The 144,179-nt window shown below is 43.2% G+C and overlaps 2 protein-coding genes across 10 annotated transcripts in view; both read left to right on the top strand.

Moving 5' to 3' along the window:
* Positions 1–50,232: 50,232 nt before the first annotated feature.
* On the top strand, positions 50,233–116,176 carry snx2 (sorting nexin 2). Its single transcript, XM_070862555.1, has 15 exons — positions 50,233–50,392; positions 61,441–61,555; positions 66,746–66,903; positions 67,443–67,509; positions 70,606–70,649; positions 72,182–72,323; positions 74,737–74,815; positions 81,123–81,198; positions 90,669–90,782; positions 91,032–91,125; positions 96,583–96,788; positions 97,865–98,008; positions 114,415–114,495; positions 114,588–114,659; positions 115,669–116,176. Exons 1-15 carry the CDS (start codon positions 50,267–50,269, stop codon positions 115,717–115,719), a joined length of 1,569 nt encoding a protein of 522 aa, XP_070718656.1. The 5' UTR covers positions 50,233–50,266; the 3' UTR covers positions 115,720–116,176.
* A 12,499-nt stretch (positions 116,177–128,675) lies between these two features.
* LOC139265813 (sorting nexin-24) overlaps positions 128,676–144,179 on the top strand; it is a 291,009-nt gene continuing 275,505 nt past the window's right edge. For 2 of the 9 annotated variants that reach the window (XM_070883303.1, XM_070883311.1), the window contains exon 1: positions 128,676–128,930. In XM_070883303.1, coding sequence (XP_070739404.1) covers positions 128,859–128,930 — 72 coding nt within the window. In that variant the 5' untranslated portion in view covers positions 128,676–128,858. The remainder of the gene's footprint in view (positions 128,931–144,179) is intronic. The other 7 variants (XR_011593633.1, XM_070883335.1, XM_070883286.1 and 4 more) reach the window with 5 other exon arrangements.

Raw genomic sequence — 144,179 nt, 5'->3', positions numbered from 1 at the left:
CATGACCACGAATTTAGCTAATTGCTCAGGGTTGTTTTGTAGCTCCCCTCCTGAGTGCTCCAGACATCTAAACAGCTGCTTAAGCACAGTTATTGTTTTCTGGACCACATTGTGTGTAGCTCTGTGGCTCAGGTTGTATCCCTTCTCAGCCTCAGTGTGGGTGTCACGCAGGGTGGTCATCAGCCAGGTGACTAGGTTGTCACCAAGCATCCAGCATTGTCCTTGTGGCTGACTCTTAAACATGTCAGAGACAGTGCTCTCACGCAGGATGTGAGCCTCATCGAAGCTGCCCGAACATTTGGCATTCACTGCCATTATGATCTGGTTGTGGTCAACAACTAGTTGGACCTTCGGGGAGTGAAATCCTTTTCTGTTACGAAAAAGCTCTGGGTCCTGAGAAAGTGCCCACATGGCGATGTGAGTGCACTGTATTGCTCCCTGCACCTTGAGGAACTTAGCAATGCAGTAGAATGCTCCAGCCCTGTCAGTCTGAGCCTCCGTGATCATGGGGAAGCTGATAAAGTCCATCCTACATGCCTACAGGGCATCCGTGACCTGTCTAATGCAGCGATGTGTGGCATGGTGAGACAGAGGGGAAATCTCGACCGCGGAGGCCCAAAAGGAACCGGACGTGTAGAAAAACAGTGCCGAGGTGACCTTGACCTCGACCAACACTGATGTCCTGATGGCAGGCTGCATATCTGGCCTGATGAGCTCACATATTTCATTGATCACCACCTTGTGGAAGTGCAGTCTCCGAAGGCAGGTGTGCTTGGACTTGTCGAGGTAAGACCTCTTCTCCCTGTAAGTGCGGGGTGTGTATGGTCTAGATCTCCTCCCCATTCTGGCATGTCTTAAATTGGGTACATAATGATGTGCATTAGACATTGAGCCATTTGCACTCTACAGCATCTGCGTATTAATTGATGCAGGCTGAGAAATGGTGGGCCCCATTCCAATGAAAGTACACCAGCGATTGATCAGAAGCAATAATTTCCTCACTACCTACAGTAAACTCTAATCGTCCAGAGTCTAAAAATGTCAGTTGAGATGGTCACTTCACCTGAGAAGAACTCCAGAGTCAATCCAAACTCCCCCGAAGTTGAAACAGCCTTTTGAATGAAGCGACCTGCGATTTTAAAAATGGCGCCCACACCACTGTGAGTCGTTCAGGACAGTTCCACTTTTTCTGAGCAGTGTTTTGGGCAAGCGATATTGTGGGCGAGATGTGTGCGAGGTGGTGAAAGTGACGCTGGGCGATCTTCTGGGCATTAGTTTCGGCAAATGTGATCTTTATGACAAAAAAAAGTGGGCAATCAGTATTATTGAATTTTGGCGTTAATTACGTGCGGAAAGTAATGCAGGGCGATATTATGGGTGTTGGTTTTGCCCATTCTGATGATTCCGCACAAAAAAAGTGGGCGGGCGGTATTATTTTTTCCCGGCATTACGCAAATGGGGAAAGTAACACTCAGCGATAAATTTCCGAAAAATGCCCATCAGTTTCCATTTTGTGGCTAAATAGACGATGTCTGGGCATTATACCTCATTTCAGCGATAAAATGGACATTAAGTGGGCATTATGCATGCAAGAAAACTGTAAAATCTAGCCCAGGGACTTATTTTGTCATATTTACAAATCAAGCTTAACCACTTGTGTTCTGTTTCGAAGAGGATACCTTCGTTCTTGAACAGAACCTTCCAAACATGGTGTCGAACTTAGACTCATTCTAGGCTGATCCTGAGGAAAGTTTTCCTCCAAGGGATGCCCTTGATTTACATTTGAACTCTCTACAACTTCAGACTGACTCGGACTCAGACTTAAATTCTAACTTTCTTTTGGACTTGTTTCCAGTACATTTAATGTAGGATATGCTACTGGTACTTTACTTGTACTTTACGATCTGATGAGTCAGAATTAATTGAATTATTCCAACCTTCAACTATTTCTATGTCTGTCGGTAAAATATGATCAATGAGAACAAACCTAACCTGTCCATGATCAAACATTTTGACCAAATATGTGCAAGGACCACGTATCTTCACCACTCTTCCTGGTAACCACTTTAACCATTTATGGTGATGGTTCGTCACTCTCACCTTCTGGTTTAATTTCACACTTCTCTCTTTTACTCAACCTCTATCATGATTCTCTTTCTGTCTTAATTGTTTCTCTTCTATGGACTGTGCCAAGTTGGTTTTCACAACAAGAATCTGGTTCGTGGCTGTCATTTGAGAAACAGCTCTGCTGGTGTTCTACCAGTAGTTGTATGAGGAGTATTACAATACGTTATTAAAAAATTAGCCAATTTGTGGTCCAATGACAATTGTCATTTCTTTGTATTCAATATCATATGTATATGCTGACAAAATCAAAGCCCATCTCTGCATTCAGGCTGCAGCTAATGTTGGAACTGGGGACTTTGGATGGAGGATTGCTGTTAGGGGCTTATAAGAACATAAGAACATAAGAAATAGGAACAGGAGTAGGCCATACCACCTCTTGAGCCTGCTCCGCCATTCAGTAAGATCATGGCTGATCTGATCATGGACTGAGCTCCACCTCCCTGCCTGCTCCCCATAACCCCTTATCCTCTTATCATTTAAGAAACTGTCTATTTCGGTCTTAAATTTATTCAATGTCTGAGCTTTCACAGCTCTCTGAGGCAGCGACTTCCACAGATCTACAACCCACTGAGAAAAGAAATTTCTCCTCATCTCAGTTTTAAATGGGTGGCCCCTTATTCTAAGATCATACCCTCGAGTTCTAGTCTCCCCCATCAGTGGAAACATCCTCTCTGCATCCATCTTGTCAAGCCCCTCATAATCTTATACGTTTAGATAAGATCACCTCTCATTCTTCTGAATTCCAATGAGTAGAGGCCCAACCTACTCAACCTTTCCTCATAAGTCAACCGCCTCATCTCCGGAATCAACCTTCTCTGAACTGCCTCCAAAGCAAGTATATCCTTTCGTAAATATGGAAACCAAAACTGCACGCAGTATTCCAGGTGTGGCCTCACCAATATCCTGTATAGCTGTATCAAGACTTCCCTGCTTTTATAATCCATCCCCTTTGCAATAAAGGCCAAGATTCCATTGGCCTTCCTGATCACTTGCTGTACCTGCATACTAACCTTTTGTGTTTCATGCACAAATACCCCCAGGTCCCGCTGTACTGCAGCACTTTGCAATCTTTCTCCATTTAAATAATAACTTGTTCTTTGACTTTTTTCTGCCAAAGTGCATGACCTCACACTTTCCAACATTATACTCCATCTGCCAAATTTTTGCCCAGTCACTTAGCCTGTCTTTGTCCTTTTGCAGATTTTTTGTGTCCTCACACATTGCTTTTCCTCCCATCTTTGTATCGTCAGCAAACTTGGCTACGTTACACTCAGTCCCTTCTTCCAAGTTGTTAATATAGATTGTAAATAGTTGGGGTCCTCGCACTGATCCCTGCGGCATCCCACTAGTTACAGGTTACCAACCAGAGAATGAACCATTTATCCCGATTCTCTGTTTTCTTATATCCATGCTAATATATTACCCCCAATCCCGTGAACTTTTATCTTGTGCAGTAACCTTTTATATGTGGCACCTTGTCAAGTGCCTTCTGGAAGTCCAAATACACCATATCCATTGGTTCCCCTTTATCCACCCTGTCTGTTACATCCTTAAAAAATTCCAGCAAATTTGTCAAACATGACTTCCCCTTCATAAATCCACGCTGACTCTGCCTGACCGAATTTTGCTTTTCCAAATGTCCTGCTACTGCTTCTTTAATAATGGACTCCAACATTTTCCTAACCACAGATGTTAGGCTAACTGGTCTATATATGGTCCGTAATGATGGTAAACTTACAACCGTACAAGTATTTGTGGAACTTCTTGACCCCAAAAATGAATGCCAATGTTTCCCTTTCGATTTGCGCATAATTACGTTCACTGGCCCTGAGAGCGCATGAAGCAAAAGCAATTGGTCTCACCTCCCCACTATGTAGTACATGAGAGATCACTGCCCCAACTCTATATGGGGCGGCATCACATGCTAGCTTGATCTCCTTAGCGATGTTATAATGAACTAACATGGTGCTCTCTACCAATTTGCTTTTATACTCCTTGAATGCTGTTTCACATTCTTCTGACCACTTCCAATGGACCTGTTTTTTCAATAGTTCATTTAGTGGATGTAACACTGTAGCCAAATTTGGTAGGAACTTCCCATAATGGTTCAAAAGACCAAAAATGATCGAAGTTCAATGACATTCTTGGGAGTGGGTGCATTTCTGATTGCATCCAGCTTTCCCTTGGTTGGATGTAAACCATCTTTGTCTACTCTGTGCCCTAAGTACTCCACCGAGTTTTGAAATAACTCACACTTGCGAGCAGTCACTCGTACTCTGTACTTCTCTAGCCGATGAGTACTTCATTCAATATGTTATTATGAATTTGCATGTTTGGTGCCGAAATTACTATGTCATCTAAATAGCATACCACCCCTTCAATATCTTGCAAAATCTGATTCATCACCAATTGAAATATGGCAGGGATGGAAGACACTCCAAATGATAGCCTATTAAATTGATATAGGCCTAGATAAGTATTTCTAATCAAGGATGATTTGGGCTCCTCATCTAGTTCAAGTTGTAAGTAGGCAGTCGTAAGATGCAACTTTGAGAAGATCTGACCACCTACATAAGAACATAAGAACATAAGAAATAGGAGCAGGAGTAGGCCATACAGCCCCTCGAGCCTGCTCCGCCATTTAATATGATCATGGCTGATCTGATCATGGATTCAGGTCCACTTCCCTGCCCGCTCCCCATAGCCCCTTATCCCCTTATCGTTTAAGAAACTGTCTATTTCTGTCTTAAATTTATTCAATGTTCCAGCTTCCACAACTCTCTGATGCAGCGAATTCCACAGATTTACAACCCTCTGAGAGAAGAAATTTCCCCTCATCTCAGTTTTAAATGGGCGGCCTCTTATTCTAAGATGATGCCCATCAGTGTTGTGAACAAATCTTCTACATTTGGCAATATATTGGAGAGATTACCCTCTAGAACCTGGATTACGGTTACTTTATAATCACCACACAACCTTACCTTACCATTGGACTTAGGTACAACAACAATGGGTGTAGCCCAATTACATAGATCTATCTTAGAGATAATGTTCTCAGTCTCTCGTCTTATGAGTTCTTATTCAACTTTCTCCTTGAGTGCGTATGGTACGGGACGTGGCTTGCAGTAAATTGGTCTGGCATCCTTCTGTATCCTGACACTCACCTTGAAGCCTTGGATCGGACTGCCTGTTTCGCAGAACATCTTTGGATACTTCTTGATGACATCATCCTTTGATGCAATTTTCGTTTCAACACGAAAAGTCTCACTCCAATCCAGCTTCAGCGATCCCAACCAATTTCTTCCTAGTAAGGCAGGCTTTGAAATTGATCCTTGTATTTCACAGGTACGGTGATACGACCTACCACAGGAATGTTCTCTCCCGAATAGCCTCGCAGCTCTATCTTGGATTTCTCCAATGCGAAATCACGCAATTTGTCGAGGTACAGCGACTCCGGTACTACACTCACAGATGCACCAGTGTCGATTTCCATGGGTATCTTGGTTCCTGCAACATCTATGTGGATGATGATACTTTTCGAATCGCTGTTAATTAACCTCGTGCTCCTGATGATGTGTAGCTCTAAAACCTCCTCGTCCTGTTGTATTTCTTCCATGCTATGTAATCTCTGGAAATTTCTACTTATAGCTTTGAAAGTTGGTTTACTCTTTAGTCAGCATGCCTTCGCAAGATGCCCAATTTTCCTGCAGGAGAAACACTCTGCCTTCACATATGGACAACTTTGAGCAATGTGTTGTCCCAGGCACTGATAGCAGGACTTCAATGCTCTGTTACCATTGCCAGTTTCTGGGACCTTGGGACCCAACTGCCTTTTACTTTTAACCTGCAGGCGATTCACTTCGGTTGCCTGCCAACTGGAAATGGTCCGAAATTCTCGGGAATATTGGTCGGCCATTTCCATTGACATAGCTGTCTGACAAGCTACATCAAAAGTCAAATTAGGAGTTGTCAATAACTTTCTTCTGATCGCATCATTTTTCATCCCACAAATAAAGCGGTCACGCAATGCTCGGTTCTGAAAGTTTCCGAAATTACATTGAATAAATAGCTTTTTAAATGCTATAACGTATTCACTGATACTTTTGTCGGTTAACTGATTTCATATTCTGAAACGATAACTTTCAGCAATTTCCAGGGGCTCAGGGCTGTAGTGCTGTTCTAATCTGCTTAAGTGATGTGTCCTTTGGCTTGACAGGCACAAGCAAATTTTTCAGTGTTTCATACATCTCGAGCCCTGCTTCTGTTAAGAAAATAGCATGTTTTCTTTCCAACACCACCCAGTTATGGTTTTCATCATTGGGGACTTCGACGATATTATTTGCAGTGAAAAACATTTCTAGCCACTCCACATACGCTCCGAAACTTTCAAGGTCGCATTGAATCATTCCCAAGCACCCTATTATTCTCATAGGCGTGACCATCTGGACTCTGGCAGTTTAGCCAAGTGTGCTTGTAATTTATCTTGGATTTGTAGCTGTTAATCAAAACAGAGAAGCTCCCAAAGTCTTTCTGCCAGTTGGCTGAATCATCCACCAACAAAAACTTCAGCTTTGTTATCTGACTATCCTATCCTCGTCACTAATTGTTATGTTTTCAGTACGACATCACAAACATACACAGCTTTAAGATGGCTGTTAACTTCAGGGAGCCTAGTCAGACGACTTGTTCCCTCTTTATTGTTGTAAACAGCAATGGATGCAGTGCCACAGTAGTCCACTCTGTAATGATACAAATAGAGTATACCATAGACCTGTGATAGCACCAATGTTCCCTCTAAGCTGTGCATGCAGCAATCCGAGATGTCCCGTGCAGTATATTGAAGAGGCTGTGCACATTAGCCAATAGCAGCATATTTGAAATTCAAATCAAACCAATAGCAATAGAACTTTATTAGTTGAAGCAACCAATCAAAGGGTGAGGCCAAAAAAGTGGGTATACGACATCCAAGCAGGAAGGAAGGAGATTGAGACTGAAATGGGAGTGGAAAGGAGTGATCGAGGCTGACATCGGAGTGGGAAGGAGATCAATTTGAAGGAGGCCAACATCGGAGTGCAAAGGAGTGACCGAGGACGACATCAGAGCAGGAAGGAGTGATCGAGGACAGCATTGAAGCAGGAACGAGTGATCGAGGACAACATCGAAGCGGGAAGGAGTGACCGAGGACAACATCGAAGCGGGAAGGAGTGATCGAGGACAACATCGAAGCGGGAAGGAGTGACCGAGGACAACATCGAAGCGGGAAGGAGTGATCGAGGACAACATCGAAGCGGGAAGGAGTGATCGAGGACAGCATCGAAGCGGGAAGGAGTGATCGAGGACAGCATCGAAGCGGGAAGGAGTGATTGAGGACAGCATCGAAGCGGGAAGGAGTGATCGAGGACAACATCAAAGTGGGAAGGAGTGATTGAGGACAACATCGAAGCGGGAAGGAGTGATCGAGGACAACATCGAAGTGGGAAGGAGTGATTGAGGACAACATCGAAGCGGGAAGGAGTGATCGAGGACAACATCGAAGTGGGAAGGAGTGATTGAGGACAACATCGAAGCGGGAAGGAGTGATCGAGGACAACATCGAAGTGGGAAGGAGTGATCGAGGACAACATCGAAGCGGGAAGGAGTGATCGAGGACAACATCGAAGTGGGAAGGAGTGATCGAGGACAACATCGAAGTGGGAAGGAGTGATCGAGGACAACATCGAAGCGGGAAGGAGTGATCGAGGACAACATTGAAGCGGAAAGGAGTGATCGAGGACAACATCGAAGTGGAAAGGAGTGATTGAGGACAACATCGAAGCGGGAAGGAGTGATCGAGGACAGCATCGAAGTGGAAAGGAGTGATTGAGGACAACATCGAAGTGGGAAGGAGTGATCGAGGACAACATCGAAGCGGGAAGGAGTGATCGAGGACAACATCGAAGTGGAAAGGAGTGATCGAGGACAACATCGAAGTGGGAAGGAGTGATCGAGGACAACATCGAAGCGGGAAGGAGTGATCGAGGACAACATTGAAGCGGGAAGGAGTGATCGAGGACAACATTGAAGCGGGAAGCCAATCGAGGCCGACATCGGAGCATTGAAAAGTGCGAGGCCCAGAAAAGAGTGAGGCTCAGAGTTCCATTATATTAGCGTTTCAGCCTAAGTAATTACCATGTCTAAGCGACAGGCAGGAGCCCAGGCACCAACAGTGCCTCAGAAAAAATACTCCAGCATGTAAAGAGAAACAGTTTTTGGAATCTGTGGAAGCCAAAAGAACCAGTGTCTCTGGTAGAGGCCTTTTGAAACTGGGAGACATTTTTTAGCATTCAGTGAGCACCGGAGTTAGTGTCCTCAACCAGGCCAACATCCCCAGCATCGAAGCACTGATCACACTCGACCAGCTCCGTTGGGCGGGCCACAATGTTTGCATACCCGACACAAGACTCCCAAAGCAAGTGCTCTACTTGGAACTCCTACACGGCAGGCTAGCCCCAGGTGGGCAGAGGACACCCTCAAAGCCTCCTTGATAAAGTGCAACATCCCCACTGACACCTAGGAGTCCCTGGTCAAAGACCGCCCGAAGTGGAGGAAGAGCATCTGGGAGGGCGCTGAGCACCTCGACTCTCGGCGCCGAGAGCATGCAGAAATCAAGTGCAGGCAGCGGAAGGAGCGTTCAGAAAACCAGTCCCACCCACCCTTTCCTTCAACGACTGTCTGACCCACCTGTGACAGAGACTGTAATTCCCGTATTGGACTGTTCAGTCAGCTAAAAACTCACTTTCAGAGTGGAAGCAAGTCTTCCTCGATTTCAAGGGACTGCCTATGATGATGATGTGTGTAAATTTTGTTCTGAATCCAAAGTTAATGGAGAATTTACGTGGTAAAAGATGGACTGAATGGAAACTGGACTATCTGAAACACTACTTAGTTCAAATTGATGCAGTTAAATGTTTCTGCGACCGGAAACATAGAAACATAGAAAATAGGTGCAGGAGTAGGCCATTCGGCCCTTCTAGCCTGCACCGCCATTCAATGAGTTCATGGCTGAACATGCAACTTCAGTACCCCATTCCTGCTTTCTCGCCATACCCCTTGATCCCCCTAGTAGTAAGGACTTCATCTAACTCCCTCTTGAATATATTTAGTGAATTGGCCTCAACAACTTTCTGTGGTAGAGAATTCCACAGGTTCACCACTCTCTGGGTGAAGAAGTTTCTCCTCATCTCATTCCTAAATGGCTTACCCCTTATCCTTAGACTGTGTCCCCTGGTTCTGGACTTCCCCAACATTGTGAACATTCTTCCTGCATCTAACCTGTCTAAACCCATCAGAATTTTAAACATTTCTATGGAGGTCCCCTCTCATTCTTCTGAACTCCAGTGAATACAAGCCCAGTTGATCCAGTCTTTCTTGATAGGTCAGTCCCACCATCCCAGGAATCAGTCTGGTGAACCTTCGCTGCACTCCCTCAATAGCAAGAATGTCCTTCCTCAGGTTAGGAGACCAAAACTGTACACAATACTCCAGGTGTGGCCTCACCAAGGCCCTGTACAACTGTAGCAACACCTCCCTGCCCCTGTACTCAAATCCCCTCGCTATGAAGGCCAACATGCCATTTGCTTTCTTAACCGCCTGCTGTACCTGCGTGTCTACGTTCAATGACTGATGTACCATGACACCCAGGTCTCGTTGCACCTCCCCTTTTCCTAATCTGTCACCATTCAGATAATAATCTGGCTCTCTGTTTTTACCACCAAAGTGGATAACCTCACATTTATCCACATTATACTTCATCTGCCATGCATTTGCCCACTCACCCCCCCAACTAAGTCGCTCTGCAGCCTCATAGCATCCTCCTCGCAGCTCACACTGCCACCCAACTTAGTGTCATCCGCAAATTTGGAGATACTACATTTAATCCCCTCGTCTAAATCATTAATGTACAATTTAAACAGCTGGGGCCCCAGCACAGAACCTTGTGGTACCCCACTAGTCACTGGCTGCCATTCTGAAAAGTACCCATTTACTCCTACTCTTTGCTTCCTGTCTGACAACCAGTTCTCAATCCATGTCAGCACACTACCCCCAATCCCATGTGCTTTAACTTTGCACATTAATCTCTTGTGTGGGACCTTGTCGAAAGCCTTCTGAAAGTCCAAATACACCACATCAACTGGTTCTCCCTTGTCCACTCTACTGGAAACATCCTCAAAAAATTCCAGAAGATTTGTCAAGCATGATTTCCCTTTCACAAATCCATGCTGACTTGGACCTATCATGTCACCTCTTTCCAAATGCGCTGCTATGACATCCTTAATAATTGATTCCATCATTTTACCCACTACTGAGGTCAGGCTGACTCGTCTATAATTCCCTGTTTTCTCTCTCACTCTTTTTTAAAAAGTGGGGTTACATTGGCTACCCTCCACTCCATAGGAACTGATCCAGAGTCAATGGAATGTTGGAAAATTACTGTCAATCCATCCGCTATTTCCAAGGCCACCTCCTTAAGTACTCTGGGATGCAGTCCATCAGGCCCTGGGGATTTATCGGCCTTCAATCCCATCAATTTCCCCAACACAATTTCCCGACTAATAAGGATTTCCCTCAGTTCCTCCTCCTTACTAGACCCTCTGACCCCTTTTATATCCGGAAGGTTGTTTGTGTCCTCCTTAGTGAATACCGAACCAAAGTACTTGTTCAATTGGTCTGCCATTTCTCTGTTCCCCGTTATGATTTCCCCTGATTCTGACTGCAGGGGACCTACGTTTGTCTTTACTAACCTTTTTCTCTTTACATATCTATAGAAACTTTTGCAATCCGTCTTAATGTTCCCTGCAAGCTTCTTCTCGTACTCCATTTTCCCTGCCCTAATCAAACCCTTTGTCCTCCTCGGCTGAGTTCTAAATTTCTCCCAGTCCCCAGGTTCGCTGCTATTTCTGGCCAATTTGTATGCCACTTCCTTGGCTTTAATACTATCCCTGATTTCCCTTGATAGCCACGGTTGAACCACCTTCCCTTTTTTATTTTTACGCCAGACAGGAATGTACAATTGTTGTAGTTCATCCATGCGGCCTCTAAATGTCTGCCATTGCCCATCCACAGTCAACCCCTTAAGTATCATTCGCCAATCTATCTTAGCCAATTCACGCCTCATACCTTCAAAGTTAGCCTTCTTTAAGTTCTGAACCATGGTCTCTGAATTAACTGTTTCATTCTCCATCCTAATGCAGAATTCCACCATATTATGGTCACTCTTCCCCAAGGGGCCTCGCACAACGAGATTGCTAATTAATCCTCTCTCATTACACAACACCCAGTCTAAGATGGCCTTCCCCCCTAGTTGGTTCCTCGACATATTGGTCTAGAAAATAATCCCTTATGCACTCCAGGAAATCCTCCTCCACCATATTGCTTCCAGTTTGGTTAGCCCAATCTATGTGCATATTAAAGTCACCCATTATAACTGCTGCACCTTTATTGCATGCACCCCTAATTTCCTGTTTGATGCCCTCCCCAACATCACTACTACTGTTTGGAGGTCTGTACACAACTCCCACTAAAGTTTTTTGCCCTTTGGTGTTCTGCAGCTCTACCCATATAGATTCCATATCATCCAAGCTAATGTCCTTCTTAACTATTGCATTAATCTCCTCCTTAACCAGCAATGCTACCCCACCTCCTTTTCCTTTTATTCTATCCTTCCTGAATGTTGAATACCCCTGGATGTTGAGTTCCCAGCCCTGATCATCCTGGAGCCACGTCTCTGTAATCCCAATCACATCATATTTGTTAACATCTATTTGCACAGTTAATTCATCCACCTTATAGCGGATACACCTTGCATTAAGACACAAAGCCTTCAGGCTTGTTTTTTTAACACCCTTTGTCCTTTTAGAATTTTGCTGTACAGTGGCCCTTTTTGTTCTTTGCCTTGGGTTTCTCTGCCCTCCACTTTTCCTCATCTCCTTTCTGTCTTTTGCTTTTGTCTCCTTTTTGTTTCCCTCTGTCTCCCTGCATTGGTTCCCATCCCCCTGCCATATTAGTTTAACTCCTCCCCAACAGCACTAGCAAACACTCTAGCATAGTCAATTCAATAGTTGCTGAGTCTGCTGAAAATCGACAGGAGCATTTTGAAATGGGGAACACCAGCGAGCAAATCCGGACAACTAAACGCTGAATTCTAATGCCATGTTTCCGGTCGCAAAAACATTTAACTGCATCAATTTGAAGTGTTTCAAATAGTCCAGTTTCCATTCAGTCCATCTTTTACCATGTAAATTCTCCATTAATTTTGGGTTCAGAACAGAATCTATACACATCAGCCAATATTAAATTTCTGATTGATAATATGCTCTTTGCTATAAAAATAAACACATCCATGTTGTCGGTGCAGAAAATTAACGAACACATAGCAAAATATGTTAATGTTCCTATCAGCTGGAGAAGCGAGATCTATGCCTTTGAATTTGTACAGTCTATTCATGCTGTAATGCAAAACAAGATAATGGAAGTTGTACGCAATTCCTGAGTTCATACACTGATAGTTGACGAAAGCACGACATTGTTGTGCATAAAATATTAATTCTGTACATCAAATTTCAAAAGCAGAACAATGGCAACCACAAAGCTGTGCTTACTGGCATTATCCAGTTAAGTGCATGTAATGTTCGGAGCATTACAGATGTTATTAAGCAATTCTACATGGATCTGGATCTACAGAGAATGGTGATGCTGACTTCAGATGGTGCATCTGTATTGCTAGGTAGGCATAACGGTGTAGCTGCCCAGCTTAGAAAGTGTGTGCTGCACTTCCTAGAACAACACTTTGTTACCTGGAAATTGATGATGCCTGGAAAGATGTACCAATGATGAAAGAAGTGGAAATGCTAATACGAACTGTATATGCAATATTTAGCAGGTCATCTGTGATGAAAGCCAAGATGAGGAGTTAGTCAGCGTTTTGGAAGTTGATGCATTATCATGCAGGCCATTGAATGTTATCACATGAGTTTGCTGTAAGTGCCCTTCTGAGAAATTGTGATGTTCTGGTAGACTACTGCAAGGTGGAAGCCAATGATAATGACCCTATAGTGAAATACTGTCTCACAAAATCTTATAGATCTGCAGTTTCATTTGAATTGACTATGCTAGATGTTGTGGGGAATTGTCTGAACTGTGCCACATTGTTCAAAGAAGTAGGGGCCGAAATTGCCCCTTTCTATAAGAGCCGTGACCAACTCAAAGAGGCGGCCACAGATCAGTAAGCACTCAACACTCGGTTGGCACGGAGGGGGCCGCCATTTTACAAATTGCCCTCGTGGATTTTCCCGGCGGAGAATGTCTCCGCTCCACCCGTGTTGTCGCCCCGTCAACACCTTACCGACCGGCGGCGACCCCCTTTCCGCCCCGCATGGGAAATTGCCCTGCGGGAGAGGATCGTCTGCTGCTTGGTGTCCTCAACAGTTTTCCACGGTGAGAAGCTTCTTGTGGCTGGGCAGCACGTCTGCCCTTAAAGGGGAGGGTGCACTGCTGCGGCTGCCATTTTATTTTAATTGCCGGCCGACTGCCAGGTCGGCCCGACAATAATGACCACGGGTTCGGCCGGGCCGTCAACAGGCAGCCTGGCACCACCTCTTGGCTGCTGGCCCAGCCGAAATTCTCCCTAGTAGCCTAGTGTTTGTCCCTAAAGTGGCTGCAGAGTTTGCAGCAGCCTTCCCCTTTAATTGAAGGGGCGGGACGTTGTGACGCGTCAGCGCGATGCGGCACGTCCGCATCGCACTGATGCCACCAGCGCGGCACTGATGACTCGGACCAATGGCCTTTCCAATCCACTTGCACTTCTGCCCCGCTGATGACCCCACATCCGCCCGGCTTGATAAAAAAATAAATAGCTGAATTTTTACCAGGTTTTCCGCCACAATACATGGAACACTTAAAAAACGGAAATTGCACTCCATTTGGGGCAGAGAGCAATTTCAAACCTGTCGTCTCAGTGTTATAGAAACATAAAAACATAGAAAATAAGTGCAGGCGTAGTCCATTCAGCCCTTCGAGCCTGCACCGCCATTCAATAAGATCATGGCTGATCATTAACCTCAGTACCCCTTTCCTGCTTTCTCTCCATACCCCTTGATCCCTTTAGCCGTAAGGGCCATATCTAATTCCCTCTTGAATATATCTAACGAACTGGCCTCAACAACTTTCTGCGGTAGAGAGGTTAACAACTCTCTGAGTGAAAAAGTTTCTCCTCATCTCGGACCTAAATGTCCTACCCCTTATCCTTAGACTGTGACCCCTGGTTCTGGACTTCCTCAGTATTGGGAACATTCTTCCTGCATCTAACCTGTCAAATCCCGTCAGAATTTTATATGTTTCGAAGAGAGCCCCGCTCATTCTTCTAAACTCTAGTGAATACAGGCCCAGTCGATCCAGTATCCCCTCATATGTCAGTCCTGCCATCCCGAGAATCAGTCTGGTGAACCTTCGCTGCACTCCCTCAATAGCAAGAACATCCTTCTTCAGATTAGGAAACCTAAACTGAACACAATATTCCAGGTGAGGCCTCACCAAGGCCCTTTACAACTGCAGTAAGACCTCCCTGCTTCGATACTCAAATCCCCTAGCTATGAAGGCCAACTTGCCATTTGCCTTCTTCACCGCCTGCTGTATCTCCATGCCGACTTTCAATGACTGATGTACCATGACATCCAGGTCTCGTTGCACCTCCCCTTTTCCTAATCTGTCGCCATTCAGATAATATTCTGCCTTCCTGTTTTTGCCACCAAAGTGGATAACCTCACATTTATTCACATTATAATGCATCTGCCATGCATTTGCCCACTCACCTAACCTGTCCAAGTCACCCTGCAACCTCTTAGCATTCTCCTCACAGCTCACACCGCCAGCCAGCTTAGTGTCATCTGTAAACTTGGAGATATTACAGTCAATTCGTTCATCTAAATCATTGATGTATATTGTAAATAGCTGGGGTCCCAAAACTGAACCCTGCGGCACCCCACTAGTCACTGCCTGCCATTCTGAATCGGACCCATTTATCCCGACTCTCTGCTTCCTGTCTGCCATCCAGTTCTCTATCCATGTCAGTACATTACCCCCAATACCATGTGCTTTAATTTTGCACACTAATCTCTTGTGTGGTACCTTGTCGAAAGCCTTTTGAAAGTCCAAATACACCACATCCACTGGCTCTCACTTGTCCACTCTGCTAGTTACATCCTCAAAAAATTCCAGAAGATTTGTCAAGCATGATTTCTCTTTCATAAATCCATGCTGACTTGAACCGATCCTGTCACTGCTTTCCAAATGCACTGCTATTTAATAATTGATTCCAACATTTTCCCACTACCGATGTCAGGCTATCCGGTCGATAATTCCCTGTTTTCTCTCTCCCTCCTTTTTTAAAAAGTAGTGTTACATTAGTTACCCTCCAGTCCATAGGAACTTATCTAGGGTCAATAGACTGTCGGAAAATGATCACCAATGCATCCACTATTTCTAGGGCCACTCCCTTAAGTACTCTGGGATGCAGACTGTCAGTCCCTGGGGATTTATTGGCCTTCAATCCCATCAATTTCCCGAACACAATTTCCTGACAAATAAGGATTTCCTTCAGTTCCTCCTTCTTGCTAGACCCTCGGTCCCTTATTATTTCCGGAAGGCTATTTGTGTCTTCCTTAGTGAAGACAGAACCAAAGTATTTGTTCAATTGGTCTGCCATTTCTTTATTCCCCATTATAAATTCACCTGATTCTGACTGCAAGGGACCTACATTTGTCTTCACTAACCTTTTTCTCTTCACATATCTATAGAAGCTTTTGCAGTCAGTTTTTATGTTCCCAGGAAGCTTCCTCTCATACTCTATTTTCCCCCTCCTAATTAAGCCCTTTGTCCTCCTCTGCTGAATTCTAAATTTCTCCCAGTCCTCAGGTTTGCTGCTTTTTCTGGCCAATTTATATGCCACTTCCTTGGATTTAATAATATCCTTAATTTCCCTTGTTAGCCACGGTTGAGCCACCTTCCCCGTTTTATTTTTACTCCAGACAGGGATGTACAATTGTTGAAGTTCATCCATGTGATCTTTAAACATCTGCCGTAGCCTATCCACCGTCAACCCTTTAAGTATCATTTGCCAGTCTATTCTAGCCAATTCACGTCTCATACCATCGAAGTTACCTTTCCTTAAGTTCAGGACCCTAGTCTCTGAATTAACTGTGTCACTCTCCATGTTAATAAAGAATTCTACCATATTATGGTCACTCTTCCCCAAGGGGCCTCGCACAACAAGATTGCTAATTAGTCCTTTCTCATTACACATCATCCAGTCTAGGATGGCCAGCCCTCTCGTTGGTTCCTCGACATATTAGTCCAGAAAACCATCCCTAATACACTCCAGGAAATCCTCCTCCACTGTATTGCTACCAGTTTGGTTAGCCCAATCTATATGCAGATTAAAGTCGCCCATGATAACTGCAGTACCTTTATTGCATGCATCCCGAATTTCTTGTTTGATGCTGTCCCCATCCTCACTACTACTGTTTGGTGGTCTGTACACAAATCCCACTCGCGTTTTCTGCCCTTTGGTATTCCGCAGCTCTACCCACACAGATTCCACATCATCCAAGCTAATGTCCTTCCTTACTATTGCGTTAATTTCCTCTTTCCATAAGAACATAAGAACATAAGAATTAGGAACAGGAGTAGGCCATCTAGCCCCTCGAGCCTGCTCCGCCATTCACCAAGATCCTGGCTGATCTGGCCGTGGACTCAGCTCCACTTACCTGCCCACTCCCCGTAACCCTTAATTCCCTTATTGGTTAAAAATCTATCTATCTGTGATTTGAATACATTCAATGAGCTAGCCTCAATTGCTTCCTTGTGCAGAGAATTCCGCAGATTCACAACCCGCTGGGAGAAGAAATTCCTTCTCAACTCGGTTTTAAATTGGCTCCCCCGTATTTTGAGGCTGTGCCCCCTCGTTCTAGTCTCCCCGACCAGTGGAAACAACCTCTCTGCTTCTATCTTGTCGATCCCTTTCATTATTTTAAATGTTTCTATAAGATCACCCCTCATCCTTCTGAACTCCAATGAGTAAAGACCCAGTCTACTCAATCTATCATCATAAGGTAACCCCCTCATTTCTGGAATCAGCCTAGTGAATCGTCTCTGTACCCCTTCCAAAGCTAGTATATCCTTCCTTAAGTAAGGTGACCAAAACTGCACGCAGTACTCCAGGTGCGGCCTCACCAATACCCTGTACAGTTGCAGCAGGACCTCACTGCTTTTGTACTCCATCCCTCTCGCAATGAAGGCCAACATTCCATTTGCCTTCCTGATTACCTGCTGCACCTGCAAACTAACCTTTTGGGATTCATGCACAAGGACCCCCAGGTCCTTCTGCACCGCAGCATGTTGTAATTTCTCCCCATTCAAATAATATTCCCTTTTACTGTTTTTTTTCCCAAGGTGGATGACCTCACACTTTCCGACATTGTATTCCATCTGCCAAACCTTAGCCCATTCGCTTAACCTATCCAAATCTCCTTGCAGCCTCTCTGAGTCCGCTACACAACCCGCTTTCCCACTAATCTTTGTGTCATCTGCAAATTTTGTTGCACTACACTCTGTCCCCTCTTCCAGGTCATCTATGTATATTGTAAACAGTTGTGGTCCCAGCACTGATCCCTGTGGCACACCACTAACCACTAATTTCCAACCGGAAAAGGACCCATTTATCCCGACTCTCTGCTTTCTGTTCGCCAGCCAATTCTCTATCCATGCTAATACATTTCCTCCGACACCGCGTACCTCTATCTTCTGCAGTAACCTTTTGTGTGGCACCTTTTCGAATGCCTTTTGGAAATCTGAATACACCACATCCATCGGTACACCTCTATCCACCATGCTCGTTATATCCTCAAAGAATTCCAGTAAGTTAGTTAAACATGATTTCCCCTTTATGAATCCATGCTGCGTCTGATTGATTGCACTATTCCTATCTAGATGTCCCGCTATTTCTTCCTTAATGATAGTTTCAAGCATTTTCCCCACTACAGATGTTAAACTAACTGGCCTATAGTTACCTGTCTTTTGCCTGCCCCCTTTTTTAAACAGAGGCGTTACATTAGCTGCTTTCCAATCCGCTGGTACCTCCCCAGAGTCCAGAGAATGTTGGTAGATTATAACGAATGCATCTGCTATAACTTCCGCCATCTCTTTTAATACCCTGGGATGCATTTCATCAGGACCAGGGGACTTGTCTACCTTGAGTCCCATTAGCCTGTCCAGCACTACCCCCCTAGTGATAGTGATTGTCTCAAGGTCCTCCCTTCCCACATTCCTGTGGCCTGCAAATGTTGGCATGGTTTTTGTCTCTTCCACTGTGAAGACGGAAGCAAAATAATTGTTTAAGGTCTCAACCATTTCCACATTTCCCATTATTAAATCCCTCTTTTCATCTTCTAAGGGACCAACATTTACTTTAGTCACTCTTTTCCGTTTTATATATCTGTAAAAGCTTTTACTATCTGTTTTTATGTTTTGCGCAAGTTTACCTTCGTAATCTATCTTCCCTTTCTTTATTGCTTTTTTCGTCATTCTTTGCTGTTGCTTAAAATTTTCCCAATCCTCTAGTTTCCCACTAACCTTGGCCACCTTATACGCATTGGTCTTTGATTTGATACTTTCCTTTATTTCCTTGGTTATCCACGGCTGGTTATCCCTTCTCTTGCCGCCCTTCTTTTTCACTGGAATATATTTTTGTTGCGCACTATGAAAGAGCTCCTTAAAAGTCCTCCACTGTTCCTCAATTGTGCCACTGTTTAGTCTTTGTTTCCAGTCTACTTTAGCCAACTCTGCCCTCATCCCACTGTAGTCCCCTTTGTTTAAGCATAGTATGCTCGTTTCTGACACAACTTCCTCACCCTCTATCTGTATTACAAATTCAACCATACTGTGATCACTCATTCCGAGAGGATCTTTTACTAGGAGATCGTTTATCTTAGCTATCCTGCTATTTCAACTCTGACTAGCATGTGGCACTGGCAGCAATCCTGAGATTATTACCTTTGGGGTCCTACTTTTTAATGTAACTGCTAGCTCCCTAAATTCAGCTTGTAGGACCTCATCCGGTTTTGTACTTATATTGTTGGTACTTCTATGCACCACGAGAACTGGCTGTTCACCCTCCCCCTCCAGAATGCCCTGCAGCCGCTCTGAGACATCCTTGACCCTTGCATCAGGGAGGCAACATACCATCCTGAAGTCTCGGTTGCGACCGCAGAAATGCCTATCTGTTCCCCTTACAATAGAATGCCCTACCACGATAGCTTTCCCATTCTTTTTCCTGCCCTCCTGTGCAGCAGAGCCACCCACGGTGCCATGAACTTGGCTGCTGCTGCTTCTCCTGATGAGCCATCTCCCCCAACAATACCCAAAACGGTGTATCTGTTTTGGAGGGAGATGACCGCATGGGACTCCTGTACTGCCTTCCTATTCCTGTTCTGCTTGATGGTCACCCATTCCCTATCTGCCTTTGTAAACTTTACCTGCAGTGTGACCAACTCACTAAATGTGGTATTCGCCACGTCCTCAGCTTCCCTGATGCTCCAGAGTGAATCCATGCGCAGCTCCAGTGCCGCAATGTGGTCTGTCAGAAGCTGCAGCTGGATACACTTTCTCCATACATAGTCGTCAGGGACACTGTCCATGATTTCCCACATAGCACAGGAGGAGCATGACAGGGGCCTGGGCTCTCCTGCCATGACTTAACTCTTAAATTAATTTAATTTGGCAACTATGCCAAAGGTTACTTACTGATAAGAAAAAGAAAAAGAGAAAGATAAGGAAAAACTACTCACCAATCACCAGCTAATCACTTACCCCCTTGGCTGTGACGTCACCTTTCGATTTCCTTTTACTTCTTTTTTGCCCTTTCTCCCTGCCGTAGCTTGCTGCTGGGCCTTTAGTAGGCCTCTCACCTCCCGCCGCTCACTGCTCCGCCTTCCGACTGAAGACTATCATAATGCAAAGGCCAAAATTGAAAAAATGCCCAGTGCCTCAGAAAAAAACTCAGTGGAGTGAGACAGTGAAACAAAAAATGGCATCTCTTGTCAATACCGTTGATACAACAGGTATTCTCTGTTTCATTACAAGACTATGTGAATATTTAGATGCTCGATTTCCGGAGAATAAGCTGCAAGAGTGTTCTGCATTCAATATCGAATCACTGGTTTCTGACAAATTTGATTACGACACAGAAAATGTAAGTAAATTCATTCACAAGAACCAAATAGTCTTGAATATACCAGTGCACACTGATGGATTAATTCCTGATCACATCTACAAGCAGTACACAAACTATAAATGTATCATTGTGGAAAAATGAAAGCAGGTGCAATTAGTGCATTTGCCGACATGTTAACTTGCACCTTGAAAGAAGAGCAGTTTATAGACTTGGCTAGGTTGGTTGATATATGTTGTACCTTTCAAGCCTCCAGTGCTGCTTGCGAGCTTGGCTTCAGTTTAATGAATTAGATCAAAACCAAGTCTCGCGATAGACTGGAAGTTACCCATCTGGGCCATCTTATGGGAATAAAATCCTATCCTGCAGAAAAAATAATGTCAACCTTTACCAAATTTTCCATCACTGGAAAACTGAGAAAGACAGATGGGAGAAATTTCAAGTATGATGTAACCAACATTCTTTATAAGCTGCGTGGCTACATGGCCGCGCTGCTCTCTGCTGGTCCCGTGCAAACTGGGACTGGCGTTTTCAATGGTGACTAAGTGCAAAACAGTGAATGGGTCACACAGCCCCTTAAAGGGACCATGCACCCCCAAAAATAAGAGGGAACATTGAATGTAACTGTAAGTCATGTTGAATATATGGGCCATAGTAAGCCTCCGACCCAATAAAAAAATCCGCACTTACCTGCTGGTTCCTGGGCTTCGGGGACTTCGGGTCGCGAGCCTCCAGGCGTAGGCCCATGGATTCCAGGGACACGACGGGCAGTTTGGAACAACCCTTGGGATCACATGGGCCAGGTCCACCTATCAGAAAGGAGGATTCCTTATGCTTGTGGAAATTCCATTTACGATTGGAATCCCCCATAAACAATACTCCAAATAATTAAATAATTTACACAACTGGAATAAAAATATGTTCCCATTTTCAAATGTAATTAAACATTCCTTTAATGAAGCATTTACAATAAAAAATTTAATGCTGTGAAAAATAATTTTAAATACTTTTATCTATGCCAAAATTTACATAAACTAATTTAAAATGTTTGTGGTTGATTTTTTATTTTAAATTTTTTAATTTAACATTTATATTAACCCTTATGCTGGTGAAAGCAGGCTTTTGGTTCAGTAGATCTGTCAGGACGAACCTTGACAGATCGCAAGTTTCGGGTTTTCGCACATGCGCAGTGCATGCGGAAACCTGGAACTTGCACAGTCTTTTAGAAGGCTTACGACATATGCTGTGCTGTGAAATGGAAGTCCGGGCCAATATCAACCTTATTTACTTGCATTGATGTTTATATGCTTTTAGTGGATGTGGTTGTTGTAAAATGTAAACTGCCCATGGACAAAATGGTCGCGCTGAGAGGAGTTTATGGCCCGTAAAGTACAATTAATAATTAGAGGGAACATTGGATAGCACCATTGTATAGTTAGGTGCATTTCTGCTGTGCCACTAGTTAAAGGCACTGGCTCTATATGGGCATTGATCTGGGAAAGCAGACTTAATGGTTCCAATGAAATCAATGAAAACCTGAGAGATCTTTGTCTGTGTGCAAGCCCCAATTGCTTGGAAGCCAGAAGAGAGAATCCTTCCAATCTAGTAGGCCAACTTTTATACCATCTGTTTGAACATTCATGGAGGGAGCACAGACTGCTGTTAAGAGCTCTGTCATGGGTATCTCAGCTACAGATGTCCCTGGAACTGCCACACACTTCATGGTACTGCACATGCAGGTAGCAAATTCCTCCACTCAACCCACCATTGCAGGACACTTACTGACACAGTTCCCCTTCCCCCTCCCACCCCCCGCCCCCCAGTGCATTCACATATGCTTGATGTTCTTTTAAATGCAGAGCCTGAAAGAGCACATCCAAAATGCCAAGGGGAGCATCTCCTGATCCTTTGGTTAGCAATTTCTCCTTCTTCATATACCACCGTCAGCTGATCCTGTTCAATTGTGCTCTGGGCTTCACCTAGTACACTTCCTTCTGGTTTATTCTTTAATTTCCCTGGGCGTAATGTCTCTGCACTGCTGTTTGCAAAGATGAGAGTGAATAAAAGCATGTGCTATGAATTACTGGTGTAGCCTTATGCAGAGAGGGCCCTGGTTCGACTTCTTCGACTTCTCAAAGAACAAGAGAAGTTAAAATGGTTGCTAAGCAACAGAGTTCACATAACTTTTATTAGAAGTTGTGACAATGAAGGTGCCATGATAGGAAATAGGGTATATAACAACAACTTGCATTTATATATAGCCTTTAACGTAAAATGTCCCAAGGTGCTTCACAGGAGAATTATCAAACAAAACTTGACATCGAGCCACATAAGGAAATATAAGCACAGATGACCAAAAGTTTGGTTAAATAAGTAGGTTATAAGGAGCATCTTAAAGGAGAAAGGAGAGGATTCGGGAGGAAATTCCTGAGCTTAGGGCCTAAACAGCTGAAGGCACGGCCACCAATGGTGGAGCAAATAAAATTGGGGATTTGCAAGAGGCCAGAATTGGAGGAGCTCAGAGATCTCAGAGGGTTGTAGAGCTGGAGGAGGTTATAGAGATAAGGAGGGGCAAGTCCATGAAGGGATTTAAAAACAAGGATGAGAATTTTAAAATCAAGGCATTGCTGGACTGGGAGCCAATGTAGGTCAGCGAGCACAAGCTGAATAGGACTTGGTGTGAGTTAGGGCACAGGCAGCAGATTTTTGGATGAGCTCAGTTCATGGAGAATTGAAGATGGGAGGCTGTCCGTGGAAGCATTGGAATAGTCAAGTCTAGAAGTAACAAAAGCATGGATGAGAGTTTCAGCAGCAGATGAGTTAATACAGGGACAGAGGCGGGCGAAGTTACGGAGGTGGAAGTAGGTGATTTTGGTGATGGAGTGGATATGTGGTTGGAAGGTCAAATACAACGCCAAGTATAGGAGGATAAAAAGGAAGAGAAGCAGAAGTTCAAAACAAACTTGCAGCAGGCACATATCATTCTACTTCCCCATCTCCAGCTCTCTCTGCAGCTTCCTTCCCCAAATTCTGAAGAGCTTCCTTCTCATAGGGGGTAAGGGAGCAGTGTTTTATTTTATGGACTCTCTTGACCTAAATGAGAAGTATCTTTGTTTAGCATGAAATGCAGTAAAGCTGAGGTGTCAATATGCAGCCCATAATGGGCATCATTACACGAGTCTGCACCAAGCAATTAAAGGGTATTCTTTCTGCTGTCATGCATAGTCCATAGTGCTTACACTATTTGAAGAGGAAACATTGAGTGGTTGGCTTTTAGAAGAACAGGGCTATCCTCTGCATCCAAGCATGACTGTTGACTGCACTGAAATATCCCCTAGAAGAGTTCCTCAGGCTAGACACCTCATTTTTGTTTTCATTCTCGGGATGTGGCTGTCACTGAAAAGGCCGTCATTTATTGCCCATTCCTATTGCCCTGGAGAAGAAGGTGGTGGGACTTCTTAAACTACTACAGTCTGCATGGTGGAGGTGCTCTGACAATATTGTATGGTAGGGAGTTCCAGGAGGAGGCTGACCATAAATACAGCGGGAGTAGAGGCAGCGTGGTCGAGACCTGAGGTGGTTGTATATCTGTGGCGAATTCTAAAGCAACAAAAAAAAGGAGTGATGTCACAGGACATCAGGTAGGTGATTGGTTGGTGAGTATTAATGTTTTTTCTCTCTAAGCTAGGCACTGGTTTAAACTAAGAATGAGAATCTATAATGTACTTTATAAAATTAAACACCTAACTAAATAAACTAATTAATATAACTATATACAACCGTTGAATACAGATTTCAACTAATTAAATAAATAAAAGGTTAGACTAAGATATGGCAAAGCAGGTTGTGTGTCTGGACTGCAGTATGTGGCAGTTTGTGTGTAGCGAGGCTGTTTCAAGCAAACACGTTTGCAATAGATGACTCCATCTCGACTCTCTCCGTCTCAGAGTCATTGAGCTGGAGTGCGAGTTGGAAACACTCCGACACATAGGGAGGGGGAAGAATATCTGGACAGTTTGCTCCAGACCTCAGTCACACCTCATAGAGAGGTGAAGGATCAGAATGGGGTTGGTGTGATTGATAGTGTGCAGAGTTAAGGGGAACCCAGGTAAGAAAGAGATGAGGATCCACAGAAACTGATCTTATCCAACAGGTACAATGTACTTGCTACGTGTGAGGATAAGGATAAAGACTGTTGGAAGGACAGCCAGAATACGAACCATGGCACTTTGGAGCAGGAGGCTATCCTAACGGAGGAGAAGAGGAAGTGTAATGTAGTAGTTGTCGGGGATTCTATAATTAGGGGGACAGATAGCATCCTTTGTAAGCAGGATCAAGAGTCCCACATGGTATGTTGCCTACCTGATGCCAGGGTAAGGGACATCTCGAACCAGCTTGAAATGATACTGGAGAGGGAGGGGGAGAATCCAGTCATTGTGGTCCATGATGGGACCAACAACATAGGAAGAAGTAGACAAGAGCTCCTATTTGGGGAGTACCAAGAACTAGGAGCTAAATTAAAGAACAGGACCTCAAGGGTTATAATCTCTAGATTATTACCTGAGCCACGTGCAAAATTGGCATAGGGATAAGCTGATTAGGGAAGCAAACATGTGGCTAAAGGAATGGTGTGGCAAAGGGAGGTTCCATTTCATGGGGCTCTGGTACCCGTGTTGGGACAGGAAGGAACTGTACTGTTGAGACAGGTTCCACCAGAACCGGTCTGGAACCAGGGTCCTAGCGGAAAGGATAAATAGGGCGGTCACAAGAACTTTAAACTAGTAAACAGGGGGGGAGGGCTCAGGTGGAAATTGTAGTAAAAATTGTAGTTCAAAAACTAATGCAAGGGAAGAGAGTAGAGTAACACTCAGAAATTGTGTTTTAGGCACTGCACGTAGAGGGAAAACTAAAAGATGTAAAGTGATTAAACCAGGTGAGAGAAATAAGAAACGTGAGAAAAATATTCAAACTGAAGGACAGGCTAGGGTGTGTGGCCCAAGTAAGTGTTCTTTATACAAACGTATGGAGTATAAGGAAGAAATTGAATGAACTGCAAGTGCAAATTCAAATTGCAATGGATGCTAGATCAATTGTTAATTTTAAATCGGAAATTGATAGCTTTCTGTTAACCAAAGGTATTAAGGGATATGGGCCAAAGGTGGGTAAAAGGAGTTAAGTCACAGATCAGCCATGATCTCATTGAATGGCAGAGCGGCTCAAGGGGCTGAATGGCCTACTCTTTTTCCTATGTTCCTGTATGAATTTGACCCAGTTTGTTTGCTGTTGCCTAGCTGCCATCTACAATTTTAAGCAAAGTGTGCCATGCAGCCTTGGCACCATGAATGAGTGCTCCTAATGGTACCTCCCAGGTGCAGGACTTCCCAACTCAAGTTTGTTCTATGGTTGATGCACCCCAAAAGATGTGAGCAAATAAGAGAAGTACAGTTACTTTTGTCTTCCTCCTGTATTGACATGTTTAGTGACTTCCCTTTATGCTGCTACCACCTGTTTTTATTGGAGGGTGACCTTCATTCCCAAATAAGGCCATTCTCCTTTTGTGCAATTCATGCAGCAGGACCTCCAATCCTTAACTGCCCATATGTCTTTGTTGTACCCTGATATTTGGTTTTGCTTCTATCAGTCTCCCACAGAATTTCCAGGACCAATTAGTCTATTTTTTGCCACCACCATAACCTCACCTTTTATGGTGAGCTGCAGCTCTTTAGGAGCTGTTCCACTGCTGCTTTTTATGTTCCCAAGCAAAGTTTCATATAAACTGGGCAAATCAAGTTGGCAAAGGTAGTCTGGAGGACGAGTTCCTGGAATGCAAAAGGCAGGAGGCAACAGAGCAGAGTAGCACTGGGGTAAGTGTAAACCACAAGGTGATAGGAAGGGACAAAATGTATGAATATAAAAGGGCTGCAGGAGGGGTCAAAACTAAAAATCATGGTTTAAAAACTAGTATTAAAACACTCTACCTAAACGCATGCAGCATTCGAAATAAAGTAAATAAGTTGACGGCACAAATCATTACAAATGGGTATGATTTGGTGGCCATTACAGAAACGTGGTTGCAGGTTGGCCAAGACTGGGAATTAAACATACAGGGGTATCTGACAATTCGGAAAGATAGCCAAGAAGGGAAAGGAGGTGGGGTAGCTCTGTTAATAAAGGATGATATCAGGGCAGTTGTGAGAGACGATATTGGCTGTCATGAACAAAATGTTGAATCATTGTGGATGTAGATTAGAGATAGTAAGAGGAAAAAGTCACTGGTGGGCGCAGTTTATAGGCCTCCAAATAATAACTTCATGGTGGGGCGGACAATAATCAAGGGAATAATGGAGGCATGTGAAAAAGGAATGGCAGTAATCATGGGGATTTTAACCTCCATATCGATTGGTCAAATCAAATCGCACAGGGTAGCCTTGATGAGGAATTCATAGAATGCATACGGGATTGTTTCTTAGAACAGTATGTTACAGAAACTACAAGGGAGCAAGCTCTCTTAGATCTGGTCTTGTGTAATGAGACAGGAATAATAAACGATCTCCTCGTAAAAGATCCTCTCGGAATGAGTGATCACAGTATGGTTGAATTTGTAATACAGATTGAGGGTGAGGAAGTAGTGTCTCAAACGAGCGTACCATGTGCTTTAATTTTGCACACTAATCTCTTGTGTGGGACCTTGTCAAAAGGCTTTTTGAAAGTCGAAATACACCACATCCACTGGTTCTCCCTTGTCCACTCTACTAGTTACATCCACAAATAATTCTAGAAGATTTGTCAAGCATGATTTCCCTTTCATAAATCCATGCTGACTTGGACCGATCCTGTCACTGCTTTCCAAATGCGCTGCTAATTCATCTTTAATAATTGATTCCAACATTTTCCCCACCACCGATGTCAGGCTAGCCGGTCTATAATTTCCTGTCCTCTCTCTCTCCCTCCTTTTTTAAAAAGTGAGGTTACATTAGCTACCCTCCAGTTCATAGGAACTGATACAGAGTCAAAAGAATGTTGGAAAATGATGACCAATGCATTCACTATTTCTGGGGCCACTTCCTTAAGTACTCTGGGATGCAGCCTATCAGGCCTGGGGATTTATCAGCCTTCAATCCCATCAATTTCCCTAACACAATTTTCTGACTAATAAGGATTTCCTTTAGTTCCTCCTTCTCGCGAGACCCTCGAACCCCTAGTATTTCCGGAAGATTATTTGTGTCTTCCTTAGTGAAGACAGAACCAAAGTATTTGTTCAATTGGCCTGCCATTTCTTTGTTCCCCATTATAAATTCATCTGATTCTGACCGCAAAGGACCTACATTAGTCTTCACTAATCTTTTTCTCTTCACATATCTATAGAAGCATTTGCAGTCAGTTTTTATGTTCCCTGCAAGCTTCCTCTCATACTCTATTTTCCCCCTCCTAATTAGACCCTTTGTCATCCTCTGCTGAATTCTAAATTTCTCCCAGTCCTCACGTTTGCTGCTTTTTCTGGCCAATGTATATGCCTCTTCCTTGGATTTAACACTATCCCTAATTTCCCTTGTTAGCCACGGTTGAGCTACCTTCCCCGTTTCTTTTTTACTCCAGACAGGGATGTGCAATTGTTGAAGTTCATCCATGTGATCTTTAAATGTCTGCCATTGCCTATCCACTGTCAACCCTTTAAGTATCATTTGCCAGTCTATCCTAGCCAATTCACGTCTCATACCATCGAAGTTACCTTTCCTTAAGTTCAGGACCCTAGTCACTGAATTAACACTGTCACTCTCCATCTTAACAAAGAATTCTCTCATATTTTCGTCACTCTTCCCCAGGGGGCCACGCACAACAAGATTGCGAATTAGTCCTCTCTCATTACACAACACCCAATCTAGGATGGCCAGCTCTCTAGTTGGTTCCTCGACATATTGGTCTAGAAAGCCATCCCTAATACACTCCAGGAAATCCTCCTCCACCGCATTGCTACCAGCTTAGTTAGCCCAATCTATATGTAGATTAAAGTCTCCCATGATAACTGCTGTACCTTTATTGCATGCATCCCTAATTTCTTGTTTGATGCCATCTCCAACCTCACTACTACTGTTTGGTGGTCTGTACACAACTCCCACTAGCGTTTTCTGCCCTTTGGTATTCCGCAGCTCTACCCATACAGATTCCACATCATCCAAGCTAATGTCCTTTCTTACTAGTGCGTTAACCAGCAACGCTACCCCACCTTCTTTTCCTTTCTGTTTATCCTTCCTGAATCTTGAGTAACCCTGGATGTTGAGTTCCCAGCCTTGGTCCCCTGGAGCCATGTCTGCATAATCCCAATTATATCATAATCGTTAATAGCTGCCTGCACAGGTAATTCGTCCACCTTATTACGAACACTCCTCGCAGTGAGGCACAGAGCCTTCAGCCTTGTCTTTTTAACACTCTTTGTCCCTTTAGAATTTTGCTGTAATGTGGCCCTTTTTGATTTATGCCTTGGGTTTCTCTGCCCTCCACTTTTACTATTCTCCTTTCTAACTTTTGCTCTGCCCACATTTTACTTCCCTCTGTCTCCCTGCATAGGTTCCCATCCCCCTGCCATATTAGTTTAAACCCTCCCCAACTGCACTAGCAAACATTCCCCCGAGGACATTGGTTCTGGTCCTGCCCAGGTGCAGACCGTCTGGTTTGTATTGGTCCCACCTCCCCCAGAACCGGTTCCAATGTGCCAGGAATTTGAATCCCTCCCTGCTGCACCACTCCTCAAGCCACGTACTCATCTTAGCTATCCTGCTATTTCTACTCTGACTAGCACGTGGCACTGGTAGCAATCCTGAGATTACTACCTTTGAGGTCCTACTTTTTAATTTAACTCCTAGCTTTCTAAATTAAGCTTGTAGGACCTCATCCAGCTTTTTACCTATATTGTAGGTACCTATATGCACCACAACAACTGGCTGTTCACCCTCCCCCTGCAGAATGCCCTGCAGCCGCTCCGAGACATCCCTGACCCTTGCACCAGGGAGGCAACATACCATCCTGGAGTCTCGGTTGTGACTGCAGAAATGCCTATCTATCCCCCTTACAATAGAATCCCCTACCACTATAGCGCTCCCATGCTTTTTCCTGCCCTCCTGTGCAGCAGAGCCACCCATGGTGCCATGAACTTGGTTGCTGCTGCCTTCCCCTGGTGAGCCATCTCCCCCAACAATATCCAAAGCGGTATATCTGTTTTGGAGGGAGATGACGGCAGGGGAGTCCTACTCTTCCTTCCTACTGCTGCTCTGCCTGATGGTCACCCTTTTCCTATCTGTCTTTGTAACCTTTACCTGCGGTGTGACCAACTCACTGAATGTGCTATCCACGACATCCTCAGCATCGCGCATGCTCCAGAGTGAATCCATCTGCAGCTCCAGTGCCATCATGCGGTCTAACAGGAGCTTCAGCTGGATACACTTCCTGCACACATAGTCGTTAGGAACACTGGAAGCATCCCTGATTTCCCACATGGCACAGGAGGAGCAATGCACCGGTCTGGGCTCTCCTGCCATGACTTAAACCTTAAAATAACCTAATGTGGCAACAATGCCAAAGGGTTCTTACTGACAATCACTTACCCTCTTGGCTGTGACGTCACACTTCATTTTCTTTTCCTCCCAGGTCGGGGAATCAGCACTGGTGGGGAAAACAAAACAAAGCAAAATCTTCCGCTCCCACTTGCCAGAACGCTCCCACTTACCAAACTCTTACCTTTGCACTCTGAGCTCTTGCTGCATTGAGTTTGAGGGTGACATACTTAAATCTAAACTGGAGTCTTAAACTTAAATAAAGCCAACTACATAGATACGAGGGATGAGTTAGCTAAGGTAAATTGGGAAATTCGATTAAAACCAGTGGTAAACATTTAAATAAAGATTTCAAAATTTTCAATGAATATAAATTCCATTGAGAAATAAAAACTCCATGGGAAAAGTGCTCCATCAGTAGCTGACTGTGTCCTCCTCACAGCTTACTTTTCCACCTAGTTTTGTATCATCAGCAAACTTGTATACATTACACTCGGTCCCTTCATCTAAGTCATCAATGTTTGCCACTGCCTATCTACCGTCATACCTTTTAATCTAATTTCCCAATCTACATTAGTGAACTCGCCTCTCATAGCTATGTAAGTGGTTTTATTTAAGCCTAAGATTCTAGATTCAGATTTAAGTATGTTTACTCTCAAACTTCTATCATATTATGATCACTCTGCCCCAGAGGATCCTTTACTATGAGATTATTAATTAACCCTATATCATTACACAATTCAAGTTCTAAAATAGCCTGTTCCCTGGTTGGTTCCACGACATATTGTTCTAGAAAACGGTCTCAAATGCAATACATGAACTCGTCCTCAAGACTACATTTGCTGTCACCTACCTGCTGTCCTGTGATATCACGCTTTGACATTTGTTGTTTTTTAATTCGCTGATTACCTCTACCAACGCTGCTCAACTCCGCTCTTTCTTGTTATGTACGCAACACCTTGTAACCAGCATTCTACCACCACCAGAGGGTGTATCTGTCGGAGTCCCAAGGGATCCCAGCATCCCTTGGGAGCACTGCATATAAGCAGGCCTCCCATGCTGTGCCAGCACTCTAGAGTCAGAATAAAGAGACTAAGGTCACACTTACTCAAGTCTACAGTACTAATTCACATTGCTTTATTTGAGACATAACAACTGGCGATGAGTAATAGATAATGAACCATCATGCGAAAATGCAGAGAACAGTTGGTATCCTGGAAAAATTCTCAGAAGGTGACGATTGGGAAGTGTTCATGGAGTGACTCAATTAATACTTCATGGCCAATGAGCTGGAAGGGAATGAGAACGCTGCCAAACGAAGGCTGATCCTCCTCACCGTCTGCCGGGCAACAACCCATGGCCTCAAGAAGAATCTTCTTGCTCTGGTGAAACCAACAACCAAATCGTATGAAGAACTTTGTACGCTGGTCCGAGAGCACCTAAATCCAAAGGAGAGCATTCTGATGGCATTCTAAGGATAGGCGAGAGGAGCGGCGCGGGAGGATAAAGGGCGGCGGCAGCAACTGAGAGCGGCGGCAGTCCGAGGGGCCAGCATCACGAGAGGAGCGGCGCGGGAGGATAAAGGGCGGCGGCAGCAACTGAGAGTGGCGGCAGTCCGAGGGGCCAGCATCGCGAGAGGAGCGGCGCAGGAGGATAAAGGGCAGCAGCAGCGACTGAGAGCGGCGGCAGTCCGAGGGGCCAGCATCGCGAGAGGAGCGGCGCAGGAGGATAAAGGGCAGCAGCAGCGACTGAGAGCGGCGGCAGTCTGAGGGGCCAGCTGGTGCAGAGGCCAAAGGTAAAAAAAAGAAGTAGAAAGAAATCAAAGGATGATGTCACAGCCAAGCGGGTAAATGATTGGCTGGTGGATTGGTAAGTATTTAATTTTTTTTCTTCTTTTTATTTCCTTATCAGTAGGTAACCTTTGACATTGTTGCCAAATTAAGTTAATCTAATGGTTAAGTCATGGCAGGAGAGCCCAGGCCTGTGTCATGCTCCTCCTGTGCTATGTGGGAAGTCAGGGACGCTTCCAGTGTACCTGACAACTATATGTGCAGGAAGTGTATCCAGCTGCAGCTCCTTACAGACCGCACTGGAGCTACGCATGGATTCACTCTGGAGCATCCGCGATGCTGAGGATGTCGTGAATAGCACGCTTAGTGAGTTGGTCACACCACAGTTAAAGGTTACTCAGGCAGGTAGGGAATGGGTGACCATCAGGCAGAGCAGTGGAAGGAAGGTAGTATAGGGGTCCCCTGCAGTCATCCCCCTCCAAAACAGATACACCAACTTGGGTGCTGTTGGGGGGGATGACTCATCGGCGGGGGGCAGCAGCTGCCAAGTCCATGGCACCATGGGTGGCTCTGCTGCACAGGAGAGCAGAAAAAAGAGTGGGAGAACTATAATGGTAGGGGATTCTATTTTAAGGGGAATAGATAGTCTTTTCTGCAGCCGCAATCAAGACTCCAGGATGGTATGTTGCCTCCCTGGTGCAAGGGTCAAGGGTCAAGGGCAGGACATTTTGGAGGGGAGGGTGAATAGCCAGTTGTAGTGGTGCATATAGGTACCAACGATATAGGTAAAAAAACGAGATGAGGTCCTCTAAGCTGAATTTAAGGAGCTAGGAGTTAACTTAAAAAGCAAGACCTCAAAGGTAGTAATTTCAGGACTGTTACCAGTGCCACATGCTAGTCAGAGTAGAAATAGCAGGATAGCGAAGATGAATACGTGACTTGAGGAGTGGTGCAGGAGGGAGGGATTCAAATTCCTGGGACATTGGAACCGGTTCTGGGGGAGGTGGGGCCAGTACAAACCAGAGGGTCTGCACCTGGGCAGGACCGGAACCAAAGTCCTAGGGGGAGTGTTTGCTCGTGTTGTTGGGGAGGGGTTAAACTAATATAGCAGGGGGATGGGTTCCTATGCAGGGAGGCAGAGGGAAGTCAAATGGGGACAGAAACAAAAGATAGAAAGAAGAAAAGTAAAAGTGGTGGGCAGAGAAACCCAAGGCAAAAAGCAAAAAGGGCCACATTACAGCAAAATTCTAAAGGGACAAAGTGTGTTAAAAAGACAAGCCTGAAGGCTCTGTGCCTCAATGCGAGGAGTATTCGTAATAAGGTGGGCGAATTAATTGCGCAGGCAGCTATTAACGAATATGATATAATTGGGATTACAGAGATATGGCTCCAGGGTGACCAAGGCTGGGAACTCAACATCCAGGGGTATTCAACATTCAGGAAGGAAAAGGATGTGGGGTAGCATTGCTGGTTAAAGAGGAAATTAACGCAATAGTAAGGAAGGACATTAGCTTGGATGATATGGAATCTGTATGGGTAGAGCTGCGGAATACCAAAGGGCAGAAAACGCTAGTGGGAGTTGTGTACAGACCACCAAACGGTAGTAGTGAGGTTGGGGACAGCATCAAACAAGAAATTAGGGATGCATGTAATAAAGGTACAGCAGTTATCATGGGCGACTTTAATCTACATACAGATTGGGCTAACCAAACTGGTAGCAATACGGTGGAGGAGGATTTCCTCGAGCGTATTACGGATGGTTTTCTAGACCAATATGTTGAGGAACCAACTAGAGGGCTGGCCATTCCAGACTGGGTGATGTGTAATGAGAAAGGACTAATTAGTAATCTTGTTGGGGAAGAGTGACAATAATGTGGTAGAATTCTTTATTAAGATGGCGAGTGGCACAGTTAATTTAGAGACTAGGGTCCTGAACTTAAGGAAAGGTAACTTCGATGGTATGAGACGTGAATTGGCTAGAATATCCTGGCAAATGATACTCAAAGGGTTGACGGTGGATAGGCAATGGCAGATATTTAACGATCACATGGATGAACTTCAACAATTGTACATTACTGCCTGGAGTAAAAATAAAATGGGGAAGGTGGCTCAACCGTGGCTAACAAGGGAAATTAGGGATAGTGTTAAATCCAAGGAAGAGGCATATAAATTGTCCAGAAAAGCAGCAAACGTGGACTGGGAGAAATTTAGAATTCATTAGAGGAGGACAAAGTCGGGAGAAAATAGAATATGAGAGGAAGCTTGCTGGGAACATAAAAACTGACTGCAAAAGCTTATATATATATGTGAAGAGAAAAAGATTAGTGAAGAGAAATGTAGGTCCCTTGCAGTCAGAATCAGGTGAATTTATAATGAGGAATAAAGAAATGGCAGACCAATTGAACAAATACTTTGGTTCTGTCTTCACGAAGGAAGACACAAATAACCTTCTGCAAATACTAGGGGTCCGAGGGTCTAGCGAGAAGGAGGAACTGAAGGAAATCCTTATTAGTCAGGAAATTGTGATAGGGAAATTGATGGGATTGAAGGCTGATAAATCTCCAGAGTGAAGTGACCCGAGAAATAGTGGATGCATTGGTGATCATTTTCCAACAGCCTATCAACTCTGGATCAGTTCCTATGGACTGGAGGGTAGCTAATGTAACACCACTTTTAAAAAAAGGAGGGAGAGAGAAAATGGGGAATTAGAGACCGGTTAGCCTGACATCGGTAGTGGCGAAAATGCTGGCATCAATTACTAAAGATGAAATAGCAGCGCATTTGGAAAGCAGTGACGGGATCGGTCCAAGTCAGCATGGATTTATGAAAGAGAAATCATGCTTGACAAATCTTCTAGAATTTTTTGAGGATGTAACTGGTAGAGTGGACAAGGGAGAACCAGTGGATGTGGTGTATTTGGACTTTCAAAAGGCACACAAGAGATTGGTGTGCAAAATTAAAGCACATGGTATTGGGGGTAATGTATTGACGTGGATAGAGAACTGGTTGGCAGACAGGAAGCAGAGAGTCGGGATAAATGGATCCTTTTCAGAATGGCAGGCAGTGACTAGTGGGGAGCCGCAGGGCTCAGTGATGGGACCCCAGATATTTACAATATACATCAATGATTTAGATGAAGGAATTGAATGTAATATCTCCAAGTTTGCAAATGACACTAAGCTGGGTGGCAGTGTGAGCTGTAAAGAGGAGGCTAAGAAGCTGCAGGGTGATTTGGACAGGTTAGATGAGTGGGCAAATGCATGGCAGATGCAGTATAATGTGGATAAATGTGAGGTTATCCACTTTGGTGGCAAAAACAGGAAGGCAGAATATTATCTGAATGGCGACAGGTTAGGAAAAGGGGAGGTGCAACGAGACCTGGGTGTCATGGTACATCAGTCATTGAAAGTTGACATGCAGGTACAGCAGGCGGTGAAGAAGGCAAATGGCATGTTGGCCTTCATAGCTAACGGATTTTAGTATAGGAGCAGGGAAGTCTTTCTGCAGTTGTACAGGGCCTTAGTGACGCCACACCTGGAATATTGTGTTCAGTTTTGGTCTCCTAATCTGAGGAAGGACGTTCTTGCTTTTGAGGGAGTGCAGCGAAGGTTGACCAGACTGATTCCCGGGATGACAGGAGGGACTCGATCAACTGAGCCTGTATTCACTGGAATTTAGAAGAATGAGAGGGGATCTCATAGAAACATATAAAATTCTGACGGGACTGGACAGGTTAGATGCAGGAAGAATGTTCCCGATGTTGGGGAAGTCAGAACCAGGGGTCACAGTCTAAGGATAAGGTAAGCCATTTAGGACCGAGATGAGGAGAAACTTCTTCATTCAGAGAGTTGTTAACCTGTGGAATTCTGTACCACAGAGAGTTGTTGATGCCAGTTCGTTAGATATATTCAAGAGGGAGTTAGATATAGCCCTTACGGCTAAAGGGATCAAGGGGTATGGAGAGAAAGCAGGAAAGGGGTACTGAGGTGAATGATCAGCCATGATCTTATTGAATGGTGGTGCAGGCTTGAAGGGCCGAATGGTCTACTGCTGCACCTATTTTCTATGTTTCTATGTTTCTATCGATTTTATACATGTCACCAGGCTGAAGGCCAGGAAGTGGCGAGCTACGTTGCTGAACTAAGGCGCCTTACAGAACATTGCGAATTCGGTGGATTCCTGGAGCAAATGCTAAAAGACTTTTTTGTGCTTGGCATTGGCCACGAGGTTATCCTTCGCAAACTATTGACTGCTGAAACACCGAACCTGAGCAAAGCCATAACGATAGCCCAGGCATTTATGTCCACCAGCGATAACATCAAGCAAATTTCGCAGCACAAAGATGCATCGGCAAGTACGTCGTTTTCAGGCAGGAATGCATATTGCAGAAGTATACGCCAGCAGCTGCACGACCTTAGATGACTCAGAGTCCGCCATCAAGTGTGAATGCGAGTCAGTTAACACCTTGTTGGCGCTGCGGAGGTGATCATCGATCATCTCCGCAGTGCCAACCCATCAATGCCGCTTCAAACATTGCATGCAAAGGCTGTGGAACAATGGGTCACCTCCAGCGAATGTGCTAACGAGCTGCAAACCCTGCAAACTTCCACGATGCAGAGGAAGACCGATCCATGGCGGATCAAACTGAACTCGAGACTCGAACCGAGGAGGCAGAAACGTACGGGGTACATACCTTCACCACGAAATGTCCACCGATCATGTGAAAGGTTGAACTGAATGGAATTGCAGTGTCCATGGAATGGGACATGAGTGTGAGTCAGTCTATCATGAGCAAAAAGGCCTTCGAGAGGCTGCGGTGCAACAAGGCACAAAGGCCCAAGCTGAGCTCTATTCATACCAAGTTGAGAACTTACACTAAAGAGCTGAACCCTGTAATTTGCAGTGCAGCAGTAAACGTCCCCTATGATGGAGCGGTGCATGAATTACCACTATGGATTGTACCAGGAAATGGTCCCACACTATTCGGCAGAAGCGGGCTGGGAAAAATCCGCTGAAACTGGGACGACATCCAAGCGCTTTCGTCCGTCAATGATGCCTCATATGCCCAGATTTTGAGCAAGTTCCCGTCGTTGTTTTGAGCCAGGCATCGGAGATTTCTCTGAGACGAAGTTGTAGATCCACTTGGTTCCTGGTACCCGACCCATCCACCACAAGGCACGTGCGGTGCCATACATGAGAAAGTGGAGATCGAGCTGGACAGGCTGCCACGAGAGGGCATCATCGAACCGGTTGATTTCATCGAGTGGGCCAGTCCGATTGTTCCAGTTCTCAAAGGTGATGGCACGGTCAGAATTTGTGGGGACAATAAAAAAACGATTAACTGTTTTTCGCTGCAGGACCAGTACCCATCACCCAAGGCAGATGATCTATTTGTGACCTGGCAGGAGGAAAGACATTCACTAAGTTGGACCTGATCTCGGCGACCTACATGACGCAGGAGCTGGCGGAATCTTCGAAAGGCCTCCACTGAATCAACACGCACAAAGGTCTGTTCATCTACAATAGATGCCCATTTGGGATTCGATCGGCTGCTTCTATTTTTCAAAGGAACATGGAGAATCTGCTAAAGTCGATTTCGCGCACTGTGGTTCTCCAGGACGACATATTGATCACAGGTCGGGACACCATCGAACACTTGCAGAACCTGAAAGAGGTTCTAAAGCGGCTAGATCGTGTGGGATTCAGGTTGAAACACTCGAAGTGTGTTTTCCTGACACCCGAGGTTGAGTTCTTAGGGAGAAGAATCGCGGCAGACGGCTTCAAACCCACCGACGCCAAGACGGAGGCCATCAAGAACGCGCCAAGACCACAGAACGTGACGGAGCTGCGGTCGTTCCTGGGACTCCTCCACTATTTTTTTAATTTCCTACCTGGGTTAAGTACCTTGCTAGAACCTCTACATGTGTTGCTACGCATGGAAAGATAGACAGAAAGGAAAAGGAGGCGGGTGTGGTGTTGCTGGTTAAAGAGGAAATTAATGCAATAGTAAGGAAGGACATTGGCTTGGATGATGTGGAATCGTTATGGGTGGAGCTACGGAATACCAAAGGACAGAAAACACTGGTGGAAATTTTGTACAGGCCACCAAACAGTAGTAGTGAGGTTGGGGACAGCATCAAACAAGAAATAAGGAATGTGTGCAATAAAAGTACAGCAGTTATCATGGGCGACTTTAATTTACATATAGATTGGGCTAACCAAACTGGTAGAAATGCGGTGGAGGAGGATTTCCTGGAATGTATTAGGGATGGTTTTCTTGACCAATATGTCGAGGAACCAACTAGAGAGCCGGCCATTCTAGACTGGATGATGTGTAATGAGAAGGGACTAATTAGCAATCTTGTTGTGCGAGGCCCCTTGGAGAAGAGTGACCATAATATGGTAGAATTCTTTATTAAGATGGAGAGTGACAGTTGATTCAGAAACTACGGTCCTGAACGTAAGGAAAGCTAACTTCGATGGCATGAGGCGTGAATTGGCTAGAATAGACTGGCAAATGATACTTAAAGGGTTGACGGTGGATAGGCAATGGCAAACATTTATAGATCACATGGATGAACTTCAACAGTTGTACATCCCTGTCTGGAGTAAAAATAAAACAGGGAAGGTGGTTCAACCGTGGCTAACAAGGGAAATTAAGGATTATAAATCCAAGGAAGAGGCATATAAATTGGCCAGAAAAAGCAGCAAACCTGAGGACTGTGAGAAATTTAGAATTCAGCAGAGGAGGACAAAGGGTTCAATTAGGAGGGGGAAAATATAGTACAAGAGGAAGCTTGCCGGGAACATAAAAAGCTTCTATAGATATGTGAAGAGAAAAAGATTAGTGAAGACAAACGTAGGTCCCTTGCAGTCGGACTCAGGTGAATTTATAATGGGGAACAAAGAAATGGCAGACCAATTGAACAAATACTTTGGTTCTGTCTTCACGAAGGAAGACACAAATAACCTTCTGGATGTACTAGGGGACCGAGGGTCTACTGAGAAGGAGGAACTGAAGGATATCCTTATTAGGCGGGAAATTGTGTTGGGGAAATTAATGGGATTGAGGGCCGATAAATCCCCAGGGCCTTATTGTCTGCATCCCAGAGTACTTAAGGAAGTGGCCCTAGAAATAGTGGATGCATTGGTGATCATTTTCTAACAGTCTATCGACTCTGGATCAGTTCCTATGGACTGGAGGGTAGCGAATGTACCACCGCTTTTTAAAAAAGGAAGGAGAGAGAAGGCGGGTAATTATAGACCAGTTAGCCTGACATCAGTAGTGGGGAAAATGTTGGAATCAATTATAAAGGATGAAATAGCAGCGCATTTGGAAAGCAGTGACAGGATCGGTCCAAGTCAGCGTGGATTTATGAAAGAGAAATCATGCTTGACAAATTTCTGAAATTTTTTGAGCATGTAACTAATAGAGTGGACAAGGGAGAACCAGTGAATGTGGTGTAGTTGGACTTTCAAAAGGCCTTTGACAAGGTCCCACATAAGAGATTGGTGTGCAAAATCAAAGCACATGGTATTGGGGGTAATGTACTGGCGTGGATCGAGAATTGGTTGGCAGACAGGAAGCAGAGAGTTGGGATAAACGGGTCCTTTTCGGAATGGAAGCCAGTGACTAGTGGATTGCCGCAGGGCTCAGTGCTGGGACCCCAGCTCTTTACAATATACATTAATGATTTGGATGAAGGAATTGAGTGTAATATCTCCAAGTTTGCAGATGACACTAAACTGGGTGGTGGTGTGAGCTGTGAGGAGGATTCTAAGAGGCAGCAGGGTGATTTGGACAGGTTCGGTGAATGGGCAAATGCATGGCAGGTGCAGTATAATGTGGATAAATGTGAGGTTATCCACTTTGGTGGCAAAAACACAAAGGCAGAATATTATCTGAATGGTGACAGATTAGGAAAAGGGGAGGTGCAACAAGACCTGGGTGTCATGGTTCATCAGTGATTGAAAGTTGACATGCAGGTACAGCAAGTGGTGAAGAAAGTAAATGGCATGTTGGCCTTCATAACTTGGGGATTTGAGTACAGGAACAGGGAGGTCTTACTGCAATTGTACAGGCATTGGTGAGGCTTCACCTGGAATATTGTGTTCAGTTTTGGTCTCCTAATCTGAGGAAGGACGTTCTTGCTATTGATTGAGTGCAGCGAAGGTTCACCAGACTTATTTCAGGGATGGCTGGACTGACATATGAGGAGAGACTGGATCAACTGGGACTTTATACACTGGAGTTTAGAAGGATGAGAGGGGATCTCATAGAAATGTATAAGATTCTGACGGGACGGTACAGGTTAGATGCGGGAAGAATGTTCCCGATGTTGGGGAAGTCCAGAACCAGGGGACACAGTCTTAGGATATGGGGTAGGCCATTTAGGACTGAGATGAGGAGAAACTTGTTCACTCAGAGAGTTGTTAACCTGTGGAATTCCCTGCCATAGAGAGTTGTTGATGCCAGTTCATTGGATATATTCAAGAGGGAGTTAGATATGGCCTTTACGGCTAAAGGGATCATGGGGTATGGAGAGAAAGCAGGAAAGGGGTACTGAGGTGAATGATCAGCCATGATCTTATTGAATGGTGGTGCAGGCTCGAAGGGCCTAATGGCCTAGTCATGCACTTATTTTCTATGTTTCTATGTTTCTACGCAAGGGAGATGACTGGGTATGGGGGAAATCACATGAGACTGCTTTTGAGTAAGCCAGAAATCTGTTATGTTCCAACAAACTGCTTGTTCTGTATGACCCATGCAACCGTTTCATGCTAGCTTGCGATGCGTCTTCGTAAGGGGTCGGGTGTGTGTTACAACAAGCAAACGAATCCGGAACATTGCAACCGGTCGCTTATGTGTCCAGGAGTTTGTCCAAGGCCGAAAGGGCCTACAGCATGATTGAAAAAGAAGCTCTGGCATGTGTTTACGGGGTGAAAAAAATGCACCAGTATCTGTTTGGGCTTAAATTCGAGTTAGAAACTTACCATAAGCCGCTCATATCGCTATTCTCAGAGAGCAAAGGGATTAATACCAACGCCTCTGCTCGCATCCAAAGATGGGCGCTCACGCTGTCTGCATATGACTATATAATTCGCCACAGGCCAAGCACAGAGAGCTGCACTGATGCTCTCAGTCGGCTACCATTGCCCACCACCGGGGTGGAAATAGTACAGCCTGCAGACTTGTTCTTGGTGATGAATGCATTTGAAAACGAAAAGTCACCTGTTACGGCCTACCAGATCAGGACCTGGACCAGCCAGGATCCTTTACTGTCCCTTGTAAAAAACTGTGTCCTCCATGGGAGCTGTTCCAGCGTCCCAGCGGAGATGCATGAAGAGATCAAGCCGTTCCAGCGGCGCAAAGACGAAATGTCCATACAGGCGGACTGTCTTTTGTGGGGTAATCGCATGGTTTTGCCTAAGAAAGGCAGGGAAACGTTCATACGCAACCTACATAGTACCCATCCAGGCATAGTAATGATGAAAGCTATCGCCAGATCCCATGTGTGGTGGCCCGGCATCGACTCAGATTTGGAGTCTTGCATGCGCCAATGCAACACTTGCTCTCAACTAAGCAATGCACCCAGGAAGGCACCGCTAAGTTTGTGGTCATGGCCCTCCAAACCGTGGTCTAGAATCCACGTTGACTTCGCTGGCCCGTTTCTAGGCAAAATGTTTTTGGTTGCTGTGGATGCTTATTCAAAATGGATTGTGTGTGTAATAATATCTGTAAGCACGTCCACTGCCACCATCGAAAGCCTACGATCCATGTTTGCTACGCACGGCCTGCCTGATGTCCTTGTCAGTGACAATGGTCCATGCTTCACCAGCGCTGAATTCAAGGAATTCACGACCCGCAATGGGATCAAGCACGCCACATCTGCCCCGTTCAAGCCCGCATCTAATGGCCAGGCAGAACGACAGTCCAAACCATCAAGCAAAGCTTGAAACACATGTCGGCCCCGCCAGTCCCGAGTCCTGCTCAGCTACCGCACGAGACCCCACTTGCTCACCGAGGTTCCCCCTGCCGAATTGCTCATGAAAAGGGCACTCAAAACAAGGCTCTCTCTAGTCCACCCTGATCTCCATGATTATGTCGAGGGCAGGCAGCATTAACAAAGCATGTACCATGATCGCGCAAATTTGTCACGCGATATTGAAGTCAATGACCCTGTATTTGTACTCAACTATTGACATGGTCCCAAATGGCTTGCTGGCACTGTCATAGCCAAAGAAGGGAGTAGGGTGTTTGAGGTCCAACTTGCAAATGGACTAATTTGCAGAAAGCATTTGGACCAAACCAAACTGCGATTCACGAGCAACCTGAAGAGGACACCACCAACTTCGACCCTCCGATAAATACACAAGTGGCAACCAACATCACGGTTGACCACGAAGCTGAACTCATCATCCCCAGCAGTCCAGCAAGGCCAGCTGCGCAGCAGTCCAGCGAAGGCCCAACCAACTCACCTGCACCTGTGATTGTACCGAGACGATCGATTAGGGAGCGGAAAGCCCCAGATAGTCTCACCCTGTAAATAAGTGTACTATTGACTTTACGGGGGAGTGATGTTATGTATGCAACACCTTGTAACCAGCATTCTACCGCCACCAGAGGGCACATCTGTTGGAGTCCCAAGGGATCCCAGCATCCCTTGGGAGCACTGCATATAAGCAGGCCTCCCATGTTGTGCCAGCACACGAGAGTCAGAATAAAGAGACTAAGGTCACACTTACTCAAGTCTACAGTACTCAGTCACATTGCTTTATTTGAGACATCGCATTTCTGAGGCCTTTTTTCCCACTTTATTTGTGCTGCTATTCCTCCTCCTGCTGCCGCTCAGTTCCACATACATATTTCGCTTTCTATGCATAATTATGCAGTACATAGTAATGATTCTGTACACTTTGAGGGACTGTATAGCAACATCTTGTCCGACCAGTTCAGCCAATTGAATCACTGCTTCAGTTTTCCAATGGTGCATTCCTTAGTAATTAAAACAGAAAATGCAGGGAATACTCAGTAGGTCAGGCTGCATCTGTGGAGTGAGAAACAGAGTTAACATTTCAGGTCATAAGAACATAAGAAGTAGGAGCAGAAGTAGGCCATTTTGCCTTTTGTCAGAATTGGAAAAAGTTAGAGATGTAACAGGTTTTAAGCAAGTATAGAGGCTGGGGAAGGGGGAGGGGAGGAAAGAACAATAGAGAAGGTCTGTGATAGAATGGAAGGCAGGAGAGATTAAATGACAAAAAGGATGATGGTGCATGGTAAACCGAAGATTCCCCTCCACCGTGGTTGACAGGGTCCTCGACCGTGTCTTTTCCATTTCCCGCACTTTTCCTCTCATCCTTCCACTCCATCCCAGAACCACGACAGGGTTCCCCTTGTCCTCACCTTCCACTCCACTAGCCTTCACATTCATTGGATCATCCTCCGCCATCTCCACTACCTCCAGTGTGATCCCACCACCAAACACATCTTGCTCTCCCTCACTTCTCTTTCAGCATTCCGAAAGGACTGTTTCATCGGCGACATCTTGGTCCACTCCGCAATCACCACCAACAATCCCTTCTCTTCCCACGGCACCTTCCTGTGCAATTGCAGGAAATGTAACACCTACACTTTTACTTCCTCCCTTCCCACTGTCCAGGGCCCCAAACACCTCTTCCAGTTTAGTATACTGTATTTGCTGCCCAAAATGCGGTCTCCTCTATATTGGGGAGACCAAATGCAGATTGGGTGAACGCTTTGCAGAACACCTCTGTTCAGTCTGGAGGCATGAGCCCAAGCTTCCGGTCACCTGTCACTTTAATTCTCTGCTCCACTCACCCTCTGACCACTCTGTCGTGGGCCTTTTACACTGTTCCAATGAAGCTCAACATAAGCTTGAGGAACAGCACCTCATCTTTCGATTAGGCACTTTACATCCTTGTGGACTCAACACTGAGTTCAACAATTTCCGATCTTAACCTCTGCCCCCATTTTTTCAGATGGCAGCTATTGATGATTCTGCTATTCCCATTTACACTTCTTCTCGACAACTTTTGTTTCTTTACTTGTTCCATTACCATCTCCTTTTGCCTTGCACCATCATCCCTTTTGTAATTTAATCTGTCATGCCTTCCACCCTATCACAGACCTTCCCTTTTGTTCTTTCCTTCCCTCCCCAATTTCCATGCCACTGTACTTGCTTAAAACCTGTTACATCTCTAATTTTTTCTAGTTCTGATGAAACATCATTGAAACGTTAACTCTGTTTCTCTCTCCACAAATGCTGCCAGACCTGCTGAGCATTTCCAGCATTTTTGATTTTTATTTCAGATTTCCAGCAACCGCAAGCTTTTGTTTGTGCATTCCTTTGTAGTGACCTGAATATCATCATCATCATAGGCGGTCCCTCGAAACAAGGATGACTTGCTGCCACGCCAAAAAAGGATGAGATCACAGATGTTTCGAATGAAGGACCCGAACTACATCCTCAAGGGTGGAAGATGCCTGTGCGTGGATTTTTTTAATGTGTGGTGGCCGTTGCACACCAGCCATCGCATGGGCTTGACAGAGCTAGGTCTTGGTCCAGTGGCAAAGATTACCCAAGACGACTGGAGATCAGCTCTGCTGCACAGACCTAATGCGCACACATATTGCAGTGTGGGCTGGCCCGTGCTGTCCCTGGGCCCCTGGCCCCAAACTCACGCTTCTCCTGGGCCCCGATCACGTCCCTCTACAGTCTCTCGCCGCTCCTTCGCCCAATCTCGCCACTCCTGCTGTATCTGCCCACGCTCCAATCACCGACCTGGACCTTGATGACGTCACTCTTCGCTGCCGTCATCCTCCTGCACTAGCTCGTGCTGCTCCCTGGAGTAGTATGCTCCACACTGCTCCCGAGGCTTCCACGCATGAAATAAGCTACTGGGGAAGATTATTGCAGTGAAGGATATAACAAGGTGTGCTTTGAGGCATATGGTGGTATTGTGTTCATTTAAATACATCTAATTGTTGGGCCTAACAGCCTTTAATTGTTTTTTTTTAAAGTTCTTGCCAATGTGTTGTTATTGATAGTATTGGGCCAGAATATGCAGTCAGAGGTGTGCCTCCAGAATTTGGCTTCTGACCTGAAAGAAAATCCGAACCTACCTGCTGGCTCCCGGGCTTTGGAGACTTCGGGTCCTGGGCCTGCAGGTGTACATCTGTGTAAGGGCCCACGGATCCCAGGGATGCAGGCGGTTCAGAAGTGGCCCTGGGATCGCGTGGGCCAGGTCCTCCAATCAGAAAGGAGGATTCCTCATATGCTTATAGGGGGTTCCATTTACAAACAGAATCCCCATTAGCACGAGGAAAAAGAGAAAGACTTAGCATCTTTCACAACCACCAGACATCCCAAAGCGCTTTACAGCCAATGAAGTATAGTCACTGTAGTAATGTAGGAAACACAGCAGCCAATTTGCACACAGCAAACTCCCACAAACAGCAATGTGATATGACCAGATAATCTGTTTTTGTGATGTTGGTTGAGGGATAAGTCCATCTCATCCGAAAGACTGCAGCTCCGTGTCAGCCTAGATTTTTGTGCTCAAGTTTCTGGAGTGGGACTTGAACCCATAACCTTCTGACTCAGAGGCAACAACTCTTTTTGGGGACAAAAAGTAAACATTAAATCAAGTGCCCCCTGATCTGGGGGACACCCCAAACATTTTCCAAGGCCCTTTTTTTTGTTTTTGTTTTTTTTTGTATTTTCTGTTGTTTTTTTTTTGTGGGTTTTTTTGGGCTCTAAAACCATAATTTACAAGTGCCCCCTATAAAAGGGAAGGGAGACACTAAAAACCCAGCAATTAAAACAAATTAAACTTTAAAACATATAAAATCAAATTAAAATTTGGTTGCCGGGGGTGATAATGCACTCCAGTCCCTCCAGCGCCCACCTCTCGCGAAAGGCCGCGAGCGTACCGGTGGACTCAGAGGCAACAACTCTTTTGAGGAAAAACATAATAAATTAAATCAAGTGCTCCCCGATCTGGGGGACACTCCAAACACTTTTCATGTGCCCTTTTTTTTTGTTTTTTTGGGGGTTTTTTTGGTGATTTTTGTGGGTTTTTTGGGGTTTTTTGGGCACTAAAATCATAATTTTTTTTTCCAAGTGCCCCCTATAAAAGGGGAGGGGGACACTAAAACCGGCATTTAAAATAAATTAGACTTTAAAACAAATAAAATCAAATTAAAATTTGGTTGCCGGGGGTAATAATGCACTCCAGTCCCTCCGGTGCCCACCTCTCGCGGAAGGCCGCGAGCGTACCGGTGGACACCGCGTGCTCCATCTCTAGGGACACCCTGACCCGGATGTAGGCGCGGAAGAGAGGCAGGCAGTCAGGCTGAACGACCCCCTCGACCGCCCGCTGCCTGGACCGGCTGATAGCACCCTTGGCCGTGCCCAGGTTGTTCCCGATGTTGGGGGGGTCCGGAGCCGGGGGAAATGGTCTTGGGATGGGGTGTAGACTGTTTGGGACTGGGATGGGGAGAAACTTCTTCACTCGGAGTTGTTGACCTGTGGAGTTCACTGCCACAGAGAGTTGTTGATGCCGGTTCGTTGGATATATTCAAGAGGGAGTTAGATATGACCCTTACGGCTAAAGGGATCAAGGGGTATGGAGAGAAAGCAGGAAAGGGGTACTGAAGGAATGATCAGCCATGATCTTATTGAATGGTGGTGCAGGCTCGAAGGGCCGAATGGCCTACTCCTGCACCTATTTTCTATGTTTCTATGTTTCTAGTCCTACGAGGAGGCCTTCGGGCCTACCCGCTCCCCTCCGCACAGGGTGCCCAAAGATCAGGAGGGTGGGACTGAAGTGCAACCAGAAATTGAGGAGCAGCCCCTTTAAATAATAAAACAGGGGCTGCAACCTCGCACACTCCATAAAAACGTGGAACACGGACTCTTCCAGACCGCAGAAATTGCAGGCGGCCTGGGAGCCCGTGAACCGACTTAAAAATTTATTGCACGGGACTGCTCCGTGCACCACCCTCCAGGCCAAGTCCCCGATGAATAGTGGGAGGACTCCTGCGTAGAGTGCCCTCCATCGGGGATCCCCGCCTCCTCCGGACGGCAAGATGGTACGCCATGGTGTGTCCGGACGGCAGACGAGGATGGCAAAGTTGAGGGTGTGCAGGAGCAGCCCGTACAGGAAACCCCTCTGCGCGGAACTGAAAGGCACGGAGGGGATTTCCCCGAGGCGGCTCAAGTTGTGAGGCGCCGGCTCCCGAGGGAGGCTCCGTGGTTTGGCGCCGATGAGGAATTCCGTCCGGACGGGGGTCAGTTCGGACGGGATCTCCCCATGTGCTTGAGCCTCCTCGACACACCTTACGGAGTCAGGACCCAGTCCTGTTTTTAGCGACTTGATGACATCAGCCGCGCGGCGGACGTCAGCCGAATTTAGGTGCCGCGCCAGCGTGTCTGGCGCCATCCAGCCCGCTCCTCCGCCATCGAGCAGGTCCCTGACCCTGGTCACCTCACCAGCCACAGCCCTCTCGTCCGACTGCCACCTAAAACCTCGGTCGTGGAGGTACGGATTCCCGAGCAGCGGCTCCTGCAGGACAGCCACCACTCCAGCCGGTGGAGAGCTGCGTTTGGTGGAGACGTTGTTCCAGACCCTGGTGAGGTTCCTTGTAAAAGACAGGCAGCTCCTGGACGGCGGTCCTGACGCCCCCCAAGTTCACAAACAGGAGCTGCGTGTCATAGTTGAGGCCGTGCTGCTGGCGGAAGAAATACGTCGCCAGCGACGCCACCTAGGAGGGGGCTTGACGTAAAGGTATCTCTGCAGGGTCTGAAGACGGAAAGTCGCTAGCTGGGCGCTGACGCACACCAACGACTGACTGCCCTCCCTAAGCGGGAGACTCAAGACCGTGGCAGAGACCCAGTGCTTCCTGTTGTTCCAGAAGAGGTCCACCAGCTTCTTCTTTATCCTGGCGACAAATGCAGGGGGAGAGGTCAAAGTGACCAGCCGGTACCACAGCATAGCGGCCACCAGCTGGTTTATGACTAGCGCTCGACCCCTGTAGGACAGCACTCGGAGCAATCCTGTCCAGCGCCCTAGGCGAGCGGCGACCTTGGCCTCCAGCTCTTGCCAGTTCGCTGGCCAGGCTTCCTCGTCGGGGCTAAGGTAGACTCCCAGATAGAGGAGATGGGTCGTGCTCCAGGCAAAAGACCTGAGCTCCTCCGGCAGGGAGTCCACCTGCCACTGACCCACCAGGAGTCCGGAACATTTCTCCCAGTTGATCCTGGCTAAATATTGATCAGGACAACAGGGAGTGTTCCCCAGTTCTTCTTTGAAATAGTGCCATGGGATCTTTTATGTCCACCTGAGAGAGCAAACAGGGCCTTGGTTTAACATTTCATCTGAAAGACAGCACAGCTTTTCCTCAGTCCTGCACTGGGAGTGCAATGGACAGTCAGCCTAGAATTTTTTATTTATGCTCAAGTCTCTGGAGTGGGACTTGAACCCTTAACCTTCTGACACAGAAGTGAGAGTACAACCCACTAAGCCACAGCTGATACTCATCCTCAAATGATTAAAGCCCGACACCTGCCGTGTTTGAATCCCTCCAATCCAGTTTCCGCGCCTGCCACAGTACCGAAACGGCTCTCATCCAAGTCACAAATGACATCCTTTGTGACTGTGACGAAGGCAAACCATCCCTCCTCATCCTTCTCGACTTGCCTGCAGCCTTTGACACGGTTGGACCATTCTATCCTTCTCCAACACCTCTCCACCGTCATCCAGCTGGCTGGGAGTGCACTCACCTGGTTCCATTCTTATCTATCTAATCGTAGCCAGAGAATCACCTGCTATGGCTTCTTTTTTCTTTTCCCACCCCCGCATTGTTACCTCTGCTGTCCCCCAAGGATTTATCCTTGGCCCCCTCCTATTTCTCATCTACATGCTGCCCCTTGGCGACATCACCCGGAATCACAACGTCAGTTTCCACAAGTACGCTGATGACACCCAGCTCTACCTCACTATCACTTCTCTCGACCCCTCCACTCTCTAAATTGTCAGACTATCTGTCCGACATCCATTTCTGGATGAGCAGAAATTTTTTCCAATTGAATATTGGGAAGATTGAAGCCATTGTTTTCGGTCCCCGTCACAAACTCCGTTCCCTAGCCACTGATTCCATCCCTCTCCCCAACTTGTCTGAGGCTGAACCACACTGTTCGCAAACTTGGTGTCATATTTGACCCTGAAATGAGCTTTCGACCACATATCCGCAGCATAACTAAGACTGCCTATTTCCACCTCCATAACATCGCCTGTCTCCACACTTGCCTCAGCTCATCTGCTGCTGAAGCCCTCATCCATGCCTTTGCTATTTCTAGACTTGACTATTCCAATGCACACCCGGCTGGCCTCCCACATTCTACCCTACGTAAACTAGAGGTAATCCAAAACTCAGCTGCCCGGGTCCTAACGCGCACCAAGTCCTGCTTCCCATTACCCCTGTGCTCGATGACTTACATTGGCTTCCGGTTAAGCAACGCCTTGATTTCAAAATTCTCATTCTTATTTTTAAATTCCTCCATGGCCTCGTCCCTCCCCATCGCCATAACCTCCTCCAGCCCCACAACCCCCCTGAGATGTCTGCACTCCTCTAATTCTGCTCTCCTGAGCATCCCTGATTATAATCGCTCAACCATTGATGGCCGTGCCTTCCGTTGCCTAGGCCCCCAGCTCTGGAACCCAGTGCCTAAACCTCTCCGCCTCTTTCCTCCTTCAAGACAGTCGTTAAAGACATACCTCTTTGACCTCACCTGCACTAATTTCCACTAATCGGCTCGGTGTCAAAATTTTATCGCATAATACTTCTGCGAAGCGTCTTGGGATGTTTCACTACATTAAAGGTGCGATACAAGTTGTTGCTTTTACTAGGTGTAAGGATTTCATGGGCATTTGCTGGGCAGTAGTTGGGCAAATAGCCCAACTTTGTGCCAGTGAAAGTGATTTTACTTTTGATTTGATAGATCTGTCAGGGCAAACCTTGACAAATTGCACGTTCCGGGTTTTCGGATATGCGCAGAGCATGCGGAAACCCGAAACTTGCAGGGCCTTTTGCAAGGCTTACTAATTAGCCCCGTAAAATCCGGGTCATTATAACTTAATCTAACTGGAATCAGATTTTGTCTGAGTCAGAGTGGGCTTCTGAACCGCTTTGGCCAGTGGTCTCCAGTGCAATTAATACAGCCACTCATGGATTTCAATAAAAACCAGTGGGCCTGTGTTTTCTTTCCCCTTTAGTACAAGTATCTTTCACTGGTTGGACCACACATCACAAGTTGTAAGGACACAGCAGGACTACGGAAGCCAGGACAATGGACTGATTGTGAGCGACGTTGCGAAGCAGCTGGTCCCGGAGCGTCACGCGGGGCTTTCACCAGCGCGGCCGCGCGGCCAATGAGCCGCGTGATGTCACAGAGCGCTGCGTATATGTGCGCGAGGCCCGGGTGGGAGTCACATGACTGGACAGTGTGACTGTGACAGAGAAGATGGCGGCGGAGCGAGAACCTCCCCCGTTTGGAGATGGGGATGTGGAGGGAGAGGGCGACGATTCGGAGTTCAGGGAGCTGGAGGGGAGCGAGGATCTCTTCGTCAGCACCACCAGCACCATGGAGGTGAGTGCCGGAGGGGGTCGGGGTGCGGTGTGGTAGGGAGGAGGAGGAGCGGCGGCGGCAGCAGCAGCAGCAGCAGCAGCAACAACCCAGGGTTGGGCCGGGCCGGGCCGGGCCGGACACTTGTGATTTATTTTCTTCCCTCTCGGGTTTCTCCTCCTGTCTAGTGACGGATCTGTTTCCCGGAGTCTCACTGGGCTCCGCTCCTCTTGCGCTGTGCTTGTTGTTAATGTCATTCATTTTAAATGACACTGCGTTGAGCGAAGGCACGCTGTTAACCACCGCTTCCACTTGGTTTAATGCGAAAACCTTTTTTTGAAAACAGAACCACTGTTGAACTTTGTCCTGGCGTCACTGCGCATGTCAGCTGGCTAGTCTCCGCTTCCTGCCAACACTAGAGACATTTCCTATAACTAACTCATTGAGGGTTTCCCACTTTTTCTATAATGTGATTTTAAGTCCGTATACATAATCACTAGATGAAACCTAGTTGTGTGGTGATGATGGGTAGGTGTCTACTATTCTAATCTATAGTGCATTGATTAACAAAATGTATCTTTGTCAGATTAACTCTCCAGTACATCAAACTGGGGCCCAGAAAAAATAATTGCGTTAATCCTTTAACGTGACATACTGTTGTTTTCTGAAATTTATTTGCAAAATTTTGGAAATCTGTACAATGTTTATGAAACCCATTTATTAAATATAGTAGGAAGTATCAAGTTAAATATAATCTGCAATTTGAGAAACCTGTACTGAATAGGACATGGAAATATTAAAGACTTAGATTTATATAGTGCCTTTCATGACCACTGGATGTCTCAAAGCACTTTACAGCCAATTAAGTACTTTTAAAGTGCAGTCACTTGTAATGTAGGAACTGGGGTAGCAATTTGTGCACAAGCAAGCTCTCAAACAGCAATGTGATGACTAGATAATCTGTGAGTGATAAATGTTGGCCAGGACATGGGATAACTCTTGTCGCTGTCTTTTATGTCACTTGAGAGAGCAGATGGGGCCTTGCTTTAACATCTCATCTGAAAGATGCAACCTTTGACAGTACAGCACTCCCTCAGCACTGCACTGGAGTGGCAGCCTAGGCTTTTTCTTTGCGCTCAAGTCCTTGGAGTGGGACTTGAACCCACAACCTTCTGACTCTGGTGAGAGTGCTACCCACTGAGCCACAGCTGACACTACATGTTGAGAATTTTTTTTTTCCAGATGGCTGGTAGAATGTAGGACAGTTTTTGTAAGAGGAACAATAATAGCTTTTACAAGGGAAGTAGAATATTTTTTTTGTAAAAAAAGGACTTTTAAGTGGATGTTGAAATAGAATGAGATCAAGTGGTTAGTTTGACCAAATGTAGTAAACTGATTGACTTCTGTCTATGCTGTAAAATTCTATTTTTTTGTAAAATCTCTTCTAGATTATGTTGACTGCATTAGCTTTGATGTGAACTTATAAGTGCCCTTAATTACCTCTTTGAAAACTGATTCTGGATCACCCAAAAAGATTTAATTTCCTTTTTTCTGAGATTATTAAAGAGTCATCTAATCTCTGACCTAGGTCTGGGACAGTAGAGTATATCTAGATAGTTGAGTTTGTTTCAGATTATTCCCATATTTTTAAAAAGATGGGATTTGATCCTTTTTGGTTTCTGTACTAAATGAAAAATCAAGTCTTGTCTTATAACTGGTTCTAGCAAGTAATGTTCAGTGCATGTGTTCTTAATACAGTCCCCACCACTTAAAATGCCCATGTTTAAGACTGGCAGTTGCTTTTCAGCCAAAAGGTGAAACCATTAGCCATTTGCATTAATTATTTTCAAAATTGCCAGTTGTAGCACTTGAAGTGCTCCATTTATTTTGGGCAGAAACAGCTGTGCGCAGAGTTGATCAGTTTCCAGAATCATCCTTGTGATACTGTGCAGTACATATGGAAAAACTGATGCATAGCTTTAAATGTATATTTATATTTAACAAATAATACTCTGCATAATAATCCCAGCAGCTGAAATTGTGCCCTAATTGGGTGTTCAAAATGTTTAAATGATTGTTCAGTGACAGAGTTAAGATTTGTGTATTTTCCTTCCCCTCTGGATCTTGCTGAAATGCTACCTGGTAATGGTTTGTTTCTGTATGACTGGTCCTACTCCCTGCTCTGCCAGTTTCTTGATGGCCAGGTTGGCACTTCTGGTCTCCATCATCATCGGCAGTCCCTTGAAATGAAGATGACTTGCTTCCACGCCAAAAAGGAATGAGTTCACAGGTGTTTCAATGCAGGATCTAATATTCCAGAGCTACATCTTGGAGGGTGGAAGATGCCTGTGCTTGGCTTTTTTAATGTGTGGTGGCCGTTGCATGCCGCACGCCAGACACCACACGGGCTTGACAGCTAGGTCTTGGTCCAGTGGCAAGGATTACCCAAGATGACTGGAGACTTGCTCTGCTGCATGGACTGAGCGTGCATACATATAGCAGTGTGGGCTGGTCCATGCTGCCCCTGGGCCCTTGTCCTTGCTTGGCCCCAGACTCGTGCCTCTCCTGGGCCCCAGTCACTTCCTTCTACAAACACTTGTTCCTCGCCCCCTCCTACTATGCCTGCCCGCACTGCAATCAGCGACTTGGCTTCGCAGCCGTCGCCCTTCTACAGTGGTATGCTGCCGCACGCTGCTCCCTCTAATGCAGCAGCCTAAACTCCGGTCTAGGATCTGGTAGTAAGGAGGTTCCTTAGGGAGCTGTGACTGCTGATAGTGCTGCCACTTTATACGGGCCATTGCATGTAACTCAAATTTGGTTTGCCTGAATGTGTCATTATAAGCAACGACTATATGCAATTAAGTTCACATTTTATATGTCAATTAACTTTTTTTTTTAAGTTTTGAACTTTTCTCCTACATTAACCCCCAGCTCTTCATTTTGCTAGTCAATAGAGTGCAGGTACTTGTATCCCTTCCTCTATAGTTAAGGGGTTGGCTGATTAATCTGCTGTGCTTCTGCACATAACAGTCTAATGCTTGTGTTGCCTTTTGCTCCTCTGGTAAACTGACTGCTAAAGATGTTCCTTTTGTAGATAATAGTAATTTAACCCCTCATCCTGTTCTTTTGCACTAGTGGATTACAAGCCAAAGCAGAGTTACTGAGCTATACTCACATATTTTCTGTGGAAAAATACACCCTTTTCATTCAAGCCACCTCATGGTAGCAGTTCTACTGTGATCTATTATCCTGCAGCAGCTGCTTGTATATACCTACCTCTATTTTATCTTAAGTGCAGGTACAGATGTGTTTTGCTCAATGTCTATTTGTGGAAATATCACACTGGCAACATGGAAATTTCTGCAAAGGTTAAATCACGTGGTAGTTATTTGTAAAAGGAGCTTTACCCTCCAGTTAATATGCTGTCCTTGACCTGAAAGTACTTGATGTTGATACTTCATTAAAATAATTCTATTCCCAAGTGCACACAAATCTTGATCTGGCAACCACAGAGCAATGTTCTGGTGCCCAAAAGTCAGCATCTAGTAATGCATTTTGCTTAACATGTTAAATCTGAACCATTAATTTCTAGAAATTTAAAATGCCATACCTTTTTCTATCAGTATATAGTTTGCATACTTGTTCTTGAATAGCTCGAGTTACACCTGATGCAACACCATCATGGAATATTATAAAAATGAAGTAAGTTGCCCTCTGCTCCTCCCTTGAATAGAGTCCAACCAGTCCCTGTCCACCACCACCCTCCTCTGCCTGAACTTGTTCTCACATTGAACAATTTCTCTTGACTCTACTCACTTCCTCTAAATAAAAGATGTATATACATAGGATATATGGCACAGAAACAGGTCATTCAGCCCAACCAGTCCATGCTGGCATTTATGCTCCACTTGAGCCTCTTCCTGTCTTTCCACATCTAACACTATCAGCATAACCTTCTCTTTCCATCGCCCCTTAAATGCATCTATACTATTTGCTTCAACCACTCTCTGGTAGTGAGTTCCACATTCTCACCACTCTCTGGGTAAAGAAGTTTCTTCTGAATTCCCTATTAAATTTCTTAGTGACTAACTTGTATTAATGGCCTCTAGTTTTGCTCTTCCCCACAAGTGGAAACTCTGTATCTGCGCTACCAAAACTGTTCATAATTTTAAAAGACCTCTATTAGGTCACTCCTGAGCCTTTTTTTTTTCCAAGTGAACAGAGACCCAGCCTGTTCATCTTTCCTGATGGGTATACCCCCTCATTTCTGGTATTATCCTTGTAAATCTTCTCTGCACCCCCTCCAGTGCCTCTATCCTTTTTTATAATATGGTGACCAGAATTATACATAGTACACCAGTCTAACCCAGGTCTGATGCAAGTTTGGCATAACTTCACTACTTTTCAATTGTATCCCTCTAGAAATAAACCCTAGTACTTGGTTGGCTTTTTTTTAATCGCCTTGTGAACCTCTGTTGCTATTTTGTGATGTGTATTTGTACTGAGAATCCTTTGCTCCTCTACCCCACTCACTCATACCCTCCAAGTAATAAGTGACCACCTTATTCTTAATACCCTGTACCTCACATTTGTGTTGAAATTCTTATGCCATTTATATGCCCATTCTGCAAGTTTATTAATGTTCTCCTCCTGTAATATTTGTTGCAGTCCTCCTCCATATTGACTTCCCATCCCCCCCCCCCCCCCCCCCCCCCCCCCCCAGTTTGGTGGTGTCTGTAAATTTAGAAATTGTTTTTTGATTCCAAAGTCTAAATTGTGAACACCAGTGGTCCCAGCATTGATCCACCTTCGGTCACTGAATAGCTACCCTTTACACTATCACTGCTTTCTCTCTCGAAGCCAGCTAGTAATCCATTCTGCTACTTGTCTCCTGACTCCACATTCTCTGATCTTGTTCACTAGCCTATTATGTGATACCTTATTGAAGGCCTTTTGAAAATCTAGATAAATTCATCTACTGCATTACCCTTGTTTACTTTTTCTGTTATCTCTCCAAAAATTCAATCAGGTTGGTCAAGCAAGACTTTCCCTTTTGAAATCCATGCTGACTATTCATATTTTTTGGTTTCTAGATGTTCTATTTTCTGCTTTTAATAGGTATTCCATTATTTTTCCTACCACTGATAAGCTGACTGGTCTATAGTTCCCTGGACATGTTCTATCTCCTTTCTTAAATATAGGTATTATGTTAGCTATCCACCAGTCCTCTGGCACTACACCTTTTTCTAATGAATTATTAAATCTGTAGTAATGCCTGTTATCTCTTCCCTAGATTCCTTTAAAATGTGTGGATCCATATGGTTCAGGGGTTTTATCCTGAGTTTGATTAGTTTGTTTAATATCTTTTGGGGCATTTTAAATGCAGTTATCTCACTACTAATCTCATCATTGAATGTCATGTCCACCTGTTCTAGCTCCCTGGTAAATACTGAAGCAAAGTATTTTAATATTTCTGCCATCTCACCATCTTTGCTTGTGATATTGGAATGGCCCTATTCCTATCCAGATGTCTTTTTTTTTTCATTTGTGCCAGTAAAATATTTTACTATTGTTTTATGTTCCTTGATTTAATTTTATAGTTTCTTTTTGCCTTCCGAATAGTTTTTTTGCTCCTCTCCTCCTCCTAATTGCTTCATATTTTCCTTTATCGTGCTCTCCTCTGCTGTCCATGTACTTAATGTTTGCCTTTTTACCCTCAATTTTTCCCTTGTGGCTTTATTCATCCATGGTGTTTCATTGGTGTTTAGTTTTTTTGATGGAATATATTTTTCCTGAATTCTGTTGAACACTGTTAAATGTTTCCCATTGCTGTTCTAAGTCATTGTTTGCCAATATTGCCCATTTTATCTTTCCAAGTTCTATTCTCAGCCCCTCAATCAGCTTTTCTCCAATTTATTACCCTGGTGTTCATCATACTTGTGTCCTTTTCAATTATTTTCTGCTCACTTTTCAGTATTCTAAAGCAACCGTTTACACCCCGGGACACCCTGATCCACTCAATCACCTCGAACGCCCCCCTCCTTCCTGTGCATGTGCAGGAGATGCAACACCTGCCCTTTTACTTCCCTTCCCACCGTCCAGGGTCCCAAAAACTCCTTTCAGGTGAAAATGGTTTACTTTCAATATAGTATTCGATGCGGGCTCCTCTAAATTGGGGAAACCGAACTCCGATTAGGTGACCACTTTGCGGAACACCTTTTGTTCAATCCTCGCGCATGGCCCTGAGCTTCTGTCGCCTGTCACTTTAATTATCCGCATCACTCCTACTCTGACCTGTCTTCGGCTCCCTACACTAGTCCAGTGAAGCTCAACCTAAGCTCCAGGAACAGCACCTTCATCTTTTGATTAAGCACTTTACAGCCTTCTAGACTCAACAATGAGTTCAACAATTTCAAATCATAAACCTCTGCCCCCATTTTTTTTGGATGAAAGCTGTTAATTCCACTATTCTCCTTTTTATATCTCTGCTCGACCCATCTTTTGTTCCTTTACTTGTCCTATTACCATCTCCTTTTGCACTGAGGCAAAATCATCCCTTTTTGTCTTTTAATCTCTCCTGCCTTCCACTGTATCACAGACCTTCCTGTTTGTTCTTTCCTTTCTTCCCCTTTCCCTGCCTCTGCACTTGCTTAAAAACTTATCAAGTGGGGAAGTGGCGTTAAGGTCGAAGATTAGCCATGATCTTATTGAATGGCAGAGCAAGCGGGAAGGTGTATGGCCTACCCCTGCTCCTAATAAGTTCTTATGAAACGTTAACTCTTTTCTCCACAGATGCTGCCTGACTTGCTGAGTATTTCCAGCATTTTTTTATTTCAGATTTCCAGCATCCGCAGTATTTTGCATGTGTTTTAAATTGCTCTCTTTTTGGATATTCTAATGGGCTTTTTGCTGGTAAAGAAACAACAGTTATAAGCAAAACTGTTTTCTTCAATGACAGGTTATTTTAAAAACACACGAGTTTCTCCATTGTGAACTGTTGCTGACTTCAAATAGCCAGAGACTATTGCTTTTGTAAGTAGGCCAGCATGTGTGTTCTAAATGGGTCTAGTGTGGTTTTTATTGGATTTAATAACTTCGTGCCATGCTCCCTTTGTTCATGAGATTACACTGAACCAAATTTAATTTCTGGTTGATATTCCCAATACCTGTCCATAGAAACAACTGCAAAGACAAGAATTGTAATACCTTCAGTGATGGTGGTGATGCTGTATATTTTTCTGGAGTAGTAAATATGGTTCAACTTGAAGGTTAAAAATTATAAAATTAAATTTTTGTAAGTGGTTGTTTATTTCTGTGCATCACATTAAGCTTTTTTGTATTCCCTTTTTAGGATAAGGAAAATGTTAGAGGACCAAAGGAATGTTGGTCACTTTTTTTAGTATCTAGTCAGAACTGCAGTGCAAGGTGCATACAATAGCAATCCAAATCATCCAAATAAGCACATTGCATGGGGCAGCCCAAGTGGTGCATTAGAGTTGAACTAATCAAAGTCAAACATGTATCCAGTTCTATGGAATATTTCCATACTAAGCTTTGAGAAGTTGGCTATTTTGTTTTGCACTTGATGTTTCAATTACATTGAGATTATCTTTGCTTGCATCTTCAGTAAAAAGCTTTATTGAAAATTTATTTCATCACTTTCAAAAAAACATTCATATGAAGTGTTAAGTGCTTACAGCTCAACAGTTTGCACTTGTATAGTGCTTTTAATTAAATATTTCAAATGCTGTTCATTGGGTGAGTGGGAAAAGACTTGAGTTAAGGGAATTGACAATTATCTATTTGTGAGGCTCTTAAAGTGAGGAAGGGAGGGTGTATGGAGGAGGAAATGATGTAGGGAGGACTTTTGAAAGAATTTGATTGCAAGAACATTTATGGCTGAAAGCTCTGTCACCAGAGTTAAGGCAAGGCATGAGGGGGTTTGTAATTGTGGTTGATATTGGGGGTGGGGTGCTAATGGAGGTTGGTGAGGACAGGATTGAGGAAGTTCTGTTTCACCCACCGCTTGATATCCTAGTGTGGTCGTGGAGTTAAGTGTGCTGGCAGAAAGTTACAACTGTAAATTTTTTCCTTCTACTTAAGAACCTAATAAATAGGAGCAGGAGTAGGTCACCTGGCCCCTTGCCTGCTCTGCCATTTAATAAGATGGCTGATCTGATCACAGACTCCATTCCACTTCCCTACCCACTCCCCATAACAATTTATTCCCTTATCACTCAAAAATCTTTATCTCTGCCTTAAATATATTTAATGACCCAGCCTCCATAGCTTGCTGGGGCAGAGAATTCCACAGATTTACAAACCTCAAATTCCTCCATCTCAGTTTTAAATGGACAGCCCCATATTCTGAGACTATGCCCCCTAGTTTTAGTTTTCCCCTACGAGTGGAAATATCCTCTGCATCCACCTTGTCGAGCCCCCTCATTATCTTGTATGTTTCGATAAGATCACCTCTCTTCTTCTGAACTCCAACCTATCTTAAGTCAACCCCTCATCTCCAGAATCAACCTAGTGAACCTTCTCTGAACAGCCTCCAGTGCAAGTATATTCTCTTTTTAAATATGGAGAATAAAACTGTACACAGTACTCCAGGTGTGGCCTTGCCAGTACCCTGTATAGTTCTAGCAGGACTTCTGTGCTTTTATACTACATAAGAACATAAATAGGAGTAGGCCATACAGCCCCTCGAGCTTGCTCTGCCATTTAATACAATCATGGCTGATCCAATCATTGACTCGGGTCCACTTCCCTGCTCGCTCCCCATAACACCTTAATCCCTTGATCAGTTAAAAAATTGTTTATTTCTGTCTTAAATTTATTCGATATCCTGGCTTCCACAGCTCCGCGGCAGCGAATTCCACAGATTTACAACCTTCGAAGAAATTCCTTCTCATCTCAGTTTTAAATGGGTGGCCCCTTATTCTAAGATTATGCCCCCTAGTTCTAGTCTCGCCTATCAGTGGAAACATCCTCTGCATCCACCTTGTCAAGCCCCCTCATGATATTATGTTTTGATAAGATCACATTTTTCTGAATTCCAATGAGTAGAGGTCCAATCTCCTCAACCTTTCCTCATAAGTCAATGCCCTCATCACCAGAATCAACCTCGTGAGCCTTCTCTGAACTACCTCCAAAGAAGTATATCCTTTCATAAATATGGAAACCAAAACTGCACACAGTATTCCAGGTGTGGCCTCACCAATACCCTGCATAACTGTAGCAAGACTTCCCTGCTTTTATACTGCATCCCCTTTGCAATAAAGGCCAAGATTCCATTTGCCTTTGTGATCACTTGCTGTACCTGCATACTAACCTTTTGTGTTTCATGCACAAGTGCCCCCAGGTCCTGCTGTACTGCAACACTGCAATATTTCTCCATTTAAATTATAATTTGCTTTTCTAGTATTTCTGCCAAAGTGGATAACCTTACATTTTCCCACATTATACTCCATCTGGCAAATTTTTGCCCACTCACTTAGCCTGTCTATATCCCTTTGCAGATTTTGTGCATCCTCCTCACAATTTGCTTTCCCACCCATCTTTGTATCATCAGCAAACTTGGCTACATTACACTTAGTCCCATTTATTCTCTTCTTTTCCCCTCCTTCCCCCCCCCCCCCCCCCCATGGAATGCCCAAGCTAAACTTCTCCACCTTCCTCCTTTTTTAAGATTCTTCTTAAAACCCATTTCTTGAACCAAGCTTTCGGTCATCAGCAACATCCTTCCTAATATCTTCTCCTTTTGGCTGTGTTTTTTTTCCTTGTTTAGTGCCTTGCAATATTATTTTGCATTCAATGCTATCTGTTTATGGAACCTTGGTATATGGTAGAAGTGCTGTTTAACTATGATATAGATTACTGTTGTGAGAGTAGTAGATGAGATGTGTTTTTTTGATTTGAGTGCATACATGATCAAGTGTAACATCTTTGGAAAGCAAAACAAATTCAGAGTTGAAATGCAGCTTGACTGAAGGCAAATCAGCCCTGATTCAGGAATGATACTGCAACCTAAAAGCTTTGCACCAATTTTGTAGCTGTAGTGTAATAAGTATTGATGCTAGAGAAATCTGGTGAAATCATTCCCAATAGTGAACTGCTCCAGTAACAGAGCATGATGGTGAGAAGAGAACTTTAATTTATTTTGAACTCTCTTTGAAACTGTAACCTTGGGAACATTCTAGAAAAGAGTTCTCTTTTGGCCTGATTGTTTCAGCAACAGTTATCTGCTTGCCTTATGAAAGTGATTTTCAAAGTACATTGAGGTTTCTGTGCTTTTGTTTCTTATAGCAGTTGTGTGGAAAGGGCAAAGTGGGAAGAAAATATTGCTGGTGCAGGGACTGATTAACTAAATTGACCTTTGATTCTTTTGCAATATGTAGGTGTACCACTGAATAATATGCTTAAAGCCCAATTCGACAGTTCATTCTAACAGTTTTTAAAGCATATTTATGGAATGGGGAGTAAGTAGCCCAGAGTAGTTTTGAGCTGGTGCTTGTTCTGATTCCTGGAGATAATGTTTTAATTGTGACTAATAGGATGTAGAGAAATTATGCTGTTAAATGAATATTTTGTGAAACTTGTTTTGCTCAAGATACAATTGTAATTTAAGCATTCCTTTGTATTGATAGTGGAGTAGATCTGTTTCACATTGTTATCTATCATGTAAAAGAGTGGTGCAAGCCATTAAGTATAACGTGGCTATGATGTACTGACTTCAATTTATGTATAGATGTACTTTGTCACTAAATATAGGTAAAGTAAGATTTTTTTTTAAAAAAGCTTATCTGTTCAAGTACCTCACAAATTTTGCAGTGCACACGAGTAGTTGGTGATTAGTGTTTCCTCCATTGTTACCTTCCAAAAATGAGAATAAGCAACTATTACTTAGTCTGACTTCCTTTTTTGTATTTATCTGATGAAAGATTGTTTTAATGTTTCCTGAAGCCTATATTACATTGGTGACATTTTTGTTTTTCTTTGTTTCACTGATCAAGTTTTCATCACTGGTTAATGTATGACTCAACTTGCTGATGTGCTGTTTTTTTTTTCAGTCCAGCCCATCTTCACCTGAACCTGCCAGTCTTCCAGCTGAAGACATAAGTGTAAAGTCTAATGGTCCTAAATCTGAGATTTTGCTGGATGATGACCGTGAAGACCTTTTTGCTGGTGAGCCACATCTGCAGTTTATTTTGTATTTTATGGACTTCAGCTACAGGTCAGCTGGCACATTATCTCCACAGCTCAACAACCTCCAGTATGGTTAAGACAATTCTGGTTAATTCAGTTGCAATTTTTTTCTTTTTTGGGGTTATCTGTTTATAAATTTGCTGTGCAGAATAAAACAAGTATACTTGCTAATCCGTACATGCAAATGTGATTTTTAGGGCTATAGTACCTTTTCTTGCATTAGATGTCAATTGACAGCTGTTGAATTAGTATTTATAAATTTTAAACCTTATTTCTGAGAACTGAGTTGGGCCACACTGGTTAAGTGTGTAGAACCATGCCCAGATTGTGTCCCGAGCATCACTTTTTTTTTAAATTGAAGTTATAACAATGCTTTAAGCCTTAAATTCCTTTTTTGCAAGATACATCTGCATATTTTTCTGTCTGCATATTCATTATGCCCAGTGATAATAATTAGTAACACAATGATATTTTAAATGCTGCAAAATTGTTGACCAAATATGCCTGAAATGCAAATGCTCTGTCTGTACCAGAGTAAGCTGATGCCAACATAGTGGTGCTTTGAGTACATTTAGTGTCTGTTTCAAGAATGTGAGTTGCCCAAAATGCTTGGGATGCTGAAGAGGACTAATTGTATGCTAAGGACTAATTAGCAATCTTGTGCGGGGCCCCTTGGGGAAGAGTGATCATAATATGGTAGAATTCTTTATTAAGATGGAGAGTCACAGTTAATTCAGAGACTAGGGTCCTGAACTTTTAAGGAAAGGTAACTTTGATGGTATGAGATGTGAATTGGCTAGAATAGATTGGTGAATGATACTTAAAGGGTTGACGGTGGATAGGCAATGGCAAACATTTAAAGATCAAATGGATGAACTTCAACAATTGTACATCCCTGTCTGGAATAAAAATAAAATGGGGAAGGTGGCTCAACTGTGGCTAACAAGGGAAATTAGGGATAATGTTAAATCCAAGGAAGAGGTATATAAATTGGCCAGAAAAAGCAGCAAACCTGAGGACTGGGAGAAATTTAGAATTCAGCAGAGGAGGACAAAGGGTTTAATTAGGAGGAAAATAGAGTATGAGAGGAAGCTTGCTGGGAACACACAAACTGACTGCAAAAGCTTCTATCGATATGTGAAGAGAAAAAGATTAGTGAAGACAAATGTAAGCCCCTTGCAGTCAGATTCAGGTGAATTTTTATAATGGGGAACAAAGAAATGTCAGACTAATTGAACAAATACTTTGGTTCTGTCTTCACTAAGGAAGACACAAATAACCTTCCGGCAATACTAGGGGACCGAGGGTCTAGTGAGAAGGAGGAACTGAAGTAAATCCTTATTAGGCAGGAAATTGATGGGATTGAAGGCCGATGAGTCCCCGGGGCCTGATAGTCTGCATCCCAGAGTACTTGAGGAAGTGGCCCTAGAAATAGTGGATGGACTGGTGATCATTTTCCATGTCATTTGGGATGTCAAAAGAACATTATAGGGTGATATGCATCAAGGTTGTACAAGTATGAGATGACGTAACTTAAGTACATGCGCCTATTATCTTAGCTGCCTGTTGGATACTATGTGCTTTGGGCTCCAAATGCATATTTGTATTATACCATGGTTCAGCTTTCAAAGTGCATTTAGGGGTTATTTGTTGCTGGGATTAAAAATAGTAAACGGTCAGTTGTGATTGACGTAGCTGGTCATGTTCCATGTGCCCTTTTCATAATCACGCTGATGGGGATGTACTATAAACCTCTAAATAGTCAGGGGGAAATAGAAGAGCAAATGTGTAGGCAAATTTCTGGAGTGCAAAGCAATTGGACAGTAATATTGGGGGATTTAAACTACCCTAATAACTGGGATAGAATCAGTGTAGAAGGTATAGAGGGTGTAGAATTCATAAAATGCATCAGGAGAACATTTTTAGCGAGTCCAACAAAGGCGGTGGTCCTGGATGTAGTTTTAGGGAATGAAGCTGGGCAGGTGGGAGACCATTTTGGTGGTGACCATAATTCAGTTAGATTTAGTGCAGTTATGGAAAAGGACAGACCTGGAAATGCCAATTTTACTAAGCTCAGATGTGATTTACAAAAGTGGACTGGAAGCTGCTACTTGAAGGTAAATCAGTGTCTGAGCAGTGGGAGGCATTCCAGGAGGAGGTAGTAGAGGGTTCAGTGCAAATATATTCCCACAAAGAAAAAGGGGTGAGATTCTAATCGAGAGCCCCCTGCCTTCCCCAGAACTTGAGGGGTATAGTGTAAGATTGGGTGGGGAGGCGGGGGGGGGGGGGGGGGAAGCTTATGTCCGATAGAGCTAAATACTGCAGAAAGCCTAGCAAAGTATAGAAAGTGCTGGGGTGAAATGAAAAAGGAAATTAGGAAAGCAAATAATTAAATATTGGGAAAGATGTTTTTTATAAATAGAGGATAATTGAAGAGTAGGGCCTAATTAGAGACCAAAAAGGTAACCTGTGTTTCGAGGCATGGTTCTTAATGAATACTTTGCCTGTCTTCACGAGCGGGACGAGGCAGACATTTTAGTTAAGGAGTGTGAAATACTGGATGAGGGAAACGGGGCAGTATTAAGGATTTCACATCTTTGAAAGTGGATAAATCGCCAGGCCTGGATGAAATGTATCCCAGACTGTTGAGAAGCAAAGGAGGAAATAGCCAAGGCTTTGACCATCATTTTCCAATTCTCTCTGACTATAGGTGTGGTGTCGGACAACTAGAGGACTGCTAACACACTTGTTTAAAAAGGGATAGACGAAGTAATTGCAGGAGTCAGCCTAACATCAGTGGTGGACAAATTATTGGAAAAAATTCTGAGGGACCGTATTAATCATTCAGAAAGGCAAGGATTAATCCAGGACAATTGGGATGGATTTGTGAAGGGAAGGGCATGTCTAACTTGATTGAAGAGGTAACGATGAGGGTAGCGCGTTTGATGTAGTCTATGTGGATTTAAGCAAAGTTTCTGAAAAGGTGCCATGTGGCATACTAGTCAGAAAATTAAAAGCCCATGGGTTACAAGGGAAAGTGGCAAGTTAGGTCCAAAATTGGTTCTTTAGCAGGCAGCAAATGGTAATGGTTGACGGGTGTTTTTGTGACTAAGGTTTTCAGTGGGATTCTGCAGGGCTCGGTACTAGGTCCATTGCTTTTTATGGTGTATATCAATGATTTAGACTCCAATGTAGGGGGCATGATTTAAGTTTGCAGATGATACAAAAATTGGCTATGTGGTTGATGGTGAGGAAGAAAGCTGCAGGAAGATATCAGTGGACAAGTTGGGTGGCAGAAAAGTGGCAAATGGAATTCAATCTGGAGAAGTGAGGTAATTTGGGGAGGGCTAACAAGGCAAGGGAATACACAAGTGTGGAGGAACAGGGGAACCTTGGCGTGCATGTCCATAGATCCCTGAAGGTAGCAGGACTGGTAGATATGGTGGCTAAAGGAAAGTATTCCATATGCTTTCTTAGCTGAGGCAGGGAGGTTAAGCTTGAACTGTATAAAACATTAATTGGGCAACAACTGGAGTACTGCGTGCAGTTCTGCTCACCACAGTACAGGAAAGATGTGATTGCACTACTGAGGAGATTTACGAGGGTGTTGCCAGGACTGGAGAATTTGAGCTCTGAAGAAAGATTGGATAGGCTGGGGTTGTTTACCTTGAACAGAGGAGGCTGAGGGGAAACTGAATGAGGGGCTGAGATAGTGGACAGGAATGACCTATTTCCCTGGGAGAGGTAAATAACCAGAGAGCATAGATTTTAAAGTAATTGGGAGAAGGATTCGAGGTGAGTTGAAGAGAACTGTTTTCACCCAGAGGGTGGTTGGAGTCTTTAACTCGCTGCTTGAAAGGTTGGTAGAGACAGAAACCCTCATCATACTTTAAAATTTACTTGGATATCAACTTGGCAGTGCTGTATAGGAGCAGGGAGGTCTTACTGCAATTGTACAGGGCCTTGGTAAGACCACACCTTGAATATTGTGTGCAGTTTTGGTCTCTGAATTTGAGTAAGGACATTCTTGCTATTGGAGTGCAGTGAAGGTTCACCAGACTGATTCCTGCAATGGCAGGACTGACATATGAAAGACTGGATTGACTAGGCTTATAGTCACTGGAATTTAGAAGAATGTGGGGATCGCATAGAAACATATAAAATTGACAGGATTGGACAGGTTAGAGGCAAGAAGAATGTTCCTGATGTTGGGAAAGTCCAGAACCAGGGGTCACAGTCAAGATAAGGAGTAAGCCATTTAGGACCAAGGTGAGAAACTTCTTCACCGAGTTGTTAACCTCTGGAATTCTCTACTGCAGAAAGTTGTTGATGCCAATTTGTTTGATATATTCAAAAGGGAGTTGGATGTGGCCCATATGGCTAAAGGGGTATGGGGTACTGAAGTTGCATGATCAGCCATGATATTGAATGGTAGTGCAGGCTTGAATGGCCTGCATCTATGTTTCTATATTCTACACTGCTACACAGCTGGAAAGTGGTACTGGTGCTGACATGATGGGCAAAATGGCCTCCTTCTGTGCCATAAATTTCTGTGATTCTATGATATCTGTATACCTACATACTTAGATAATTCTCCTGTAGTGGCTTGCAAAGTGTGATTCTGGATAAATATTATTGCAGCCAATGTTTTACAACTCTCCTAAAGTGACCTACACAAGCAAAAATATAATAAACTTGGCACAGTTTGAGTACTCAACTCAAATAGGAGGTAGATGGTAGCTATGTTGCTTAACTGTTATATTTCCTATTGGAGCACATTAATTTTTATACTGTGGGAGCTCTGCATTTAGTCAATTCAGTCTATTTCCCCCACCCCCAAGCAAAATTTTTGTTCTGAATAAACTAAAGTTAGTGTTTGCAATTGCATTTGTGGCCTGAGTTTTCTGGTTAAAATAGTAACCAGAGAAAAGCAGTGCATTGTTTTCAATAACTTTTTTTTATAGCTATCAAAACTAGTGTTTTAAGACATTATTCTTTTGCAAGCATAAAACAAAAATGACAGCCTTACTGCTTTATGCATTTTTCAGTAATTCTGCTAAAAAATCAACTCCTAGAATTTATTGGGTTATCCATACGAAAGCAGTTCTAAATGTAACAAAACAGTTCTTGCAGTAAAACTTCTCTTCTTCCCACTGTCTTGTTTTTCAGAAGCCACAGAAGAAGTGTCTCTTGACAGTCCAGAAAGGGAACATATACTTTCTCCAGAACCAACTCCAGCTATTACACCAGTATCTCCAACACTCATTGCACCACGAGCAGAACTAAAAATGTCTAATCCCATGATGTTTGATCGATCCAAGGAGGAGGTAAGAATATCACATTTCTTGTCGCCTTATCTTTGTAAATAATCTGTCCTGCACTTTTCATACATTCCCTCAAATAGATACTTAGACTAACTAAAAAATTGTGTTAATACAAGATCCTGTCCCATCTTCAATATCCAATGCACTTTATATACAGTAAATTAAGTGCAGTTACTGTGTTGTGTAGATGAATGTGGTAACCATTTTGAGCACATCAGGATGTTGCAAATGGCAGAGATTTATCCATTTTCACGTTGAGCAATAGAAAAATATTGGCCAGAACACTGAACTCATTTTTCATGTTTTTATTGTATAATGGGGCATTTGATGTCTTTCTGATTGGTGTAATTTTACAGTTCCATCAAGTCACCCCATGAATTACAGTTTCCACTTTATGGTTTCAACCATAAGGATTCATTTTTAAAATTTGGATTGAGTGCATTAAGTCCCCACATAATTTTAGAGTTCTGTGGTGTGCTCAACAGTTCTGAAAGTATTTGGGCCAAGATGCCAATTTTTGTGCCTTTTTTTTTTAATTCTAGGTTGAGGAAGAAGCAAATGGAGATGAGTTTGACATTCATGTGTCTGTTTCTGACCCTGAAAAAGTTGGTAAGTAAAACCTTTAACATAGCTGACCTTTGTTTTACTAGTCCATTACAATGCAAGTAATGCTTGGGCTATCTCCTTTGCATTGATCCTTTTTAGATCCATTGCTTTTTATTTTAAGAGTACTTATATTTGTTTTATCTGCTCTAAGCTTAAAATTTTGTTATGCTTGTGTTGTCCTTTCCCCTCAATATTTCTATATTCTGTATATTCCTGTCTAGGTTCACTTTCATTTTACTGCTTGGTCTAATTTTTAAATTTTTTTTTCTTTGCCTCCCATTTCCTTTTGAAATGGACTTGTTGAGCTTAATGGACAGAAAACAATCAGGACTTTTTTTTTAGGTTGGCAGACTAACTAGCTGGGTACCACATGGATCAGTGCTTGGGCCTCAACTATTTACAATCTCAATTACTTCAATGAAGGGTCTGAGTTTAACGCATCCAAATTTGCTGATACAAAGTTAGATGGAAAAATAAGCTGAAGAGAATGTTGTAGAGATATAGACCGATTGACTGAGTGGACACAAACATGGCAAATGGAATACAATGTGGGGAAGTGTGAAGTTGTTCACTTTGATAGGAAAAGCAGAATAATTTTTTGAATGGTGAGACTGGGAAATGTTTGCATTCAGAGGGACCTGGATGTCCTTGTACATGAATCACAAAGTTAACATGCAGGTGCAGCAAGCAACTAGGAAAGCAAGTGGTATGCTGGCTTTTGTTGTAAAGGGATGCAGAGTACAAGAGTAAAGAAGTCTTACTACAATTATGCAGAGCATTGGTGAGGCCACACCTGGAGTACTGTGTACAGTTCTAGTCTCTTCACTTAAGCAAAGACATACTTGGGGTATGTCTATCCTGCTATCAACCATTGGGAAAGTTGTCGCTAGAGTCCTCCTCAACTGTCTTCTCCCTGTGGCTGAGGAGCTCCTCCCGGAGTTGGAGTGTGGATTTCATCCCCATCGGGGCACAACGGACATGATTTTTGCAGCGCGACAGCTACAGGGAACAGTGCCAACCCTTATACATGGCCTCTGACCTTGCAAAGGCCTTTGACACTCAACTGCGAGGGTCTATGGAGCGTCCTCCTCCGTTTCGGATGCCCCCAAAAGTACGTCACCATACGCCGCCTACTCCACGACGACATGCAAGCCGTGATCCTTGCCAACGGATCCATCCGACCCAATTCATGTCCGGACTGGGGTCAAGCAGGGCTGTGTCATCGCCCCCAACCCTCTTCTCAATCTTCCTTGCTGCTATGCTCCATCTCACAATTAATAAGCTCCCTGCTGGAGTGGAACTAAACTACAGAACCAGTGGGAAGCTGTTCAACCTTCGTCATCTCCAGGCCAGGTCCAAGACCACTCCAACCTCTGTTGTCGAGCTACAGTACGTGGATGACGCCTGCATCTGTGCACAGAGGCTGAACTCCAGGACATAGTTGACATTTTTACCGAGGCGTATGGAAGCATGGGCCTTACGCGAAATGTTAGTAAGACAAAGGTCCTCCACCAGCCTGTCCTCACTGCACAGCACTGCCCCCCCCCGCCCCCCCGCAAAAAAAAAATCCAGATCCATGGTGTGGCCCTGGTCAATGTGGACAGTTTTCCCCTATCTTGGGAGCCTCCTATCAACAAGAGCAGGCATTGACTGAGAGCCAACACTGCCTCCAGTGCGGCCTTTGGCTGCCTGGCAATGTTTGAAGATCAGTCCCTCAACTGTCACCAAGCTCAAGGTCTACAGGGCCATAGTAATATCCACCCTCCTGTGTGGCTGAGACGTGGACCATGTACAGTAGACTCTGTCGCTGGAGAAATGCTACCAGCGATGTCCAAGATCCTGCAAATCCCCTGGGAGGACAGACTCTCAAACATTAGCGTCCTCGTCCAAGCCAATCTCCCCAGCATTGAAGCATTGACCACACTTGATCATCTCTGCTGGGAAGGCCACAGTGCACATGCCAGACAAGAGACTCCCAAAGTAAGCGCTCTACTCTGAACTCGTCCACGGCAAACAAGCCAAAGGCGGGCAGCGGAAACGTTACAAGGGCACCCTCAAAGCCTCCCTGAAAGTGCGACATCCCCACTGACACCTGGGAGTCCTTGGCCATTGTCGCCCTAAGTGGAGGAAGTGCATTCGGGAGGGTGCTGAGCACCTCTAGTATTGTCACCGAGCATGCAGAAATCAAGCGCAGGCAGCGGAAGGAGCGTGCGGCAAACCAGGCTCCCTGCCCACCCTTTCCCTCAACGACTATCTATCCCAGAGACACTGGTTCTTGTATTGGACTGTACAACCACCTAAGACCTCATGCTAAGAGTGGAAGCAAGTCTTCCACAATTCTGAGACGACCTATGATGACCTAAGGAAAGACATACTTGCCTTGCAGGGAGTGTGAGGACTGGTTCCTGGGATGGGGAGTTGTCCAATGAGGAGAGATTGAGTAGACTAGGCCAATGTTCACTAGCGTTTAGAAGAATTGAAACATATAAAATTATTAAGGGGCTTGACATGGTTAATGCTGAGAAAATGTTTCCTCCTGCTGGGGAATCTAGAACACCAGGTCAGTGTCAGAACAAGGGGTTGGTCATTTATGACTGATGAACTTTCTTCACTCTGTCTTGAATCTTTAGAATTCTCCATCCCAGAGAGCTGTAGATGCTCAGTCGTTGAGTATATTCAAGACAGTGGGCAATTTAATTTTGAGGGAATTAAGGGATATGAGGGTAGTGCAGGAAGTTGGAGTTGAGGTACAAGATCATCATCTTGTTGAATGGCAGAGCAGCCTCAAATGGCCTACTCCAGTTCCTAATTCTTAAAGACCTCTTCCTGTTCTGAGAACTACTTTGAATAGATTTCCTGCCACCTTGCTGTGTTGTGTATTGTTTTCCTCCTTTTCCATCCTTGTATGTACCTCTTTCTCTCCTGTTCCCAGTCCTCCCCCACTCAACTCTTGCCATTTTCCCACATCCATTTTATTTTGGGAAAATGGCCAAATAGTCATCCAAATATTTTTTTGCAATTTACTATTACACAATGAAGTGCTTGCTACTTTATTAAATTCCTATGATGAGTCTAAAATATTTTTTTGTTGCTACTTAGGTGATGGTATGAATGCCTACATGGCTTACAGAGTATCAACTAAGGTAATGGTGGTTAATGGCATTGGGTTTCAGCTAGGGGCACAATTGGCAGAATGCACTGTGCCAGTTTTGCCGAGGTGAAGTAACGCTGAAGTTTCTGCGTGTAAGCCTGAACATATCATCTATTCATCACAATTAAGTAGTGTAACGATCTTGATTGGAACGGTCAATGGGTCACCCTCTAGTGTATCAAAGATGAGTGGGATTTTCAGGAAATGAGCAATTATTCAACTTTGATTTCTGCAGCAGCAAAATCTGTGGCTTCCATTAATTAATTACTGCAGCAGAGCAGGACATCTGTGTGGCTTCAATTGACAGTTGGTCACAGGTCTTGTGTACCATTGTCTGATAAATTGATTCAATTTAAAGTAATTGCAGGAGTAACAAACCTGGGTCAGTGGCTTTAATTGACTGCTGGTCACTGCAGGCCAGGTGATCAGTGTTGGATCCATGTGGCTTTGCACATGAGATCTGGGTGTAATGTGGTGATCACTCCCAAACTGGTGCAATTTGTAGAAACTCGTCATTCTGACTTGGCATGTGGCCAGTTTTGGTTTGCAAGGACTACTTTGGGCAAATGAACCTTTGAACCAACGTAAAAGATAGCGGATACAGCAGCGTAAAGTAGTTATGGGTGCAACTAGCGCTTAATTCCCTGATCTTTAGTGCTATTTCATTTGATGCTGATATCTGGATGGAAACCATTTGGAAACTAGAGGCCACAGACTTTATACCAATATAATTTTTAGACTTTAAATGGGAATTAGTATTTAATGGTTCTCTTTCCCACCATGAGCCTTTTCACTTTTAGACTATAATGGTACCTTGATGGCGGTATGCTTCCAAAATGGAAATTGAGTTATTAGATCTCAAAATTAAGGTTTTATTCAAAGGCATAGGAATTTAATCAAATGCAGTAGAAATAAATATTGGGCTACAATGAGTGCTTCTCATTTACAGCTTAATCATGGGGAAATTCAAGCAGATAATGGAGGTTTTAATTTGAGGGTAGGGAGCGTGGAGTAAGCTGTACCAAACTCTCGGATCTTAGTACAGTATTTGTTTGCATCTCCTTGCATTATGCTGTGTTTCCTTCAACATTCTACTGTTAAATGGATGCTGATTTGTTGCATGTTGTACACTATTACTATTGAGGGAACTTGGTTTGCCTCACTTTTGTGTATGTTCTAATGTGCTTTTTTTAAAAAGTAAATATTAGTTCAGATGCTAACTTGCAGTTTGCACAAGGCTGGACTAAGAATTTAAATTTCATTGGCCTGAGTTACCAGTGCTACTAATTTCAGGTGGGGAAAAATAATCTAAAGATACTTTTTGCATGTTTGAACTAGCTGAATTCAAATTTAGACATTAAAATGACAAACTTGCTTTGTATATAAAATCTAGCATTGACTTTTCAAGTCTCTCATTACACACACTAACTACATTTTCAATTGAAGCTTAAAAGGGGAGTATGCACCAAAACTGTTGCATGTAAGATGGAGTAATTCTGGATATATTTTTCTTCCATTATATAGACTGCTTTATCCATGTTCAACAGCAAAGAATTTACAGTCAAAAGGAGATTTAGTGACTTTCTGGGTCTGCATAGCAAATTAACTGCAAAGTATATGCATGTGGGCTACATAGTCCCTCCTGCACCAGAAAAAAGCCTTGTAGGTAAGAATCATTCATTATGGTAAATTGCAATTAATCTCGTCATCTAAGTGGCATTGTTTCCCTGTGGCAACTTTTCACCCTTTGTAATCTCCTTTCTCAGACCAGTATTCTACAGCCTCCTCTAATTTAGGCTACAGTATATAGTTTGGCAAAGCTGATGCTGTTTCTCCATTTTAGGATAATTGCACAATCTGCCATATTGTCTGAGTGGTTTCCTAGCAGAGGTGTGGTCAAACCTTTTTTTGACAAACAATGTTACTATTTCCTCATCTGCAGAGGTGATGACTTAGTACCTCCCATTTTTGACGACTTTTTCTCCATCCTCTGCTTTGTGCACTATAAACTTGCTGAGAATCTGAGGGATGGGGAGCAAGAACTTGATCTAAATAATGGAAGCTATTTGCAGGGCCCCACAAGAAGGGGGAAAGTAGGCTTAAATTCTGTATACATCACAAGGAATCTACCAACAACCAGGTTGGAAGGGCTGTTGAGGTTGGCTGCCTGCTACACTTTGTTTTAAATAAAAGGTCTGCCTACACCTTAAGCCTTGCTGGAAATGGTTACCACCAGTGTTTTTGGATAAATCATATATTTAGATTTTCTAAAGTTGTCCACCTATGTTTACATGCTGTGAAAAACTGATTCACTTTGACAGCACATATTTCTGTAAGCTTGATCTCCATTTATTTTAGACTGCTGATTGGTACGTACACAAGAACAGAAGGAGTAGGCCATTTAGCCCCTTGAGCCTGCTCTGCCATTTAATAAGATCGTCATGGCTGATCTGATCATGGACTTGGCTCCACTTCCCTGCCTGTTCCCCATAACCCTTTATCCCCTTATTGCTCAAATCTGTCTCTACCTTAAATATATTCAATGACCCAGCCTCCACAGCTCTCTGGGGCAGAGAATTCCATAAGAGAAGAAATTCCTCCATTTCTGTTTTAAATGGGCAGCCCCTTATTCTGAGAATATGTCCCCTAGTTTTAGTTTCCCCTAGGAGTTGAAATATCCTCTCTGCATCCACCTTTTTGAGCCCCCATTATCTAAGTTTCAATAAGATCACACCTCAATCTGAACTCCAATGTGTATAGGCCCAACCTATCTTAAGTCAACCCCCTCATCTCCAGAATCAACCTAATGAACCATCTCTGAACAGCCTCCAATGCAAGTATATCCTTCCTTTAAAAATAGACCAAAACTGTATGCAGGTGTGGCCTCACCAATACCCTGTACAGTTGCAGTAGGACTTTACTGCATTTATACTCTTTTCCCCCCCCCCCCCCCCCCCCCCAACCTTGCAATAAAGACCAACATGCCATTTGCCTTCCTGATCACTTGCTGTACCAGCACTGATCCCTGCGGCAGCACACACAAGGTCCCTTTGCCAGGTCGGCCTTTGAGTATTTCTTAAGACCAGATGCAAGGATGGGATTGGAGGGGCTGAAGCTCTTTATCTAGTGGTTGGTAATCTATATTTGGGAATTTTTAGACTCTACTATTGCTTTGGGAGAATATACATAGAAAGGTAATGCTTTAAGGTTTTTTATGACTTGAGTGGTTTAAAATTTGAACTGATCTTGCCTTTCTGTATAAATTTCTCCTCTCCAACTAAGCTTGTGTTTCAAGCTGCACGGAAGGTCTCTCGCCTTAATTCCAACTCCAAGAATCTTTCCTCCCTTTTTGGGAGTGGGAGAGGCTGGTGAGAAGTTGGGAAATGTTCAGCTATGTAGGTTCATAGCCTACTGGATTAGAGTTCAGATTATCTCTGCCATTTAAATATGAAATGGATGAGGGTTTATTCACTTGGCATTTTAGTAACTTATGAAAATTGGCTTCTGGTCAGAGTTGTAGAATATTCCAGGAGGCCCATTGTGCCAATGTCAGTTCTTTGACAGTTATCCAATTAGTCCCACTACCCTGCTCTTTCCCCATAGCCCTGTAGTTTTTTTCTCAGTATTTACCCAATTCCCTTTTTGAAAGTTAGCATCTTCCATCTTCAGGCAGTACATTCCAGATCATCACAACCCACTAAAATACATTTTTGGTCATCTCTCTTCTTTGCTAATTACCTTTAAATTTGTGTCCTTTGGTTACTGACCATCAAAAATAATGAGCAGCAAATCAAAGATCTAGAAATCTGTGGTTGTCATTGGCAAGTTCTTGTGTACATATTGGCCTGTAGAATAGTTCTGCCTTTGTTTTAACCCGGCTGGGAAATTACCAGAAAGCTTACAAACTTTGATGCAGGCAGCAACTCCTTAATTGCTATCCCAAAATGCTGGTAAAATTGAAGTGTTGTATTCCTGCACTTGACTGGACTGTGGAGTTTCAGCTGTTTAAACACTGGACATACCTGTTTTTAGTGCTTCAATTATGTAATTGGAATAATGCTCCTTCTTTCATTCTAAAGGCATGACCAAAGTCAAAGTTGGAAAAGAAGATCCATCATCAGCTGATTTTGTTGAAAAAAGGAGAGCATCCTTGGAGAGGTAAATTGTTATGGAACATAATGTAAAATACTTCAGGTGTGTGATCAAAAAGGAACTTGAAATCTCCAGGAGCCATGTTATATATTCAGCCTGTTGAGCCCATGCTGACCCTCCAAGAGCATGTAAGCTAGTCTCACCGCCCCCCTTCTCTGTAGACCTGCAATTATTTTACTTCAGGTAGTTATCCTATTCCCTTTTGATAGCCACGATTGAATCTGCCTCCCCCCCCCCCCCCCCCCTCCCCCCACCATTTCAAGCAGTGCAATCCAGATCCTAACCATTCGCTGCATAACATTTTTTTTTTCCTCCTGTTGCTTTTGGTGGTTCTTCCAATTGCCTTGAATCTGTGTCCTCTGGTTCTCAACCCTTTTGCCAATGGGAACAGTTTCTCTCTATCTACTGTCTCGACCCTCATGATTTTGAATGCCGCCATCAAATCTCCCCTCAACTTTCTCTGCTCTCCTGAGAGCAATCAGCTTTTCTAGTCCTATGTAACTCAAGACACACCCCTGGAATAATTCTCGTAAATCTTTTCTGCACCCTCTCTAAGGCCTTCACATTCTCCCTAATGTGCGGTGCCCAGAATTGGACACACTACTCCAGTTGGGACAGAACCAGTGTTTATAACGTCCTTGCTTTTATACTCTGCTTTTATTTATGAAGTCCAGGATCCCGTATGCTTTTTAAAAACTGCTTTCTCAATCTGCCCTACCACCTTCAATGATTTGTGCACAAACATCCCCTGGTCTCTGTTCATGCACCCCCTTTAGGATTGTACCTGTTAGTTTATATTGCACCTCTCCATTCTTCCTACCAAAATTTATCACGTCACACTTTTTGTTAAATTTAATCTGCATGTCTGCCCATTCCACCTTGAAGTCGATTGCTATCCTCCTCACTGTTCACTATACTTCCAAGTTTTGTCATCTGCAACTTTTGAAATTGTACCCTGTACACCCAAGTCATTAATATATATCCAGAAAAAGTGATCCTAGAACCCCACTGTACCATCCTCCAGTCTGAAAAACAACCATTCACCACTACTTTTTGTTTCCTGTCACTCAGCCAATTTCATATCCATGTTGCCACTGTCCCTTTTATTCGATCAACTTCAACTTTACAGGCAAGTCTATTATGTGGTACTTTATCAAATGCCTTTTAGAAGTCCATGTGCACCACATCAGCCTCATTGCCCTTGTCAACCCTATGTTACCTCATCAAAAAACTCAACCAAGTTAGTTAAACATCATTTGTCTTTAACACATCTGTGCTGGTTTTCCTTAATTAATCCACACTTGTCAGTGACAATTTTGTCCCGGATGATTTCTAAAAGCTTCCCCACTACCGAGGTTAAGCTGGCTTGTAGTTGCTGAGTTTATCCTTTCACCCTTTTTTGAACAAGGGTATAACATTTTCAATTCTCCAGTGTCCTGGCACCACTCCTGCATCCAAGGAGGATTGGATGATTATGGCCGATACCGCTGCAATTTCCATCTTTACTTCTCTCAGCATCGTAGGATGCATCTCATCTTAGCTACTTTAAGAACAGCCAGCCTTTCTAGTACCTCTATCAATTTTTATCCCATCCAGTATCTCGACTACCTCTTTCACTAATTTTGGCAGCATCATCTTCCTTGGTAAAGACAGCTGCAAAGTGCTCATTTAGTACCTCCGCCTTCATATTTTGGTCCCTAATCTGCCCCACTTAATTACCACTGTACTATTATGTCTATAGAAGACTGATTCCCTTTTTATGTTGGCTGACAATTTATTTTTGTATCCCCCCAATTTCCTTTTTCAATTCCCCTCCGAACCTTCTATATTCAGCCTGCTTCTCACGTAATCTCAACTTGATATGTCATATGTTCCCTTTTTTCTCTTTCTCTTGCTTTTCCCCCCCCCCCCCCCCCCGCTTGAGGGAGCTGTGACTTTGGTTGCGCTTCCTTTCCCCCTCGTATGTTGACTGTACCCGAACCCATCTCCTTTTAAAGGCAGTCCATTTGTACCACAAAGTTGTTGGGGCCAGTTCATTAGATATATTCAAATGGGAGTTGGATGTGGCCCTCATGGCTAAAGGGATCAAGGAGTATGGAGAGAAATCTGGAATGGGGTACTGAAATGCATGATATTGAATGGTGGTGCAGGCTCGAAGGACCTACTCCTGTACCTATTTTCTATGTTTCTACAGTTTTGCCTGCCAATCCTTGATTTCAATTTACCTAGGCCAGATCTGTTCTGAACCCATTGAAATTGGCTTTCCTCCAATTTCCAATGTTTCAGGTTCTGGTGAAGGGTCATCGACCTGAAACGTTAACTCTGTTGTTCTCTCTACAGATGCTGCTTGACCCACTGAGATTTCCAGCATTTTCTTTTTTTTTAAATTAAAAGCAGGTTGTTGACCTTTTTTAATTGGCTAATTCGAATTTCAGGAAAGCTTATTTGAATTGAAAAGTGCTTTGCCTGGGTGGCATATTTTTGGGCAGCTGAGAAATTTCCTAGAGTTGAAGGGGCTTTGTTACAATTTACCTTTTTTCCTTTTTTGATCTTTAGCCATCCATCTAATAACCAACATTGGTATATAGCCCAGTGTTCATCTCTGCTGACATATCCCTGCCCACAAAAATATGCACAAACCCAGGGGAAGCAAATGAGGAAAGCCTTGCAGAAGCAAATGTGACTCCTCTGGATGAAATCTGGGCTTTGCCATACCAAAAGCTCATAATAGGCAGCCCCTCGAACAAGGATGACTTGCTTCCACATGAGTTCAGATATTTCAATGAAGGACCTGATGTTCCAGTCCTGAACTCCAGTTGAGGGGGTGGAAGATGCCTGTGTGTGAATTTTAACGTGTGGTGACCGCTGCACATCAGCCACCGCACGGGCTTGACAGAGCTAGGCCTTTATCCAGTGGCAAGGATTAACCAGGACGACTGGAGACGTGCTCTAATGCATGGACCTAGTGCACGCACATGTGGGCAGGTTCGTGCTGCCCCTGGGCTCTCTGCTCTTTTGCAAAAGCTAAACCCTCCCCCACTACAAAAAAAATTTGAATTGAACATAAAGTTTGTCCTGATTTTAATAGTCTCCTGATCCCTTGTTTCCCATATCTTTTATGGATATAAAGTCAAATGACCTTGGGATTATTAACTTTTGATACTTATATTGGTGACTTTATGGTATCAAAGCTATCTACTAAATTAAAATGGAATTGCTATTATAGCAAGTCTGTTTTGTTTAGTTGAAAGCTAGAACTCTATTTTGAGCTCTAAGTAGGTAGTCATTTCAGCTCATCAATTTCAAAATGCCATTAATTCTGTTCCTTGGGCAACTTCTCAAGTGTGACTAAAATGGGACGGATTTGTTTTCTGAAACCAACTTGAAATTGGCAAACACTTCAGTCTTCAATCTAGGTCCATTATCTAGGTTTCTCATTAATTGAGATCAGAAAAGGGTCTCCTAATGTGATTTTTTTTTTTCTCTATATTCCCATCCAGGCAACTTGAAGTGTTGGACTGTTCAAACCTTGGATGGACTTTTTAATCTTTAAACATTAAGAGCTTTGGTGCAGAGTTGTTTTTCATGAAAGGGGAAACTGAGCATGAAGTAACTTTAGCAGTGTGATCTCCATTTTTAGATCAGAGGAGATGGTAAGGCCAAGATTAGATGACAGACTATGTAGAGCAGTAAAAGGTGGTTGCTGTTGGTTGAATCTGCCAGAGACATTATATTGTATTGTTGGCACAAAATAAAAATCATGGAAGCCATTTGAAAGGAAACTATTGAGTCAGTCATTAACTGAGTATGATCTATCCTGCCAATGTCTTTGGAAATGTCCACGGTGATGCCCAGTGAATCACCATGATGGACAGAGTGGAGGTACATGAAGATTGCCAATGGAACAGGCATGCTGGAAGAAGTTGGCATTTTAATGTTCAATTCTTATTCAGCCCCCAATTGCATGTTAGTTTCCCAACACCTTTTTGCCGTTTAGTTAGTATTGAAGTATTTTAAAAGACCTAGTGTTTTTAAAGTGACCTAGCCAGTTTAGCAATCCATATAGCATGATCTGTCACAAGATATGTTGTCCTAGAACAGGACCAATTTTTGAATGGTGTCTTGCCCAGTGGAAGTACATACATCAAAATCTGGAGCAGTGCGTCCATGACTTTGCAAAATGCTCACCCAGCTGCCACAGTCCCATGCTTGTATTTGGAAAATGGCATGGATTTGTTATGAGCAAGTCATGGTTGACTTTTTTAAATCTTGAAGATTTAAAGGGAATGAACATTGGTTGTCATTTCAGAGAGTTTATGGTGCCACAGGATTTTTTGTTCAAAAATGAAGGCAAATTACATTCATGTAGCTTTATAGATTGAGGAGCAAAAGTAAATTGATGTTTTTCATGCAAGTAGTGTAATTTTAAGGTGGATGCACTTCAGTGCAGCCAAATATGAAAAGTACATTTTGGGAGAGAACTATGAAAGGTGTATCTTAAACAGGAAGTCTTCAATCTAGGTACAGATACAGATGGGAGTGCAAGAAGAGGCTATTTAAAAAGGTTATGGATTTTATATTTGGAGTCATAGATTGTGAATTTATATAGGCATTAGTTTGAGTACAAGGCATTGATAAGGCCACCAGTATTAGGGTGCCCTAAACAGTGCATATTATAGGAAGAATTACCACCATAGAAAGGTTGAAGATTTATTTGTGATGCTAAATGAGGAGTCATAGTTGTGAAGAAAATCTTGAAAATTTGGGTTTCTCTTCCACTGGAAGGTTGAAGAGGAAATCCAACATTTTTGTTTATAATGGGCTCAATTTTGGCCAGGAATTGCTCCGTTTTCTTTGGTGTAACTAGGTTTTTCTGGCGTAACTTAAAAATCCCCATTTTCCCCAATCAATTCGCACCAGTGTAACTGAGTTACGATTTTTAAAGTTTTTTCCTCAAAAGGGCGTGTTACCAGCCACCGATGCCAGTTCTGCCCATTTAAGCAACTTTGGCCAGCTAATAGTTACTCCAAATCTATGTAGGCCAGCGTATGTGGCCACTTCAGAAAACCCTTGAGTTAAAGAAATATGCGCAGGTAGGTACATCGCAGGCCATTTGGCCTGGGATAGGGGTGGGAAGCAGAGGACCTGCCTGCACCTAAACCACCAAACCTTGCAAACAGAAAGTAATAAGAATTCAATAAGAAATAAATTGAAGTAAGTCCTACATTTATCTTCAAACTCTGCCTGGGAAAGCAGCTGGTGCAGGAGGCCACTCGGCCAGGGCCAAGTGGGCAGGAGAACTCTGCTCCTGCCTGCCCCTAGCTCTGGCCAAGTGGCCTCCCGGTGTGATCTCTTAGACATAGCACTGGGAGGCCACTCTGCCTGGGCTAGGGGTGGGGCGACAAGCACCGGGAGGCCACTCTGCCTAGGCTAGGGGTGGGAGCGAGTACAACTGGCCAGCATCCGGGCCCACAGAGCGGCTGCAGCAAGAAAACTGAGGCTGGGGGCGAGGAGCTACTGTGCATGTGCAGACATTGCCAGTGGACTCCACTGCGCATGTGCAGACGTCCTGGCAGTGTGTTCAGTGCAGAACGCTGGCTCCACCCCTGACTCGACTGGCCACGCTGCGCAATTACAGGGAAGAGGCTGGACAGCGGTCAAAGTGGCAAGAAAATTTTTCGCCGCACTTCAGAACGGAGAAAAGCACCGCAATTCCTGTAAGTGCGCTGAAAAACTGGCTGGGCCAAAATTGCGGCCATAGTGTTTGAGGGTAAAAAGTGTTTATACAAGTTGCTAATGAGGGCTTTTGGATTATCATTAGAAGAATGCAGAAAGACTTTAGAATTTTTCCCCCAAGTGGCTATTGAGGCAAGAACTTGAGCTAGTGAAAACCTATTCAATTAATGGTCAAGAGTTGTTACAATATCAAAAATGCATAAATAGCCAAATAATTAATCTATGGTTAATGTGGTTGAGCTGCAAAACTTTGTAGTCTGAGAATTGCCTGGTATTATCCTGACATGACTTGCTTTGATGTATGATATTTTGTGAATCTTGATGCACAGAATAAAAATTATATTTCAGAGGAATCTGACATTTCTTTGCCCTTTTTTTAAGTCTGTCGACTCACCAAAAGGTCAGTCATTAATTGTCGACATCAGATGGAAGACTACGGAAGACTGACTCTTGTGTTTTGTTTTATTTCATGCAATGCAAGAAATTGACATTTGAAATGCAGAAGCTATCTTAAGTTGTAGTTAACATCCACACCACAGATGAGAAATTTATACGAATATAATTTTTTAAATCGCAGGTATCTGCAGCGGACAATAAAGCATCCAACCTTGTTGCAAGATCCTGACTTGCGGCAGTTTTTAGAAAGTAATGAGGTGAGTGTAATGCCATTTCAGAATGCTTAATTCAGAAATGGCATTTTGTCTTGATGAAAATATTTGATCGTGAGGGTTTTCCTCTAATGCAGTGGGTAAATGCAATACAAGGTATGGTATTATGTCATGGAGCATAAATGCCCTAGATATGATCTCTGACTTGTTGAGATAGATGAAGTCGAGGGTGGGGAAGAGGGTTGGTAACTTCGTCAGGGTTCTTGCTACTTTTTATGACTATTGCTGGAAAGTATTGTAAAAATATAATGACCAATAGCCCTGCCAAGGGCATAAGAATTAGGAGCAGGCCATATGGCCCCTTGAGCTTGCCCTGCCATTCAATAAGATCATGGCTGGTCTTTGATCTCAACTCCACTTTGCTGCCCTATCCCCATGTCCCTTGAATCATCTGAAGTCCAAAAATCTATCACTCTGCCTTGAATATACTCAATGACGGAGCATCCACAGCCCTTTGGGACAGTGAATTCTAAAGATTCACAACCCTCAGTGAAGAAATTCCTTCTCGTATCAGTCTTAAAAGGCAGACCCATTGGGCCCAAATTTCCCCAAGAGTTGCTCCTATTTTTTTTTTTAAAGAGCACCTAGATTTTTTTTTGGAGTATCTTAAAAATTGCATTTCTCCCTATTTAATTTGCTTTTAGTTTTATTTCAAAAGGGGGTGTTACCAGCCACTTATGTCTATTTTGGTCCATTTAAGCAAGTTTAGCCAACAAAGTTACTCCAAACTAACTTAGGCCAGTGTGTGTGGCCACTTTTGTACGCCCAGAAAAATTTTGCGGAGACTTAAGAAATCAGCGCAGGTAGCGGGGAGAGGGGGGAGGGGGGAGAGAGACCTTGCAAAGCACTAAACACCTTCACAAGAACATAAAAAAACAATCAATAAATAAGTCCTACCTCGCCAACTGCAACACGCAGCGGCAAGCCCTTTGGTCAGGGCTAGGGGTGGGATCCACACAAGAAGCACGGGCATCTAAAAATCACTTTGCAGGCTTTACCTTTAACATTGGCAATTGGCCATTTTTAAAAAAAATGAGCCATTGCGCATGCCCACACACCAACGCATGTGCGCAATGCTGCCAGCACTCAAACAAGCTGGGCTCTAGCCCGCCCCCCCTGCCAGCTGTGTTAACCCAACATTGCCTTAGCTCCGCCAAGGGCCTGCATCGTTCCAGCTGCGGGGAGAATACCACGGTAACGTTTAGGCGCTGTTTTTGTTCTTCAGCGCACCTCACGGAAGTATGCTGTTCTAAGCGTGGGGGCAAACTTGGGGCCCATAATCCTGAGACACTGCCCCCTAGTTCTAGACTTTAGCCAAGGGAAACAATCTCTCAGCATTTATCCCCCTCAGAATCTTGTTTCAATGAGATCACCTCTATCTTCTAAACTCGAGTATAGGATCAATATCTCCTCATAGGACCACCCCCTCATCCCAGGAATCAATCTAGTGAACCTTCGTTGCACCGCCTCTAAGGCAAGTGTATCCTTACTTTAGATAAGGAGGCCAACACTACATGGTATTCCAGGTGTGGTCTCACCAAAGCCTTGTACAATTGTAGTAAGACTTCCTTGCTCTTGTACTCCAACCCCCTTACAATAAACATGTCATTTACTGCCTTAATTGCTTGCTGTACCTGCATGTTAACTGTTTCCTTTACTCGGACACTTAAATCTCTCTGAACACGAACATTTTAAGTTTCTTGCCATTTTAAAAACTATTGGTTTTCTATTCTTCCTACCAAAGTGAATAACCTCATTTCCCCACATTATACTCCATCTGCCACCTTATTGCCCAGTCATTTAACCTGTCTATATCCCTTTGCAAGCTCTGTCCTCCTCACAGCTTACTTTCCCACCTAGCTTTGTATCATCAGCAAACTTGGATACATTGCACTCAATCCCTTCATTTAAGTCCTTTAATATAAATTGTAAATAGCTGAGGCCCAAGCACTGATCCCTGTGGCACCCGATTAGTTATAGCCTGCAAATCTGAAAATAACCTGTTTATCCTTACTGTTTTCTGTCTGTTAACCAATCCTCTCTCCATGTAATATATTGCCCCCCAACCCCATGTGCCTTATTTTGCATAACAACCTTTTTATGTGGCACATTATTGAATGCCTTTTTGGAAATCCAAATATACTACATCCACTGGTTCTGTTATCAACCCTGCTAATTACATCCTCAAATTCTCTAAAACTTGTTGAACACTGTTTCCCTTTCATAAAACCATGTTGCCTTGCCTAATCTTTCCATGATTTAAGTGCCCTGTTACCACTTCCTTTTAATAATGGATTCCAGCATTTTTCTGATGACTGATCAGGCCTGCAGATCCTGTTTTTTTTTTTTTCCTTTCTTGAATAGCTGGGTTACATTTGCTACATTCCAATCTGCTGAGACTGTTCCTGAATCGAGGGAATTTTGGACTATTACAAACAATGCCTCCACAATCTCTGCAGCCACCTCTTAGAAGCCTAGGATGTAAGCCATCAAATCTAGGGGATTTGTTGGCTTTAATTCCCATTAATTTCTCTAATACTTTTTCTATACTGAAACTTGTGTAGGCTCTCATGACCGGTTTCTGGAGCAGTGGATTTGTATTACTCGAGCATGTGGAATCCTGTTATGAATGAGTGGTTGCTTTCAGTAGTGGGAAACAGATTGGCAATAAATTGTCTATATAAAACACAATCTGGAACACCTCACTACAAAATAACAAGTGGATGCAGCTTCAAACTCTTAAAAAGCAAGTTTAAGATGTGACCAGCATGGAAAATAGACTTCGAGGCAGCTCACCTGTCCAGGAAGTAAGGTAGTGAAGGTGAAAGCCCTGGAATAATTTCACAACAGTTGGAAGCTACAATGGGACTGGATGGGCTAACTGCCCCCAAGAACATAATAGTGGAAGAAAGCCTTTGAGCCTGCTCTGCCATTCAGTAAGATCATGGCTGATCTTGTACCTTCCCTCCACCTGCACTATCCCCATATCCCTTGGTTCCCTTCGTATCCAAAAATCTATCAATTTCTTATCTTTAATATCTTCAAATGACTGAGCATCCACAGCTGAAGTAGAGAATTCCAAAAGATGCACAACCATTTGAGTGAGGACATTTCTCATCTGTCCTAAATAACTGATGACTTCTGAGACAGACACCTAGTTCTGGACTTTCTCCCAGCATCTACCCTATCCAGCCCCTTAAGAACTTTTATTTGTTTGAGATTATCTCTCATTGAAACTCCTAGGGAATATAGGTGTAGTCTAATCAGTCCCTCAGGACAATCCTACCCTATCCCAGAAATCAAGTCTGGTGAATCTTTGTTGCACACTCCCTAAGGCCAGTGTAATCCTTCCTTGGGTAGAGATCAAAGCTGTACACTGTACTCTAGGTGTGGTCTCACCAAGAACCTATAATTGCAGTAAAACTTCTTTACTCTTGTGCTCCAATCCTTTTTGCTTTCCTAATTGCTTGCTGTACTTGCATGTAAAATTTGCGATTTTTAGTATGCAAGGACACCCAGGCCCTTTGATCATGTAAATTAGTCTCTCTCTCTCTCTCTCTCTCTCTCTCTCTCTCTCTCTCTCTCTCTCTCTCTCTCTCTCTCTCTCTCTCTCTCTCTCTCTCCTTCTCCTCCTCCCCCCCCCCCCCCATGTGAAACCATATTTATTTTCTGAACAATAATTTAGCTTTAAACATAGAAAGGGTATGAGTGAAACTGCTGTTTTTTTTTTAAAGTTAAGCAACCCAGTTACCTTGGATAGTCATAATCTATGCAAATACTCAATGCTTCCTGTTGAATTCCATTGATTTTGAGTAGTTGCTGAATGGGGTGTCTTCACTTTGATCTAATCAAGTGGCTTACATGGAATTGCATACAATGAAAGTAATGGGAGAAAGGATTGCTATAGTTGTGTAGGAATTTTCTAAAATTTAAATTTTAAAGAAGTTTTCAACAAATTTTCCTGAGTCTCACCCAGTTTAGTACAATTTTGGATTTGAGGTGGAAAGGATCACTCAGTACAATTGTATCTTGCTGTAAAAAGTCTGTCAGTTGTCTACTCATGGATTAAATGTTGATGCCAACAATTCCTTGTATGAAGCTTGGGCACTGACTTTCAAGTCTTTGTAGGAATGTAAGATATGTAATAATAGGAAGAGTTTCTTGTCTAACAAATCACCACTGCCTGACATTCTGCTCTTAGTATTTTCTCCAATTATCCATATCAAGTTTTTGGCTTGGCTGAGTTCTAAGAGACCAAGCTAGTCCTTGGGGGTGGAGAGGAAGGAAGAGAGCTTTTACTTTTCAAAATGAAGTGCACCGCCTGTTTTTCATATTTCAGTTAGTATTGAAGTTTGTGCAAAACAATGTGCTTGCAATATGCAGTGGCTGGTGCAATCTGACTAAGATCCTGGAGGTGGTGGGCAACAGTGTGGTTTTGTGCTATCTTCTGGATCTTTGCCAGCATCTCAGATTTAAAATGTATGGTTTGAAATGATCCACAAAGCATATTTGGTAGTGCAACTTGCCCTTCTGCAAAGAATACCATAGATGACCTTTTTGGGGAGGGAAGGAGAAGTCTGTGTGGAGAATTTGTAAAAACTTGTTTGTCATACAATCCTTTCCTCCAAAAATCAATACATTTTAAGGTCAAAGAACTGTAGCTTTGTTGGTTCACTGCACTGTAAGCATTTTAAGTGTTAAGCCTTCAAATCCCTCACCCCCTTTTTTCCTCCCATTCCACAATTTGGCAGAGTATTCAGTCATGGTACTACCATTCCACCACCCTCACTTTGCTCTACCCTTTTTAAAAACCTTTTTGACCACACATTGGGCCCAAGTTTCCACATGATTTGCCCCTGATTTTTAGGAGCAACTGGTGGAGAACGGACTATCTTAGAAATTGCAGTTCTAGTCAGGTAGAACAGTTCTACTTTAGAACAGAATTTTTTTCTTCAAAAGGGGGTGTGTCTGGCCACTGACGCCTGATTTCAAAGTTTCCACAGTGAAAATGTACTCCAAACTAACTTAGAATGGAGCAAGTGAAGATTTTTGTCGAACTGAAAAAACCTGTTCTACCATTAAAAAAAGAAATCAGGCACAGGTTACAAATTAGGTGTCCAGAACGAGGTGGGGGGGGAGGGAGGAGGAAAGTCATTAAATTCTACAATAAATCCTTATTTATACTTCAAATATTATACAAATAAATCCAACCTGAATAAACATTTATAAGAAAAGATTAAATAAACCATCTTCCTACCTGTGTGAAAGTGCTTCAGCCACGGAGGATGCCGGAGGATGAAAAATTAAACGGCTACAAAAATGGCCGAGTGCCAATGTTTCCTTCACACTGCGCGAACGCTTCAACGCGCGCACGCAGCGTTGCCGGCAGGAAAAAAAACTAGTGGTACCCGCCCCCTCCCACTTACAAAATCGGTGCGAGTGTAGGCTCCGCCCCCCTGGGCGCCACGCCAAACAGACAAGGAGCTGCAAAGCACTCCAGAATCGCGCATTTTTTTTTAGGCGCGAAAAACGGGCGCCCAGCTCGGAGGGGCGCCCGTTTATCGTGTGGAAACTTGGGCCCTTTGTTTCTCTCCATCCCTATGGTGGGAGGATATCATGAAAGTTGGAGTGGCAAGGCCATGAAAGGATTTCAAGAGAATATTGGTTGATTCTTTGGGACTTGGGGAAACCATGAGATTTGAAAAGACAGGTGATGGAGACGGTGTTGGTACAGTTGAGAACCAGGGTTGCAACATTCAGGGTCAGTTGGTAAACAAAAAGTCCCCAAAGAAGAGTTTTTAAGTCAAGGTGATTGTGGATTACAACTTTGGGAGTGGATGGGGAAGAAGTAGGGACAGTTAGGTGATGCTGTAGAGGTGAAAGTAAGTGGTCCAGTTGGATGTGGAGAAGAAGCCAGTATATAGAGTTGGCAAATATAACCAGGTAGATTGATTACAAAGAGGCTAAGCAGAAGGGAAATGGATTAAAGCCTTTAATACATGCTCTCTTGCAGTCCTCCATGCGATCAGCCAAAATGTCAATTTTGTGGGAGGGGGTGGGTGTAAGTGCTGGGTTCACTTTTCTTTTTTGTTCCCTTCCCTATGGGCTTGAGCATCAAGAGCTGATAATGCAAATTGAGGAAATTTTGGCCAACTGCATGGAAGAATGTCAATGGTTCGAGAGCATGGATTGGTGAAAAGGGCAGTGAGGTACCCCCTTTAGAATTGTACCCTGTAGTTTATATTGCGCCTCATTCTTAACAATGTATCACTTTGCTCTTTCTGCATTAAATTTCATCTGCTACATGTCTGGTCATTCCACCAACCTGACCATGTCCTCTTGAAGTCTATCACTATCCTCCTCACTGTTCACTATTTCCAAGTTTTGTCATCTGCAAATTTTGAAATTGTGCCCTGTATATCCAGGTCCAAGTCATTAATCTGGCAAGAAAAGCAGTGGTCAGTAGTGACCCCTGGGAAACCTTTCACCAGTCAGAAAAACAGCTGTTCACAACTACTGTTTCCTGTCACTTAACCAATTTCATATCCATGCTGCCACTATCCCTTTTATTCCATGGACTTCAACTTTGCTGGCAAGCCTACTATGTGGCACTTTATCAAATGCCTTTTGGAAGACCATGAACATCACATCAACTGCATTGCCCTCATCAACCCTTTGTTACCTCAGCAAAAAACTCTCTCTCGTTGGTTAAACCCTATTTGCCTTTAACAAATCTGTGTTGGCTTTCCTTAATTAATCCACACTTGCCCAAGTGACAATTTTGTCCCAGATTATCATTTCTAAAAGCTTCCCCACTAAGGTTAAACTGACTGGCTTGTAGTTGCTGGGTTTATCCTTGCACCCTTTTTTGAACAAGGGTATAACATTTGTAAATTCTCCAATCCTCTGGCACCACTTGTACCTAAGGAGGATTGGAAGATTATGACTAGTACCTCTGCAATTTCCACCTTTACTTTCCTCAACATCCTAGGATGCATCTCATCTGGTCCTGGTGACTTATCTATTTTATACAGCCAGCCTTTCTAGTACCTCCTGTCAATTTTTATCCCATCCAGTATCTCCACTACCTCCTCTTTCAATGACTGGCAGCATCTTCCTTGGTAAAGACAGATGCCAAGTACTCATTTTGTACCTCAGCCATGCCCTCTGCCTCCATGCTTGGGTTTCCTTTTTGGTCCGGAATAAGCCCAACCCTCTTTACTATTTATATACCTATAGAAGATTTTTGGATTCCTTTTTATGTTGGCTGCCAGTGTATTCTCATACACTCTGCCCCTCATATTTCCTTTTTTATTTCCCCCTCTGAACTTTCTATATTCAGCCTGCTTCTCACTTGTATTCTCAATCTGATGTCACATGCCACCTTTTTCTGCTTCATCTTCCTCTCTATATTATAAATAAGGTACTTAGTATTTGAGAGTAAACCAGTAACACATTTTGTGAGGCAATGTTTCGGCTGGAATATTGTGGGAAAGATTTTAAAATTATAGCATGCAATGCAGATTAACCAGGATAATAAAGATGTGAATTGATGTACTTAGACTTTTATCACTTGGAGCAGAGAAGACTATGGATTTAGATTTTAAAATTTGTTTTGTGACGAACTATTTATTTTGTGGATGAGTCAGTTAAAAATTTAATAGAGGATGTTAGGAGAAATGTCAATGCAAATATTGTTAGATCATTCAATGCTTTGTGGCTGAGGTTGTTGTGACCATTAAGGGGAAAAGTGGATAAATATTTAACTGGGTGAGACAGGATTATGGAAAATAAGCATGGTAGTGGGATTAGTTTTGAATTGCTGTAAACTGACACATAGTGAGGCAACTTGTGCTGATGTCTGGTACTGGATGAAAACTGATTCTAGATAATATTGGCCAAGGTTGGAGCACAAGATGTACCAGAGATGACCATGCTGGAGGAGAAATTATCACAAATGGTTTAACGATAGTATGACTGATAGTAGTGAAACCAGTAATGCTCATGAAGTGGACTGGATGAGACATTTAAGGAAAATGGGATGATGGATATTGCTGGCAATCGAGATTAAAAGGATGAGGGACTGGGAGCTCCAGTCACTGATATTTGTGACATTGATTCATGCAATTTTATTGCTGTCGGTGGCATGGAAGCCTGATTGAAGGGCTTTGGGTGGGGAGTGTTGGAATTGTAGTTGAGGCATTTTGTAGTATTACTACACTGATTATCTTAAATTCTTGAGTTGTGCTTAACCTGATATATGGATTGTTATCTGGAGCAAAAGTAATTTCTTGTTTTTTTTTCATTTGAAGTAACTCAACAAATTAATTAAATTGCAGTTTGTCAACACTTCAGACTAAATTGTAAATTTGCATTGTGGGCCTTCATAATTGGGAAATAAAACAAATAGAAAATGTGTTTTTTCTGTTACAATACTGTGGATCTGCTTATAGACATCTGGTTACTTTTTTTCCTATGAATTAGATTGGCAGTCTTAAAAAAAAAAAAATTAAAAAAAATTCTCCTTCATCTCCTCTCTTCGCCTTCCCCTCTCCCCTTCCCCCCCCCCCCCTCCCACACACACACACACACACACACACACACACACACACACACACACACACACACTTCTAGTTTATAAAAAAAGGCCAGGTTTTGCTATAAAAATAAGTGTCTGAATGAGGCATGCTATTGCGCAAATCGGCCAGCTACTTGTAGTGAGGAAGAGAAACCCCATTGTGAATCGCTACAAGTTGCTTTGCTAAAACCGCATCTTGTGCTTAACCACTGATTTTCATGTTGCTGTGAGTTACTGCAGAAATTTAAGTCTAGTGTAAGAACGCTCAGTTGTAAGAACCTTATTAATGACACAATAATGACCAAATCAACCTCTTGCCTCTCTCTCTTGGCAACTTGGTGGGCAATTTTTTTAGAACTTAAACATGCAGTTGTAAGTCTGACTAACTCAGCATGTCACAGCATGAAATGCTCCACTCCACAAAATCTGGCCTAATAAAACATAGGTATACCATCATACTGCACAAATCACTTGTTTTAATTTGTGTTGGCATTGAAGTGAAATTTCAAGGATTAACTTGCTCTCTTCTAGGCAAATTTTTTGCTGGCAGTATTTCTCGAGCAGTATATTTAGTAGATTTAATGTTTTGATTGAACTGTTTCAGATGTAGTGATTAACTGAGGCCTAGAACTTTTCATCAGATGCAAATTGTAACCGTGCTGCATTCAGTCGGTCTCTCCAGGAATTTTAAAATTCCTGCAGAAAATAGTCATTAGAAAGTTTGTATCTAAAGTGAGTAGACTGCAGTACAGAGTTGAAGTCAGTATATTGAAATGTATGAGAGCAGAAAATGCTGTGGCTCTTTCTTTGCACTTCAACTAGACACAAGCAAGGCTGTTAACCGGATTGTTCACCCTTATTTGTCATTCAATTCTAGCTGCCTCGTGCGGTTAGCACCCAGGCTCTAAGTGGAGCAGGCATATTGAGGATGGTGAACAAGGCCGCCGATGCTGTCAACAAAATGACAATCAAGATGAATGAATCGGATGCAGTAAGAGCTGATTTTTGAACCTGATTAATGAGATGAATTAATGAGATTCTTCAGTTCCTTTCTAAGGGTGAAAAGACAACAAAATGGGCTAGCTATTTGCTTATATTCTTTTGATTCACAATCAAATTGGTGTAGGCTGTGACTATAGTTAATTTGTTTTTCCTTAAAGGAAGAAATGTAGTTTACTGCTGGTGACATAATTTGTAATGATTTGTTCTTGGTAAATTAACTCCATTCTTCATCTGACAGTGGTTTGAGGAAAAGCAGCAGCAGTTTGAAAACCTGGATCAGCAGTTAAGAAAACTACACACCAGTGTTGATCTCCTGGTCTGCCACAGGAAAGGTTTGTAAACTGTTATGTTGAGACTCAAGACAATTACAGGATATAGTGGGCTGTTCAAATATTTGCATACCTAGCCTCTGTTTTGAGATTATCTTGTACAGATTTTTGCTATTATCTAGAAATCCAAGCTACATTAAAGTCTGGCCGCAGCCAATATTTTAAATGATCAACCCCAATTTTCTGGCTTTTATTGTAACAGTTCAGTATAAAATAGACATTTACAGCACAGAAGGAGGCCATTTTGGCCTATTGTGTCTGTGCTGGCCAACCAAGAGCTATCCAGCCTAATCCCTCTTTCCAGCTCTTGGTCCATAGCCCTATGGGGTTATGGCACATCAAAGTATTTTTTTAAAATGTGGTGAGAGTTTCTACCTTCTACCACCCTTTCAGGCAGTGAGTTCCAGACCCCCAGCACCTTCTGGGTGAAGAAATTTCCCCATATATCTCCCAAGCCTCCCCCCAATTACTTTAAATCTATGCCCCCTGGTTGTTGACCCCTCTGCCAAGGGAAACAGATCCTTCCAATCCACTCTATCCAGGCCCCTCATAATTTTATACACCACAATCAGGTCTCAACCATCTCTATTCCAAAGAAAACAGACCCAGCATCTCCAATTTTTTCTCATAGCCAAAATCCTCCAGTCCAGGCAACAGTCTTGTAAATCTCCTCTGCACCCTTTCCAGTGCAATCACATCTTTCCTGTGGTGACCAGAACTGCGGCCTAACCAATGTTTTGTACAGTTAAAGCATAACCGCCTTGCTCTTTTATTCCATGCCTTGGCTAATTAAGGCAAGTATTCCATAAACCGTCTTAACCACTTTATCTACATGGCCTGCTTACCTTCAGGGATCTGTGGACCTGCACTCCAAGGTCCCTTTTGTTTCTCTACACTTTTCAGCATCATACTATTTAATGTGTATTCCCTTGCCTTGTTGGACCTCCCCAAATGCATTAAACCTCACTTATCCTGATTTAATTCCATTTCCACTGTTCCACCCACCTGACCAGTACATTGATACCTTCCTGCAATCTGCAGTAGTTTGTGACTACTGATCAGGGATGTGTGTGTGGGGTGGTGGGGTAGAAAGAAGACAAAAGAAAATTACTGGTGTACAATTAAAATTTACCAGTGACTATTTAGCTATCTGTTAACATTGTAATGACTGATTCAAAGCCAGAATTTGTTGCTTCATGTCCTACAGTTAGTTGACTTTTCTGAGGAGTAATATTAATGCTGTTTTGAAACATGCCTTTTATAGCTCGGAGGGAAATACCAAGCTTGCATTTCTGTCTGTCCTATGATTGATATGGTTATTGCAGTGCAATAACCATTTTCAATCAAACTTGGTGAAGCAAGATACAAAATCATAGAATAGTACAGCACGGAAGGAGACTTTTTGGCCCATCGAGTCTGTGCTAGCTCTTTCGAAGAGCAATGCAGTTAGTCCTTTTCCATATCCCTGCAATGTTTTCTCCAAGTATGTATCCACTTTCCTTTTTGAAAGCTACTATTGAATCTATATCCATCATTGCCCTACCAGGCAATGTATTCCAAAGCCTAACCACTTGTGTCATCTCTTTTTTTTTTAAACCAATCACCTTAAATCTGTGCCCTCTGATTATTGATCCTTCAGCCATTGGAAACAGTTTCTCTTTAATTACTCTAAACATCAATCATCTTGGCCTTCTTTGCTCTAAGGAGAACAATGCCAGCTTCTCTAGTCTATCCACCTAATTTTAATCCCTCATCCATGGAACAACTCTACTATACTGTACCTTCTCCTAGCCTTCACATCCTTCCTGAACTGTTGGCACAATACTCCAGCTGGGGCCAAACTAGTGTTTTATATAGGTTTAGCATAACTACTTGGCTTTTGTACTCTGCCTCCATTTATAAACCTCAGGATTCCATATGCCTTGTTAACCTGTCCTGTCTCCTTCAAAGATTTGTGCACAAACACTCTCGGGTCTCAGTTCTTGCACTCACTTTTAAAAATTAGACCATTTAGCTTGTAATATATCTCTTCTTTCTATCTCCACTTTTCTGTGAATTTCATCTGCCATGTGCCCACACATTCCATCAGTCTGTCTATATCCACCTTGAAGTTTATTACTATCATTTACTGCAGTCATCTGCAAACTTCAAAATTGTGCTCTGTAGCCCCAAGTCATTAATGTACATTCGAAACAGCAGTGGTCTTGAACTCCTAGCAATGAACCCTGGGAACACTACTGTATACCTCCCTCCAGTCTGCAAAACAGCCATTTACCATGATTGAGGCAAATAGTACAGATGCATTTAAGGGGAAGCTAGATAAGCATAAGGGAGAAGGGAATAAAGGGTTATATTATAGTTTGAGGAAGGATGGGAGGAGGCTCAAGTGGAGCATAAATGCCAGCATGACCTGTTTCTATGCTATATATTCTATAACACTTTTCTATCCCTCAGTCAATTTTGTATCCATGCTGCTGCTCCTTTTATCCATAGGCTTCAATTTAGCTAACCAGCCTATTATGTGGTACTTTCATTCTTATCTGGTTTTTGTTTCTCTCAGGAGATCACATGGCTCCAGTTGGGGTGGAGTGTAGAATGTTTCGGCGCAAGGGGTGGGGTGTACTGGTTGGGCTAGGTGCTCTTTACCTTTCTGCCATTGTTCATAGGTTTATATGTAACCTTCAGGGCTGCTAAACATCTAAGTCAAAGGTCCTCCATCAACCTGTTTTCGCCACAGTACTGCGCCCCACCCCCCCGCCCAAAAATCAAGATCCACGGCGTGGCCCTAGGCAACGTGGACTATTTCCCATACCTTGAGGGCAGACATTGATGACGAGATTCAACACTGCCGCCAGTGCAGCCTTCGGCCGCCTGAGTAAGAGTGTTCGAAGACCAGGCCCTCAAATCTGCCACCAAGCTCATGGTCTACAGGGCTGTAGTAATACCCACCCTCCTGTGTGGCTCAGACATGGACCATGTACAGTGGACACCTCCAGTTGCTGGAGAAATACCAACAATGTCTCAAGATCCTACAGATCCCCTGGGAGGACAGACATGCCAACGTTGGCATCTTTGACCAGGCCAACATCACCAGAATTGAAGTACTGATCACACTTGATCAGCTCCACTGGGCAGGCCACATTGTTCGCATGCCAGACATGAGACTCCCAAAGCAAGCGCTCAACTCTGAACTCCTTCACGGCAAACGAGCCAAAGATGGGCAGAGGAAACGTTACAAAGATACCCTCCAAGCCTCCTTGATAAAGTGCAACATCCCCACTGACTCCAAGGAGTCCCTAGCCAAAGACCATCCTAAGTAGAGGAAGTGCATCCAGGAGGGCGCTGAGCACCTAGAGTCTCCTCACCGAGAGTATGTAGAAATCAAACACAGGCAGCGGAAAGAGCGTGTGGCAAACCTGTCCCACCCACCCTTAACAACTATCTGTTCTGCCTGTGACGGACTGTGGTTCTTGTTTTGGACTATTCAGCCACCTAAGGGCTCATTAAGAATGGAAGCAACTCTTCCTCAATTCCAAGGGGCTGCCTATGATGATGATGACAACTGAGGGCCATATGGCCGTCAGCCGGCGCAGACACGATGGGCCGAAATGGCCTCCTTGTGCACTGTAGATTTCTGTAAGTCCATATACTGCATCAACTCTCATCAACCCTTTGAGTTTTTTTTTGATGTAACAATCAAGTTAGTTGAACACAATTTGCCTGTAACCTATCCATGCTAGCTCTATACTTGTTCAAGTGGCAGATTAATTTTCTGTCGTTATTTCTAAGTTTTCCCACCACTGATTGTCTGGCCTGTAATTGCCAAGTTTATCCTACACCCCCTTTCTTGAACAAGGGTGTAATATTGGTAATTCTCTAGCACCACTCTTAAATCTAATGTGGATTGGAAGATTGTGGCCAACACTTCAGCAATTTCTACCCTTCTCAGTAATCTAGGATGCATCTCATCTGGACTAGGCAACTTATCCACTTATAGGGCCCAAGTTTCCATATGATTTACGCCTGATTTTTAGGAGCAACTGGTGGAGAACGGACTATCTTAGAAATCGCAATTCTCCACTTTTTTCTGCAGTTCTAGTCAGGTAGAACAGTTCTACTTTGGAACAGAATTTTTTCTTCAAAAGGGGGTTTGTCCGGCCACTGACGCCTGATTTCAAAGTTTCCACAGTGAAAATGTACTCCAAACTAAAGTAGAATGGAGCAAGTGAAGATTTTTTGTAGAACTGAAAAAACCTGTTCTACAAATTAAAAAATCAGGCGCAGGTTACAAATTAGGTGTCCAGAATGAGGTGGAGGGGCGGGGGGGGGGAAGGGAAGTCATTAAATTCTACAATAAATCCTTATTCATACTTCTACAAATATTATACAAATAAATCCAACCTGAATAAACATTTATAAGCAAAGAAAAGATTAAATAAACCATCTTCCTACCTGTGAAAGTGCTTCAGCCATCGTTCGTTGTGGCGGGGGGTGGGGAAGGAAACCGCCATTTGTTGCCAAGGAGGTGAGGGAGGGGAAGGAGACAGCGGTTTGTTGCCGCGGAGGGGAGGGAGGGGGGGGAAGGAGACAGCCGTTTGTTGCCGTGGAGGGGAAGGAGACAGCCGTTTGTTGCTGCGGAGGGAGGGGAAGGAGACAGTGAGACGGGTAGCCTCAGTGCTGATGGCAATGTGCTTTTATTAAAAAATGTTCAAAAATTAAACCGCTACAAAGAACTACAAAAATGGCCGAGTGCCAATGTTTTTTTCACTGAGCATGCGCGAACGCTCCAGCGCGCACGTGCAGCGTTGCCGGCAGGAAAAAACTAATTTAAATAGTACCTGCCCCCTCCCACTTACAAAATTGGTGCGAGTGTAGGCTCCGCCCCCCTGGGCGCCGCGCCAAACAGACAAGGAGCTGCAAAGCGCTCGAATAGCGCGTTTTTTTTTCTGACGCCGTTTTAGGTGCGAAAAACGGGCGCCCAGCTCGGAGGGGCGCCTGTTTTTTATCCTGTGGAAACTTGGGCCCCAAGTACTGCTGGCCTTTCTAGTACCTCCTATCTATTTTTATCTCTCCCAGTATCCTGACAACCTCCTTATTTATCCTTGCTTTGGCAAAGTCCTCTTCCTTGGTAAACACTGGTAGTGTTTAGTCCCATAAGCATGCCTTCTGCCTCCACCACCAATAGAACTCTATATTTTGATCCCTAATTGGCCCCACCAATCCCTTGAAGTTTTTTTTTACTGTTAATATGCCTATAGAAGACCTTTGGTTTCCATTTATGTTGACTGCCAAGCTATTCAATCTATAACTTGGTTGTACTCTAGAATAAAAATGATACTTGTACCACATTTGAGGGGAGACTAGTGCAATAATTTTGCAACTGTTGTATTTAGTTTTTTAAGATTTAAAGTTATTTAAATTTTTATATTGATAAACATAAACCCATTACTTTTTGTTTAGAACTCTCAGCCAACACAGCTGCCTTTGCCAAGAGTGCAGCCATGCTGGGTAACTCTGAGGACCACACTGCCCTGTCAAGAGCACTATCCCAGCTAGCAGAAGTTGAAGAAAAGATAGACCAGCTTCATCAGGAGCAAGCTTGTGCTGACTTCTACTTATTTGCAGAGCTTCTAAGTGATTATGTTCGACTCATTTCTTCTGTAAAGGTAAACTGTCAGGCAGATCTGGAGTAATTCTAGCTGGGTCCTCTAGTCAGATCTTTTAAAATGCTGCAGACTGAAGTTTTGTTTTAAACATGGGTGTTAATCAGATACATCCTGTTGATGATTTTTGTTCTAACTTGGGACAAACAACATTCCACTTGAGTTGACTTGTAATTACCATATTAAAACCAATATACCCTGAAACATGGAGATAAATCCCTCTTGAACAAAGGAAAATATGCTTTGGGACTGAGTTTCTATTTACTGGTGAATAATTTAAATGTCTTTGGTAGCCCATACAATGGTCTTGTTCATTCTGTAAGTACAAACTTAACCTTCTCAGACACTCTCGATGCATTATGGGAGCTGCTTAGTTGTGTGTGACCTCTGCTTGTACAAAGAACAAATAGGAGCAGTGGGTAGATAAGACTATAATGGCCAACAGCATTTGGAGTTGTATAAATGCAAAAGTAAGAAAGTAATAAACTTTATACAAAACTGTGTTCTACATTAAATTTCATCTGCCATATGTCTACCCATTTCACCAGTCTGTCCTCCTGAAGTCTGTTACTATCATGTTTATTACCTTCTGAATTTTTCATCTGCAAACTTTGAATACCCATGTCCAGGTCATTAATATACATCAAAAAGAGCAGTGGTCCTAATACTGACCCCTGGGGAATATCACTATACTTCCCTCTAGTCGACATCGTTCACTAATACTCTCTGCTTTCTATCCCTTCGCCAATTTCATATCCACATTGCCACTGTCTCTAATTTTGCTTGCGTCTAATTATGTGGTACTTTCGGATGCCTTTTTGAAGGTCCATGTACACATTAACTGCACTATTAAAGAACTTGATCAAGTCGAACCTTTAACAAATCCATGCTGACTTTAATTTATTAGCCCATCATTTTCCAAGTGGTAATTTTTCCCCAGATTATTGTCTCTAGGTTGGGCTGACTGGCCTGTAATTGCTGGATTTATCCCTCGTGTTGTACACTTCTATGGGTAGTGTGCGTCTACAGGAAGTTGCTTGTTTTCAGGCTTTAAAATGACGGATTTCCCTTCGCTGCAGGGTGTATTTGATTATCGAATGAAATGCTGGCAGAAATGGCAGGATGCTCAGGCCACTCTGCAAAAGAAAAGGGAAGCTGATGCCAAACTCCAGTATGCAAATAAACCTGATAAAATACAGCAAGCTAAAGAAGAGATTAGGGAAGTAAGTATTTTCTTTGCCTAGACACTATTTTCTTTGCCTGGATACTTTTTTTTTTGGTCATGGTAACTGAGGAATATTATATTTAGAGAAATATAAGTAATTTTATACAGCTGTTGTATTTGCTAATCTAATGAAATTTTGTTGTACATAATAATTTGAAACTTACTAAACTTTCTCTTTCCAGGCTGCCATAAATCCACAACTGTATAATTTATAAAATTTTAAACCATTTTTTGAGATGCCTGTCTCAAAAAATGGGCTTTGTACACTGGTCTATATATTTACTATTGTCTCTATTTGCCCATAAATGTTTTATTTAACCAAATGCCAATTGCTTCAGCTCATACAGGAATGTTTTATTGTCCACATTTTATTTTTGCCATTTCTTGCTCTGCATGTAACCAGCTTCAATGAAGTAAAGTGGTTGGTGTGATGAAATCCAGTTCCAATGTCTACCTTTGTTTTAGTTTGTAGCTTTTTGATTAATGAGCCATTACAGTTGGTAACTTGACAATCTGTAGTCAATTGTAGTGTGCTGAGTATTTGAAAACCAATTATCTACCTTCTCTGCCTAATCAACCAAATCTAACTTGCACTCGCTCATAGTATTTCTTTTTCTTTTGATAAATTTTCCAAAAAATACAGCAATAGTTTTTGTTCAGTTTAGATTTCAATATAGTTGTCACTTAACAAGCTGCCAAAAACTGGGGATCAATACACGCAAAGATTTGGAAACTTTCTAGCTTTTTTCGTCGTCCTGAAAGTTATGTCCTTTATCTTTTGAAGTTGCATGACTACAGAAATTATTTACTGTTGATGTATATTTTAGTCACATTAATGATTAGTGTGACTATAGATCACAAATCTTAATGTTCAGTGCATATCTCATTTTGTGATTTCAGAAATATATATTCTGGCTTATTTGGCAGTGTATCTCCTTTTAAAATTATACATACCTGTCCAGTGGCCTATTAAATTGTTCTTCAAACCAATATTTTTATCCATGTTGGGGTGGAGATTTTGCTTTAGGTACAATTATGACCAAAATGATGCTGTATGTAAATAGATATTGGTGGAAATTTGAAGCCTAACTGTATAAACTTAATCTTCCATGAACCAGTGCAAATGGGCAGCAAAATAAAATGTAATTTTTTTCCTTTTTAAGTACTCCAGTATTTAAGAATGGTAACCTGGTGCTGTTTTTATTACAGCTGAAAATGGTTTCAGCAAAAATAAGCATTTTAATAAGGTTGCCAGTCTTCTACCTGTAAGTAACCTTATTTAAAATGACTTTTTTATCATTTCATTGTACACTAGTCAGTTTCTTAGTAAAATCAATATTTTGATTTGAAAACCTTTTTAAAGTGCCAACTAGTGCCTGTGTACAGAAGAAAATGAGCACAATTTGAAGAGCATTCCTGAATCATTGGAATATCAATTCCGGTGTGGTCAGTTTTGTGGATGGGGCCTGGTTTGAGAAAGTTGAATCTTGAACCTGCATAACACAAGCTCACTTGCGTTTAAAATTCCCCGATCTTTTGCGCTGGTTATAGAATCCTAGAATAGTATAGCACAGAAGGGGGCCATTTGGTCCATCGAGTCTGTGCTGACTCTTTTGCAGAGAAATCCAATTAGTCCCACTCCCTGCTTTTTTTTCATATCCCTGCAATTTTTTTTTTCTCCAGTATTTATCCAATTACTTTTTTTTTGAAGGCTACTATTGAATCTGTATCTACCATCATCCTTCTATCAGGCAGTGCATTTCAAATCCTAACCACTTGTGTAAAAATGTTTCATGTCACCTCTGGTTCTTTTGCCAAACAACCCCAGGTTGCTCTTCACTCTCGTGCTGACACCCTCACTCTCGCTCTCTGATGTAACTTATGGAAACTGAGCCTTGTTTTCTAGCTACTGAATGTCTTGGTTCATACTTGCAATGTGTTTTGTTTTTGGTACTTTGTCTTAAATTTAAGCTCCTGAATCTTTGGTTGTTCTCGTGGGTGAGTCCCAACTCCTCATCTCCTTTTTATTGACTGTCTATCCTTATCCTGAAATGCAGTTAAGCTTTTAGTAATGTGCAGGGAAGTGAACAGCAAAATCTGTAGTAATTGCTTTTGTTTACTGAACTTACCTTGTACCTTAAGAAATTACTTTTCTAAGAGCCTTAATCTTGGGCTGGGTGGCTAGAAAAGAACAAAAAGCTATGATTTAAAGTGATAAATATTTAAGGTTTAAAAGGCCATCACTGGATAGATGTGTATAATAAGGGGTCAAATTGCCAAATAAGCCATTGATATAAAATCACAGATGTACATTTTTAAACCATGTCATTAGAACATGCATCAGTTGGGAGCAAATTCCTCAAGTTGTAGAATCAAGATAGGGACTGTACCTTCAACTTGTATTTATATAGTGCCTTTTAACGTAGTGAAACATCCCAAGGTGCTTCAGGAATGTGCACTATAACCAAATCAATTTTTTAAAGTGGAATTGAATAAAATTTTGTTTCAGTGGCAGTAAGTGTTAAAGGTGCTAAATGTATTCCTTTTTTTCATAACTTGCATAATTTGTTTTACCCTGCTTCACAAGGAAATTGAGGAGGTAGGAAGGTTTTTTAAACACTAGTTTGAATTACTGCTACACCTTGTTAAAATCTTTCAGTAGAAATGTACTCTGTAATTTCACTTTCATTTTGACTCTTCTAGAGAGAATTTCCCTATTAAAACCAGCTACACAAAGTACTAGCTGTAGATTCATATTAATTTTAAACTAATTCCTTACCATTGTTACACTTGTTTTAATTTGTAAACTTTTGTGCAATTTGTTTTTTCCAATTTTTCTTCCCTTGTGCCTCCTGAAGCCATTTATTCTTTGGGTGTGGTTCCACAAGTGCTACTTGCTGTTTTAGTACATTGCCCAATCCTCACGAGCTTTAATGGTCAGTTTGAATGCTGTTTGAGGATTGGGACGTATGTATTGCGTCCAACTCCTCTTCCTCTTTCCTTCCCCCCCCCCCCCCCACAACTCTTCTGTGCCCTGGCTGAGATCTGTTAACTCAGTACATAATGGGAAGAAAGCCAGGGACCTTTCACAGGACAAGCTTCCTGAGCTTTGAGTAGATTTTGTGCATTCAAAAAAGCTGACTTTTTTTTAAAAACTGGAGTCAGTACAACTGTTTAGGGTATTGGTGAGGCCACACAAGTACGGTGTACAGTTTTGGTCTCTGTATTTAAAGGAGAATATACTTGCATTGGAGGCTGTTCAGAGAAGGTTCATTAGATTATGAAGATAGGTTGGACCTATACTCATTGGAGTTTAGAAGAATGAGAGGTGATCTTATCAAAACACAAGATAATGAGGGGGCTTGACAAGGTGGATTCAGAGGGGATATTTCCACTCATGGGGGAAACTCAAACTAGGGGATATAGTCTCAGAATAAAGGGCCACCCATTTAAAAGTGAGATGAGGAGGAATTTCTTGAGGGTTGTAAATCCTGTGGCATTCTCTGCCCAAGAGAGCTGTGGAGGCTGGGTCATTGAAACCATGAACCATGAGAATCAGACTTGACCAGCAACTGAGCACATAACCTAGTGACTCATGACCTCCATTTCCCTGAGCATTCTGATTGTGGCACTTGAGGCAAAATGGGCAGATTTTTGAGTAAGGGAATAAAGGGTTATGTGGAGTTGAGGCCATGATAAATGGAGCAAGTTCAAGGTGCCAAATGGCCACCTCTTGCTCCTATTCTGTTGTGCACTATGGAATTGTCAACTTGGGGTACATTTTTTTTTGTGCTTCTAACTGTTTAGGACAAAGCTTTTTATCACTACATAATAGGAACATGATTTTTTTTTCTAAAGAATGCTGAGGATAATTATCACCAGCATTTAAAAAGTGAACAATTATAGTGGTGGCAGGCAATGCTAAAGGCTTGAAGATTTGCCAAGTCTGGTTTATATATTAAAACAAGGATGTGACTGATTAACTAAATCAATACTTCTGATGTGGTTCCTGTATTACACAAGGTGTGTAGCTAAAATTACTTCATTAGCAGTAACAATAGTTTTGACTAAATTCATGCAAAAACCCAAAGCCACATAATCAGAATCCTCAGGGAAATGGAGATCATGTGAGTCACTGGGTTATGATGTGCTCAGTTGCTTTATTGAGGTTGGGTCTGATTCCCATGGTTGAAGGGTGGCTTACTTGAGAAGATCAAAACTCATAGTGGAAATTCAATATTTGGCCTTGATAAGGATACTATTGGAAAGAATTGTGATTTGGTATACAATGATTTGAAGAGGTCAGTGGTTATTAGAGTTGCCCAAAACGGGGTTAGGGATTGTAGGCTATACAAAGCTCTCATTTGCACTATATATTGTATTCAGTTGTGCCTCTAGACATGGTTATAGATATCTAGATTCTCAAAGGCAGGGAAATTGCCCCTTTTTTATAGTGCCTTTGGGGGACACAATGGTGTTTGCACTCAAGGTGTGTGTGGGGGGTGGTACTGCCTCCTGAAAAGATGCCCTGGATGTTTGGGGGAGGGGACACTCAATTAGAACCCTGGGCCTGTGCGCTGACTCCTTTCTGTCCCGCTGCTAGGGCACCCCTTAAAAGGAGGCCTTTAGTGCACCAAGCCACCATCTTTATCTGTCGGCCGACTCTTGCGTCGGCCTGATAATGGCGGCACTAGCGTGCATGGCAGCCCGGCACTCCATTTTGGGTGCTGAGCTGCTGGCCTGGTCGATTGTGGCTCAGTGGCAGCCACCAAAGGGCTTGCAGAGTGCGCAGCGGCCACCCTCAATTGTATCCCCTCCCCGGGAGCGCCCCTCAAAGGAAAGAGTGCCGGAGACAGCACTGCTTCCTTTGAGGGGCGTACGGCTCAATGCTGCAATTGGGGTGGGACTTCCGGGCCAGGCGCAAGATTACAGAAACATAGAAACATAGAAAATAGGTACAGGAGTAGGCCATTTGGCCCTTCGAGCCTGCACCACCATTCAATAAGATCATGGCTGATCATTCCTTCAGTACCCCTTTCCTGCTTTTTCTCCATACCCCTTGATCCCCTTAGCCGTAAGGGCCATATCTAACTCCCTCAAATATATCCAATGAACTGGCATCAACTCTGCAGCAGGGAATTCCACAGGTTAGCAACTGAGTGAAGTTTCTCCTCATCTCAGTCCTAAATGGCCTACCCCTTATCCTAAGGCTATGTCCCCTGGTTCTGGACTTCCCCCAACATCGAGAACATTCTTCCTGCAACTAACCTGTCCAGTGCCATCAGAATCTTATGTTTCTGAGATCCCCTCTCATCCTTCTAAACTCCAGTGAATAAAGGCCCAGTTGATCCAGTCTCTCGTCATGACAGTCCAGCCATCCCTGGAATCAGTCTGGTGAATCTTTGCTGCACTCCCTCAATGGCAAGAATGTCCTTCCTCTGATTGGGAGAACAAAACTGAACACACTATTCGAGGTGAGGCCTCACTAAGACCCCTGTACAACTGCAGTAAGACCTCCCTGCTCCTATACTCATCCCCTAGCTATGAAGGCCAACATACCATTTGCTGCCTGCTGTACCTGCATGCCCACTTTCAGTGACTGATGAACCATGACACCCAGGTCTTGTTGCACCTCCCCTTTTCCTAATGTGCCTTTGTGTTTTTGCCCCCAAAATGGATAACCTCACATTTATCCACATTATACTGCATCTGCCCACCCACCTAACCTATCCAACTCACCCTGCAGCCTCTTAGTATCCTCTTCACAGCTCACCACCACCCAGTTTAGTGTCATCTGCAAACTTGGAGATATTACACTCAATTCCTTCATCTAAATCATTGATGTATATTGTAAAGAGCTGGGGTTCCAGCACTGAGCCCCTGCGGCACTCCGAGTCACTGCCTGCCATTCTGAAAAGGGCCAGTTTATCCCGACGCTCTGCTTCCTGTCTGCCAACCAGTTCTCTATCCACATCAGTACATTACCCCCAATACCATGTGTTTTGATTTTGCACACCAATCTCTTGTGTGGGACCTTGTCAAAAGCCTTTTGAAAGTCCAAATACACCATATCCACTGGTTCTCCCTTGTCTACTCTGCTAGTTACATCCTCAAAATTCCAGAAGATTCGTCCAGCATGATTTCCCTTTCACAAATCCATGCTGACTTGGTCTGATCCTGTCACTGCTTTCCAAAATGTGCTGCCATTTCATCCTTAATGATTGATTCTAACATTTTCCACACTACTGTCAGGCTAACTGGTCCATAATTACCTTTTTTTTTTTTTTCCTCCCCTTTTTTTAAAAAGTGGTACTTTAGCTACCCTTCCAGCCAAAGGGACTGATCCAGAGTCGATAGACTGTTGGAAAATGATCACCAATGCATCCACTATTTCGAGGGGAACTTCCTTAAGTATTCTGGGATGCAGACTGTCAGGCTCCGGGGATTTATCAGCCTTCAATCCCATCAATTTCGTGCCTAATAAGGATATCCTTCAGTTCCTCCCCCTCACTAGACCCACTGTCCCCTAGTACATTCGGAAGGTTATTTGTGTCTTTTGTGAAGACAGAACTGAAGTATTGATTCAATTGGTCTGCCATTTCTTTGTTCCCCCATTATAAATTCACCTGAATCTGACAGCAAGGGACTTGTCTTTGTCTTCACTAATCTTTTTCTCTTCACATTTATAGAAGCTTTTGTAGTCAGTTTTTATGTTCCCTGCAAGCTTCCCCTCTTACTCCTATTTTCCCCCTCTTAATTAAACCCTTAGTCCTCCTCTGTTGAATTCTAAATTTCTCCCAGTCCTCAGGTTTGTTTATTTTAGTCAATTTATATGCCTCTTCCTTGGCTTTAACACTATCCTTAATTTCCCTTGTTAGCCACGGTTGAGCCACCTTCCCCGTTTTATTTTTTACTTGACAGGGATGTACAATTGCTGAAGTTCAACCATGTAATCTTTAAATGTTTGCCATTGCTTATCTACCGTCAACCCTTTAAGTGTCCTTTGCCAGTCTATTCTAGCCAATTCACGCCTCATACTGTCGGTTACCTTTTCTTAAGTTCAGGACCCTAGTTTCTGAATTAACTGTCACACTCTATCTTAATAAAGAATTCTACCATATTATGGTCACTCTTTCCCAAAGGGCCTCACAACAAGATTGCTAATTAGTCCCTTCTCATTACACATCACCCAGTCTTGGATGGCCAGCTCTCTGGTTGGTTCCTCGGCATATTGGTCTAGAAAACCATACCTAATACACTCCAGGAAATCCTCCCCCACCGCATTGCTACCAGTTAGGTTAGTCCAATCAATATGTAGATTAAAGTTGTCCATGATTACTGCTGTACCTTTATTGCACACCTCCCTTATTTCTTTGATGCTGTCCCCAACCTCACTACTATTTGGTGGCCTGTACACAACTCCCACTAGTGTTTTCTGCTCTTTGCTATTCTGTAGCTCCACCCATATCGATTCCACATCATCCAAGCTAATGTCCTTCCTTATAATTGCATTGATTTCCTCTTTAACCAGCAATGCCACCCTGCCTCCTTTTTCCTTTGTCTATTCTTCCTAAATGTTGAATACCCCTGGATGTTGAGTTCCCAGTCTTGGTCCCCCTGGATCCATGTCTCCGTGATGCCAATCACATCGTATTGGTTAACTGCTAGAGGGGGATACAATTAGTTTTCCTTAAAATTGAAGGATTGGATAGAGCTTTTAGTTGAAAGGAAATGGGTAGGCATTTGAGCAATAGGACACTATGTTGAGCCTATAAAATCCCTAGGCACAAAGTAAGGATAGATGCCAGGAAATATTTTTTCATAACTCTCGGACAAACTTTTTAAGACCCGATATAGCTACTAAAGTCATATTTTAATAGAGAATCTGAGGATATGACTCTTCCTGTTGTGGAGGCAAGTAGTTAACGAAACTGTGATTTATGGGCAACTCTTGTGTTCTTGGCATTTACATGATTGGCAAATTCCTCATGTTTGAAGTGGAATGAATATTACCCAGACCATTGCAACTTGTAAGCTGACACCAGTAACTGGTAAAATAATGGAAAGTGCTCTGTAGGGTGAAGTACAGCGTCTAGAATCTGGAAGCCTCTAGACTGAGGCTGCTTCGGATTCTGTGTATTTCCGGACTTCGGAATGTCTTTCTGACGTCCTGAGTCTGGAAACGCCTGGGCGTAGGGAGGGGAGGTGGGGTCAGGCGGGGTGACGTCGGCGGATAAGAACATAAATAGGAGCAGGAGTTGGCTACCTGGCCCCTCGAGCCTGCTCCGTCATTTAATAAGACGGGTAACTGGTAGGTGGGGAGAGGTCGGCGGGGATCTGGATTCATAACATATTCTGGACGACCCCGCCACGGGTTGTTCTGGAACAGTACAGATTGTGATTCTGGATGCTGTACCTGTACATCAATAACTACACCAAACCTAGATTTAGAAAAGGAGGATCCTGCTTGAAGCCTATTATTTTAAGGCATTACAATGTAGATAGTTTATCAAACTCTTGTGAATTGCTAAAAGCATCCAAGTGGGAAGCCAGGTTAGGACATGGGAGTGGATAAGGAAACTGAGGTATAGTTACTGATGGGAGATGCGAGTGGAGTATCAAATGGGCATGCTTGAACCCATGTTTTCTAATCTTCATAAAACAGTGGCGGTGTGGAGCTTCAGCCTCTCTGCTGAATGAAATAACAGACTAGGACCACTGAGGTTGTACTGAATTGAATCCTGCAAAAAATATGCTTCTATTAGTGTTGTGGTGCAGTGTTCAATTCTAGCTGACCTCTTTAAATTTAAAAAAAGAGGATTCCATTTGTGTAGCTGAACGTATTTGAAATTAAACATAAGGGGGATGGAGGATCTTTTGCAAGCTGCGTGCGAAAGATTACACTTGAACTCATGTTCTGGGCTATGGATCACTGTCTGTGTGGTGTTAGCGGTTCTGGATATGTGGACATTGAACATGTTCTAACAACTGATTTCCAGTTAACTCTTTCCAGCAGCTCATCCCAAGTCTTTTAATATTACTTGTCTAGAATATCCATGTTAAAAAGACAGACATCAAGTATACTACTACCTACTGTGCTGGTAGGATGCCTGCAATGTCTACATATAGATTGGGCTAACCAAACTGGTAGCAATACAGTGGAGGATTTCCTGGAGTGTATAAGGGATGGTTTTCTAGACCAATATGTCAGGGAACCAACTAGAGAGCTTGCCATCCTAGACTGGGTGTTGTGTAATGAGGACTAATTAGCAATCTTGTTGTGCGAGGCCCTTTGGGGAAGAGTGACCATAATATAGTAGAATTCTTCATTTAAGATGGAGAGTGACACAGTTAATTCAGAGACTAGGGTCCTGAAAAAGAAAGGTAACTTCAAATGTATGAGATGTGACTTGGCTAGGATAGACTGACAATGATACTTAAAGGGTTGACGGATAGGCAATGGCAGAAATTTAAAGATCACATGGATGAACTTCAACAATTGTACATTCCTGTCTGTAGTAAAAATAAAACTGGGAAGGTGGCTCAACTGTGGTTAACAAGGGAAATTAGGGATAGTGTTAAATCCAAGGAAGAGACATATCAATTGACCAGAAAAAGCAGCAAACCTGAGGACTGAAATGTAGAATTCAGCAGAGCAGGACAAAGGGTTTAATGGCGCGGGGGGGGGAAGGGGGAAGGAAGAGTAGAGTATGAGAGGAAGCTTGCCGGGAATGTAAAAACTGACTGCAAAAACTTCTATAGATATGTGAAGACACATGTAGGTCCCTTGCAGTCAGAATCAGGTGCATTTATAATGGGGAACAAAGATGGCAGACCAATTGAACAAATACTTTGGTTCTGTCTTCACTAAGGAAGACACAAAAATAACCTTCTGGAAATACTAGGACAGAGGGTCGAGCGAGAAGGAGGAACTGAAGGAAATCCTTATTAGTCAGGAAATTGTGTTAGGGAAATTGATGGGATTGAAGGCTGATAAATCCCATCCTGATGGTCTGCATCCCAGAGTACTTAAGTGACCCTAGAAATAGTGGATGCATTGGTGGTCATTTTTCAACATTCTATAGACTCTTATCAGTTCCTATCGAAGGTAGCTATTGTAACCCCACTTTTTTTAAAAAAGGGAGAAAACCGAATTATAGACTGATGTCAGGCTAACTGGTAGTGGGGAAAATGTTGGAATCAGTTATTAAAGATGTAATAGCAGCATATTTGGAAAACAGTGACAGGATTGGCCCAAGTCAGCATGGATTTATGAAAGGGAAATCATGCTTGACAAATCTTCTTGAATTTTTTGAGGATGTAACTAGTAGAGTGGACAAGGGAGAACCAGTGGATGTGGTGTATTTGGACTTTCAAAAGGCTTTTGACTAGGTCCCACACGAGATTAATGTGCAAAATTAAAGCACATGGTACTGGGGGTAATGTATTGATGTGGATAGAGAACTGGTTGGCAGACAGGAAGCAAAGAGTAGGAATAAACTGGTCCTTTTCAGAATGGCAGGCAATGATTAGTGGGGTACTGCAAGGTTCAGTGCTGAGACCCCAGCTATTTACAATATACATTAATGATTTAGATGAAAGAATTGAATGTAATATCTCCAAGTTTGCAGATGACACTAAACTGGGTGGCAGTGTGAGCTGAGAGGAGGATGCCAAGAGGCTGCAGGGTGACTTGGACAAGTTAGATTGGGCAGATGCAGTATAATGTAGATAAATGTGAAGTTATCCACTTTGGTGGCAAAAACAGGAAGGCAGAATATTATCTGAATGGTGACCGATTTAGGAAAAAGGGAGGTGAAACGAAACCTGGTCATGGTATATCCGTCATTGAAAGTTGGCATGCAGGCAGTGAAGGCAAATGGCATGTTGGCCTTCGTAGTGAGAGGATTTGAGTATACGAGCAGGGAGGTCTTACTGCAGTTGTACAGGGCCTTGGTGAGGCCACAGCTTGAATATTGTGTACAGTTTTGGGGTCTCAATCTGAGGAAGGACATCCTTCGCTGCACTCCCTCAATAGCAAGGCTCACCAGACTAATTCCCAGGATGGCAGGACTGACTTATGAAAGACTAGATCGACTAGGTATATATTCACTGGAATTTAGAAGAATGAGGGGGGATCTCATAGAAACATAACATTCTGATGTGATTGGTCAGGTTAGATGCAGGAAGAATGTTCCTGATGGGGAAGTCCAGAACCAGGGGTCAGTAAGGATAAGGAGTAAGCCATTTAGGACTGATGAGGAAAAACATCTTCACTCAGAATTGTGAACCTGTGGAATTCTCTACCACAAAGTTATTGAGGCCAGTTTGTTGGATATATTCAAAAGGGAGTTAGATGTGGCCCTTGCAGCTAAAGGGATGAAGGGGTATAGAGAGAAAGTTGGAATGGGCTACTGAAGTTGCATGATCAGCCATGATATTGAATGGTGGTGCAGGCTCGAATGGCTGGCCGCCTCCTGCATCTATTTTCTGTTTCTGTTTGTCTTCTACCTTGTGTAATATCTCCATCTGTTGACTAGAATGTTTTGTGGATTCTGGTTATTGGGGTTACCAGTTTTGTAGATTCTTGTCTGACCAAGTTTATAAAGAATTAAAAAAAAAAAAATAATTTCCTGGGATGTAGGCATTTATTATTATCCTAATAAGCCATCATTTGAGTCAACCACATGGTGGGTCTGGGGTCACACATAGGCCAGACTGGGTAAGGATGGCAGATAAAGGACATTAATGAACCAGATGGGTTTTTAACAACAATCCTGCAGTTTCATGGGGCCCAAGTTTCTCCAGTTTTTTTTTTGGAGTATCTTTAAAAATCGCAATTCTGCCCATTTAATTTGCTCCAGTTTAAGTGTTAGGTTTTTTGTGTTTTTCAAAAGGGGGTATTAACAGCCACTTATGCCTGGCATTTAAGCAAGTTTAGACAACTAAGTTACTCCAAACTAACAAGCCAGCGTATGTGGCCACTTATGTCTGCACAGAAAATCCTTGCGGTGAGCTAAGAAATCACCAGGTAGCCAGAGACGTGGGGAGAGGAGAGCAAGAAAGGGAAGTGAGGACCTTGCAAAGCACTAAACACCTTCACAACAACATTAAAGAAGCATAAATTCATTTAAAGCACTAAACAAAGCACAAAAATAAGCATTCAATAACACACAAGGAAGCTGAGAGGATCTGCACCTAGCAACAAGACTTACAAAGCACAAAAAGTAATAAGCAATTAACAATTTTTTTAAAAAAAAAGGAACCCTGCACCTAAAGCACCAAGACCAAAGTAATTAAAAAAAAAGGTATTTGAACCCCTCAGCTACTTGGTTAAAACAATGTGCTTTTCCATACACAGGATGTTGAATCACTACTTATTAAAATGTTGGAATCTCTGATTTTCCACAAGCAGCTTGGTTTAATAGTTTTTTATAGGAATTGCAAATTATATCCACCTGTGATGTATGTACAACCTGTTGCAGGATTCTGTCTTTCTGTAATGCATTGCCCTCCATTTTCAGCATCTCAAAGCAGGCAGGAGATTTGAGCATGAGCTTTGTGGGATTTGTTGCTTCTACTGAATACCTCTGGCTTAAATTTGTGCTTTTTGCAATGTTATCAAATCTTTTGATGCTTCCAAGTGAAATAAATGTAATTATTTTAAAGTAGTTGGGAAGAAAGTATCTGAGGTAAACTGGAATAAAAATTCTTGGGTTTTTTCAGGCCCATTGTCCATCTTGTAGATTTGCTTTTCAACTTGCTAGAAAGGGGTAGACCTGTACAACATCCCAAAAATTGTCATTTGCCTTTCCAAACTTAATTAAAGCTGTTTTTGTAATGTAATCATGTGAAAAATTTGAGGTGATGGATCTCTACCAATTTTGGGCTTTAAACTTTACTAGTCTACAATGTGTACTTTGTCAAGGAAGTTGCACAAGATTGCAACCTGTCAAGTTTGTGATTGTTACAAGGAACTTTACTGTTATCATTTCTTTAGCAGCAGGGATTGTAGGAAGCATTTGACCAGGCTAATGCTTATATGCCATGTGAAACTAGATGGGGTGCTTGTTGCATAGATGCACATTTGCTTGTCTTTGAAGAGATCAAGAACTTATTGAGGGGAATTCCAAGTGAAGTCAAGCGCCACCAATAAGGTTGTGCCCCACCACTGGAGCCTATTGAGATCCAAATTGTAAAATTTAAGCACGAGGTTTCATTGCCAAACTGGCAAGTAACTGAGCTCCCAGGTTTGGATGGGCACAATCGGTCAGATATCTGATTTCTATCCAGGGATGCTGATTGGAAAGTGTGTGGATAGGTGTGGCCACCATAGTTCAGCTGTGTGATGACCACTGCTGTGTTTGCACACCACTCGGGTGAGGTACTGGAGTGTAATATGTGCCTCTGGAAATGGGTGAGAAGAACATAACATAAGAACAAAATTAGGAACAGGAGTATGCCATCTAGCCCCTCGAGCCTGCTCTGCCATTCAACAAGATCATGGCTGATCTGGCCGTGGACTCGGCTCCACTTACCCGCCCACTCCCCACAACCCTTAATTCCCTTATTGGTTAAAAATCTATGTGACTTGAATACATTCAATGAGCTAGCCTCAACTGCTTCCTTGGGCAGAGAATTCCACAGATTCACGACCCTCTGGGAGAAGAAATTCCTTCTCAACTCGGTTTTAAATTGGCTCCCCTGTATTTTAAGGCTGTGCCCCCTAGTTCTAATCTCCCATTAAATTAGATTTTTTTAAACCAACTGTGCAATAAAATTACATTGTGCAGAGGTACTTTTTTTTTGTGTTTATGGTTGCTGCAAACTATCAAACAAGGTCAGGTATATGACCATTGTAAGCAAATACTATTCTGCAGCTGATGGAAAGTGAATTCAAATCAGTTGGTTCCTGATCTTAGTTCAGTCACTTGAGGTGCAGAGACAAAGATTTTCAGAGAAGGAACACTGGAGGACAAATCAAATCAGTTCAGCTCTTGCATGCTTGACTTGTTTATAAATGATGGTGGCTTGGAGCTGTTTGCCTTTGTGCCTCCCATCAATTATTTTTGATTGTGTGGGGGTGGTGTGGTGTAGTGTGAAGGAAGAAAGAGTGAAGTTGGAATTAAGTAGCTAGCTGGCAACCGTGTATATATTCTGTTGCAAACCTTTTCTCCATTTTTGTTGTTCCCTCAAACACCATCAGCTCCATATCATGCATATTTGACATGTCCACCAGCTTTTAAAATGAGCTTCTAAAATATTATCTCTTGCTCCCTTTTTTCTAATTTATTTATTTCTGGCTTTATTTCTCATTTTTCAGCAAGTCAAAGTTCCTTTTAGTAGGGGAGAAAATTGAAGGAAAATGTCACATCTGAGCTTGTGCACCACCTTGTGCAAACAGGTCTAGGAGCACAAGTCTGTTGGTGGCTGGTGATGGTGGGGGATGGAGGAATTGGGAAGTGAGGGAAGGATGACAAAATAATAAATGGTTTGTATTCCTAATTTCAAAGCACATTCCTGCTTTATGCACAATTTGGCTGATAATGCTTCAGGGGATAGAAGCTTTTCTTTGACTAGCTGAATGAGCATGCTATTGCTGACTCCAAAAAAGCACATTGTATTTTGCATAATGCAAGCAATCTTTGACTAGTTTATAACAATTTCTTGGAAAAAAATTTTAAGTATATCATTTTATCTTTTGTATGCACTGCCCTATCAACAGTAGAATAACTTTTTGGGTCTTCAGAAAACAATAAATGTACTTTATTGTACAAGTTGAGCATCTGGACTCCGTGGTGGGGTTGCCGGAAACCGGAGAATGTTCTGAAATCAGACATTTCTCCCCCCCCCCCCCCCCTGCCCCCCGGCCGCCTGACCCCACCTGCCTCGGCCCAGGCAAAGACGTTCCGAAATCTGGAAATACCCAGAATGACCTTGGTCCCGAGGTTTCCGGATTTTGGACATCACACCGATATTTAATTATTTCATTTTATTCTGTGGGAGTTCAACCACCGATAAAACTGAAGGTAAAGCTTGATATTTCAGCTCTCTCGTAATGCAGAATTTATGACTGAACAACAAATTGCATTTGTCAAACTTCAGAATCTCCATGTTCCAAAGAGTGCCTCAATTTTGGAATAGACACAAATGGGAGATTGACTGGAGGTGGCTGAAAGCATTCAATTAGGTATAGGAGGATATTGAAAGTGGGAAAGATGTAGCAAGACTTTTTGAAAAAGGGGGTTTTGGGAGCGTGGTAAGATTGTTTAAGGTTCTACCAATAAAGCGGGGGTGGGGGAGAAGAAATGTACAGATGAGCATTGAAATAATGGACATAGAGCTGCAAAATTGGAGAGGCATACAGCAGTGAAGGAATTTAAAGATGTGGATTTTGATGTCTGCTTGAGGAGCATTGCTAGGATGGTGGAATGGTATGTGGGTTTAAAAAAACTTCTAGATGACATGGAATTTATGTGGGATGGAGCTTGGGGGGCATTGGAAAAGTAGAGTCTAGCAGTGACTGCCAGCTTTGTGATTGATACTCATTCCAAGCTAGTTGTATTCATGACATTTTCATGCTTCCAGCAATGTGGGCACCACAGTGCTCTATTTATCTATTAAATTTTAATAAATTTCAATGAATTTTTAAACCGAATTGACACTCTTATTCCACTTGATTATTTATAGTTCAACTTTAACTGTTATACAGCCATCTCTAATATAAATATCATAGAAAAGCCAGTTGGACAATCCAGCTTGTTCTAAAATGTACTAGTTTGATATCCAATATCAATCTTGTAGCCAAGAATGTATGCTTCCATTCCTCTTGAATGTCACTCAATTTTCCTTTTCTTTAATTCCTTCAAATTGAATAATCTTGGAATTTTCATAATGAGCCATTGAACTAAATTTCTACCTGTAACTTGAGTATGAACTGAATTAATCTAATTTTACAACCATGACTTTATTGGGCAGAATTTTGCTTTTATTTTGTTGCTGATGGACTTTGATTGCAATCTTCACTGTCTTGGCTTTCAAACTTACAAGCCTCCTGCACAGTTATGTAATGTACATTGTCAATTTTGGTTTCTTATTGGAACATGAATTGCTTTTAATACTGACTCCAGCTCTTCTGTCCATAATGCAAATTCATAACTACTTTTGCCTACATTTTCTAAGATTTCACCAATGCTAAATTGAAGGATGTCTGAGATTAATGTACTTGCAGCTATAGTACTAAAACTTAATTGAACAAATGAACATTGTGAAAGTTTTATTCAAATTAACTGCTTAGAACAGAAGGTTGTTTGGGAAATTAGACTACTTTTGACAAATAATATTGTGAATGCTTGGGAGTATCGACTAATTTATCTGAAATTCACACTTTTTTTCCCCCTCCAGTGGGAGGCAAGAGTTCAACAAGGAGAGAGGGATTTCGAACAGATCTCAAAAACCATTCGCAAGGAAGTAGGCAGATTTGAGGTGTGTGAAATGGCCTAGCATTTTGAGTAAATTTACAGCTATTTAAACCACCTGTAAACCAATCTTTGATCTTGTTTCTCTTCTATCTGCAGAAAGAAAGGGTAAAGGATTTCAAAACTGTTATAATCAAGTACCTTGAATCTTTAGTACAGACACAGCAGCAGGTAAGTTGTAGCCTTTTGAGGTTGCTTAGACTAGACAATAGAATTGTGGGAGTCCAAGTGTCTGTTGACCCTTTGCTTTAAGTACAGTAAACTCATTGCCAGAATGCCCAAAGAGGTAAATGTGCTTCACATTGCTCTTGCTGTATTGATTTTTGTTAACTTTAGACAACCAGGTCTGTGAAGTCATCTGAATTGTAGAAGTGACTTCTGAGACTGATCTCTGCCTTGTTTTCACATGATGGCCACTTTTTTGGTTTGCATATTGCAGTAGTCTTTGTGTATGGGGAGGTGAGTTCAGTTGGTGTAATCAATGTGGGTTGATGTTTAAATGTGTATATAGTGTCAGATAATGCTTTTGAACTGTTAGTTTATATAGGTTGTCTATTTTCTTGATTCATTTTCTGTCTTAAAGCATACAAGTAGAGCACCTAAGCAGTGTGTTAGACATGTCGTTCTATGTGGGAAAAACTGGTCTTTTCTCCCTTCTGGGCATTAGAGACCAGTAACATGAATTGAGTCTTGGTGCAAATTTGCATCCTGCAAATCTATGGCTCAGTGCATTGCTTCTTGCAGTGCTTGATACCAGCCTGCTGTTATCCCCTCCTTTCTCCCTATCTCTCCTCTTCTTCCTCCTCCTCCTCCTCCCCCTCCCCCCACACCATGAAAAGTACTTCACTGACTTTGCAGCTCATTGAGGTGTCCTGATATTGTGAAAGATATACTGGAACATGCAGTCTGTATGTATCTTGTTGTTCAACAGTGTAAAAGCTTTGCTCCTTTTCACAAGAGATCACCATTAAATTATAGGCATGGAAATGAAGAGTACATGATCAGAGTTCTTAAATTGTCCAACCCCAGTTTCTTGGCAACTATTTTGTAATAATTGTAGTACTTACATGGTCTTAAATTAGGTATAACTTGACTACCTGCTTTGGTTCTTTTTATAAAATATGTTTTTATAACTGTTAGATTCCAGTTAGAAGCTACTAATCTCTCCAATTATTTTCAGTTAATTAAATACTGGGAGGCATTCCTGCCTGAAGCCAAAGCAATAGCATGAAATCCTGATGTGGTGATGAAATGTGGCCTGTCTCTTGTTTACAACTGGTTCCATACTAAGCACTGACTACAGAATTCCAACTTAATAACCACTATATATTTTAAAATTGTAATACTGTATTACAAAAGTGGTTTAATAGAAGATTCCATTTTATTCTGTTGTATTTTGTTAACCAGCTGCATGGCCTGATCCAGCCAGAATGAACTGGACTGTGGAATGAAATTCTGCAGTAGTTGCTGAATTGAACACTACTGTGCATCTTAAAATTTTGCAGTGAAATGCATTGCCAGTGCTGGAACTGAGATTTTGCTGTGAATGACACTTGTGTTTCATAAAGATCTATTACTGAATTTTCATATAACTAATTGTAAATTGTGAAAGCATAAATCATCATTCCTGTATAGAAATCATGAATTTTGTGATCTTTGTTACTATAATAAAGGATATACTTAATGCACCACTAGTGTACTTTTTTATACACTGATTCACTCAAGATCTGCACACTTAGTCCAGTGCATATTCTGGATTTGGGGTTGCATACCAATGGATCTCTATCAGAGCAATCGAGTACTCTTTCTAGTCAAGGACCAAAAATGATTCTCTGAATCCCATTCTAATTCAAAATAGCATAGCTCCTAGGTACTACTGTGGCGGAGTTGCTGATCACATGGTGTAAATGAAGGAATAATGACACTGCCTGTGGGATTCTTGATTAGCCCATTGTTTTGCAACTTTTTATTCCCTTCCTGCCTGGTTTAAAACCCATTTCCCTCCAAACAGAATGAGAACGCTACAATTTGTTTTAAATGTTTCAACTGAGTCAGTATTTATTTCACTTGTCCAAAAATAAATAATTCTTAAGCGGAGGAAGTTACCCGTTTTGTCTCAAGTACTTGACTCATTGATGTAATTTATTTTTTGTTGAACTTTGATTATGAAAATATTCCCTTGATCTTTTTTCAGTTTCCCCCAGGGATAACCTTGAAACATAAGATTTTGCCTTTAAATGTTCAATATTAAATTAAAAACTATCTCCTATAGTACTACAGTACATTTTAAAAATTGTAAACTACTAAATTGTTACTGAAATGGATTTTTTGTACTAAAACACAGTTGATAAATATAACCATGTAAACATCAATATTTGCTGTAAAATGCTTTTTCTCATCATGGCTTTGCCCACAAAGTTGAGGCCAAGTTAAAGGGTGCATGCAAATACAATTCAGTCTCCATTTTAAAGTCAGTGTTTTTTTTTATATTCCCATTATAAATTGGGGGGGTGGCAAGGTTCACTTGGTGTGAAGTTTACTGTAGAATTTCTATTGTGTACATAAAAGTTGACCAGAACTGCACACAAGATTTTTAGTATAATTACTAATCAATCTCCCATGGTGTTGCACAATGGTAACTTGGAGAATATGATTTTACCTGTCCAGTCTTAATTCTGTTTCTCAGCCTTTTGTCTTTTGCCTCTTTCTATCTTCCTCTTCACTCAAATCTCTTTGCTTCTCTGCTCCTGCTTCTCTGCCCAAATGCAAAGCAATAAAAAGGACAATGTGCTGAATTCCAATTGAGAAGTGAGTGCCCTTTACAACAAACAAGACAGCATTTGACAGTGTAACATCAAGGAGTCCTACTGTAACTGAAGTCAATGGAGATCAGGGGGAACACTCTCTCTCCATTCGCTGGAGTCATATCTACCAAAGGAAGAATGTTGTATTTGTTGGAGGCCAATCACCTCAGCCCCAGGACATCAGAATTAGAAGTGGAGGTAGGCTGTTTGGCCCCTTGAGCCTGCTCCACCATTCAATAAGATCATGGGTGATTTTCTACCTCCACTCCACTATCCCATAACCCATGATTACCTTTTAATATTCAAAAATATCTGTCTTGAATATACTCAATGACTGAGCATCCAAAGCCCTCTGGTGTAGAGAATTCCAAAGATTCACCACCTTCAGTGAAGAAATTTCTCCTCAAACCAGTCCTAAATATCTGACCACTTCTTCTGAGACTGTGCCCTAGTTCTATTCTCCAACCAGGGGAAACATCCTCCTTGCATCTGCCCTGTCAAGCCCTGTAAGAATTTTGTATGTTTCAATGAGATCACCTCCCATTCTTCTAAACTTGAGACTATAGGTATAGTCTACTCAATTGCTCCTCATAGGACAATCCTCTCTTTTACACTCTTACTCTTTCTCCCCCCCCCCCCCCCCCCCCCGCCTCCCCCAAGGAATCTGTCTAGTGAACCTTCATTGTGGGAGTTCCCCAAGGCCATGTCCTAGACCCAACTATCTTCAACTACTTCAATGATCTTCCCTCCACCATAAAGTCAGAAGTGGGATGTTTGCTGATGATTGAAGTGTTCAGTTCCATTTGCACTTACTCGGATAATGAAACAGTTCATTCCTGTATGCAGCAAGACCTTGACAGCATCCAGCTTGGCTGATAAGTGGCAAATAACATTTATCCCACACAAGTGCTAGGCAATGATCATCTCTAAGAGAAAGGCTAACCACTCCTTGACATTCAATGGCATTACCATTGTCAAAACCCCCACCATCAAAATTCTGGGAGGTCACCATTGGACTTAACTGGACCAGCCACACATACTGTGGCTACAAGAGCAGGTCAGAGGCTTGATATTTTAGTGACATGCCCTTAAAAAGCACATGCCAGAAGTGTGATGGAATACTCTACTTCCCTGGATGTGAGTCCAACAACACTCAATGCTCAACACCATCCAGGACACAGCAGCCTGCTTGATTGGCACCCATCCAAAACAAAGGCTTGCTCGCTCACTCCACCGGTGCAACGTGGCAGTAGTACCATCTACAAGATGCTCTGCAGCAACTCGCCAAGGTTCACCCCCCCAAAACCCATGACCTCTACCACCTAGGAAGGACAAGGGCAGCAAGCACATGGGAACATCGCATGTCCATGTTCCCCTCCAAGTCACATGCAAGCCTGACTTGGAAATATATTGCTGTCCCTTCATAGTTGCTGGGTCAAAATCCTGGAACTCCCTCCCTAACAGCACTGTGGAAGTACTTTCACCATGTGGACTGCAACGGTTCAAGAAAGCAGCTCATCATCTTCTCGAGGGCAATTAGGTATGGGCAATAAATGCTGGCCTTGCCAGTGACGCCCACATCCCATGAATTAATTTTTTTTAAAATCTGGAATCTTGTTTTCCACCACAACCGTAAGTGATTAAAGGTAGCAGCTGTGTCAATCACATCTCACAGTACATCTGTATATGCTTTCTTCCAAGGTATCTGCCGTGACTCGAGGTTTTCTTCTGAGTTAGAGGTTTTGTGTTGAAGCCCCACTCCAGACACTTGAGCCCATAATCTAGGTTGGTAGTTCAGTTCAGAACTAAGGTAGTGCTGCACTGTTAGATGAGATGTTAAAACCAAGACCCCATCGGCCTTCTCAGGTGGACATAAAAGAGCGAATGGCACTATTCAAAGAGGAGCAGAAGTGCCCGATATTTATCTCTCAACTAATTAAAACAGATTATCTGGTTATTTATCTCATTGCTGTTTGTGGGACCTTGCTATGTGCAAATTGGCTGCTGAGTTTGCCTACATTACAACAGGGACTACACTTCAAAAGCGGATTGGGACATCCAGAGATCATGGAAGATGCTATATTAATTAAAATTATTTCTCTTAACCCTACTGTACTGTCCTATTACGAGCGATTTAACAACTCCCAGCTCCTGACGTTCTTCAGTTATTACAGTGATCCAAATTTGGATATTTTGGAACAATCAGGAAAAACACTTTCAATCACCTGGAAGAGGTAATCTCAATCATAGTGTAAAAGCAGCTGATGTAAAGCCATTTCACCAAATGGTAAACAACTTCAGTGGCCCACTGAACCACAATTCATGTTTTAAGTGGTGGAAGATCAATGTGCAGTGCTGCGAAAACTGAGCTGATTGCCATCCTTCAGTGAAGATTAACGCTGCGATTAATATATGTTCCTCACCTCTTAGTTATATTCTGTTTCCTGTTTTCCCCTTTTTGCCTTTTTTGTATTTCTATTTCTTATTTCACAGCCTGCATAGATGTAGCATTTGTAAGTGTTTTCTCCTGCAGAGGATACAGGAAAAGACTTATGAATGCCATGGGATTCGTGCTTACGCAGCATCCACAGCACAAATCAAAGCCTTCTATTAAAATGATAGGGCCTCCTTTGCATTCTCTTGTTGGAGAGTGAAAGAAACAGAGAAAAGACATGATGTCACAATCCTGAGATTTGAGGATAAAGATGTTACAGTTCTGGCTTTTCCCCTGAACTTTACCAATGGTTATGGCTGGAAGACAGTTTCTGTAAATAGATGAGTCCCATATGAACTGAAGCCTACATAAGAAAATAAGTAGTCTTAACAGGAGTAGACAATATGGCCCCTCGAGCCTGCTCCGCCATTCAATAAGATCATGGCTGATCTGATCATGGACTCAGCTCCACTTCCCTGCCCACTCCCCATAACCCCTTATCGTTTAAGAAACTGTCTATTTCTGTCTTAAATTTATTCAATGTCCCAGTTTCCACAGCTCTCTGGCAGTGAATTCCACAGATTTACAACCCTCAGAGAAGAAATTTCTCCTCCTCAGTTTTAAATAGGCGATCCCTTATTCTAAGATCATGCCCTCTAGTTCTAGTCTCCCCCATCAGTGGAAACATCCTCTCTGCATCCATCTTGTCAAGCCCCCTCATAATCTTATACATTTCTGTTAAGTATGGAAGAACTCCACAAGACTGAGTACTGTGAGCTGAAACTGATGTGACCTTAGTCTATTTAATACAACTCCAGAGTGCCTAAGCAGCATAGCAGACCTTTTATACTCCCTTGCACGAGGTGTGTGGGTGACCCTTGGGTCCAACAGTTGCGCCCTCTGGTGCAAGTCTTACACAATTACAATGTTTACATACATAACATCACTCTCCACCACCCCCCCACTAAAGTCTTTTACAAATTATTTACAAGTTGAGACGATCCGGGGCCCTTCGCTCCTTGGTTGATTGTCTGAGTTCAAACTCTGGCATGGGTGAGTTGGTCGGACCATTACTGCACTGCGGTACGGCTGGTCTGACAGGACTGTTGGGAATGGTGGGTTCATCCTCTTGATTGACAGCGAGGTTGATTACTGGTTGGGTGTGTGTTAGTGGTCCGATGATGGTGATGTCCTCTTCAGGTTGTTCCTGGTTTGTCGGTGAACGGCAGTTTGGTCGGATCCAAATGCTTTCTGCACGTTTGTCCATTCAATAGTTTGACTATAAACACTGTATTCCCCTCCTTAGCCAAGACAGTGCCAGCAATCCATTTAGGACCACGACCGTAATTCAGGACAAACACAGGGTTGTTGACATCAATGTCACGCGATACAGCCATGTGATCGTGGTACATGTTTTGCCGGTGACGCCGGGTTTCCACATGATCATTTAGATCTGGGTGGACTAGGGAGAGCCTGGTTTTGAGTGTCCTCTTCATTAACAATTCTGCAGGGGGAACTCCAGTGGGTTCGCGTCTGGTAGCTGAGCGGAATCCGAGATAAGCGGGTCTGCAAGGCGCTTCCATCACGCGTTTCAAATTCTGCTTGATAGTTTGGACTGCCCGTTCCGCTTGACTGTTGAATGCGGGCTTAAATGGGGCAGACCTGACATGCTTGATGCCATTGCGGGTCATAAACTTGTTGAATTCTGAGCTGGTGAAACAAGGTCCATTGTCACTGACAAGGACATCGGGCAAGCCATGGATAGTGAACATAGCCCGGAGGCTTTCAATGGTGGCAGTGGATGTGCTGGATGACATGATTACGCATTCAATCCATTTAGAGTAAGCATCCACTACAATTAAAAATATCTTTCTGAGAAAGGGGCCAGCAAAATCTACGTGGATCCTGAACCACGGTTTGGAAGGCCATGACCACAGACTCAATGGAGCCTCACTTGGTGCATTGCTCAGTTGTGAGCACGTGTTGCACTATGTACGCATGACTCTTAAGTCCAAGTCAATGCTGGGCCACCAAACATGTGACCTGGCTATAGCCTTCATCATGACTATGCCTGGGTGGGTATTGTGTAGGTCACGTATAAATGTTTCCCTGCCTTTTTTTGGTAAAGCCACGCGATTACCCATAAGAGACAATCCGACTGAATAGACATTTCAACTTTGTCTCGGTGAAACGGCTTAATTTCATCTTGCATTTCCACAGGAACGGCCGACTAGCTCCCATTGAGGACGCAACTTTTTATAAGTGATAGCACAGGATCCTGGTCCAGGTCCTGATCTGGCGAGCAGTGATGGGTGACCCCTCGCTCTCAAAAGCATCCATTACCAGAAGCAAGTCTGCGGGCTGCGCCAGTTCCACCCCGGTAGTGGACAATGGTAGCCGACTGAGGGCATCAGCACAATTCTCCGTGCCTGGTCTGTGGCGGATAACATAGTCATAGGCGGACAATGTTAGTGCCCATCTTTGGATGCGGGACGAAGCATTGGTGTTTATACCTTTGCTTTCTGAAAACAGCGAAATGAGCGGCTTATGTTCGGTTTCAAGCTCAAACAGAAGTCTAAATAGGTATTGGTGCATTTTCTTAACCCCATATACACATGCTAATGCCTCTTTCTCGACCATACTGTAGACTCTTTCAGCCTTAGACAGACTTCTAGATGCATATGCAACGGTTGAAGTTTGCCCGATACGTTGGTTTGCTGTAACACAGTCGACCCCGTATGAATATGCATCACAAGTTAGCACTAATCGTTTACACGAGTCATACAGTACAAGTAACTTATTAGAACAAAGTAGGTTTCTGGCTTTCTCAAAGACTGTCTCTTGAGATTTACCCCAAACCCAGTCGTCACCCTTATGTAGCAACATGTGCAATGGTTCCAGCAAAGTGCTTAACCCGGGTAGAAAGTTACCAAAATAGTTGAGTCCCAGGAACGAACGCAGCTCCGTCACATTCTGTGGCATTGGTGCATTCTTGATGGCCTGTCTTTTGAGTCCGTGGGTCTGATGCCATCTGCCGCAACTTTCTCCCTAGAAATTCGACCTCTGGTGCCAGGAAAACACACTTGGAGCATTTCAGCCTGAGTCCCACTATGTCTAGTCAACTTAGAACCTCTTCCAGGTTGTGCAGGTGTTCGGTGGTGTCACGACCGGTGATCAGGATGTCATCTTGAAACACAATGGTGCACGGAACCGACTTCAGCATCCTCTCCATGTTCCTCTGGAAGATGGCAGCAGTCGAGCGAATCCCAAAAGGGCACCTGTGGTATATAAACAGTCCTTTGTGCGTGTTGATGCACGTCAATCTTTTCGAAGATTCAGCCAGCTCCTGTGTCATGTAGGTGGAGGCTAGGTCCAACTTGGTGAACGACTTCCCCCCTGCTAACGTTGCAAACAGGTCATCTGCCTTGGGTAGCGGGTACTGGTCCTGTACGAGACTCTGTGATCATTACCTTGTAGTCTCTGTAGATTCTGACCGCGCCATCGCTTTTCAACACCGGAACAATCGGACTGGCTCACTCGTTGAACTCGACTGGCGATATGATTCCCTCTCGTTGAAGTCTGTCTAATTCGATCTCGACTTTCTCCCTCATGATATATGGAACCGCTTGAGCCTTGTGATGAACAGGCCTTGCATCGGGGACTAGATGGATCTGCACCTTGGCACCTATGAAGTTGCCGATGCCTGGTTCAAATAGCGACGGAAACTTGCTCAGCACTTGGGTGCACTAGGCATTATCCACTGAAGATAGTACTTTGATGTTGTCACAGTTCCATCGAATCTTTCCTGGCCAGCTTCGGCCGAATAGCGTTGGGCCATCGCCTGGTACAATCCACAGTGATAAATCATGCACAGCTCCATCGTACGATACCTTAACTGCTGCACTGCCAATGACTGGTATGAGCTCTTTGGTGTAGGTGTGCAGCTTTGTCTGAATCGGGCTCAGTTTGGGCCCACAGTTTCTGAAAAGCCTTCTGGCTCACAATTGACTGACTCACCCCCTATGTCCATTGATACTGGAATACCGTTCAATTTGACTTTCAGCATAATAGGAGGGTTCTTGGTGGTGAAAGTGTGTACCCCATACACTTCTTCCTCGGGTTGAGTTGCTTCCCTTGTTCTGCGGGATCCGTGCCTGATCGATCATCCTCTGCCACATGGTGAGTCGCAGCACTCTTGCACATTCGCTGGAGGTGCCCCATTGTTTCGCAGCCTTTGCACACGTAGTGCTTGAATCGACATTGATGGGCTTGATGATTACCCCCGCAGCTCCAACATGGTGCTAATGGATTTGTATTCATGCCCAATGGTGGACTCTGAGTCATCCTAGGTCTTGCAGCTGCAGACATGTAGGCCCTGCCATATGCAGCTCTGCCTGCTAGCGACGTTATTTTATGCACAGCACTTGCCAGTGAGCTTCGATGCTGGGAAGATATCTGTCTGGTATTATCGCTTGTGGATATGAATGCCTGGGCTATCGTGATGGCCTTGCTCAGGTCTAGGGATTCAGCGGACAGCAGCTTGCGAAGACCTAGACCTCATGGCCGATGCCAAGCACAAAATATCCCGCAGCATTTCCCCCAAAAATCCAGCAAATTTGCAAGTTCCCGCAAAGCGTCTCAGGTCGGCGACATAACTCGCCACGTCCTGGCCCTCGGAGCGGTGGTGCGTGTAGAAGCGATACCTGGCCATTAAGACGCTCTCCTTCGGCTTGAGGTGTTCCCAAACCAGTGTATGCAACTCTGTATATGTCTTCTCCGTTGGTTTCTCCGGTGCTAGCAGATTCTTGATGAGGCCGAATATTGTGGACCCACACACGGTGAGGAGAATCGCCCTGCGCTTGATCGCTTTATCGCCCCCATCCAGCTCGTTGGCCACGAAGTACTGGTCGAGATGCTCAATGAAGGCTTCCCAATCATCACCCTCTACAAATCTCTCAAGAATACCAATGGCAGCCATGACCGCGTGAAAGTTCGTAATCTGTTACTCGTCGCCAATTGTAAAGTATGGAAGAACTCCACAAGACTGAGTACTGTGAGCTGAAACTGATGTGACCATAGTCTCTTTAATACAACTCCAGAGTGCCTAAGCAGCATGGCAGACAACCTTTTATACTCCCTTGCACGAAGTATGCAGGTGACCGTTGGGCCTCCAACAGTTGCGCCCACTGGTGGCAAGTCTTACAGTTACAATGTTTACATACATAACCTCTTCGATAAGATCACCTCCTATTTTTCTGAATTCCAATGAGTAGAGGCCCAACCTACTAAACCTTTCCTCATAAGTCAATCCCCTCATCTCCGGAATCAACCTAGTGAACCTTCTCTGAACTGCCTCCAAAGTATATACTTTCGGAAATATGGAAACTAAAACTGCACGCAGTATTCCAGATGTGGCCTCACCAATACCCTGTATAGCTGTAGTAAGACTTCCCTGCATTTATACTCCATCCCCTTTGCAATAAAGGCAAAGATTCCATTGGCTTTCCTGATTACTTACTGTATCTGCATACTATCCTTTTGTGTTTCGTGTACAAGTACCCCCAGGTCCCGCTGTACTGCAGCACTTTGCAATCTTTCTCCATTTAAATAATAACTTGCTCTTTGATTTTTTTTCTGCCAACGTGCATGACCTCACACTTTCCAACATTATACTCCATCTGCCAGATTTTTGCCCACTCACTTAACCTGTCTAGGTCCTTTTGCAGATTTTTATGTCCTCCTCACACCTTGCTTTTCCTCCCATCTTTGTAGCATCAGCAAACTTGACTACATTACACTCAGTCCCTTCTTCCAAGTCGTTAATATAGATTGTAAATAGTTGGGGTCCCAGCACTGATCCCTGCGGCACCCCACTAGTTACTGGTTGCCGACCAGAGAATGAACCATTTATCCCGATTCTCTGTTTTCTGTTAGTTAGCCAATCCTCTATCCATGTTAATATATTACCTCCAACCCCGTGAACTTTTATCTTGTGCAGTAATCTTTTATGTGGCATCTTGTCAAATGCCTTCTGGAAGTCCAAATACACATCCACTGGTTCCCCTTTGTCCACCCTGTTTGTTACATCCTCAAATAATTCCAGCAAATTTGTCAAACATGACTTTCCATTCATAAATCCATGCTGACTCTACCTGACCGAATTTTACTTCTCCAAATGTCGTGCTATTACTTCTTTAATAATGGACTCCAACATTTTCCCAACCACAGATGTTAGGCTAACTGGTCTATAGTTTCCCGCTTTTTGTCTGCCTCCTTTTTTAAATAGGGGCGTTACAGTTTTCCAATGTGCTAGGACCTCCCCAGAATCCAGGGAATTTTGGTAAATTACAACCAATGTATTCACAATCCCTGCCGCTACTTCTCTTAAGACCCTAGGATGCAAGCCATCAGGTCCAGAGGATTTATCTGCCTTTAGTCCCATTATCTTACTGAGTACCACCTCCTTAGTGATTGTGATTGTGTTAAGTTCCTCCCCCCCCCTATAGCCCCTTGACTATACACTTTTGGGATATTGTTAGTGTCCTCTACCGTAAAGATTGATGCCAAATATTTGTTCAGAGTTTCTGCCATCTCCATGTTCCCATTACTAATTCCCTGGTCTCGTCCTCTAAGGGACCAATATTTACTTTAGCCACTCTTTTCCTTTTTATATACCTATAGAAACTCTTGCTATCTGTTTTTATATTTTGTGCTAGTTTACTTTCATTGTCTATCTTCTCTTTTCTTAATCATTTTTTTAGTCATTCTTTGCTGGCTTTTAAATGCTTCCCAGTCTTCTGACCTCCCACTAGTTTTGACCACTTTGTATGTCCTTGTTTTTAATTGGATACCGTCCTTTATTTCTTTAGTTAACCATGGATGGCTCTCTTTTCTCTTACACCCTATCCTCCTCAATGGAATATATTTTTCTTGAGAGTTGTGAAATAGCTCCTGAAATGTACACCACTGTTCATCAACCGTTCTACACTTTAATCTATTTTCCTGATCCACTTTAGCCAACTCCGTCCTCATACCTTCATAGTCTCCTTTATTTAAGCTTAGTACGCTGGTTAGAGATCCAACTTTCTCACCCTCCATCTGAATTTGAAATTCAATCATACTATGATCACTCATTCCAAGGGGATCCTTTACTAGGAGATTGTTTATTTATCCTGTCTCATTACACAGGAACAGCTCTAAGATAGCCTGCTCCCTGGTTGGTTTTGTTACATACTGTTCAAGTTACCCATCCCTTATGCACTCCTCCTCAAGGCTACCCTGACCAATTTGATTTGTCCAATCAATATGGAGGTTAAAATCACCCATGATTATTGCTGTTCCCTTTTTACAAGCTGCCACTATTTTCTGGTTTATGCTCCGACCAACAGAGTTGCTACTGTTAGGGGGCCTATAGACTATGCCCACCAGTGACTTTTTCCCTTCTTATTCCTTATCTTCACCCAAACTGTTTCAACGTCCTGATCATTTGAGCCAATATTGTATCTCACTATTGCAGTGATTCCATCCTTTATCAATAGAGCTACCCCACCTCCTTTTACCTTTCTGTCTGTCCTTCCGGATTGTCAAATACCCCTGAATATTTAATTCCCAGTCCTGGTCACCTTGCAACCACGTCTCTGTAATGGCTATCAGATCATACCCAATTGTCTCAATTTGTGCCGCCAACTCATCTATTTTGTTACAAATGCTATGTGCATTTAGATAAAGTGCCTTTAAATTTGTTTTTTTACCCTTTTTTCCTGCTTGTTTCCTCTCTCCTTCAAACTCACGTTCTTTATTTTTGCTTTCTAATTCCATCTTTACTCCCCTCCCAACTGAATCTGTTTTCAGGTTCCAATCCCCCTGCCAAGCTCGTTTAAACCCTTCTCAACAGCACTAGCAACCCCCACCCCCCTGAGAGGATATTGGTCCCAGCTCTGTTGAGGTGCAATCCGTCCGGCTTGTACAGGTCCCACCTCCCCCAGAAGCGGTCCCAATGCCTCAAGAAACTAAAGCCCTCCCACCTGCACCATCTCTATCTCTGCTGTGTATTGGTTAACATAGTTAAGATCTAACAATTTAGCCAAAGTTATACTAAATCTTTTTACTGTAGGATACAGGGGATGCTTCCCATATCACCCCAGAAGGTACAGGGAGGGTACCAGGTCAGAGGATGGGTTGTCACAGGTTTCTCTTAAACACGGAATGGCAGACAGCTCAAGATCAGAGGTAGACATGGGAACAGGCCACTCAGTTCTCCTCGTGGTTGTAGGAGTGGCAGAGAAAATAGAATGGGAAAAATAAGGGGAAAGAAATTAGTACATTATCTTCCCATTTAGGAAAATAAGGTGATTAAAATGGTTTTAATAAATGGCAGCACGGATGCTGGGAGGAAAGACAAAGCAATGTAATGTCATATTTCATGTCAAGAGTCAGAATCAATGAGGAAACTTGCAACTAATTTAGCCTAGAGTATTAACTTTGCTCTTCAAAAAATAAATACGACAATCCTGAAGAAGAACAGCATTTCCAACAGTACAGCACTTCCTCAGCATTAAACTGCCACTCTAGATTATGTGCTTAAGTACTGCAAGGGGGTGGGGTTGCATTCATACTTGACGCAGAGGCGTGAGTCGTACCAACTGAGCCAAGCTGATACTTTGAAACAGGGGTGGGTTTACTTTCTCTGTGTGGTTCGCCGTCTTACATTCTCCCTTTTAGGCGCTCTATTTGCAGTTTGTACAGTACTCTTTTTAGCAGCACACCCTCGTCACTGTGTCCGGCTGGTTAGCATTATTTTTGCTCCATACTGCTTGGCGCCTCTTGCTGCTGTGCCCGACACTGTGACTTGAAGCTGAAGTGAGCCCAGTAGGCTGACTGACACCGAATGTGCCGCCTGCCCGCTGGCAGCCATGGAAGTCCGGGGCCCGGGGTCACGTGACGCGGGCTCACGTGCTGCTCTTTCACAAACGGCTTTGGGCTGGTGCTGACCCAGGCAGCGGCGCGGCGTGGCCCGGCCCGTCTCCTCTCCTCTCCTCCCACACGCTGCTGCTGCTTGTGGCTGAGTGGCGGTCGAGGCGTCTTTGTTTGGCCAAGTGATTATTACTCGGCGGCTGGAAGGTCCTCAGCACCATGCACCACATGATCGAAGTGTTCATTCCGTCCTTCAGATACGAGGAGAGCGATCTGGAGAGAGGATACACGGTAAGCACAGGCGAGGCTGGCGCGCCCTGCCCGGGCCTCCGCATCGTTGCCCACAGCACTCAAAAGATGCTTCCTCTCGCCGTGTTTTCATCTCGCATCCGTAAAGCTCCTTCGTACACGTCTGTCACTGGGCGCACAGACCCAGAAAGGACCCACGGGTGGGTGGCGTTGGCGGATTTGCTAACGCTGCGAAGCATTGGCACCGACTCCTATTTAACTAAATCACGCAGAAGTCCTGCACTTTTTGGTCCAACTCTTATCCTCAGCGAGCACTTTTCACCGATTATAAAAAAACAGTTGGAATTATGCTCTGTTATTTTCTAACAAGTCTTGCTACTGGAGAGAAAGAGTTTAGACTTGCCACATTTTTGATCTGGTGACTAGGTCACTGAAGTATGTTAGTCTTGCTCTGAACTATAAATCAGATTTGCAGTAACCAAACGGCTTGGCGTGATTTCAAGACAGTCAAAATGTGACTGCTGTTTTGCCTATTTGGATTGGAAAATTCACCCTTTCTGTAATTTACAACATTATGTAGGTTAAGTATCAATTAAATCACTAGGGCACAATAAACTGACTACACTGTTGTTTACTTGAATTAAGTCACCATACTCAAAAATTGAGCATCTACCTGCACTTCTCAAAAGCAAGATGCTGGAATCTGAAATAAAAATAGAAAATGCTTAGCAGGTCAGGCAGCATCTGTGGAGAGAGAAACAGTCAATGTTTCAGGTCGATGACCCTTCATCAGAACTGGAAAAAGTTAGAGATGTTAGAAAAGTTAAACCTGCTGAGTATTTCCAGCATTTTCTGTTTCTTATCTACCTGCACGTTCTCATTTTCTCCCTATTCAGAATCCAACGACAAGGTGTTATATCATTGAATCTGTTAGAGACATGATACAGCTATGCACTATCTTTTACAAATTTACAAAACCTACTCTAAATAAGCTCTTCTAAGTTTTGTGGGACAGCCAGTTCAAACCATTAGCTTTTTTGGAGAGGGCGGGGGCGGGGGAGGCTGTGTAACAAGATATTAGTAGTACATACCTGGAATACTGCGCGCAGTTTTGGTTTCCATATTTACGAAAGGATATACTTTGGAGGCAGTTCAGAGAAGGTTCACTAGGTTGATTCTGGGGATGAGTGGGTTGACATGAGGAAAGGTTGAGTAGGTTGGGCCTCTACTCATTGGAATTCAGAAGAATGAGAGGTGATCTTATTGAAACATATAAGATTATGAGGGGGCTTGACAAGGTGGATGCAGAGAGGATGTTTCCACTGATGTGGGAGACTAGAACTAAAGGGCATGATCTTAGAATAAGGGGCTGCCCATTTAAAACAGATGAGAAATTTCTTCTCTCAGAGGGTTGTAAATTTGTGGAATTCGCTGCCTCAGAGAGCTGTGGAAGCTGGGACATTGAATAAATTAAAGACGGACATAGACAGTTTCTTAAACGATAAGGGAATAAGGGGTTATGGGGAGTGGGCAGGGAAGTGGAGCTGAGTCCATGATCAGATCAGCCATAATCTTATTAAATGGCGGAGCAGGTTCGAGGGGCCGTATGGCCTACTGTTCCTATTTCTTATGTTAAACCTCCCAAAAATTTAGGGTGGGGTGATTGTCCTATGAGGAGAGATTGAGTAGACTAGGCCTATATTCTCTAGAGTTTAGAAGAATTAGAGCTGATCTCAGTGAAACATAACATTCTTTAAGGGGCTTGACAGGATGGATACTGGTAAGATGTTCCCCTTGGCTGGGGAGAGTAGAACTAGGGGTCACAGAATACGGGATTAGCCATTTAGGACAAGGACGAGGAGAAATTTCCTCATTCAAAGGGTTGTGAATCTTTGGAATTCTCTACCCCAGTGGGCTATGGATGCTCAATTGTTCGATATATTCAAGGCAAAGATTGATATATTTTTGGATACTAAGGGAATCCAGTGATATGGGGATAGTGCAGAAAGGTAGAGTTGAGGTAGAAGATCAGCCATGATCTTATTGAATTGCGGAGCAGACTAGAAGAGTCGAATGGCCTACTCCTGCTCCTATTTCTTATGTACTTGGGTAGAATGCAGTATTATCACTAGGATTCTCAGTAAAGCATGATGAGGAATTTAAATACTATGCCACTTGAACTGTAGAAAAATGCCTAGCAATATAATTTTTTTTGAACCCATTGAAACTTCAGTTGTGACTGGAGAGTATAATTTGAGTTGTATAACTCTCTGGTGAAGTACTGGTCGTTACAGGTCGTAACCGGTGATTAATTTGGAGCGCCGCACGAGAAGCAAACAGCATAAAATTTATTTAAATGGAGTTTCTTTCCCCCTATATTTCTTTACCAAATACTCTCCCTTTTTCATAGTGAGTGTGCTCAAGATTACTTGGTGTGCAGTGAAATGCCAGGTGTTAGCAGAAAGGTTTCCAGAATTTGAAGTTGTGATGCCTGTAGTAATGTCCCTTCCAATTAATTAGACATATCTTTCTTTATTTGACTAATATACCATATAAAGTTAAAGAATGTCTTTATCAGATGACCATCCTCGTAGTTTATTTCAGTTTTGTGGGACAGCAAAACCAGTTCATATGACAAGTGCAGTTACCAAGGTGGGAAATTGTGGTGAATCGGATGAATGCCCCTTTTTTTGTGGGTGGAGTTGCAAACCTCACAATAGTAGCTTAATTCCACCAGCGAAGATTATGATAGTTTTTTTTCTGGAAGGTGGCCACAATATAAGACACTAGGAGGTGTGTAATTGTAGTTGAGATACAGATCAGCCATAATCTGATTGAATAGTACAACAGGCTTGAGGGGCTGAATGGCTTACTACTGTTCCTATGTCATAGCCAAGTATGAGTAATGACACCATGTAAGTTTTTAGTTTATTCCAATATAGTGCTAGCAAATCTACTGCTACAGACTCTTGCTCTGTGCAGCCTGTTACTGCTCACCACAATACTCCTCGGGCAGGTTTTATGTTACTATGATTGCAATAAAATATAATCACGTAAATATAATCTAATCAGCTTATTACTGGTATATGTATTTTGAAATGTGATATAATTCCCAGAAGGCTACAATAAAACAAAATCAAATAGCATTTCAGTTCATATCACATGATTCAATTACGAAAGCTTGTTTCCCTGTCAATGTTTACTCTAATTTTAAATACAAGCAATCAACACAAACAAAACAATACAACTACTAAAATAAATCCAATTCCCAAATTGGTAGGTATTGATGTGTCCAGGGATTTGTCTTGGGACCTCTCAAGGGGAGTAATTTAAATATTTGTTGAAGATGGTGGAGCATAGATTGAGAGCAACTGCAGGAGAACATAGATAGGCTATGGGGTGGGCATATATGTGGCAAATACAGTTCAGTGTAGATAAATGCAAAGTAGTACTTTTTGGGAAAAAGAACAGAAAATGGCATATAGTCAAACTAAAATTCTTCGTGGGGCTAGAGAGGGAGATCGATCCAGAAGTGAAGTTATATCAATCTTTTAAAGTAGGATTGTAGATGAAAATTTGTTAAGGGAAGGTTGTGTCTGACTAACTTGATTGAATTTTTTGAGGAGGTAACCAGGAGGATCGATGAGGGTAGTGCATTTGATGTAAAGTATATGGATTTTAGCAAGGCTTTTGATAAGGTCCCACATGGCAGACTGGTCACGAAAGTAAAAGCCCATGGGATCCAGGGCAAAGTGGCAAGTTGGATCCAAAATTAGCTCAAAGGCAGGAAGCAGAGGGTAATGGTTGATGGGTGTTTTTGTGACTGGGAGGCTGTATCCAATGGGGTCCTGCAGGGCTCAGTACTAGGTCCCTTGCTTTTTGTGGTATACATCAATGATCTAGACTTGAATATAGGGGATACGATTAAGAAGTTTGCAGTTGATACCAAAATCGGCTGTGTGGTTGATAACGAAGAAGAAAGCTGTGACTGCAGGAAGATATCAGTCAGGTGGGCAGAACAGTGGAAAATGGAATTCAATCCAGAGAAGTGTGAGGTAATGCATTTGGGGAGGGCTAACCGGGAAAGGGAATACACATTAAATGGTAGGACACTGAGAAGTAGTGAGTGAGGAGCAAAGGAACCTTGGAGTGGATGTCCACAGATTCCTGAAGGTAGCAGGCCAGGTAGCTAAGTTGGTTAAGAAGACATATGGAATGCTTGCCTTTATTAGCCGAGGCATAGAATACAAGAGCAGGGGGGTTATGCTTGAACTGTATAAAACACTAGTTAGGCCACAGCTAGAGTACTGCGTGCAGTTCTGGTCACTGCATTACAAGAAGGATGTGATTGCACTGGGGAGGGTACAGAGGAGATTTACGAGAATGTTGCCGGGAATGAAGAATCTTGTCTGAGGACAGCATGGATAGGCTGGGTTTATTTTCTTTGGAACAGAGGAGGCTGAGTTGAGACCTCATTGAGGTGTATAAAATTATGAGGGGCCTAGATATAGTGGATAGAAAGTGCCTATTTCCCTTAGCAGAGGGGTCAACAACCAAGGGGCATAAATTTAAAGTAATTGGTAGAAGGTTTTGAGGGGAAATTTCTTCACCCAGAGAGTTGTGGGGGTCTGGAACTCACTGCCTGAAAAGGTGGTAGAGGCAGAAACCCTCACCACATTTAAAAAATACTTGGATGTGCACTTGAAATGCGTAACCTGCAGGGCTACAGACCTAGAGCTGAAAAGTGGGATTAGGCTGGACAGCTTCTTGTCGGCCGGCACGGACATGATGGGCTGAAATGGCTTCCTTCCATGCTGTAACTTTCTATGATTCTATGAAAAAGGCAGATGTGATTCTGGCTTTTGTACAAAAAGTCATTGAAGCTGTACAAGACATTAGCTAGAACTCAGTTGAAGTACTATGTGCAGTATTGACTTGAGCACAAAAAAAAATTTAGGCTGACACTCGTGCAGCACAGAGGGAGTGCTGCACTGTCGGAGGTGCCGTCTTTCGGATGACACGTTAAAGTGAGGCCCTGTCTGCTCTCAGGTGGATGCAAAAGGTCCCAGGGCACTATTTGAAGAAGAGCAGGGGGGTTATCCCCAGTGCCTTGGCCAATATTTATCCCTCAATCACCATAACAAAAGCAGATCATCTGGTCATTATCATATTGCTATTTATGGGAGCTTACTGTGCGCAAATGGGCTGCCGCATTTCCTACATTACAACAGTACACTGCAAAAAGTACTTCATTGGCAGTAAGGTGCTTTGAGACGTTCGGAAGTCGTGAAAGGTGCTATAGAAATCCAAGTCTTATTTTTCCTTTCATGGAAAATGAGCGGTAAAGAGTATATGTTTATGATGAGAGTCTTGAAAAAACTAGTACTGCATTCACTGGAATAAAGGAAGGTTAGGGAGAGAATCTAATTAAACTGCTCTAAGTTTTGACGGAGTACGAGATAGTAAGTAGTGAATCAATAATGAGGGCAATAATTTAGGATTTGTACTAAAAGCATAAAGGGGCAGGTTAGAAGATTATTTCATGCCAGGGTTTTGCCACAAGCAGTTACTAAACTTGAGTCATATGTAGCATTTAAGAGGGAATTGGATAAACGCTTCGTGATGAAAAATATTAAATGGTCCGAATAAAATAGATAGCTCTGATGTGGACTGAGCGCAGTAGGATATACCAAATGTTCTAGTGAGCTGCAATAACTGTTATTAAATTATAAACTCTACACATTTTATATATTTAGACTAATACGTGGAACGAGTTTTGGAGGAGCAATACATTGTCAATCTGGGTGGCTTTATTATCCCACAATCAAAACCTCTAGATGAGGTCTGTTTTGTATTTGGTTTGGGATGTAGGTGATGCCAACAAGAGATAGGGTTGTAATTACCAAAATTTCCTGGATTCTGGAGAGGTCCCAGCGGATTGGAAAACTGCAAATGTAACGCAGGATAGCTCAGATGACTACATGGCTTGAAGAGTGGTGCAGAAAGGAGGGATTCAAATTCCTGGGACATTGGAACCGGTTTTGGGGGAGGTGGGACCAGTACAAATCGGACGGTCTGCACCTGGGCAGGACTGGAACCAATGTCCTATGGGGGAGTGTTTGCTAGTGCTGTTGGGGAGGAGTTAAACTAATAGGGCAGGGGGATGGGAACCTATGCAGGGAGACAGAGGGAAATAAAATGGAGGCAGAAGCAAAAGATAGAAAGGAGAATAGTAAAAGTGGAGGGCAGAGAAACCCAAGGCAAAAAACAAAAAGGGCACTGCAAAACAGATACACTGCTTTGAGTGCTGTTGAGGGGATGACCAATCAGGGGAGGGCAGCAGCAGCCAAGTTCATGGCACCGTGGCTGGCTCTGTTGCACAGGAGGGCAGGAACAAGAGTGGGAGAGCGATAGTGATAGGGGATCCAATTGTGAGGGGAATAGATAGGCGTTTCTGCGGCCGCAACCTAGACTCCATGATGGTATGTTGCCGCCCTGGTGCAAGGGTCAAGGATGTCTCTGAGCGGGTGCAGGACATTCTAAAAAGGGAGGGAGAACAGCCAGTTGTCGTGGTGCACATTGGTACCAACGACATAGGTTAAAAAAAGGGATGAGGTCCTACGAGACGAATTTAAGGAGCTAGGAGCTAAATTAAAAAGTAGGACCTCAAAAGTAGTAATCTCGGGATTGCTACCAGTGCCACGTGCTAGTCAGAGTAGGAATCGCAGGATAGCGCAGATGAATACGTGGCTTGAACAGTGGTGCAGCAGGGAGGGATTCAAATTCCTGGGGCATTGGAACAGGTTCTGGGGGAGGTGGGACCAGTACAAACCGGACGGTCTGCACCTGGGCAGGACCGGAACCAATGTCCTAGGGGAAGTGTTTGCTAGTGCTGTTGGGGAGGAGTTAAACTAATATGGCAGGGGGATGGGAACCAATATAGGGAGACAGAGGGAAACAAAAAGGAGACAAAAGCAAAAGACAGAAAGGAGATGAGGAAAAGTGGAGGGCAGAGAAACCCAAGAAAATGAACAAAAAGGGCCACTGCACAGCAAAATTCTAAAAGGACAAGGGTGTTAAAAACACAAGCCTGAAGGCTTTGTGTCTTAATGCAAGGAGTATCCGTAATAAGGTGGATGAATTAACTGTGCAAATAGATGTTAACAAATATGATGTGATTGGGATTACGGAGACGTGGCTCCAGGATGATCAGGGCTGGGAACTCAACATCCAGAGGTATTCAACATTCAGGAAGGATAGAACAAAAGGAAAAGGAGGTGGGGTAGCATTGCTGGTTAAAGAGGAGATTAATGCAATAGTTAGGAAAGACATTAGCTTGGATGATGTGGAATCTATATGGGTAGAGCTGCAGAACACCAAAGGGCAAAAAACGTTAGTGGGAGTTGTGTACAGACCTCCAAACAGTAGTAGTGATGTTGGGGAGGGCATCAAACAGGAAATTAGGGGTGCATGCAATAAAGGTGCAGCAGTTATAATGGGTGACTTTAATATGCACATAGATTGGGCTAGCCAAACTGGAAGCAATACGGTGGAGGAGGATTTCCTGGAGTGTATACGGGATGGTTTTCTAGACCAATATGTCGAGGAACCAACTAGGGGGGAGGCCATCTTAGACTGGGTGTTGTGTAATGAGAGAGGATTAATTAGCAATCTCGTTGTGCGAGGCCCCTTGGGGAAGAGTGACCATAATATGGTGGAATTCTGCATTAGGATGGAGAATGAAACAGTTAATTCAGAGACCATGGTCCAGAACTTAAAGAAGGGTAACTTTGACGGTATGAGGCGTGAATTGGCTAGGATAGATTGGCAAATGATGCTTAAGGGGTTGACTGTGGATGGGCAATGGCAGACATTTAGAGACCGCATGGATGAACTACAACAATTGTACATTCCTGTCTGGCGTAAAAATAAAAAAGGGAAGATGGCTCAACCGTGGCTATCAAGGGAAATCAGGGATAGTATTAAAGCCAAGGAAGTGGCATACAAATTGGCCGGAAATAGCAGCGAACCCGGGGACTGGGAGAAATTTCGAACTCAGCAGAGGAGGACAAAGGGTTTGATTAGGGCAGGGAAAATGGAGTACAAGAAGAAGCTTGCAGGGACCATTAAGACGGATTGCAAAAGTTTCTATAGATATGTAAAGAGAAAAAGGTTAGTAAAGACAAATGTAGGTCCCCTGCAGTCAGAATCAGGGGAAGTCATAACGGGGAACAAAGAAATGGCAGACCAATTGAACAAGTACTTTGGTTCGGTATTCACTAAGGAGGACACAAACAACCTTACGGATATAAAAGGGGTCGGAGGGTCTAGTAAGGAGGAGGAACTGAGGGAAATCTTTATTAGTCAGGAAATTGTGTTGGGGAAATTGATGGGATTGAAGGCCGATAAATCCCCAGGGCCTGATGGACTGCATCCCAGAGTACTTCAGGAGGTGGCCTTGGATATAGCGGATGCATTGACAGTCATTTTCCAACATTCCATTGACTCTGGATCAGTTCCTATGGAGTGGAGGGTAGCCAATGTAACCCCACTTTTTAAAAAAGGAGGGAGAGAGAAAACGGAATTATAGACCGGTCAGCCTGACCTCAGTAGTGGGTAAAATGATGGAATCAATTATTAAGGATGTCATAGCAGAGCATTTGGAAAGAGATGACATGATAGGTCCAAGTCAGCATGGATTTGTGAAAGGGAAATCATGCTTGACAAATCTTCTGGAATTTTTTGAGGATGTTTCCAGAAGAGTGGACAAGGGAGAACCAGTTGATGTGGTATATTTGGACTTTCAGAAGGCTTTCAACAAGGTCCCACACAAGCGATTAATGTGCAAAGTTAAAGCACATGGGATTGGGGGTAGTGTGCTGACGTGGATTGAGAACTGGTTGTCAGACAGGAAGCAAAGAGTAGGAGTAAATGGGGACTTTTCAGAATGGCAGGCAGTGACTAGTGGGGTACCGCAAGGTTCTGTGCTGAGGCCCCAGCTGTTTATTAATGATTTAGACGAGGGGATTAAATGTAGTATCTCCAAATTTGCGGATGACACTAAGTTGTGTGGCAGTGTGAGCTGCGAGGAGGATGCTATGAGGCTGCAGAGTGACTTAGATAGGTTAGTTGAGTGGGCAAATGCATGGCAGATGAAGTATAATGTGGATAAATGTGAGGTTATCCACTTTGGTGGTAAAAACAGAGAGACAGACTATTATCTGAATGGTGACAGATTAGGAAAAGGGGAGGTGCAACGAGACCTGGGTGTCATGGTACATCAGTCATTGAAGGTTGGCATGCAGGTACAGCAGGCGGTTAAGAAAGCAAATGGCATGTTGGCCTTCATAGCGAGGGGATTTGAGTACGGGGCAGGGAGGTGTTGCTACAGTTGTACAGGGCCTTGGTGAGGCCACACCTGGAGTATTGTGTACAGTTTTGGTCTCCTAACTTGCGGAAGGACATTCTTGCTATTGAGGGAGTGCAGCGAAGGTTCACCAGACTGATTCCCGGGATGGTGGGACTGACCTATCAAGAAAGACTGGATCAACTGGGCTTGTATTCACTGGAGTTCAGAAGAGTGAGAGGGGACCTCATAGAAACGTTTAAAATTCTGACGGGTTTAGACAGGTTAGATGCAGGAAGAATGTTCCCAATGTTGGGGAAGTCCAGAACTAGGGGTCACAGTCTAAGGATAAGGGGTAAACATTTTAGGACCGAGATGAGGAGAAACTTCTTCACCCAGAGAGTGGTGAACCTGTGGAATTCTCTACCACAGAAAGTTGTTGAGGCCAATTCACTAAATATATTCAAGAGGGAATTAGATGAAGTTCTTACTACTAGGGGGATCAAGGGGTATGGCGAGAAAGCAGGAAGGGGGTACTGAAGTTGCATGTTCAGCCATGAACTCATTGAATGGCGGTGCAGGCTAGAAGGGCCGAATGTTTCTATGTTTACAGCAAAATTCTAAAAGGGCAAAGTGTTTTAAAAAGACAAACCTGAAGGCTCTGTCTCAATGCGAGAAGTATTCGGAATAAGGTGGACGAATTAACTGCGCAGATAGCAGCTAACTGATATGATGTAATTGGTATCACGGAGACATGGCTCCAGGGTGATCAAGGCTGGGAACTTAACATCCAGGGGTATTCAACATTTAGGAAGGATAGACAGAAAGGAAAAGGAGGTGGGGTGGGGTGGCGTTGCTGGTTAAAGAGGACATTAATGCAATAGTAAGGAGGGACATTAGCTTGGATGACGTGGAATCGATATGGGTGGAGCTGCGAAATAGCAAAGGGCAGAAAACACTAGTGGGAGTTGTGTACAGACCACCAAACAGTAGTAGTGAGGTTGGGGACAGCATCAAACAAGAAATAAGGGACGCGTGCAATAAAGGTACAGCAGTTATCATGGGCGACTTTAATCTACATATTGATTGGGCTAACCAAACTGTTAGCAATGTGGTGGAGGAGGATTTCCTGGAGTGTATTAGGGATGGTTTTCTAGACCAATATGTCGAGGAACCAACTAGGGAGCTGGCCATCCTAGACTGGGTGATGTGTAATGAGAAGGGACTGATTAGCAATCTTGTTGTGCGAGGCCCCTTGGGGAAGAGTGCCCATAATATGGTAGAATTCTTTATTAAGATGGAGAGTGACACAGTTAATTCAGAAACTAGGGTCCTGAACTTAAGGAAAGGTAACTTCGACGGTATGAGGCGTGAATTGGCTAGAATAGACTGGCAAAGGACACTTAAAGGGTTGACGGTGGATAAGCAATGGCAAACATTTAAAGATTACATGGATGAACTTCAGCAATTGTACATCCCTGTCTGGAGTAAAAATAAAACTGGGAAGGTGGCTCAACCATGGCTAACAAGGGAAATTAGGGATAGTGTTAAAACGAAGGAAGAGGCATATAAATTGGCCAGAAAAAGCAACAAACCTGAGGACTGGGAGAAATTTAGAATTCAACAGAGGAGAACTAAGGGTTTAATTAAGAGGGGGAAAATAGAGTACGAGAGAAAGCTTACAGGAACATAAAAACTGACTGCAAAGGCTTCTATAAATATGTGAAGAGAAAAAGATTAGTGAAGACAAACGTAGGTCCCTTGCAGTCGGATTCAGGTGAATTTATAATGGGGAACAAAGAAATGGCAGACCAATTGAACAAACATTTTGGTTCTGTCTTCACGAAGGAAGACACAAATAACCTTCTGAATGTACTAGGGGACAGTTGGTCTCGTGAGAAGGAGGAACTGAAGGATATCTTTATTCGGCAGGAAATTGTGTTAGGGAAATTGATGGGATTGAAGGCCGATAAATCCCCGGGGCCTGATAGTCTGCATCCCAGAATACTTAAGGAAGTTCCCCTCGAAATAGTGGAGATTGGTGATCATTTTCCAATAGTCTATCGACTCTGGATCAGTTCCTATGGACTAGAGGGTAGCTAATGTAACACCACTTTTTAAAAAAGGAGTGAGAGAGAAAATGGGTAATTATCGACTGGTTAGCCTGACATCCGCAGTGGGGAAAATGTTGGGATCAATCATTAAGGATGAAATAGCGTATTTGGAAAGGATGACAGGATCGGTTCAAGTCAGCATGGATTTATGAAGGGGAAATCATGCTTGACAAATCTTCGGGAATTTTTTGAGGATGTAACTAGCAGAGTGGACAAGGGAGAACCAATGGATGTGGTGTATTTGGACTTTCAAAAAGCTTTTGACAAAGTCCCGCACAAGAGATTAGTGTGCAAAATCAAAGCACATGGTATTGGGGGTAATGTACTGACGTGGATAGAAAACTGGTTGGCAGACAGGAAGCAGAGAGTCGGGATAAACAGGTCCTTTTCAGAATGGCAGGCAGTGACTAGTGGAGTGCCGCAGGGCTCAGTGCTGGGACCCCAGCTCTTTACAATATAGATTAACGATTTTGATGAAGGAATTGAGTGTAATATCTCCAAGTTTGCAGATGACACTAAACTGGGTGGCGGTATGAGCTGTGAGGAGGACGCTAAGAGGCTGCAGGGTGACTTGGACAGGTTAGGTGAGTGGGCAAATGCATGGCAGATGCAGTATAATGTGGATAAATGTGAAGTTATCCACTTTGGGGGCAAAAACACGAAGGCAGAATATTATCTGAATGGCGGCAGATTAGGAAAAGGGGATGTGCAACGAGACCTGGGTGTCATGGTTGATCAGTCATTGAAAGTTGGCATGCAGGTACAGCAGGCAAATGGTATGTTGGTCTTCACAGCTAGTGGATTTGAGTATAAGAGCAGGGAGGTCTTGCTACAGTTGCACAGGGCTTTGGTGAGGCCTCACCTGGAATATTCTGTTCAGTTTTGGACTTCCAATCTGAGGAAGGACGTTCCTGCTATTGAGGGAGTCCAGCGAAGGTTCACCAGATTGATTCCAGGGATGGCAGGACTGACATATGAGGAGAGACTGGATCAACTGGGCCTTTATTCACTGGACTTTAGAAGGATGAAAAGGGATCTCATAGAAGCGTATAAGATTCCGACGGGACTGGACAGGTTGGATGTGGGAAGAATGTTCCTGATGTTGGGGAAGTCCAGAACCAGAGGACACAATCTTAGGATAAGGGGTTGGCCATTTAGGACTGAGATGAGGAGAAACTTCTTCACTCAGAGAGTTGTTAACCTGTGGAATTCCCTGTCGCAGAGAGTTGTTGATGCCAGTTCATTGGATATATTCAAGAGGGAGTTGGATATGGCCCTTACAGCTAAAGAGGTCAAGGGGTATGGAGAGAAAGCAGGAAAGGAGTACTGAGGCAATGATCAGCCATGATCTTATTGAATGGCGGTGCAGGCTCGAAGGGCCGAATGGCCTACTCCTGCACCTATTTTCTATGTTTCCATGCCCCTATTTAAGAAAGGAGGCAGACCAAAAGCAGGAAACTGTAGACCAATTAGACTAACATCTGTCATTGGAAAAATGCTGGAATCCATTTTTAAGGAAGTAGTAGCAGGACATTTAGAAAATCATAATTCAGTCAAGCAGAGTTAGCATGGTTTCATGTTTGACAAATTTGCTGGCGTTCTTTCATGATGTAATGAGCAGGGTGGATAAAGGGGAACCAGTAGATGTAGTGTATTTGGATTTTCAGAAAGCATTTGACGTGGTGCCACATAAAAGGTTACTGCATAAGATGGGCTTGGGGGTAATATATTAGCATGGATAGAGGATTGGCTTACTAACAGAAAAGAGAGAGTCGGGATAAATTAGTCATTTTCAGGGTGGCAAACTAACTCGTGTGCCACAGGGATCAGTGCTGGGGCCTCAACTATTTAAAATCTATATTAATGACTTGGATGAAGGGACCAAGTGTAATTTAGCCAAGTTTGCTGATGATACAAAGATAGATGGGAAAGCAAGTTGTGAGGAGGTTGCAAAGAATCTGCAAAGGGATATAGACAGGCTAAGTGAGTGGGCAAAAATTTGGCAGATGGAATATAATGTGGGAAAATGTGAGGTTATCCACACCTGGAATGCTGCGTACAGTTTTGGTCGTCTCATTTAAGGAGGGATATACTTGCATTGGAGGCAGTTCAGAGAAGGTTCACGAGGTTGATTCCTGAGCTGAAGGGGTTGTCTTATGAATAAAGGTTGAGCGGGTTGGGCCTATACTCATTGGAGTTTTGAAGAATGAGAGGTGATCTTATTGAAACTTATAAGATTCTGAGGTGGCTTAACAGGGTAGATACAGAGAGGATATTTCCTCTCGTGGGGAATCTAGAATTAGGGGGCATAGTTTCAGAATAAGAGGTTGCACATATAAAATGGAGAGGAGGAAGAAGGAGGAATTCATTCTCTGAGGATCGTGAACCTTTGGAATTCTCTAACCCCAGAGAGCTGTGGAGGCAGGGTCATTGAATATATTTAAGATGTAGATAGACAGATTTTTGAACGATAGGCGTGTCAAGGGTTATGGGGAGCAGGCAGGAACATAGAGTTGAGGCCAAAATCAGATCAACCATGATCTTATTGAATGGTGGAGCAGGCTTGAGGGACCAAATGGCCTGCTCCTGCTCCTATTTCTTATGTTCTATGCAGGAAACGTGGCAGCCAATTTGTGCAGAGCAAGCTCCCACAAATAGCAATGTGATAATGACTAAATACTCTATTTTAGTGATACTGATTTTGGGATAAATATTGACCAGGACACCTCAGAGAACTCCCCCCTGCTCTTCGAAATAGTGTAATGAGATCTTTTTTCATCCACCTGAAAGAGCAGACAAGGCCTTGGTTTAACGTGTCGTGTGAAAAATGGCACCTCCGACAGTGCAGCACTCCCTCAGTGCTGCATTGGAGCATCAGCCTAGATTTGTGCTCAAGTCCCTGGAGTGGGACTTGAACCTACAATATTCTTTTTCAGAAGAGAGGGTGCTATCAATTGGGCCATGGCTGAAATGCCAAGGTTGTGGGCTCAAGCCCCACTCCAGAGACTTGAGCACCAAATCTAGGCTAATAGTCTGAGGGGGTGCCGTCTTTCTGATGAGAGGTTAAACCGAGGCCCCATCTGCCCTCTCCGGTGGCTGTAAAAGATCCTGTGGGACTATTTCGGAAAAGAACAGGGAAGTTATCCCCATTGTTCTGGCTAATATTTATCCTTCAACCAACACCAATAAAACAGCTTATCTGGCCATTATCACGTTGCTGTTTGTGGTACCTTGCTGTGCGCAGATTGATTGCCACGTTACCTACAAAAGTTCTTCATTGGCTGTGAAGTGCTTTGGGATATCCTGAGGCCTTGACGGGTGCTATATAAATGCAAAACTTTATTTACTATCAGATGCTGATCAAGCAGAGTACTGTTTCGTGGATACTGACTTGTAACAGTCCATCCCATGGAATTAATTGAAAATAAAGTACTTTTATTTTGGTGGTTTACAATGCCGCTTGAGCCCTTAACATATATAGCATTTTTGAATGCTCCCAGGTATATGCAGCTGTAGGTGTTTATTTATTTGTGTATGTGTGTGTATATACCCTGCCCCCCCCCCCCCCAACCATTCACAAGCTGCTTTCTGCTGCAATACATCAGAAATAACCCTGAGATTACTCAGAAAAGCCTGAGACCCCGCCCAGATCTCACCTAATCTTCTGACTCCAGCTTCCTGTGTAATTTCCCCTCCCTTCGATCCACCATTAGGCTGTGCCTTCATCTCCCCCTCCTCTTAAGAGCCTCCTTTTAAAACTCACACTTTTGCCGTGCCTGCCATTTGCTTTGGTGCCATTCCTACCACCTTTTCTTTGCATGTCTTTTGGAA

The sequence above is a fragment of the Pristiophorus japonicus genome, chromosome 1, assembly GCF_044704955.1.
Source record: "Pristiophorus japonicus isolate sPriJap1 chromosome 1, sPriJap1.hap1, whole genome shotgun sequence".
In the NCBI taxonomy this organism is placed as follows: domain Eukaryota; kingdom Metazoa; phylum Chordata; class Chondrichthyes; family Pristiophoridae; genus Pristiophorus; species Pristiophorus japonicus.
This window is presented reverse-complemented; position numbering and strand designations above follow the sequence as displayed.

What these genes read in the sequence shown, in the direction of transcription:
- snx2 (XM_070862555.1), top strand. Translation starts at nt 50,267, where the DNA reads ATGGCGGCGGAGCGAGAACCTCCCCCGTTTGGAGATGGGGATGTGGAG. An exon ending in CCGTGAAGACCTTTTTGCTG is followed by an intron (nt 61,556 to 66,745) that starts GTGAGCCACATC and finishes CTTGTTTTTCAG; the next exon opens with AAGCCACAGAAGAAGTGTCT. An exon ending in TAGTACAGACACAGCAGCAG is followed by an intron (nt 114,660 to 115,668) that starts GTAAGTTGTAGC and finishes AATTATTTTCAG; the next exon opens with TTAATTAAATACTGGGAGGC.